The 119,430-nt window shown below is 46.6% G+C and overlaps 4 protein-coding genes and 1 long non-coding RNA gene across 15 annotated transcripts; all 5 read right to left on the bottom strand.

Annotated features, from left to right (window-relative positions):
* Positions 1 to 9,467: 9,467 nt before the first annotated feature.
* LOC120221574 lies at positions 9,468 to 14,753 on the bottom strand. The gene is made up of 4 exons (XR_005525834.1): positions 14,340 to 14,753; positions 13,449 to 13,575; positions 12,301 to 12,422; positions 9,468 to 11,546 (listed from the first exon to the last, which is right to left on the bottom strand). It is a non-coding gene; the product is annotated as an uncharacterized LOC120221574 (long non-coding RNA).
* A 12,661-nt stretch (positions 14,754 to 27,414) lies between these two features.
* Positions 27,415 to 73,264, bottom strand: LOC120221571 (zinc finger protein 543-like). Of its 6 annotated transcripts, none has more exons than XM_039219044.1 (4): positions 73,213 to 73,264; positions 42,557 to 42,683; positions 35,244 to 35,339; positions 27,415 to 29,949 (listed from the first exon to the last, which is right to left on the bottom strand). In XM_039219044.1, the coding sequence occupies exons 2-4, from the start codon at positions 42,681 to 42,683 to the stop codon at positions 28,130 to 28,132; spliced, it is 2,043 nt and encodes a 680-aa protein (XP_039074975.1). In that variant the 5' UTR covers positions 73,213 to 73,264; the 3' UTR covers positions 27,415 to 28,129. The 6 variants fall into 6 exon arrangements, with proteins under 6 accessions (XP_039074975.1, XP_039074974.1, XP_039074976.1 ...); XM_039219043.1 differs by lacking the exon at positions 73,213 to 73,264 and adding an exon at positions 45,170 to 45,515; XM_039219045.1 differs by lacking the exon at positions 73,213 to 73,264 and adding an exon at positions 44,987 to 45,027.
* On the bottom strand, positions 62,548 to 78,653 carry LOC120221572 (zinc finger protein 805-like). Its single transcript, XM_039219048.1, has 4 exons — positions 78,392 to 78,653; positions 76,583 to 76,709; positions 73,213 to 73,308; positions 62,548 to 64,887 (listed from the first exon to the last, which is right to left on the bottom strand). The coding sequence occupies exons 1-4, from the start codon at positions 78,419 to 78,421 to the stop codon at positions 63,272 to 63,274; spliced, it is 1,869 nt and encodes a 622-aa protein (XP_039074979.1). The 5' UTR covers positions 78,422 to 78,653; the 3' UTR covers positions 62,548 to 63,271.
* A 3,482-nt stretch (positions 78,654 to 82,135) lies between these two features.
* On the bottom strand, positions 82,136 to 86,460 carry AURKC (aurora kinase C). Of its 3 annotated transcripts, none has more exons than XM_039219052.1 (7): positions 86,180 to 86,460; positions 86,004 to 86,095; positions 85,634 to 85,825; positions 84,909 to 85,047; positions 83,819 to 83,967; positions 83,090 to 83,264; positions 82,136 to 82,558 (listed from the first exon to the last, which is right to left on the bottom strand). In XM_039219052.1, the coding sequence occupies exons 1-7, from the start codon at positions 86,210 to 86,212 to the stop codon at positions 82,529 to 82,531; spliced, it is 810 nt and encodes a 269-aa protein (XP_039074983.1). In that variant the 5' UTR covers positions 86,213 to 86,460; the 3' UTR covers positions 82,136 to 82,528. The 3 variants fall into 3 exon arrangements, with proteins under 3 accessions (XP_039074983.1, XP_039074980.1, XP_039074982.1); XM_039219049.1 differs by lacking the exon at positions 82,136 to 82,558 and adding an exon at positions 82,614 to 82,914 and having other exon boundaries at positions 86,180 to 86,456; XM_039219051.1 differs by lacking the exon at positions 82,136 to 82,558 and adding an exon at positions 82,614 to 82,914 and having other exon boundaries at positions 86,059 to 86,095; positions 86,180 to 86,454.
* A 1,825-nt stretch (positions 86,461 to 88,285) lies between these two features.
* On the bottom strand, positions 88,286 to 116,967 carry LOC120221570 (zinc finger protein 264-like). Of its 4 annotated transcripts, XM_039219038.1 has the most exons (6): positions 116,198 to 116,967; positions 114,454 to 114,580; positions 105,997 to 106,092; positions 100,666 to 102,284; positions 89,878 to 89,974; positions 88,286 to 89,136 (listed from the first exon to the last, which is right to left on the bottom strand). In XM_039219038.1, the coding sequence occupies exons 1-6, from the start codon at positions 116,585 to 116,587 to the stop codon at positions 89,126 to 89,128; spliced, it is 2,340 nt and encodes a 779-aa protein (XP_039074969.1). In that variant the 5' UTR covers positions 116,588 to 116,967; the 3' UTR covers positions 88,286 to 89,125. The 4 variants fall into 4 exon arrangements, with proteins under 4 accessions (XP_039074969.1, XP_039074968.1, XP_039074970.1 ...); XM_039219037.1 differs by having other exon boundaries at positions 88,286 to 89,974; XM_039219039.1 differs by lacking the exon at positions 89,878 to 89,974.
* Between the last annotated feature and the right edge of the window lie 2,463 nt (positions 116,968 to 119,430).

Raw genomic sequence — 119,430 nt, 5'->3', positions numbered from 1 at the left:
TCAAGAGTGATAAATCTGGTCTGATGAGTATATTTACATGCAAGTAAAGTATGTTTATATTTAGCACAAAATGAACATTTACAGCACTGCCAATATAGACGACCATGAAAAGTATCTTTGTTTTGTATGGAGTGAAATAAGACAAAGAAAATAATCAAGACATAGATCAATGGAAGAGGTAAATGGAAAATATTAAAAGGTGTGCTTGGAAATGAGAAAGAATGAAATCTGGCCTGTGTAGCAACATGGATGGAACTTGAGGGTGTTATGCTGAGCGAAATAAGTCAGGCAGAGAAGGACAGACACCATATGTTTGCACGTATAGGAGGATTAGGAGGAACTTAACGGAGGACCATGGGTGAGAAGAAGGGGAAAAATAGTGGGGGAGAGGGAGGGAGGCAAACCACGAGAGACTCTTGAATGTCGAGAACAAACTGAGGGCTGATGGGGGTTGGGGGGAGGGGAAGGGGGTGATGGGCACGGAGGAAGGCACTTGTGGGGATGAGCACTCGGTGTTATATGGAAACCAACTTGACAATAAACTTTTTTTTTTTTTTTAAAGGTGTGCTTGGAAATTAAGTTACGAAATACTAAATAACCTATACAACATAAAGTAAAAATTTAAAAAGTGTAAATATTTTGGCTAAATGACATCCCCATATATTCTTGAGCGATGTGTTTAATGAAATTCTGTAGGTACATTAATAGTTTAAAATACATATATTATAAATAAAGGATGATAATTAACAAGTGATACATTTATCTCACAAATACTAAAATAAAAGTCCATAGTAGAGAAAAGCACACTAATGATCTCATTCATATGGATTTCACAATCAAGCATAAAATCTATCTGTGATTACTGATACATTTGTAAGGTGTCAAACCATGAATTAAAAAGAATTAGTAAAAAAAAAAAAACAATAAACTATTTGTAAAAAAAAAAAAGAATTAGTGAAGCAAAATTTCTGGGTAAAGGATTCCTCTGGGGTGTAAAAATGGGATTTGCAATCTGTGAGGTTCATAAAGGAATTCTAATCTTGCTGTCCTTTTTATTCTGGGGGGTATGCACTGGTACTTATTTATCTTTTTTTCTATATGTGTAATCTCAAAAAGGTGAAGTGGACAAATGTTAAGAGCATGGCTTGATGAGTATTTGCCCGTCAGCCCCCGTGAAACCCCACGGCACAAGCCCTGGAACCAAGCCCTGCACAAAGGTGACCTTACTGTCCTTTTCTAGAATATATTAGGTTCACCTGTGTTTTTAACCTTTCCACCTAAGGTTACAGCACGTACTGATTTGTCTCGGACGTGTATCACTGTCACCCACTTCTTTTGCCAGGAGACTCATCCACATTGTTGCATGAAGCAGTAGTTTTCATTGCTATGTTTTCTTCTATTCTGTGACTGTATAATTTATTTAGGCATCTCCCCATTGATAGTTCTGTGGGCTGTTTTGAGTTCTTGGTTATTATCAATCAAGGCGCTTATAAGCCTATAATCCTACGGCTGACCCCGGGGGTTGGGTGTACTGACCCCTGGTCAGCCGAAAATCTGTATGTAGCTTTGGACTCTCCAAAAACTTAACTAATAATAGTCTACTATGGACAGGAAGCCTTACTGAGAACATAAACAGTTGATTAGCACATATTCTGTATGGCTAGAGAAATGAAAATGTTATTAAGAAAATCATAAGGAAGAGAAAATACATTCATACTGTACTGTGCCAAACAACAACAACAACAACAACAACTCCATGTATAAATGGATCCGTGTAGTTCAAATCTGTGCTGTTCAATGGCCAGCTGTGTATATTTTGGAGGGAAAATGCCCTCGTTTCCATTGGGGATACACGCAGAATTGGATTTGCTTGGTTACAATATACAAATATGTTGAAAGTCTGTACAGATCTTGACACATCAAGGAGTTAAAGCAAAAAGTAACAAACGCATTCTTTGAGATCCGCTGGCCACCTGAAAGTTACAATAGAGACCACTGGATATATTATTACCATCTGTAAATTGTATGCTACACATCCTTTCTATCAGTAAAGTCTGTAATGAACTGATGTGGTCCAAATGCCCTTTTTTCTCAGAAGCAGAGGTTACACATTTATCACCACATTCCTGTGGACACAGATCTGATTATCTACATTGGGGAATTTCTGTGCGACTGTGCGTCTGTGTGAGATCGTGTGTGTGTGAGCCTCTCTCTGGATGGCGAGGTCTGTACATATGTGACCATTTTGACATGTGTGTCTGTCACTGTGGCGGTATGTACCTGTGTCTGTTGTCCTTGTGTTGTGTCCAGGGGCTATTTCCTGTGGAGGTGTGCATGCTCTTTCTGCACACTTGGTCCCCGCGTGTACCTGGGTGTTTGCATGTACGCATCTGTGCCAGTGGGTGCACCTGCCTGCTCCCCACACATGTCCCTGCGGACGTGGTGCTGATGTGGGCGGGCCCTGTGTGCACAGGTATCTGGGTATCCTGTGTCTGTCTTAGCGGGTGTATGTGTCTTCAGCTGACATAAATCTACCTGTCCCCCAACTCTCGCGTCTGTGTGCTGCTGGGCATCTGTGTGTGCCTCTGCACAGGATGTCCTGCATGGATGTCCCTGGGTGCGTGTCCCTGGGTGTGCACGTCTGTCGGTACATTTCTGGGTAGTGTGTGTGATGATGCTGTGGAGTCTGCTCCCAAACCGTGCGCATCCTGTGGCGTGTGAGTGCGCTCTGCCTGCGTCTGCCTCAGGTGCCCCTGGACAACTCCCCACTCCGGCCCCTGGTCCCTTGCTCTGCTCCAGCCGAGTCACTTCTAAGGGGCCCCCTGAGTGCCACGGAGGCGCCAGCAGCAGCCGGGCACTCGAGAACAAGGTCCCCTCCGGAATATCTGTGCCGTCAGCTCATTCCCACTCCGAACTCAACTCCTCTGGGAGGCTTCTCTGACCAGCCCCGCAGGGAGGCCAGTGAGCAGGCCCGGCCTCAGATCGCCTACCCGGAACTTCCACTCTCTCCAGCGCCCAGGATCCTCACACGCTCACAGCTTCGATGTAATGTGCCCTCTGCCTAGAACTCTGCGCGGGGCTAATTTCTATCTGTATTACAGGCTGAAACTTGCCGCAGGAGGGTCATGACCGGGAAGGGAAAGGAGCTCGGGGGCTCCTGGGGACCGAGCCACAGCGCTCTCAGTAGCTGGTCGGGCTTCCGCTCTAATCTCTGGGATTCTCTTGTTGAACATAAGCAAGTTCACAGAATACCAACCTCAGTGACCATGACAGACTGAGACAAAGCCAAAAACCACCCCATCGCCGTGTCAGAGTGTGGACAAAAACAAGAGTCCTGTGCAAACGATGGAAATGACCGGGCATCCACCCTCTCCTGGGTAACCTGAGAGACAGCTACACCGTCTACCAGCTGCTGCGGTAGTGCCACTTCTGTCCCCTGCCTTGTAAACAAGATATGTAAGGGGTGCCCGGTTAAGTGTACAACCCTTGATATTGGTTCAGGTCATGATCACAAGGCTGAGTTCGAGCCTCGCGTTCGGCTCTGTGCTGACAGCACGGAGCCTGCTTGGGATTCTCTCTCTGCTCCTTCCCTGCTCACACTTTCTCAAAATAAGTAAATTAAAAAAACTTTTTTTTAAAATTTCAGGATATCCAATCATGGAATCAACCCCACTTCCGATAACATCCAATTCAGACAAAATTTTCAGTTTCTTAAACCTCCTGCAAATCACTAAGCACAAGCCCAGAGCCCGGAAGACATCCGGACACCCCCTTCCTGAGTGTCCCACATTTCCCAGCATGAAACGGCCCACACAGCAGCGCACCAGTACACCTCAGTGTGTGCATTTCCAGTGCCAGGGCCTCCGGCAGCCCGTCTCCGTAGAGCAGATGCTCCTCTGAACTCCAGGAGCGCACAGCCAGCTAGATACCAACACCCCCCCAGGTGTCTGATAGACAGTTCGTAACGAGTGGGCACAAGCCCGGAGCCTCACGGCGCCCTGCCCGCTCCACCTCGCTGACCACGCCCTTGCCACCATCGCCACGGCGGCCCTCCTCCAGACGCTCCTCCATCTTGCGTCTTGACACACGCTGTCACCTCTGCAGACGCCCCCGACTCCGACCCCACCTGAGGGCCTTGCATCCTTCCAGGGCCTGCTCTGCTCTGTGTGCTTTAGCCCGACATCCACCTTCACATTTTATACACTATGACAAGGAACTCTGGGGACAAGGGACAGGATCAAGGTCATGTGGCGGGCCATGGGCACGGTGCAGACAGGCTGGAATCCCAACCATCCCAGCTCTGAGCCCCTGTGCCACCCTGCCCCTGCCCCCTCTACACCTCTCCCCTTCCCCTCCCCCCCCACGTTTCCATCCTTGTCTTGTGCTTCCGGGGCCCCCAGACACTTTGGTGTCAAAGCCAGACTTGCTTTATTCCACCTGTTTAATGTATTTTCCACATGAGCTCAAGGACAGGGCCCACGTCTCAGCGACCCACGCGTCCTAACTCCACAGGATGTGCTGCGACTGAAGCATGAGGTCTGCGCATTCTGGCCCACACGGCAGCAAGGTCGCAGGGGGGCGCTCTGACAGAGCACGTAAGCGAAGGCCGGATGGGGAGAAATGGCAGATAAGGGGACAAGTCTCGGTCCTTCATCACTGGGACGGCGCGTCCCAACGGCTTTTGGACAATCGTGGGCCCAGGTCCCTGAATGTGCTGCGTGATACCAGAGCTCCCGGGTGGGGAGAGAAATTCTCTGTAGAGCATTTCTTCGACCCTTGCAGACCCAGGGGCTCAGCTATTGACAAAGCGACAGCCGCTGCACAGACAAGCTCCCCTAAGAGGACAGAGGAGGAAGGGGCCCTTGAGAGGCACCTCTGCTTCCCATGTCATAGAAAACTATACACGCTGTCATTGAAAAAAATTATACCTGGAGTGCTGGGATGGCTCAGTCGGTTACGCGTCTGATTTCGGCTCAGGTCATGATCTCACGGTTTGTGGGTTCAAGCCCCACGTTGGGCTCTGTGCTGACAGCTCAGAGCCTGGAGCCTGCTTTGGATTCTGTGCCTCCCTCTCTCTCTGCCCCTCCCCACTCGCACTCTCTTTTTGAAAAATAAACATTAAAAAAATTATAACTATTGGGGCACCTTAGTGGCTCGGTCAGTTGGGGATCCAACTTCGGCTTGGGTCATGATCTCACAGTCCATGAGTTCGGGCGCTGCATCAGGCTGACTACTGTCAGCAAAGACCTTGCTTTGAATGCTGCCCCCCCCCTTCCCTTCTAACCCCCTCAAAAATAAACATTAAAAAAACCTGTAAGTTTTGTGACTACTGACTCACTGGGAAGTGCACGATTGATGAAAAGGTGGTAAAGCACAGCAGAATGGTTTCAGCCCACAGTGGTGATGCAAACTTAGGCCTGTGGTCATTGAAGAGGTTTTGAGGAGGGCTCAAAGGGAGAATATGATTATATTTATTTACTTACTTTTGATTATATTTATATTAATATTAAAAACTGCACAATTTTTTATGAGGTAGCAATGATCGTCTCCTATAGTTCGACATTTGTCCTCAAGGACAATCCCGAAGGAAGGAGATCCTCCAAAGTGCCCCGCCTGATGAGAGCACAGGGGAAGTCAGTCTAGGGTGGGGTGGGGTTGGGGGTGGAATGCGAAACTACGCGTGCCTGTATCCATCTTCATCCGTCTGGTAAACTCCAACTACTTCTCTTTATAACAACACTGGACACATTATCCTAAGATTAAACAACGAGATACCTTATCCATGTTTGTTTTCTCAGTTTGTCATGAATTTAACTTGAATGTGTGTTTTGCGGTTTGTTTTAGCCCTAATTCAACCCTTAGAAACTTACTGAGGTCGACTTGGAAAAGGTCCTCAAGAGATTTAAAAAAGTGAAAAACCCAGTCAGAGGAAACGATTAAGACTCACCTGGGAAGACCGCACAGCTACACGATCCCCATCACGCCTCAGAGAAAATAAAGTAAAACAGATCAGGATCAAGGAAAAGTGAGCAGACTGGATGTCTAAAATGCATGAAGAAAAGGCTTTTTTTTTTTTTTTTCCTAATTGAATACTTCTATCACTATGTTACCCAGCATAGTACTGAATGTCCTAGTTAGAGCAATTAGGCAAGACAAAGAAATTAAAAGGTACCCAATTGAAAAGAAAGTAGTAAAACTGTCGTTACTTGCAAATTATATATATGTGTATATACATACATACACACACACACACAACACACACACACACACACATATACATACATACTTTTAAGTAGGCTCCACACCCAGCATGGAGCCCAACATAAGGCTTGAACTCACAACCCTGAGATCAAGAACTGAGATGAGATCAAGCCAAACACCTAACCAACTGAGCCACCAGGTGCCCCCAGATGATATATTCTTATAAATTGAAAATTCCAGAGACTCAGCTAAACACCTGTTGGATCTAATCAATGTAAAGTTGCAGGATATGAAATCAACACACACAAATTAGTTGCATTTCTGTACATTAACAATGAAACATCTGGGAAAAAATAAAGAAAACTGTCTCATTCAAAATGGCATTTAAAACAACAAAACACCTAGGAATAAGTTTCACCATGGAAGTGAAAGATCTGTTCAATGAAAACTATAAGATTCTGTTGGAAAAACTAAGACCAAATGGAAGGACACAGTGTGTTCAGAGACTGGAAGAATACTGCTAAAATGTCCATGCTATCCAAAGCTATCTAAAGATTCAACACAATCCCTATCAAAATTCCAATAGCACTTTTTCACAGGAACAGAAGAAACAACCTTAAAATGTGTATGGAACCACAAAAGATCCTAATAACCAAAGCAGTCATGAGAAAGAATAGGTAGCATCGTATTTCCTGATTTCAAACTATACTACAAAGCTACAGTAACCAAAAGAGTATGGAACTGGCATTAAAAATAGACACAGCCCGGGGCGCCTGGGTGGCTCAGTTGGTTAAGCGTCTGACTTCGGCTCAGGGCACAATCTCCCTGTTCGTGGATTCAAGCCCCGTGTCAGACTTTGTGCTCTCAGCTAGCTCAGAGCCTGTAACTGCTTCAGATTCTGTCTTCCTCTTTCTCTGACCCTCCCCTGCTCACACTGTCTCTCTCAGAATAAAACATTAAAAAAAAAATAGACACAGCCCAATGGAACAGGAGACAGAATTGAAATCCCCACAGATATTGTAAACTAATATTTCATGAGAGCCAAGAACATCCAATAGGGAAAAGAGTCTCTCCAAGAAATGGTGTCAGAAAACTGGATAACCCCAGGCAGAAAAATGAAATTGGACCCTTACACCACTCACAAAAATTAAATTGAAGTGGATGAAAGACTTAAATATAAGACATGATGCTGTAAGACTCCTAGAAGAAAAGGGAAGCTCCAAGACAGTGGTTTTTTGGATATGACACCACAGGCACAAACAAAAGAAATAATCAAGAAGTGGGACTACATCAAATTTAAAAGCTTCACATTGCAGGGGCACCTGGGTGGCTTAGTCGGTTAAGCGTCCGACTTTCACTTAGGTCATGATCTCGCGGTAGTGGGTTCAGGCCCCGCGTCGGGCTCTGGCTGACTGCCAGCTCAGAGCCTGGAGCCTATTTCGGAGTCTGTGTCTCCCTCTCTCTCTGACCCTCCCCTCTTCACGCTGTCTCTCTCTCTCTCTCTCCTAGAAATAAATAAAAATATAAATAAATAAATAAAAGCTTCACACTGCAAAAGAAATAACTAAAAAACTAAAAAGACAACCTATGGGATGGGAGAGAGTATTTGTAAACCATGAACAGATAAGGGGTTAATATCCAAAATTTTATAAAGAATTCATATAACTTGGGGCACCTGGGTGGCTCAGTCAGTTAAGCATCTGACTCTGGCTCAGGTCATAATCTCACAGTTTGTGGATTCAAGTTCCACATCAGGCTCTGTGCTGACAGCTCAGAGCCTGAAGGGTGCTTCCAATTCTGTCTCCCGCTCTCTGCATGTCCCCTGCTCATGCTCTGTCTCTTTCTCTCAAAAATAAACACACATTAAAGAAAAAATCTGATTAAACCACGGGCAGAAGAACTACACAGATATTTTTGCAAAGACATCCATACAGCCAACAGGTTCAGGAAAAGGTGCCCGTGACCTGCATCACGGAAATGCAAACCAAAACCACAATGTGGTATCACCTCGCGCCTGTCAGCGTGGCTAGTATCAAGAAGACATGAGATTAAGTGTCAGCAAAGATGTGGAGAGAAGGGAACATTTGTGCACTGTTGATGGGACTGTAAACGGCTCTGGTCACGTTGGAAAACAGTACAGAGGTTCTTCAAAAATTTAAAAACAGGACCACCACAGGGTCCAACAATCCCACTTTTGGGTACAGACATATCCAAAGGAAATGAAAACAGGATCTCAGAGATATCTGTACTCTCATGTTTATTGTCAATATTGTACACAAGAGACAAGATATAGTGACAGCTTAAGTGTCCATCAAAGGATGAAGACGTGGTGTATGTACACAGTGGAACGTTATTCAGCCATGAGAGAAAAGGAAATGCTGCCATTTCTGACAATATAGACGGACCTTGGGGACATTATGCTAAGTGAGGTACGTCAAACACAGAAAAGACAAATACTATGTTTTTTATATGTAGAATCTTAAAAACAAACAACTCTGAACTCAGCTAAGAGAGTGGAATGATGGTTACCAAAGGCTTGTCAGGGGAGGAGGAGGGCGGGGATGTTGTTCAAGGGAACATGCTCGCAACTACGAAGCAAGTCCTGGAGGTTTAATGCACAGAACAGGGATTACAAGGAACAAAACTGTATTACAAACATTAAACTTGGGAAGAGACTAGATCTGAACCGTTCCCACCACTAGGAACACAGGACACAGGATACCACCAGGATACAGGGGTTAGTTAATGCCACACGGCAATCACGTCGCAGTATAAATTCAACAAGATCAATGTTGTACACCTTAAACTTACACGGTGTTATATGCCAATTATGTGATGTCAATTATATCTCAAGACAGAATAAACGAAAAAATAAATAATCTTAAATGGTCTTAAATGGTGCACTAAAATGTACCCATTCATGTATTTGTCCTTTGCTCCTTAGATATGAGATAATTTTAGGCAACAATATTTTTAGTATTCTAACTTAAGTTTTAAATGTTTCATAAATCAAGACTTCACACGTATCACAAGGACTTATGACTCTTATTTCTTTTTTTTTTTTTTTTTTTATTTATTTCTAGAGAGAGAGAGTGAGCAGGGGAGGGTCAGAGAGAGAGGGAGTCACAGACTGAAACAGGCTCCAGGCTCTGAGCTGGCAGTCAGCACAGAGCCCGACGCGGGGCTCGAACCCACGAACCATGAGATCATGACCTAAGCGAAAGTCAGACGCTTAACTGACTAAGCCACCCAGGCGCCCCAAGGACTTATGACTCTTAATGATTAAGCAGGTTTTTTTTTTTCCTAACAAAAAAGGATTTCAGTAATATTTGCAGAGCTGTGTCAAGTGTCCAGCTCTCCTGACACAGAATGTCCGGGAGCGTGTATTATGTCAGGTGGAGGGGTGAGGCCCCTTCACCTCTCACACACTGCTCCCACCTGCCCCTCAGACAAACACAACTGATGACAGACTGTCACGGGTTTGGCAGGGAAACCTGAAAGAAACCATACGTGTTCCTTTTTCTGTCACATCTACTTCTCTTCTTCCTCCTCCCTTATGCCTTTGCTCTCTTTTTAAAAATATCCCGGGATTGCTCTTCAGGGCACACTAAGGTCGAGCCAGGGCTGAAGGCTGAGCAATTACACAGGAACCGCCGGTCTCCTCTCCTTCGTAAGTTCTCACTCGCAGAGAGCGGTCCTAGCGGGATCGGCCCCCAGTAGGACAGAAAGTGATGAACTGCCTCAGAGACCTTCTCGCGATGACACTTACGGGGTTTCTCTTTGGTATAATTTCTCAGATGCCGGGCAGGGACGTTTCCCCTGGCAAAGAGTTTCCTCAGGCCTTATATTCAAAAGGCTTCTCCTCAGCAGGAGTTCTCTGGTGGTGACTGAGGGAAGTCCACTTGCAAAAAAAGGCTTTCCCACATGTCTGACGCTCACAGGGTCTCTCCTCAGGACAAATACTCAGCGGGAGGGATGAATGAAGGCTGACAGTGTGTCCACATTCACTGTGTTCACAAGGTTTTCCCCACTGTGACTCCTTGTGTTGACTCAGAGAAGAGTGGTCACAGAAGGCTCTTTGATCTTCCTCACACTTCAAGGGTTTTCCTGCAGTGTGGACTCTATCATGCCAGAAATAAAAGCAGCGACTGGAGGCCTTTCCTCATCACTGCACTCAGGGCTTCTCTCCCGGGAAGACCCTTACGCGATTAGTGAGAGGACAGCGGTCACAAGACGCTTACCCACTTACTTTGTATTTGAAGAGACGTGTTCTAGAGTGGGGAAGACTACTCCGGACAAAAGCAGAGCCATCCTCGACTCTCCTCCGTTCCGGGCACTCATAAGGCTTCTCCCAGTGTGAATCTGCGGGTGCTGCGTGAGGTCTGATCTGCAGCAAAAGGCCCTCCCGCACTTGGAAGTTCTCCCATGGGTTCGCCTGAGGTAAACCCTCATGTGCTGACTGAGGCCTGGCCTCCCAAGAAAGGCTTTCTCACATTCGGTGCGGTCCCAGGCTTCCCTTCAGCACGACCTGCTGCTACCGAACAACACACCAACATTTGTTGAATCTTCCTCTTGTAGAGATGCTTCCCATAGACTCTGGATGCTCTGTGTGGACCGTGTGACTGGTGCATGGAAGGGGCCCCACTGAGACTCACTCTCGTGAAAGTCTTGAAGGCAGATTAGCTGTGCTTAGAGCTCATCTTCCTGGGGAGACTCTGTATGGCTCAGGTGCCTCTCCGCTGGCCCTTGTTGCTCCTGGTTCACCCCAACCACGAGTCCCGTGAGAAGCTCTGAGTCAACCAAGCCTCGACTGAGGCCGCCTCCAACAAGCGGAAGGCTTTATGGTCTCAGGCTGTGCTTTCTTGCCTAAAGTAAATCTGATACACAAAAGGCCCCGTACCCTCAAGGCCCCGATGTGGTTTTTCTCCACCGCAAGGGGCTTGGCGCTGGACAAGTCCACAGCTGGCCACGGAGTTCCTCCCACCCTCCCCGCAGGTAAAGGCCTTCTCTGACACATGGCGTCTGCTGAGCTTCACAAATCAGGCAGGCCTGGCTCCTTACTTTCTGAAGAAATTTTCTCCACTCTGCTGCTTCTGCATCTGGTCAAGGTTTATACTACCCAGGAGTCTCTCCCACAGTGACTCACATGTTGGTCTTGGTGTGTTGCCTGGATGGTCTTCCCTGTGGCTCAGCCAGGTGCAAAGATGTCTCTCAAGACCGGGCCACACATGTCACAGGGGTGAGCCTTTCGGGAGGAAGGGCCTGCCTGGGGAGTTCTCATCTGGGACAGCCACTGACGGGGAGGGTCAGAGGTGCAGCCTCATCCTTCACTGCATGCCGACGACCTGACGGAAGATAAACGCTGGTGACACGCTGGTTTAGTTGGTGGCCCGTGGCACCCCCACGACAAATGTGTCTCTAACGCAACCACGCAACCAGGAAGTAGTCCATGGGGTCGCTGGCACAACAGGGGAGCCAGAATCTGGGTGAGGAAGGGAAGCTATGCGCTGCGGGTCTCTAAAGGTCAGAGAATGACGGAGACCGCACAGGGAGAGGGGACAAGGAGAGAGCACAGGATAAAGAGAGACAGGGGCTCCAAATCACTCCCCCGCCAATGGTCACCCGGCAAAACCTTGTTCCTCGTGACAGTGAATGCTGTGCGAAAGGGTCTGTCCTGAGCCAAAAAAAATGTGGCTGGAACGGAATACTTGGTTTTCGAGGAAAACTGAAGGATACGAGCACAACTCATGACCTGTTAAATGAAAGCCAATGCCGCTTTCATGGAGCACTACATGGAGCACCAAGAGGGGGAAAATGTGGAGACAGGAAGGGTGGGGGACCAACTGATGACTGAGGTCAGAGTAGAAGTGACAAGTTCTTGCTGGGATGAGCATTGGGTGTTATATGGAAACCAGCTTGACAATAAACTATTTAAGGAAAAAAAAAGTGACCAGTGGGCAAAACGTCACAAATGGGGAAGGAAAAGTGGGATGAAGTCAGCCGATGGTTCTGGCATCAGAACGCTAGGAGATACCGCAAAGGTTGCCGGTAGAAGGCGAAGCCACCCCTGATGTGACCATTCCTGTGCCTTCTACTCACCAAGACCAGGCCTCCTTCGAGTCTTCTTTGCTCTAGCTGTAGCTGTGTCTACCGTCTCAGGCACCCGGGGCTCCCTTCCGGCTGCATCTGGGAAACAACATGGGACCTGGAAACTGCAAGTCCTATGGGGAAAGAAGAGCTGGTAAGTGGCTGGCAGTACCCCATGGCGACCCTCTCCAGAAAGAAGAAAATTAAGTAAGAATCTTCGAGAGGGTCTCACAGGAACAGCTCACTGTTCTTCACAAGGAGTGACTACATCAGTGTCTGTGATTCCTGGAAGAGTCAGGCCCCAGGAAATGTCAATTAAAGGAAGGGGCAGACTCTGGGCAAAGAGATCAGGGATTTGGATAATCACCCAGCCAAGGTGTGGCCAGGCCATCTGGGATTTGTTGGGCAGAATGCAAGACTCCTGATCCTCAAATCCTTCATTTCAAAGCTTTGGCATGGAGGAGGATGGGGCTGCTCTAAAAAAAGAGGAGCCAGTGTTCACCACCCACCCCTGGTACCCACACCACCTAGTCCAGGGAGCCAAGGAAAGGGGTCATGCCATCACAGTACTGTCAGGCAGAAAACTGCCCTCTGGGGAAAAAGCGAAGAACAAAACTCAGCCCAGGAAATTGGGAATCATACCTACCCCCAGGTATCCATGTCCCTGTTAAGTCCTTCCAGCCAAGTACGGGCTGAACCTAAAAATTCCTCTTTAATGAACAGATTATGGACAACTGATAGGATGTCACTTCCGAGAATAAGCTACAAAAACACCAGCCTCTATACTGGAGGCTGTCTCTTGCTCATGCCCATGGCAATCAGCTGCCTTGTAGTGATCTGCTTACGGAGAAGCCAACATGGCAAGAGACTGAGGGAGGGCTGGACACATAAGTCAGCAAGAAAGTGACTAATTAGTCCAAAAGCCTCCTGCTAGTGTGCGTGACCTTGAAAGGAAGTTCACTTCCAGTTGAGCCTTCAGATGAGACAGCAGCCCCGGAGAGTTTGACAGCAGGGTTATGAAAGACCCTGAGCTAGAGGTACCCACGTGAGATATGATTGATTTCTGACTCACAGAAATCGTGAGATAATGTTTGTTGCCATCCCACTAAGCTCTGGGGTAATTTGCTACGTAGCAACAGATAACCACCGCAGGGACTTACCCAGTGAGGACACAAGCGCAAAGTTCTCCAGCATCACATCACGGTACAGGAGCCTCTGAGCCTCCTCAAGGAGCTCCCACTCCTCCCGGGAGAAGTACACGAACACATCCTCGAAGGTCACACAGCCCTGTCGTGATGGGGGACAGGTGAGCCCACAGGCAAGAGGACTCCCCAGTCTATCCACTCACACGACCACCCCCGCTCCCTCTCCTCCCAGCTCCCAACTCAGAGGAGATACCGGGCCTTGGCACCACTAGTGCCACCTCTCCTCATGACCCTCTGAGCACTGTGTGCAGAGCAAAATCAGGCAGGAGGGTACTGGGTAAGCTATGGGTTCTGCACGAAGGGTACCAAACTCCCCTGGTCAGTTCTCCCAGCGTCCTCCAGACCATGCCTCGCAGATACAACCAAACTTGGGCTCAGCCTTCCTCCAAAAGCCTCCACTACTAGGGCCTTAAAGCTCTCAGTTCGTGTTCTTCCCTCGCTTCCAGTCTCCACTCTGCACAGGGGAAGCCTGCTGAGTCAAGTCTGGGGTCAAGCCCCCTCTCCTCAGCTCCAAACTTTCAGCAGAGAGGCCCAGACTCCAGGACTGCCGCCCCGCTGCTCTCTGCTCCCAAAAGACGCAATGGAGGCCCTGTTCACTCCCAACTCAACCTCATGTCCAAGTTCCCCATTCCCTCACGCCTGTCCCCATGACTCGGTGGCCTTTCCAGTGTTATTACCGTGGCCCCCCGAAACCGGAACACACCCGCCCTGGGCTCAGGATCCTAGGCCAGAAGGGGCCTCCTCCAGGGACTCCACGACTGAGAACCGGGGGATATAAGGCAGAGTCCCACCGCCACCATCGGCCGTAAGGAGAAGCGGTGACCAGGAGGGTGATCCTCCACTCACCTGCGCCGTATTCATCCGTGCTGCCGCCCCTGCCACCACCGGGGTACCGGGTGGGCCGAGCGGGGCCCTGAGATGGGGGTGACCAGGGCGGGTCCCGAGGTCTCAGCCTGGGCGGGGTCGCCTGCGGCTGCGTGTCGCACTACGAGCCTCGCTAGACGACGGTGTAAGATGATCGAAAGGCCCCGGCCGCCGCCTTCGGGGACCAAGGCTATGGAGTGCGGGGTCGGGAGAAGTCACAGTCCCGGCGGCGCCCGTCCCACAGCCGGGCACAGTCTAGGGGAGATGGAGCTGACGCCCGGGCGTCACGGCCAGCACAGGGAGCAGAGGCGGTCGCCGTCACGTCACTCGGCCGCCCGGCGCTGCCCCAAGCGGCCCGGCGTGCGCCGCAGTCCACGTGGTCGTGGCCCGACCAGCCGCCGCTCACTGAGGGATGCGCTCCTGCGGCGCGGCCGGAAGTCCCGCCCCACCAGCAGGAAACGTCCCGCCCGGATGCCTGCGACCCCTCCCCCGGGGCGGAAGCGCGCAGCACCGGCTTCTGGGTAATGTAGTTTGCACGCGCCTGACTCAAGGCGCGTACGCCACTTCCTGTCTCTACGGCGACTAACACGGTCTGCGGGACCGACTCGGGAATGGAATCCAAGTTTTCCCGGTAAAGAAAAGCGCCCCAATTTTTGCGGGCGAGGGGCGAAGCCTGGTCCCCGGGAACTGGCGTCGCGGGACCGGGGGGACCTCTCTGTGGCCGCCGCGACCCGATGTGTCAGAAACTCTGCGAACGGGGCTCAGCGCTGTCTTAAGGATCCTGCCGCAGAGACCAGGTTTGAGAACCACAGGTCCACCGTGACTAGACTGGGCACTAAGTCTCTCGGGACTTGAAGTGCCTGTCACGCGGTTAGTGCGCGGTAAGTACCTAGTATTGTCACTGTTGTTAACATTAATACGCTGCAGAGGGAGGCGCAGTCGGGGTCGCCTCTGCGCAGGATCCTCGGCATTGCTCATGGAAGCAGAAAATACAAGGACGCCTTGACTCGCAAAGCAGCCTCACGGGTCTTGATGAGAAATTGTACATAAAAGCACAGATTTGAACTATTTGGCGTATTCCGTTATTTCTTAAAGAACGCAGCAGGAGGGTTTCGTATACTACAGGGAGGCTCGTTGCCCAAGACGTGCATTATCACAGGTCTCACGATTCAGATCTAGGGAACATTATGACTAACTGCTGTCAGGCCTTAATGGAGAGCGGAGTTGACGTGGCCTCAAGTTTGTGGCATGACCTTCATCTGGTTCACAGTAACCAGGATCTCCATCCGTTCCTCCTTTTGTGCCCTTCTGACGCTCAGGGCAAGTAGGCCCAGGTACAAATAAGTGATTATGAAGCTCAGAGGCTTCAGGTCATCATGCCCTGTCCTTATTAAAACACCCTCACCATCAGCCCATCACCTGAACTTGCAGTCCCCAAAGGAGCACTACTTCCTAGGGAGGTGTGAAATCTAGGACCCCTGAGGATATCCCCAGAATTGTGTGCACATGTGATAACGATTTCACAGTTGCTTCTGTCTATATTCAGTTGGCCACAGCTCATGGTCCCAACATAAGAGTAAGGAAAGCCGAGACACCTCCCAGGTGACCAGGCAGAGAAAACGGGATTAGTAAGCCTCCAGTCACCTTATGTCACAATCCATCAATTTGGTCACCAGATACATATTGTATCGTTGCTCCTATGCATTCTATACTGTCACTCTTTTTATTAACCCAACAACTCAAACCCCATCTAAATACTGCGGTAAATACATCTCACTGATACAGTCCTACAGTGTGTTGTTCTTTGCATCAGTTTCAAGTACTGTTCCTTAACACCAGGAAACTGTCAACACAACGTAAATTGCTTCCACTCACATCCAGTATATGGTGGGTCAGGAACACATGGAAAGACACAGTGAAGGTGCCAAAAACATAATCATCCACATAGATTTTTATACCCCCAAAAGTGTTTTTGAAGAAAGAACACGAAATAATACTATATGAGGCCTAAAATGAAAAATGTAATAGAAAACTGATGATCAAAGGGGGTCACCTGGGTGGCCCAGTTGGTTAAGTGTCCAACTCTTGGTTTTGGCTCAAGTCATGATCTCACAGTTTTGTTTTGTTTTGTTTTTTTGGTTAAAGTGGTTAAAGTTTATTCAAGTGGGGGAAGGGCAGAGAGAGGGTGGCAGGGGAGAGAGAATCCGAACCAAGAATGATCTCACAGTTCTTGAGTTCGAGCCCTGCATCTGGCTCTCACTGACAGTGCAGAGCCTGCTTCAGATCCTCCTCCTCCCTCTGCCCCTTCCCTGCACACTTGCTGTCTCAAAATAAACAAACTCTAAAAAATAAAAAAAGAAACATTAAAGTTTGATCAAAGGAAAGTGATCCCAGGCGTAATGTCTGCACTGATAGAAGGAATGAAGATCCGAGAGAAAGATGCATTTGTGAATGAAGAGAATTAGTCACTAACTGTATAACACATGAACAGTATCTCCTTTTTGAGTAAAATGATAGAATTACAATACAATCCTCAAAAATATCCTTTATATTGTTCAAGAGAACGGTAAATGTGTTAATGCTATATTCTGTTGTTAGAGACATGTTTTATAATTGTTAGCTTAAAGATGAATAAAATAGGAGCAGATACATTCCCAGCTAAGAGCAAAGTTTAGAATGCAAATCATCTATACAAATATTTAAAGGAAAGTATAAGAAACAGAACTGAAGCAAAGAGAAACACAAAGTAGGAAGATGCATTTGAACCCAGATATACCAGCTATCACATGAAATGAGTATGGAATAAATGTTTGAATTAGTAATTTTTGGTGGGTTGAAAAGTATCCCACAATATTCAGTTTATAAGTCATACTTGTAAGATAGGATGTTATAGCAATAGATGAAATAAAAGTTTGGGAAATGTATACCTTATAATTACTAAGTTAAAAACATACAAAAATGTGTTTGTATCTGAAAAATAGATATAAGGAAGAAAACACCAACTGGAAACCATATTTTAAATTTTAAAAAGTTTTTCTTATTAAGTTTATTTATTTTTGAGAGAGTGTGAGTGGGGGAGGGGCAGAGCCGGGTTGATTGGGGGGGAGGGGGGGGGAAGAGACTCCCAAGCAGGTTCTGCACTTTCAAAATGGAGCCTGATGTGGGGCTTGAACTCATCAACTGTCAGATTATGACATGAGCCAAAACCAAGAGCCAGACACTTAACCAACTGAGCCACCCAAGCACCCCTAAAATTTGTATACAATTCTTAACATCATTTCAAACTATGTAAAACAGCAGTTATACTGTAAGAATAAAGAGTTAAATCTGGGATACTTTCCTATGTTATCTCAGTAACTGAGTTTTAAAAGGCCACAGAACTGGTAAGTTTCCATTAGATTCACACACCAAGATGGACAAATGTGACCTGATGGATATATAAAGAGCTGAAAACACAGACTACAGGATGTTTGCTTTTTAGCACAAAGCGAGTGTGTATAAAACTGATGATACAGGGGCCCCTGGGTGGCTCAGTTGGTTAAGTATCCAAACTCTTGATTTAGGCTCAGGTCATGATCTCACAGTCATGAGATCGAGCCCCATGTGGGGCCCAAACTGGGTGTGGAGCCTCCTGGAGATTCTCTCCCTCTCCCTCTTCCCCACTTGGCACACTCTATTGCAAATTAGAAGAAAAACCAACTGACTATATAGAATCATAAAAAAAAAAAATCTCTTTAACTTGCATAGAATGAAATAAAGAATGCAATCAGGGTAGAAAATATCTGAAAAAATTTATGGGGCGCCTGGGTGGCTTAGTCGGTTGGGCGTCCGACTTTCGCTTAGGTCATGATCTCGCGGTTCGTGGGTTCGAGCCCCGCGTCGGGCTCTGTGCTGACTGCCAGCTCAGAGCCTGGAGCCTGTTTCAGAGTCTGCGTTTCCCTCTCTCTCTCTGACCCTCCCCTGCTCATGCTCTCTCTCTCTCTCCCTCTCTCCTAGAAATAAATAAAAAAAAGAAAAGAAAAGAAAAGAAAATATCTGAAAAAATTTAAACATGTGCTTGGAAAGTTAAGTTCCAAAATACTAAATAACCCATGCCTAAAGAGTGCAAAGATAATAAAAATAGAACTATATTTTTTGAAAATAAGGACATCCCCAATGCCAACTAGACAGAACTTTTGTAAGAGTCTGATGAACAGTATTCAGACACATTAGGAGAAATATATGGGAGCTTGGGTTAGTCATTGGACTTCTCTGCACTTAAGTTTTCTTATCACATGGAAGGGATCTATATGGTTCTTTAAAATGCTCAACATCTACTATTCAAAGCATACTTTTGTTTTAAAATTATTACTGGTGGGCGCCTGGGTGGCTCAGTCGGTTGAGCGTCCGACTTCAGCTCAGGTCATGATCTCACTGCTTGTGGGTTCGAGCCCTGGCTTAGTCTCTGTACTGACGGCTCAGAGCCTGGAGCCTGCTTCGGATTCTGTGTCTTCCCCTCTCTCTATCTCTCTCATGCTCATGCTCTGTCTCTCTCTCTTTCTCAATAATAAATAAATGTTAAAAAAAATTACAGAACATGGGGCACCTGGGTGGCTCAGTCAGCTAAGCATCCACCTCCTGGTTTTGGCTCAGGTCATGATCTCATGTTTCGGGAGACCAAGCCCCACATTGGGCTCTGCACCAACAGCACAAGAGCCTGCTTGGGATTCTCTCTGCCCCTTCTCCATTTGCACTGTCTCTCTCAAATGTAATATTAAAAAATATAAAGTGATTATAGAATATTCAACCTGAAGGTTTGCTTTACAGTGTACCAAAAATGACATCCCTACGTATTCTCATGAAATGCTTAATGAATTCCATTAAAAGGAACACCATTTAATGTGTATGATTAAAGGATGAGAAGACAGGCATACATTCATCCCCAAAATCTTTAAAAATAACAGTAAAATATCCAGGTAATACAATAAAGCATGCATAAAGCATTATTCCATTCATTCAGGAGTAAAGCAAAATTCTGGAGGGTGTTCTCTGAGGTGAAGGACAGAATTTGCAATCTCATGGGTTCATACATGGCACACTAAATTGCCATGTTCCATTTTTCACTGGGGAGAGGGGATGCAATAGTATTAATTTATTACATTGATAGTTTTCCCTCTTTTTCATACATGTGTAATTCAATGAGATTAAATGGACAAACCATAAAAGTAGTTTGAAGTCTACTTATTTGTGTTTCACGTGCAACCCCTGGTGTGCAGAGAGAACATGCCCAGTAACTTCTCAGCACATATTTGCCTCACTTCCACTTAGACCTGCACAAACATGACCATTATTACATTATCACCACAGATTAGGTTTTCCTGGTCATGAACCCATCTACAGAATTCTGCAGGATGTACTACCCTGTGTCCAGTGTACATCGCCCCTCCGAGCATTGCTGCATGGATGCGGCAGTCTTAATCTTTGTGCTTCCTTTCACTGACTGAATGGAAGAAATTAAGCACTTTAGAGATGACTGTCATCTGAATTATTTCCAGTTCATGGTTATTATGAAAGTATTATAAACCTTTGTGTATATGCATTTTGGGGCAAAAAGCACTCATTCCTAATGGGTATGCCCCCAAAGTGACTAGCTTGGTTATAAAATATTTAAAAGTAATATAAAATCTTTACCTCAGACCATATATAAGTATTAACTCAAAGTGGGTGTAGACTGTAATGGAATGATGAAAATCAAAATATCTAGAAGAAAGCATAATTCAAAGCTTTGCAACCTTGCATTGGACAAACTCCAAATTAGAGTACACAAAAAGAACACACATTAAACAAAATGAATTCTTGATTATATCAAGGTTAAAAACATCTCTTCTTCAAAAGATACCACTAAAATAATAAAGAGATAAGCCAACAATTGAGGGAAACTATTTGCAAAACACGCATCTAATCAAGTAGTAGCATCCGGAATATTAAAACAAATTCTGACAAATAATGTTAAGAAAAAAATGTTTTTAATTTTTTTAACGTTTATTTTTGAGAGTGAGATAGTGAGAGAGAAGGAGCAGGGGAGGGGCAGAGAGAGACAGGGAGACACTGAATCCAAAGCAGGCTCCAGGCTCTGAACCGTCAGCACAGAGCCCAACATGGGGCTCGAACTCACGAATCATGAGATCACGACTTGAGCCTAAGTCAGAGGCTCAACTGACTAGGCCACCCAGGTGCCCCAAGATATATTCTTAAAAATGAGATGATTAAATGCAAATTATACTTCAATACATTTTTTAAATAAATAAGGGAAATTTAATTAAAGTTTAAGATAACTTGATTCAGTTCAGATACTTTCTTAGACTTGTCCAAAAGAACAAGGAAGGAGTGTAAAGTATGTAAGAAAGCAATAAAATTTTTGAATTCTGTTCTACGGTAGGTGACAATTTTGGGAGGAAGACTTAGAAAAGAGAATGAATGTCTGGCATATCATTTCATAGGTGGAACATATTAACATCACAAAGGGAAAGCTCTAGAGCCACAGTGGCGGGGGGGGGGGGGGGTGGGGGCAGGGAGGCGGGAGCAGCACAGAACTAATGGGAAATGCACACTGGGGTTGCCATGATTTAGGAAGAGTAACACATAAAACTTGACCTGAGGTTCCTTTAATCAGTGAGGAGCAGTGGAGTGGAGTTCCAGAAATGGTGATAACAAAGCAGAAAATACTGTTCATCCGAGTAGCTGAATTTTTGAGGCATTTTAGCTTACTTTATGAACATCTAGGGTTTCACCCATGTAGAGAAGAGCTGCTTGAAGAATTTGGATCAGAAAACATGATGATAAGGATGGGTATTTGGTGGAGAAAGCGAGTATGTTCAAGCGGTAAATATAAAAATTGGAACCCTGAGAGAAAGCTAAAATGATGCTGAAAAACATGAACACACTTGGAAGTGGGGAGAAGGCAGAGGTTTGTGGGGTGTGGGAGACGGGGACCCAGTCTTCTCCAAAATTCCCCCACAGCCTGAATCAGCTCAGAAATGGGGGCTTACGACTACCCTGGGTCTTGCGCTGTGTGTGGCTGGTGCCACAAAATGGGGCAGGCAGGGGGCTTTCAGAGAAGCATGTAGTAGTATCTATAAGTGAGAGTGGGGAAAATGAGAACTGGGAGAGAGGACAGAAAATAGGGAGACAGAACTACATCCTCTGGATATTTTATGGCAGAAAGCCGTGAGAGGGCCCCTGGGGCCGGGGGTGTATCTGAGACATGAACGTTGGGGATGCAGGGAGTGAGGGCGGGCAGGGAGACCGGCAAGGGGGAAGGCCCCACCATTTCCATGAGTGAGGGGGCGGACATCATGAGCATGTCTCGCTTATCCTGCTGGGGACCCTCTGGTAAGGCTTGTGGGAAAGTGGGTTATATTATGTTTTAGGTCAACAGTGTGGCTACAGAAGCTCCTTTGCCAGACCTCAGTCCATTTGTGTCTACGCCGGGATGGCACCTCCAGTGTAATGGGCAGCTGGCGTTGGCAGATCAAGTAGTTGATACGCCTTTATAACAGTGTCTGCAGAGGCCCTGCACGCAGAGAAGTACGATCAGTCCCAGTGAGGACGAATCGTTTCCGCCCCCAGGAAGGAACAGATCTGATGTAAGCAGTCTGCCACCAAGTGGCAGTTTGGTTCCCTACAGGGAACGTATTGTATCATGATCTTAGTGTCAGTGTTTGTAACTGGCACGTTAGATGTTCAGTCAGTGAAGTGGCTGTTTCAACTGTGGGGAGATGAACGCCATGCCTCAGGGCTCACCTAAAGCTCCATTTGTGCCACCCCAGGGTGCAGAGATTGGGAAGGCTGAGGGCTGAGCCTGGCTCACCTCAGATGCTCCGCAGTGGGTGCCCGCAGGCACTGATGGGGACGCACCTATCCGTTCACTCTGCACCCCCTCTAGTGACTGCGCACTCCTGTTCTGTACAAACCTATCACTCATCTGCCGGCATGGTTTCTTCGGTGCTTCTCAACAACGAGACAAGCCATCTGCCACCAAAGTACACGTATATCCTTACTTCGGGCCACCTGTCCTAATGCAAAAGTGATGCTCCATTGTACTGGTCCAAGATCTGGCCAAAGAGAGGACTTCTCCACACCAGTGTCCTTCGGGGCTCCTCTAGGTGAGATGTGACATATCATCAGTTCCTTTGCAGCTGACTCCCCTAAAGAGGAAGGTGACCCATCTGCAACCAAGGCCTGGGGTTTTCCTATTAACCAACCAACCAACCAAAGGGATAAGGGTCTGATCCCACTTTGATGTCTGATTGTTGCCCACCTTCCATCCCACTGCTCCCTTCTCTGCCCCTCCATCAGGCAACCTGATAAAAAAGCCCACAGGCTCCTTCCCTGTGCAGGTGGGAGAGCTAAATGCACACCCTCACCTAGTACCAGGGCTGAAGGAGGTGATCCAAGGTGGGGTTCCGCTTCCACTCCCAGGATAGTGTTATACAAGCTTGGGGGGGGGGGGAGAATAATATTCCAACCGCATCCAGAAGCAATGAGGGTGGTTGGCACTTCATTCCCTGCCCCCTCCCCAAAGACGGGTTGACAAATTACTCAAGCTGAACAGACATAAAACAGACTGGATAAAACAAATTTAAAAACAGCAGAGCCTCAGGGACCTGTGGGGTAATGAAAAAAAGATCTAACATTCATGTTACTGCGTCTCAGAAAGGAGGGAGAAAGAGAGTGGATGTAAATATAATACTGGAAGAAATAAAGGTTGAAAATTCCCCCAAATTGGTAAAAGGCGTACACCTGCCAAAAACCTAAAGAAACCTTCAACAGGATGAACAAAAAATTTCTACACCAGGACAGAATAATTAAATATCTGAAAATTAAAGATAAACATTTTAAAAGCAACGAGAGGGAAATGACATATTCTCTGTAGGGGAACAATGGTTTGAATGGCAGATTTCTCACCTGAAACCACGGAGGCTTGAAGGCAGTGATGTAACACTTTTCAAGTACTAAGAGAGAACTGCCAACCATTAACCCTGTATTACATCAAAATTTCCTTCAAGGATGAGGAAATAAAGCCATTCTCAGAAGAAAGAAAACCAAAAACATTTGTCACCAAGAGACCTACCCTGAAAGAATGGCTACAGGAAAATCTCAAACAGAAAGGAAATGATAGCAAACAGAGGCTTGAAACTTTAATGAAAGCGTAAGAAATGGAGGTAAATTGACTACCCTTCTCATGAGCTTTTAAAAATGTTTGACTCAGGGCGCCTGGGTGGCTCAGTCTGTTGAACATCCAACTTCAGCTCAGGTCATGATCTAATGACCCGAGGGTTCAAGCCCTGCATCTTGCTCTGTGCTGACAGCTTGGAGCCTAGAGCCTACTTTAGATTCTGTGTCTCCCTCTCTCTCTGCCCCTCCTCGACTTGTAGTCTGTCTGTCTCTGTCTCTCAAAAATAAATAAATGTAAAAAAAAATTTTTTTTTAAGTGTTTGACAGGTGTCCCTGGGTGGCTGTCGGTTGAGCATTGGACTTTGGCTCAGGTCATCATCTCACAGTTCAGGAGTTCGAGCCTCACCTTGGGCTTTGTGCTGACAGCTCAGAGACTGGAGCCTTCTTCACATTCTGTCTCCCTGTCTCTCTCTGCCCCTCCCCCACTTGTGCATGAGCATGTGCACTCCCTGTCAGAAATAATAAATGAATTAATTTTAAAAATTAAAATTAAAAAACTTTTAAAAATTAAAATGTTTGACAACTGAAACAAAAATTATAACATCATTCAATAAAGTCCTCAACACAGGACGAGTAAACGCCCCAGACAATAAAAAGAATAGTGAATGCAAAGTGACCTAACAGAAGTAAGGTTTCTATATTGCACTTAATTGGTAAATGTTGTTGAAAGGAGACTGTGATAAATTGCGCATGTACATTTTAATACCTAGAGTAACCACTTACAAATAAAAAGGAAAAAAGGAATATGCACCCAAAACACTATACATGAATCAAAGCTGAATTCTAAAATACATCCAAGGACCTAAAAGAAGGCAAGAAATTCCCCTTAGCCTACCCCTACAAAAACCAAAACAGCAAAACAGGTAGAAGAAACAGGAAAAACTAAAAATCAAAGAAGAAAAATGACATTATTCAGTCCCAACATGTCAGTGACGACTTCAAGTATAAACGGTATAATATACCAATTAAAAGATACACTGTCCAAGTGGTAGGGGAAAAAAAGCACAAGACTCCTCTGTATGCCACCCATAAAAAACTTACCTTAGATATAACAATATAGGTAGGTTAAAATAAAAGAGATGGACAAATATAAACCATATAAATAGTAATAAAAATACAGCAGTGGCTATATTAATATCAGACAAAGTATACTTCAGAGGTATGAAATCAACAGGGACAAAGAGGGATATTAGTTACATAATGATCCAAGGGTCAACACACCAAAAAAGATAGAGCAATAATAAATGTAAATGCACCAAACAAGAAAACATTCAAATACAGAAAGCAAAAGGTAACAGAATAAAAAGAAATAGACAATTCCACAATTATAGTTGAGGATTTTGACTCTCCTTGTTCAGTGACTGATAGAAACACTAGGCACAAAATCAGCAAGGATACAGAAAATCTAAGTAACACCAGAGACCAGCAGAATTTCACATTCATAGAACACTCTACCCAACAACAACAGAATATATTTATCTTTTTCAAGAACCCATGGAACATTTAACAAGAATATCATTTATGGCTCATCTGTTTGTGGGTCATAAAATACACCTCAATAAATATAAACGTTTTGAAATCACTCAGACTATCTGAAACTAGAAATAAGAGAAAAATAACAAAATATTCCGAACACTTGGGTATCAAAGAGCACCCTTCTAAATAATCCATCGGTCACAGAGGAAGTCTCCAAAATAATCAAGAAATATTTAAACTGAACTAAAGTGAATATTTATATATATAAAAGAAACTGAAAAATAGACTCTTAATTATAGACAACAAAAAGATAGTTAACAGAGCAAAAGTGGTTGGGGAGGATGAATGAATTAGGTGAAGGGGATTAAGAGTACACTGATCTCGATGAGCAAAGAGTAATATATGGAACTGTTGAGTCACTATATTGTACACCTGAAACAAATATAATGCTCTGTTAAGTGCACTGGAATTAAAATTAAAAATAAAACAATGAAAACCCACAGCTATCATCATTATTTAATAACCAACACTGAATGTTTTCTTCTTAACCTTACAAACTAGGCAAGTATGTCCTCTTTCACTCTTTTACTCAACATTGCACTGCAAGTTCTAGCTAGTACAATAAAGACAGGAAAAGGAAATGAAAGGGATACAGATCAGGAAGAAGACAAAAGATGTTTATTATGTGCTGATAGCATTATTGTTTATGAAGAAAATCCTGAGGAATCTACAAAAAAATCTGCTAGAATAAGTATTCAGCAAGGTTGCAGGAGGCAAGGTCCATATATCAAAATTAATCATATTTCTCTGTAACAGTAATGATCATGGGCAAACTGGAATTAAAACCTCTATATAACATACAGTGACTCCAAAAAAAAAGTGCCTAAATAAAAATCTAACAAAGTACGTTCAGGATCTACAAGTGGAAGATTACAAAAACACTTGAAATAAACCAAAGGGATCTAAATAAATGAAGAGATATACCATGTTCATGGACCCTGAGTCAAAATAATAAAGATGCCAAATCTCACCAAAATGATCCATAGACTAATGAAATGTCTATCAAATTCCCAGCAAGATATTTTCATATACAGACAAGCACATGATAAAGTGTATATAGAAAGCCAAAGGAAAAAAATTTGATATGGAAAGCTAAATCAATTTTTTAAAAGAATAAAGGGAGAGAAATCACTTCACTCAATTTTAAGATTTACTGAAAGCTACAGTAATCAAGATAGTTTGGTACTGGCAGAAGTTTAGACATACAAATCAATGAGATAATATAGAGACTCAGAAATAGACCAACATAAATATGCCCAACTGATTTTTGACTAAGGAGTAAACATAATTCAGGGGAGGCATAATACTGTAGTCTAGTTTTCAACCAACGGTGCCAGTCAGCTGAACACCCTTAAGCAAAAATTCAAGGAAGAAACTCAACCTAAACCTCACATGGAAATACAAAAATTAACTCACCATGGATTAGAGATTTATATGCAAAAGGTAAAACTATGAAACTTTTAGGAGAAAACACAGGAGAAAGTATACAGGACAGAGAGCTTCCTTAAAACTTCTTAGGCATGACTCAAAAAGGATTAAGAGGTGCCTTCATAATAATGCCATGAATCAATGTAACAAAAATGACTTGGCCTACAATGGCAATACAAAAGTACACCTGTGGTTATTTAGTAGGCCCTACGGAGGGTTCAAAGTGAATGCGTGATTATTATTTTTTTTAATATGTGATTATTTTTACATCTTTCTGTACAGCATATTTCTTAATGTGAGGTAATACTATCACATGTAGCTCAAAACAAAACAAAACAAAACAAAACCCCCACAAAAAAAACAAAGAAGGAATTCCAAAAGACGCTGATAAAGGTACTAGTTGTTAGTTACACCAGAACCAAGACCACGGAAACAACTGTGAAATTCACACACTTGCATGTGTACATGCCCATTTCATCTGTTAATTCTAGTCAATTTCCTCAACAGTGAATCCTCACACAACCTTTTGTAAGAGTAAAAATGGGATTCTTTCTCTCTGCTTTTTCGAGTTATTTATTTTTTTTAGCTTAATTTAGCTATGTGTTTTATTTTGTTTTGGCTCTAATTCAACCCACAGAAAACCAGTGAGGTAGATAGTGGGAGAACCCTCTCTAGGGAGGACTGGAGAAGCTCAGGAACCACAATCAGAGGATTCATCTGAGAAGGTCACACAGCTACACTGCATCCTTGTTGCAAAGAAAAATACAGGAAAAAAAAACCCACAATAAACAAGTAGATCAAAAGCAAGTATAAGTGGATGGTTAAGTACACCTGCAAAAAAAAAACTATTTTGTTTAAAAAAAGAAAGTCATAAGAGTGTGCTACTGTGGGCCCATTCATACATCTTTATCTCCTGAAATATAAGTCTTTCATAAATCAAGTTTTCATATTTCTCATTAAGACTTATGCTTCTCAAAGGCAGGGATAATGCTGTAGAGCAAAGGCCTTCAATAAAGGTTTTCAAGGGACTGTGGGGCCCAGGAGGCACCCTGTCCTATGGGTGACAGTTGAATAAAGCCAACTTAGTGAGTGTGAAAAAAATATAAAAATAAAGGTTTTCAACACACCCTCAAGTGTCCCAACTGCCCTGACAATGGACAGCAGTAAAGGTATGTACAAAGCAAAGTGGACAAGGCTCTCTGATGTCTGAAACACCTCCCCCTCCCCAAATAAGATAAGGAACAAAAACTGCCACAGGCTTGTCACAGAAGTCTGAAAGAAACTGTGCTTCTGTTACTCTTTTATATCACCTCCTCCTTTGTTTAAATATCCCTGAGACAATTTCGCAGTGTAAACTGAGGAGAAAGATGGGGCCAACGGCTATGCTAGGTGCATGAGAATGACTGGATCACACTCCTAGATGAGTTCTCAGTTGAAGAATAAGGCTCTAGGCTGGGTGAATTTGCAGTATGACTCCTCAGATGACAACAGATCACCTGCAACGGAAGGGTTTCTCTTTGGTATGAACGATCAGATTCTGAGTAAGAGGTTTCCTCAGTGGCTACATTCAAAGTCTTTTCCCAGTGGAGCGCTTAGAGGGTGACAGAGGACTGCCCATTCATGAAGGGTCTCCCCACTTCTGTGGCACTGACACTGACAGAGTGTCTCCCAGTATGAATCCTCCGATGCTGAGTGAGGGAGGAGCTGCGACTGAAGGTCTTTCCGCACTCACTGCACTCATAGGGCTTCTCCCCAGTGTGTATGACAGAGTGTCGGATGAGGCTTGTGCTCCAGCAGAAGGATTTCCCACACTCGTCACACTCATAGGGCTTCTCTCCACTGTGAATCCGCTGGTGCCTCGTGAGCCCCGAGCGGCGGTTGAAGGCCTTCCCACACTCCATGCAGTCGTAGGGCTTCTCTCCAGCGTGGATGCTGATGTGTCGGATGAGGTCTTTCCTAGTGCTGAAGGCTTTCCCACATTGTTTGCACTCAAAAGGCTTTTCTCCAATGTGCGCCCTTTTGTGCAAAATGAAAGTGTAGCAGTAGGTGAAGGCCTTTCCACACTCACTGCATTCATAGGGCTTCTCCCCCGTGTGGATGATAGTGTGTCGAATGAGGTTTGCCCTCTGACCGAAGGATTTGCCGCATTGCATGCACTCATAGGGCTTCTCTCCACTGTGAATCCGCTGGTGTCTCGTGAGGTATGAGCGGCGGTTGAAGGCCTTCCCGCACTCCATGCACTCATAGGGCTTCTCCTCAGTGTGGATGCTGAAGTGTCGGATGAGGTCTGACCGGTTGCTAAAGGCTTTCCCACACTCTTTGCACTCATAGGGTTTTTCTCCGGTGTGGGCCCTTTTGTGCAAGATGAAAGTGGAGCAGTGGGTGAAGGCTTTTCCGCACTCACTGCACACATACGGCTTCTCCCCGGTGTGACTCCGCTGGTGCTGCTTGAGGTGTGACCGGCGGTAGAAGGCCTTCCCACACTCGAGGCACTTGTATGGCTTCTCCCCCGTGTGGATGACATAGTGCTGAATGAGGTCTGTGCTGTCGCAAAAGGCTTTCCCACATTCGTTGCATTCAAAGGGTCTCACTCCAGTGTGAATCTGCTGGTGCCATGTGAGGTGTGACCTGCGGTTGAAGGCCTTCCCGCACTCCATGCACTCAAAGGGCTTCTCTCCTGTGTGGATGATGTAGTGTCGAAGGAAGCCTGTCTTATCTCGGAAGGCTTTCCCACATTCTTTGCACACAAAGGGTTTTTCTCCAGTGTGGCTTCTGTTATGCAAGACTAAATTGGAGCGGTGGGTGAAGGCCTTTCCACACTCGCTGCACTTATAAGGCTTCTCCCCGGTGTGAATCCGCTGGTGCCTTGTGAGGTGTGACCTGCGGTTGAAGGCCTTCCCGCACTCCATGCACTCGTAGGGCCTCTCCCCGGTGTGGATCATGTGGTGCTGCAGGAGGTGTGTGCTCTTGCTAAAAGTTTTGCCGCACTCGGTGCATTCATAGGACTTCACGCCAGTGTGAACCCGCTCATGTCGAATAAGAAAGTAGTTCTTGGTAAACACCTTCCCGCATTCTGCACACTTATAGGGACGCTTTCCTTCATGAATCGAGGGATCTTTCAGTGGTAACTGTGAGTCATATTCACGGAGGGCATGTCCTGCAGGGATCAGCCCCTGTACAATCCTTGAGTGTAAACCATCATCTGTCCCTAAACCATTACGTTCGGGCTTCATGCTCTCAGGGAGCTTCTCTATCAGGGGGTCCATCCCTGGTTCCAGTAGGCCTTCCAGCGTATCTGACGGCCTACCCTGACTCCTGGCTCGCGGAGTCAGTCGCTCCTGTGGTGAGATGTCCTCAGACAAGGCAAGGTGAGAAGGGGAAGGCTCAGTGGTCTCAGGTTTTGTTTTGTCACCTGAAGGGAATACAATATACAGAAAGGCCTATTAGAGATGGCAGTACAGAAAATCAAAATTGCCATTTCAGTGGGAACAAGGAAAGGGAAACAGTGGTTCTGTGCCTGATGTGTTTTCAAATCTCTGAAACCCAGTTTGCAATTCTTCTTTTTGGACCTTCAACTCTTGAAACCTTTGAGGGGAAACCCAGAGGGAGAGGACAGATGGGGGAAAGGGTGTCTGGAAGCTAGGGACAGGGAAACAGAGTAATGTTGTGTGTGTGCCGGGTTTGCCCCAAGCAAGAACGTCTGCAGGTGCTACAAGAGGCCAGCGGAGGGGCACCTGAGGCAGCCCATGCAGCAGCCAGGAGCGGCCAAGGAGGCTTCCCGCACAGGGAGAGCTAGAAGCTGTCCGACAGAGAAAGCAGGAATGCCACTTCAGCCTCAGTTAACGGAATCAACAGAGGCAGAGTCTTCTGAGACTCAGGAAGTGCAGTGCTCCAGAGATGGGCCCGTCAGAGTGCAGCCACTGACACAGGACTGGTGTCCTCACAAGGGGAGACACAAGAGCATTTGCATCTTCTCTGTGCCATGTGAGGACACAAGAGAACGCCATCTGCAAGTGGCCAGGAAGAGGGCCCTCACCATAAACCAGATCCGTCAGCACCTGGATCTTAAACTTCCAGCCTCCAGAACCATGGATAATAAATGTTGGCAAAGCTGCCGGTCTGTGGCATTCTTGTTAGAGCAGTACAGACCGACCAGCAGCGGGTATGAGCATTGGTCTCATTCTTCAGTTCAGTGGTGTTAAAGTACGTTGTTTTCAAAAAGAAATGAATGAGCAAATTCATTAGTTAATACATCACTTAATCAGGGCATTGAATCAAGGTCATGAATCCGTGATGACAGTGTGTCATAAACCAAGGTTTAGGATTAACTGAAATTTGTACCTGAGGTCCACTGAACAAAACTTAAGGGTCATAGCAGTATTATAGTTAAGATCATGGTCTTGGGGAGAGTCTGGGTGACTCAGTCAGTTGGGCGTCCAACTTCAGCTCAGGTCATGATCTCATGGTTTGTGAGTTTGAGCCTCACGTCAGGCTCTGTGCTGATAGCTCAGAGCCTGGAGCCTGCTTCGGATTCTGTGTCTCCCTCTCTCTCTGCCCCTCCCCTGCTCATGCTTGGTCTCTTGCTCTCTCTCTCTCTCAAAAATAAGTAAAACATTAAAAAAAAAAAAGATCATGGTCTTGGACCACAGAAATCCTAGGCCCAAGTCCCACAAGGACTCAGTATTAGCTCTATGGCACCTCACAAGGCATTCAAATTCCTTCAGCCCTCATTCTGTCTTCTCTAGAATAAAGCTAAAACAAAAAGTCTGGCCTGCAGGACTCCGTGAGGATGAAGTGAAGTCCTGCATTTCCCATGTCCGCTATGTGGACCATGTTCAGTATGGTGCCAGACACTGAGCAAAACATAACCCCCATTAGCTCTGTTTATCATGTGTTAGTCACATACTATACATCTGGGACCTAATTAGGAAGCATGTCAACTGACAGTGTAAGAATGTATGTATTCACCGTGAAGAGTACTGAAGAATAAAAAGAATGATCCATGGGTCACCTGGGTGGCTCAGTTAGTTAAGTGTCTGACTTCCGCTCAGGTCATGATCTTGTTTTGTGACTTCGAGCCCCACCTTGAGGCCTCTGCTATCAGTGCAGACCCTGCTTCAGATCTGTCCTCTCTCTCTGCCCCTTCCCCACTTATGCTCTCTCTCTCGAAATAAATAAACCAAAAAAAAAAAAAAAAAAGCACGGTCCATGAGAGGCCTGATGAGCCAACATTAAAGTCGCCACCAGAGCGAGGACACAAGGAAGGTCCCGGGAGATTAAGGAAGAGACCCCAAGAGGGCCGGATGCCCACGACACAATCGGGAGAGTCTGTGCCACACTAGAAGCTCACACGGCACGGAGGCTAAGTGTCCGCTCTGGAGCCAGAACCCTTGGCTCAAGTTCTGGCTGTACCAAGTGATCAGGTGTTGCCCAAACTACTTAGCTGTTCCCCTCTCAACCTCCTGGTCGGAAACACCGAGAGACTCCTCTTCTGCCTCACAGACCACCCTGAAGTTGGAGAACAGGCCTGTAAAATGCTCGGCACAGCGCCAGCCCCTACAGGGGCACTCGGTAAACTGTGGGCCATTACCCATTATCGCGATGGTTGCTGCGGTATTTGGGAACTGGGAACAAGGTGCTGACTGTATCAAGAACATTTTCTGTGCTGTCGCACGGAGGAAACCCCCCCCCCCCCCGCAAAAGCCTCAAAGGACGAAGAGGATGATGCTGCCACTTTCATGTGTGAATGGCGGGAACATGACGGGACGGGGCGGGGGGGGGCATTCTGCAGAATTGCCTAGCAGTCTCCAGTCGAGCCAATCTGACCCGGAAACATACCAGAGTCTGTTCCTCACAGAAATCAGTGCCTATCGGCACCGAAACACATGACAAGATGTTCTCAGCAGCAGTCCGCTGAAAACAACAGGAATGCCTGTCAAGAGGGGAAGGGATAGACGAATGGCAGTTTTTCCCACAAGGAGACATTACACCGTATTGAGAGTGAAAAACAACTATATGCAACCACATGAAAAGAATCTCGCAGACATGATGATGACCAAGAGTAGACAGATATACAGACAGCACATGGTGGGCTTCAACGGTCAGAACATATCTACGCTGATGGGCTAGATAGGGGCCACCCAGCAGGTGCTGTTGAGGGCATGAGACCCTGACAAGGTGCTGGAAATCTTCCACAGCCGTCCCCCTTATCTGTGGGGGATCTGTATCAAGACCCCCGGTGAGTCCCTGAAATCGCCAGTAGTATCAATCCTATATATGCTATGTTTTGTCCCTGTACACACTACCTAAGGTTTAATTTATTCATCTGACACATAAGAAATTAACAAAAATAACTAAGAATAAAATAGAGCAATTGTAACAAACACTGGAATAAAAGTTAGACACATGTGGTCTCTATCCGGAAATAATTTATCGTACAGCACTCACCCTTCTTGGGGTTTTGTGACATGATAAAATGCCTACATGAGGGGATGAAGGGAGGTGAACGACGCAGGCGTGAGATACAGCATCAGGCTACTACTACCTTCTGCTCATACATCAGAAGGACGATCATCTGCTTTTGGACCGTAGTTGCCCGCAGGTAACTGAAACCGCAGAGAGTGAAACCGCAGATAAGGGGGCACAATGGTATATATTAGCACAGTGGTGGTTATGTGGGTTTATACATACACAAAGATTCATCAAGCTGACATCTTAAGGCTTTTGCACAACACGGCATGAGTTACACCTCATTCAAAAAGCGCAAGAAAATAATAGGAAACAGGAGGTATGGAACACAAACGTAGATGTGTCTCGCAAGGAGACAACTTTTCCAAGAAGACTGGTTATACAGGGAAAGTGGGGTTGACGCCAGTGTGCAGACACGGGAGAGGCATTAAGCCTTTTTAATTTACTTTCCCCAAGTTTGAGGCAATTGAGCACATTTTTGTGTTGAGCACAGACTGGATAAACTTGCAGAAGAGGCAGAAAAGAAGTAAAGAAACAAGTTCCCTGAAAAGGTGTGATCTGGACTCTAGTGCAGGGACTGGCCAGGGTCGAGGTCAAGGGCCCCACTGAGGGGTGAGAAGGAAAGCTGCACACAGGAGAGATTTAGATCCATGTGTAAGGGTTCAAGATCAAGCAACAGAAGAGCAGATGATTTTTAACACGAAAATAGGCGGAGACATCAGTGGAGGGCAGGCGGGGGGGTGGAGGGGAGGTGAAGGTCTGAAACAAGGTCTGAGTGGCTGGGGAAGCCAGTGTGGGGGACAGTGCAGATCAGAGGCAGCAGGCGCAGGGAGACCAGCTGGCCTTAGAAGTGTGGGGACGGGCTGCAAGTAGTAGGGGAGGCGGTGGAGACGTTCGTGTGAAACGGACAGGACGGCTGGCTGTAGGGGCTGGTGGAGACGAAGGTCTGAGGAGTGATCTGAAGTCGCACCCAGCCTTCTGACCTGCACGGGAGGCGGGAGTAGCGAGCAAAATTACGAGCTCCCTCTTAGGCACGTTGAGGTGAAGTGCCTTTCACACATTCACAGAGAGACTAGGGGCAAGGGCGAAGGCTGGGAACAGACTCTGAGGGGCTGAACAGACCAAAGGATCACCAGAGGGGAGAGCCCGGCTCTGTGGTGGCACCAGTCACCACCTGATATCCCCAGGGCCTCAGAAGCCCAAATTTGGGGAACAGAAGGTGAACTGTTACCTTGAAGTTGGAGCAAACGGGAGGGGTATGAAGATACGGAGCCAGGGCGTGCTTCTGAGTGTCTAATGGACCCTTGGAGAATGGGTGAATGGAGAAGGTGGGAAAGAGTGACATGCAGAGGACAGCTGGTTTCCATGCAGCTCAGATGGAAACTTGAACTATGATCGTTATTCACGAGGACTAAAATTGTAATGTGAGTAGCACTGACAGCTTACTCTTGCTGAACCATTCACACACTGTGGGTCAGGGCCAGTGTGAGCCAGTGTCACACACAATCTGGTTCATCCTCAAATAACCCAATGAGGTAGAGACTATGACTGCCAGCAGTTTTCAGGAACAGACTGAGTGGAGGAGACTACACTCACCAAACCACTGGCTCCTGTACTTGGACACAGCCTCACTTCCTAGCGCCAGGCACCTAAGCATGGCCATACAGAATGTGAGAAGAAATAGTGGGCACGACACCACCCTTTCTTCTGTCATTTCCTCTCTGCCAGTTGGAAGATGCCAGGACAACCCAAGTGTCTCATGTTGACGACAGGAGGTAGCTGGGTCCCTCAGTAACTGTGTGGCACACAGCTGCAGGCGGACCCACACGGTCCTTGGGTGAGAGAAGTACTTTTCATATGCTGAGCCCCCAAGGTTCTGGAATACACCTGTTAGAGCAGCTGGGTCTACAGTGGCTGAACTTATATGAAGGCACCTTGAGATGATGCACCTTTTCTGGGGCCCAAGGCTGCCATGTGTCACAGCTAGTTTTTATGTCCCCGTAGCCTGAGCCAAGAGCCTGAACTTGTCACCTAACAGGCCCCACACCTCCCCAGGAGGGCTGGACATTGTGATGGGGTGTGGGGTATGGGCACAAGGATCTCAGGTTACAAGGCTCCATGCATCCTAAGCCTCTAGAGAGGCCACGGCAGTAAAACTTCCACAAACTCCAGGGGCACTAATCACTGTGCCCGTCTGTGAGCTGCCAGGACCCCACCTAGCCAGCTGCTGGCACCTACCTGGGCAGACGCTAGGGAAGAGGCCTCTCTGCAGCGTCCATAACTCTGGGCTCTGCTCCAGTGGGTAGATCAGCTCTGGTTTGGGCAGAGAAAAGCCTGTTTGCGGAGAGAGAAAGAGGACGTGGAGATTCTTGTAAGAAAGAAATCTCGTGACCCAAATTCGGACATCAGAATTTGGAGTAGTTCTCGGATTAAAGCTGCTCCCATCCATGCAAATAAAATGATGTGACCTGGAAACCAGCGGCATAAAACACTGTCGCTGGACCCCAAAGACTGTAGGCATTAGTGGCGGCTCCACAGTCAGCACCAATTCCCTTTGATCCCCATCCTGTAGAACCTCAATGCTGTTTACACGTATCTCCTGAAGGTACTTTCTAATTAGTCTAGTCAGGGGCCTCAGCCTCCCTGTGCACCAGCCAATACCTGGTGAACTTCGCTGCCACCACAGACTAATTTCCACAAAATCTCTGGGGTGAGGCCTGGGCATGAGGAGATTTTAAACACTTCCCAGGTGATGGCACCCCACCTGGTAGGTTCATTTCACCAACAGCATCTCTGCTCATAGACTGAGGTAGGCAGGTGGCTGAGTATTCTGAGCGGAGAGAAAGGTTTATTCCAGGCTGAAAGACTTTGCATTCCAGGAATGCAAAAATGGGAACAAGGACAACAAATAGCACACAGTGACAAATACGGTACCTATGAATCCCTCTATATCCATAATCACTTGGAACAGGAGTGTTTTTTTCTGAATGCTCCAATTATAAGACAGAGGTTGTCAGAGTGGATCAAAAAATAAAACTCAACTATAGACTGCCTATAAGAAACCCATGGTAAATATAAAGACACATTTATGTTCAAAGTAAACGGATGGAGAAAAATATACAATACGTTAGCAGAATATGGTAACACTAGTTGAAAGAGAGCAAGCGTACCTATATTAATTTCAGACAGGGCAGACTTCAAAGCAAGAAAAGTTACCAGGGATTAAGAAGGCATTATGAAATGATAAACGGGTTAATTTGCCAAGAAGACATAAAATTCCTTAATCTGTACGTGTCTGTCACCAAACGTTATGAGGCAAAACCTGACAGAACGACAAGAAGGACAAGGAGAAATAGATGAATCCACTATCAAAGTTGGAGACCACACTACCCCCCTATGAGAAATGGACAGATCCTGGGCGCCTGGGTGCCTCAGCTGGTTGAGCATCCAACTCTTGGTTTCAGCTCAGATCATGATCTTGTAGGTTCGTGACTCTGAGCCCCATGTCAGGCTCTGTGTTGCCAGTGAGGAGCCTGCTTGAGATTCTCTCTCTCTTCCTTTGTGCCCTGCTGTCTCTGTCTCTCTCAAAATAAATAATAAATAAATTTTTTAAAATGGACAGATCCAATAGGCAGACAATTAGTAATGCCATAGGTGAACTGAACAATTCTATCAATTAACTGGACATAACTGACATCTATAGACTACTTCATCCCAAAACAGAATACATATTCCCCATAACAGATCGTATTCTGGGCCATAAAACACACCTTAACCAAAATTTAAAAAGAACGGAAATCATATAATGCCTGCCTTCAGACCACAAAGTAATTAACCAGAAGTTAAATAACAGAAAGATAACTGGAAAATTCCCAAATAGGTAAAGATTAAACAACCCATTTTTATTTTTAATTTTTAAAAAAAATTTTTTTTAATGTTTTATTTATTTCTAGGAGAGAGAGAGAGACAGCGTGAGCAGGGGAGGGTCAGAGAGAGAGGGAGTCACAGACTGAAACAGGCTCCAGGCTCTGAGCTGGCAGTCAGCACAGAGCCCGACGCGGGGCTCGAACCCACGAACCACGAGATCATGACCTAAGCGAAAGTCGGACGCTTAACCGACTAAGCCACCCAGGCGCCCCTAAACAACCCATTTTTAAATAACATGTGGGTCTATGAAGCAGTCTCAAGAAAGTAAAACAAAAAACAAAAAAACAAAAAACAAACAAACCAACAAAACATTTTGAACTAAATAAAAACCAAAATAGGGGGTGCCTATCTGGCTCAGTTGGAAGAGCATGTGACTCTTGATCTTGCGGTCACGAATTCGAGCCCCATTTTGGGTGTAGAGATCACTGAAAAAAAGAAAAACTTCAAAGCAAAAAACAAACATAAAAAATTTTTAAAAAGCAACTTAGCAAAATTGTAGAATTCAGCAAAGCAGTGCTAAGCAGTAAATTTATAACATAGAAATAATATTTTTTAAAAGAAACATCTAAAGTTAATTATATAAATTTCCACCTCAGGAAACTAGACAAAGAACAAATTATGTGCTCAGTAAACACTACAAAAGAAATAAGAATTAGAGCAGAAATTAATGAAATTGAAAACAGAAAACAGAGAAAATCAATAAAACCAAAATCATAAAAAAAGAGAGAGAGAAGACACAAATTACAGATCCTATGAACATTAAAAGGATATTAAAAGAATACTATCAACTACTCTATGCTCACAAATTCAATAACTGAGATGAATGCACCTATCATTTGAAAGACACAATCTGCCAAAACTCACACAAGAAAAAACAGAGAGTCCAAATAGGTTATGTCTATTAAGGAAATTGAATCAATAGTTAATAACCTTCCAAAAAACAAAATACCAGGCCCTGATGGGTTCACTGGTGACTTCTACCAAATATTGAAAGAAGAAATTGGGGTCCCTGGGTGGCTCAGTCAATTAAGCATCTCACTTCAGCTCAGGTCATGATCTCATGGTTCACGAGTTTGAGCCCAGCATCATCCTCTGTGCTGACAGCTCAGAGCCTGGAGCCTGCTTCAGATTCTGTGTCTTCCTCTCTCTCTACCTATCCCCTGGTCACATTCTGTGTCTCTCTCTCTCAAAAATAAATAAAACATTAAAATTTTTTTTTTTTTACAAATACTGAAGGAAGAATTACCAATTCCTCACAATCTCTCCCAGAGATAGCAGCAGAGGGAATATTTCCTAAGTCAATCTTTAAGGCCAGCATTACCCTAATCTCAGATAAAGACATTACAGAAAAGTATGCACAATATGTCTCATGAATATAGACGTAAAAAAAAAATCCTCCACAAAATATAACAAATCATACCCAACAGTGTATAAGAAGATTATATACCACAACCAAGCGGGATTTATCCCAGATTTGCAAACCTGATTCAAAACTTAAAAATCAATTAACATAATCCATCACATCAACAGGCTAAAGAAGAAAAACCACATATCATACTGATAATGCAGAAAAGCATTTGATAAAATCCAACATCCCTTCATTATGAAAAAAAAGAAAAACAACTCTGGTGAGCCTGTGTGGTTTAGTTACTTAAGTGTCTGACTCCTGACTTATGCTCAGGTCATGATCTCAGTGTATGGGATTGAGGCCTGCATCTGGCTCTGTGCTCACAGCACGAAGCCTGCTTGTGATTCTCTGTCCCTCTCCCCGGCTCATTCTCTCTCTCTCTCAAAATAAATAAATGAACTTAAAAAAAATACACACACAATAAAGAACTCTAAGTAAAAGAGGAATGGAGGGAAATTTGCTCAATTTGATAAAGGACATCTACAAAAATACTGGAAGTACCAAGTAATGTAACAAGACAAGAAAACGTAACAAGACAAGAGAAAGGTATACATGACTTTACCGTAAGTTCCAAAGATCCAGCAATTGCTCTCCTTGGTATTTATCCAAAAGTCCACATAAAAGCCTACACGTGGATATTTACAACAGCTTTGTAGTTAATTGCCAACATTTGGAAGCAAGTGAGACTTTCTCCTGCAGGTAAATGGATACACTGTGGTACATCTAGACAATTCAGTATTCAGCACTAAAAAGAAATGAGCTATCAAGCCATGGAAAGACACTGAGGAACCTTAAATGCACATGACTAAGTGAAAGAAGTCAATCTGAAAAGGTTGCATATTGGATAGAACACAATTATAGGACATTCTGGAAAACACAAATGGAGATAGCAAAAAGATCAGGGGTTGGTGAAGAGAAGTGGGAGAAGGGATGACCAGGCAGAGCAAAGAGGACTTTTAGCACAGTGGAAATACTCTGCAGGGTCCTACAGTGCTGGAAACCTGTCATTACACGTTTGTCCAAACCCACAGAATGCAGAACACCAGGAGTGATCCCTAACGTAAACTATGGACTTTGGGGGACTATGATGTCAGAGCAGGTTCATTGACTGTAACAATGCACCACGCTGGGAGGAGGGTTGATAATGTGAGAGGCTGTGCAGGTGTGGAGGCAGTGGGTTTAGGCGAAACCTCTCAATTTTGCTATGAACCCAAAACTGTTCTTTAAAAAGTATTTTAATTTTTTAAAAAAATTTTTAAGAGAGAGAGAGAAACAGAGCATGAGCAGGGGAGGGGCAGAGAGAGAGAGAGGAAGACACTGAATCTGAAGCAGGCTCCAGGCTTTGAGCTGTCAGCACAGAGCTCCAAGCGGTGCTTGAACCCACGAGCTGTGAGATCATGACCTGAGCTGAAGTCGGACGCTTAACCGACTGAGCCTCCCAGGCACCACTAGGAAGTCTTAAGGAGGGAGAAAAAAAAACAAAACCCAACCAGGGGTTGGATTTCAGCTCAGGTCATATCTCATGGTTTTCATGTTTGAGTCCCATAATGCGCTTCATGCTGACAGTATGCAGCCTGCTTGGGATTCTCTCTGCCTCTCTCTCTGCCCCTCACCAACTCTTCATTGGCGCACACACATTCTCTCTCTCAAAAATAAACTTAAAAAAAACCCACTAATATTTATATGATGTAACCATATCCCAAATAATTTAAATATAGTATTTTTTAAAATGTAGAATTAAATTTATGTACTAACTTAGAAAAGAAACGACATATTTAAAATATTGAGCCTTGGATTTTTATACACCAATAATGAAGCAACAGAAAGAGAAATCAAGAAACTGATCCCATTCACAATTGCACAAAAAACCATAAAATACCTAGGAATAAACCTAACCAAGGATATAAGAGATCTGTATGATGAAAACTAAAGAAAACTTATGAAGGAAATTGAAGAAGACACAAAGAAATGGAAAAACATTCCATTCTCATGGATTGGAAGAATAAATGCAGTCAAAATGTCATTACCACCCAAAGCAATCTACACACTCAATGCAATCCCAATCAAAATTGCACTAGCATACTTCTCAAAACTAGGACAAACTATCCAAAAATTTGTATGGAACCACAAAAGACCCCGAATAGCCAAAGTAACACTAAAGAATAAAATCAAAACGGGAGGTATCACCATTCCAGATTTTAGTCTCTACTACAAAGCTGTCATCATCAAGACAGTATGGTATTGGCACAAAAACAGACACATTGACCAACGGAACAGAACTGAGAACTCAGAAGTGGACCCAAAAGTATACAGCCAACTAATCTTTGACAAAGCAGGAAAGAGTATCCAATGGAAAAAAGACAGTCTCTTTAACAGATGGTGCTGGGAGAACTGGACAGCAACATGCAGAAGAATGAAACTACATCATTTTCTCACACCATACACAAAAATATACTCAAAATGGATTAAGGACCTGAACGTGAGACAGGAAACCATCAAAACCCTAGAGAAGAAAGCAGGAAACAACCTCCTTGACCTCTACCGCAGCAACTTCTTACTTGACACATTCCCAAAAGCAAAAGAATCAAGAACAAAAATGAACTATTGGGACCTCATCAAGATTAAAACCTTCTGCACAGCAAAGGAAACAATCCATAAAACTAATAGGCAACTGACAGAATGGGAAAAGATAGTTGCAAATGACATATCAGATAAAGGGTTAGTATCCAAAATCTATAAGGAACTCACCAAACTCCACAGCCGAAAAACAAACAACCCAGTGAAGAAATGGGCAGAAGATATGAACAGACATTTCCAAAGAGGACATCCAGATGGCCAACAGACGCATGAAACGATGCTTAGCATCCCTCCTCATCAGGGAAATACAAATCAAAACCACACTGAGATACCACCTCACGCCAGTCAGAGTGGCTAAAATGAGCAAATCAGAGAACTCTAGATGCTGGCGAGGATGTGGAGAAACGGGCACCCTCCTACACTGTTGGTGGGAATGTAAACTGGTACAGCCCCTCTGGAAAACAGTGTGGAGGTTCCTCAGGAAACTAACAATAGAACTCCCCTATGACCCAGCAATAGCACTGCTAGGAATTTACCCAAGGGATACAGAAATGCTGAGGCATAGGAGCACATGTACCCCAATGTTCATAGCAGCACTCTCAACAATAGCCAAAACATGGAAAGAGCCTAAGTGTCCATCAATGGACGAATGGATCAAGAAGATGTGGTTTATCTATATGATGGAATACTACATGGCAATGAGAAAAAATGAAATCTGGCCTGTGTAGCAACATGGATGGATCCTGAGGGTGTTATGTTGAGGGAAATAAGTCAGGCAGAGAAGGACAAATATCATTATGTTTGCACGTATAGGAGGATTAGGAGGAACTTAACGGAGGAACAAGGGGGAGAAGAAGGGGGGAAATGGTGGGGGAAAGGGAGGGAGGCAAATCATGAGAGACTCTTGAATGCTGAGAACAAACTGAGGACTGATGGGGGGTGGGGGGAGATGGGCATGGAGGAGGGCACTTGTAGGGATGAGCACTGGGTGTTATATGGAAACCAACTTGACAATAAACTGTTAAAAAAAATGCAGGAGAGCTTTTCACAATGACGAGATATCTTTTAAACTGAACGGATTAAGCTTTAGAGGGACGCGGGGCAGTGGCCCTATTTCCATGCTCGCCGAGGACGGCGTGTCGGGAGAATGAAACGATCGAAGAGCATACAGGGAGAGGACAGACGGAGCACGGGGCCTCACACAGCAAGGGCGACCGCTTCCTGCTGTAAAACAGCTGTGGCAGAAAAAGTCACTGTGAAAAGACAGAGACACACGCAAACCTACAGAGAGAGTCGGGACGAAAGCCCTGGAAGCCCGGGCATAATCGTGCTTCTGGAGGTTCCTGGATCAGGAACTCAAGAGGCCCAGCTGGCGTTCCTTCCTTTGGGTTCTGTGAGACACCCCATGTCCTCCCAACACACGCTTCTTTGGCTGTGACCAAAAGCAAACTATGTCCTTGCCTAACCCTCCCTCCCACACAGGAGAACAGGCAGGAAGACAGGAGTCTAGAAAATCAGTGAAGCTTGCGGAGGAGGGAGGCAGGCTACCGAGGCCTTCTCGACCGGCCGGGCCTGCAGCGTGAGAGTAGAACGGAGGAGGTGACAGGTCTCCCACACGGCAGAACGAGGGACGCCTCACCCAGGGAGACCAGGAGCCTGCAGGTCTCCAGCATCACCTCCTGGTACAGGGTCCTCTGGGCCGGCTCCAGCTGCCCCCACTCCTCTTCAGTAAAAGTGATGGCGACGTCGTCAAAGGTCAAAGGCATCTGAAAAGTCAAACAGAGGCAGCTATGTTTGCCCTGGGGCTCGTGATGGGAACCAGAACCCACCTCTCTCGATGGCAAGGCACCAGAGAGACCATACGCCCGCTGAGGGCTGAGCTCTATGCTGGCCCCAAGGACGTTGCGATCCTGCTTTGCCTCGATTACAGCAGCGCAGGAGACAGGAGCCTCCCCCGTGCGAGTCAAGGGGAGAAGGACCCGAGGTGAGGGCCTTCCTGCGGGGACTGTGAAGCACAGCATGGTAAGGGCCCTAAGATGCCAGAGGATGGAACAGAGTAATGAAAACAGCAGTAATGATGATTACAGAACAACCCCGAGATGCAGTGGTCTTCACGGAGTGCCTGCCTGTGTGGAGGCTCTACCTGTCTCCTCAAAGGGAACAAAAGTTATACTCCTGGGGTGTGAATCCTCTTAAAATCAACACTTGCCTGGCATGTGAACTTGGGAGCCCCATTTCATCTCTCCGAGCCTCAATTCCTGGATTAATACAGTAATTCTCACTGGATGGTAAGAGTTTCGAGAATTAAAGAAAAAAATATTTGTAAAAGAAACCCTGGGATGACTGGCCACAGCCTGAAGTCAGTATCATTATCACCTTCATGCCAGTCATCAGGGTCCAAAGTTTACACACGGTATGAGAAGAGGCAGGATTTGAACCGAGGTCCCTCTGGTCTAGGGTCTAATTGCATAATCTTGACACTCCTCCATTAGCAAAGGAGTTAATGAAGACGTGAAGCATTTCACATAAATATCCCAGTCACGTTATTTCAGCCAACATCAAACATAAGTTGGTGGATGTGGGCAGAGGAGCGAACTCATCATCAGCCACCTTCCTGGACAGCCACCTGCGGTGGTGGCAACTGCCTGGGAAGTGGCCAGGCCTGGATCAGGTGCCACTGCCTTCTGCTCCTCAGACTGCAGGGAGAATCCACAATGAGCCACTAGTTCTTTTTCCTTCTGGAGTCTTTTTTTCGTTCCTCTGGTGACTCTGCCGAAACTCAAACCCGCCTACCTGGGTCTTCACAGCACTTATCCCTGAGGAAAGAGTACTTCAGGCCCAGAGAACGGAAGCTGCTGAGGACAATGCAGGCTGCGGCCACGACAACAACCTTTGATTTGCCACAGTGTCTGTCCCGGCAGAGTGTATGATTCAGCAAATGACCAGAGTCTGGCCCTCCCAGCATGTCTCAGCAGATGGGGAGGGGAGGCCCTGGAAATCACACAGGTCCCCTGGGGACTCCTGAAATAAACAATATTCTTTTTGTCCACACACTTCCACCTGCTCAAATGGCACATCCCCATCTCCCACCCAAGACTGTCTACTCCAAGGAAGCCTGCTTGGCTTGCGATGTTTTGGGGTCACCGCCAGGTATCCCTATCTGCTTTTTGCAGAGAAGAGGGTACAAATACAGGCTGTGGTGGCCAACACACTGGTTGTTTCTGCTACTTAAGAGCTGGAGTGAGGGGCGCCTGGGGGCTTGCTGGTTGAGCGTCTGACCGGCTCAGGTCATGATCTCAGTTTGTGAGTTTCAGCCCTGCATTGGGCTTGCTGTCGTCAGCATGAGCTCACTTCAGATCCTCTGTCCCTCCTCCCCTGCTCGCACTCACTGTCTCAAACATAAATAAAACATTAAAAAAAAAAAAGGGGGGGGGGGGGGGGTAGTGAATTTGGGCAGATAACTGACCTCTCTGAGCCTCAAGTTGTTCTAGTGCAAAACAGCAGTAATAACAGAACTTAACTCAGCAGAGGTGAGGATGAAAAGGCGTGAAACGTTAGGCCTGCCCGTCAGCCCACAGCAAAACCTAAGGCAGGCCAGCGATCACGGTTCCTCTGCCACTGTCTTCTCTTTGCTCCCACAACATCCCTGACAAATTCAACCAGGGACGCTTACTGAATTTTGCCAGGTTCCCTACAGAAAAATGCCAGCTGATGGGCTAGCAGGGAAGGGGTCACTTCAGCCTGAACTGCTGGGAAAGTTCTGTCCAAATGCCTGACATCTGAGCAGAGGCCAGAAGGATGTGAGAGGAAGCTCCCCCGCCCCCTCCGGCCGCCGCGAATTACAGGGGCAGAATCGCGGGCGGGGGGCAGGGCAAGGACAAAGGCTGGAGATGAAAGAGAACTCAGCACGGTGAGGCTGGCGGGTCGGGAGAACAGCGCCCCAGGGCGGAAGGCAAGGTCCCAGGAGGTCGGCGGGAGGTCTAGGTGGGCACCTGCAGGTCCCGGCGCGGGCGGGATCTGTGAGTGACGGATGGAAGGAAGCACCGCCTTTCACCCTCCAGGCACTGACCGAACACCGGTCGGAGCTCGAGCACTGGCGCGGGACTACGGGTAATAAAGTGACAAGCCAGCGCCGCGTGCTGTACACAAACGACAAGGAGAAAAGGGAAGCGAACAGCTTCCTGGCATCCGGCTGCCCAGGAGTCCTCTCCGCAGCAGAGAGGAGGCAATGCCCACCGCGTCGTCCACTCACCCGCGCAGGGGCCATCCACGCCGCCGCCATCGCGGGACCCTGTGCACAGAGCGGGGACGGGGGACGGGGGAGTGGGGGGGCGGGGAGTCGGCGGCCGAGGGGCCCCAGAGCGGGGCGACCTTGGCTGACGGTCCACTCCCGGCCTCAGTCTCCCCGCAGTGAAACGCACTCGAGGCCCAGGGCGTCGCAGTCAGGGCTGCAGGGACCCCGGCCGGAGACTCCAGCGGCGCTCACGTGACAATCCGTTACGGAGGATGAGGGGCGGGTGTCAGGCTCGTACAAGTACGTGGAGATAGGGCCTAGGCTCCTCACCGCCTTCTCTGCTCGCGCCTCATAAAGGCGCCCGGCACACGGACGCTCTTGGGGAAGACCTGCCCGGCACAGGCGGATGACGTAAGCTTCCAAGGGACCGGAAGTCCCGCCCCTGGCGGCGCGAGCCGCAGGAAATATCTCTGTTCTGGGCTGTCATTGGCCCAGCGCGCGCAGACACGCGGTGCACAGTCTTCTGGGTAATGTGGTTTTGTCCCTAAAACCAGCAGCGGCGGGGTAGCTTCCGGAGCCTGTTTCCTTCAGTGGAAGAATGCGCGAGACCGAGTTAGGCCTCAGACCTGCACCTTCACAGTGGGGCCTATTGTGCCGGATTCACGAGTCCCCTGAGACCCCCAAGGAGCCGACACCGATGCAAGTACAAAAGGGTCTTTATTACAAGCTGGAGCAGGGGCTCACCCGCCTACCGATGTAGTGGCAGCAAGGTGAAGTGAAGAACAATAGCGAGCAGGGTTTTTAAGGGGTAAGTGATGGGGGTGTTACAGTACTTTTAGCATCATCACATAAGCACCAATTACAATTGTACAGCACCCATGGTAACAGCTTTGACCATTCAGTATCTGTGAGGTGTTCGTTACTTTTGGTGGGACCCAATCGCAACTTTTGAGAATCCTTTGAAAATGACCAATTATGAGGTGAGTTCAAAGGGCCCACGCTGGGTTCAGGCAAGCGGTGAGAAATTGGCTTGTTTGTATAAAATAACTGCAGTTCCCAGCCTTGACTCAGACCATAGGAATGTTTTTTTGCTTAGCTGATCTGAGGGCGGTCCGAGGATGGCTTTAGCCTTGAACAATCTGAGTCTTTTCCGGGAACTGGGGCTACGTGCAGCCCGAGGTTGCTCTTAATGGAGGACTTAATTTTAGGCTCTTCAGGCCAGGGGCGGGCACGACACGGTCCATCACATGCCCGGGAAAATCGAGGCTCCGGAGGCGGGGACGTCCTCCAGGGTCGGGGCACGTGTCACGTTGGGGAACCAGGCCCTCAGTTAGGCTCGTGACTTCTTCGTGCGCCTCACCTCCTCGCAATCCTCCTCGAGGGGAGCCGCACACCTGAGCGGTAAGAAGAGCAAGAGCCAGACGCAGACGACGGAAGCCCGCCCTCCTACGTGACACATGCGCACCGCCTGGCCCCTCGCCGTATCTGGTCCAGCTCCAGCTGCACGTGGTGCTGGGCCTTGATGCTCGCTGGTGAGAGAGGCTGGGGGGGGTTGGGCTGAGGACTCGAGCACTGGCACTTTGACCCCTGTCTGAACGCTGGCCCAGGGGTTGTGCGTGGATCTGCAAATTCGGGAGCTGTTTGGGAACACGGTTCTCTCCAGTCTTAAGAAAAGCCTGAGAATAGATGGAGTAAGGATCGGGCAGGAGCGAAACCTGAACCAACCCGGCATTAAGTAGGTGCAGACAAGATACCAACAGTCATGTTAGGAATCCCAACAATCCTTTGAGAATATATTACAAAAATCCTTGCAAGTCATCGTTGGTTATTTGTGGGGGTTCTTCTCATGACAAGGTGAGAAAATAAAACACAGCTTCCAATGTACATACAGTTATAAAAATGGAAACAGGGTGTGCATTTGACCCTGCTGTTCTTTCACAACTACTACACATCACCAAGGAGTAGACTTCCACATTCTTTTCCCCCCATGCATATAAAAGGGAATCATACACACAGATTTTTTTTCTTTTTAAGTGTTTGTTTATTTTTGAGAGAGAGAGAGAGACAGAGCAAGCAGGGGAGGAGAAAGAGAGAGAATCCCAAACACTCTCCTTGCTGTTAGCAGAGAGCCCAGTGCAAGGCTTGAACTCACTGAGAGATCATGACCTGAGCCAAAATCGAGTCAGAGAGGTAACTGACTGAACTACCCAGGCACCCCAACACACATATTTCTTATAAGTACTTCTTTTTATTTGTTTTTTAAGGAAACAAGAATAGTGCTCTTACATAGATGAATACAGGGAGATAAGAGAAACCTTCCTACAGAATTCTAAGTAATACATAGAGAGTCTATTTCGGGTGGTGGAGCTTGATTCCCTTGAATTTCAGGTGGCTGGACTTAGTGACTAAACAGGGAAAGAGGAAAAGGGTAACTTGACAGCAGAGGAAATGGGTAGACACTACCCTTACCGAGTGATCAAGGTTAGCAGCATTAGTAATGTCCTGTTGACACCATGTCCCACATAGTACAAATCAACAGAACTGTTCACTACTGTGATGTCCTTCCCCAAACCCACCATTTTACTGACAAAAAAATCGAATAAGTGCAAATTGAGGAATACTGTATATAGTACTCAATGAATACTCATCAAAAGTGCTTGGATCATGAAAAACAAGAGTAACAAAGCAATGATCAGAGATGAGAGAAGACTAAAGAGGTAAGATGATTAAGTGCAACTTGATGTCCTGGAATGGGATCTTGCAACACAAGGACATTATTGGGGGAAAAGATTGGAAAAATGCCAATAGTTGGTAAACAATGTAATATCAATGTCAATTTCCTAACATTGACAAATGTACCATATATCTGTATAATACATGAGGTGAAGCTGGGTGGAAGTTATATATAGTGTGAAATACATATTTGCCACTTTGCAGAAATCTAAAATTGTTTAAAAATAAAAATTTAAACTAAAAAAGAGCAAGGAGGGACTTCTAGCTTGACAACATGAGTAGTTACGTGGACTTATTCCCTAGTGAAACTGGTGAAAAAAAAATTTAAGACAAGTAAGCAAAAAACAAAACAAACAAGATTTAAGAGTCTGGAAATGGATGTACAACAATAGGGTTATACAACAAATGAAGAACATGTATTCAAGATGATCTATAATACTGTAAAAACAGTGAGAGTCTGCAGTATTTGAACTGAGACATTCATTCTTCAACCTTCTCAGTTCAGGGAGATGGAGAATCCACTACACAGTGGTGCAGATGAGAGTGCAGGACCCCTCCCTGCCAGCTCCCAGTTGGAGAGTTACCTTCCCAGGAGGGCCAGGACGTCAGCATTTCTCATCTTGCCCCCAGCTACTTGTTGCCAAGGTGAAGTTCCTGCCCAGTACGGTTCCAGAGGTCTCTGCCAAGCTGCCACTTCTGGGCTGAAGGCTCCACCTTGGGCACCATGCTTCTGAGAGGACTGGTACACTATCATTTGTGTCCCAACTGAAAGGAAGGATTTCCGCACTCTGAGAGGGCAACTGAAAAGACTTGAGGCTATTTCCCACCCACCCCACTGTTCCTTCAGCTCCCCAAATGGGGGTGTCAGAGAGAAGTGGGTCATTGTCCCCACTCCCAGTTCAAGAGCGCTGGCTCAGTAATTATGCTCAGGGAAAGCAGAGAACCTGGGAAGAGAAATTTGGGAGTAGCTGGCCTGGGGAAGAACAAATATCCAACACTGCAGGAATCCAAGAAGCTTGAATACTTTTGGTTCAGGCTGTGGAGCAATTTGCCCTAGAACTTTGCTGGAAGCAGTTCTGGAACTTTGTCCTCGAACCCCATGAATGCTCTCTGCAGCTCTCTGTCAGGGGAAAAACTCACCACCTCCCAGATTCTCTCTGGCCATGAATGTGTTACATGTCATGCCCCTGGACTTCTGCCATCTGCTTCGTGTTTGTCCCCTGTCACTTTAGGGGGAATCGTCCTCTGACAGGTGTCCGCTCCAGTCAGCTCTTCGTCCCATTCCTTGTAGAATCTCTCGGGTCCTCTTGAAACCAGGAGGACAAACATTTTTTATTTTTTTTCAACGATTATTTATTTTTGAGAGAGAGCGTGGGTGCAAGAGGGACAGAGAAGAGGGAGACACAGAATCCAAAGCAGGCTCCAGGCTCTGAGCTGCTGGCAGAGCCAGACGTGGGGGCTTGAACTCACAGACCGCAAGATCCTGACCTGAGCCGAAGTTGGACGCTTAACTGACTGAGCCACCCAGGCGCCCCGGAAGCACAAACGTATCTTAATCCCAAACAATAACTCTTACCCCGAAACTATAGTTCCCTGCGAGTCACGGGCTAGTCCCTGGGAGCAGAGACCGGGAACGAGTAGCCAACAACCAGCAGCCCTAACAATGGTGCCAAGGGACCAGGAGCATTTAGTAGCCTAATGGTAAAGTCCACTCAACATTCGCTCTGCAGGTACTTTCCGAAGAAGCTGAGGAAAGACGCTTTGCAAAATGCTGTGAAGGATATAGTGTTGACTCACACCTGGATTGTAGACTCGTGGTCCAGGGTGATGAGACTTGGTTCATGTCACCCATTACCTCCTCATAGAGGTTTCCCCATAGCTCTCAATTTTGAAGTAGTTCTCCACCCCAATGTCACTCTTCTCTCTTTTGTCACGCATAACGATTTGAAAATTTACAGACATATATTTGATCAATATTGAGTGTCCATTTTTTGGACAGGGACTGCCCTACACAATGAGAACATATGTGTACCAAAAAAGAATGCATTCCTCTTCTAACAACCAGCAGTTTAAAAACACGAACAATGAAAAGCCTGAACAATATAGGTCGGAAGGAGGGAGTGCTGTGGAAATAGGAAAATGTAGAGCAGGTGAGAAATCGTGGGAGGGTAGAATGAAAGCAGTTTTGCAGCACTATGCAACATGGTTGGGAAAAGTCTAATGAGACATTTATTACCTGAGCACAGACTTTGAGGAGGGAAGGAGTCACAGGGTGGCCATCTGAGGGAACAGTGTGGCACACAGAGAACACCTAGGACAAAGAAACTTAAGGGGGAGAGCACTGGGAGCCCGCAGGGGGGCAAGAATGGGGCCAGAGCTGCATCTGCAGGGGTTTGAGTGATAATGAGAGGAGGCAGAGAGAAATGGGGATGCCGTGGTGCCTCGGACCACCCAGGCGGTTGGAAAAGAATTCCTGTACCCACGAACTGGTTGATCTGGTGCGGTAGCACACACAGACCTGAAAATGCTTACCATGAAGGAAGTTTATTCTTACAGATCTGTAGACTCAGAATGCAGGGCACATGACTCAGGGCCTCTTGGTCAGGATGGGTCAGGAGGCAGCAGTGGAGGACAAAGTATGGCTCCGGGCTTTAGTATGTTGCACAAAGGCAAGGCAAGGCAGGGCAGGGGACACAGCGTAGGATTGGCTAGTTTGAATACTACAGGCAGGCTTTAGGCGGGAGGGCTGTCCCGATTCCTCTGGTTCCAGCACTGGGATGGACACAGAATATTGTCTCTTTCAGTGAAAGAGCCAGAGGAGGTGGTGGTTCCCCTTAGGGTCTTTGGATTCTCTAAAATTTGCATATGAAAGGCAAGTCCAGATAAGTAGTTTGCTACTTCTGAGAACTGCTTATCCTGGGAGGAGACCAACTCCCTACAGTGAGCAAGGCCCCAGATTCAGAGCATCAAGGATACACACAAAAAATACAGACAAGCAAATCCCCGCTGTGAAATGGATAGCTTCGGCAGGGTTTTAAGTAGAGTGTTGATGTCACCTGATTCATGTTTCAAAAAGATTACTCTGGGTGCTGCATGGAGGTGGCCTATGGAAGGGGCAGGAGAGGGGAAAAGTCTGTTAGAAAGTTCTCATGGCATCCCCCCGTGGGTGAGGATGATGACATAAGGTACTGACAGGTTGTTTATCACAAACGGTTGATCAGAAGGGACAAGTAATCAAATTAGTACAAAAGTATGACATGAATGTAACAGTTTCACAGTATGGATTATTTTAATCTTCTCATACCCCACTCTGCCTTCTTCAAACGGTAAGCACATTTCTTTTTTTTTTTTTTATTTTTTTTTATTTTTGAGAGAGAGAGAGACAGCGTGAACAGGGGAGGGTCAGAGAGAGAGGGACACAGAATCCGAAACAGGCTCCAGGCTCCGAGCTGTCAGGAGCCCCTACGCAGGGCTCAAAACCACGAACCATGAGATCATGACCTGAGCTGAAGTCGGACGCTGAATTGACTGAGCCACCCAGGCGCCCCGGTAAGCACATTTCTGATGACACTACCGTGTATCTGTCACAGAAATACTTTACTACATAGAGATGCTCATGCCAATAGCACACTTTTGCCATCACAGAGCCTAAGCCAAGGGCCAGCATGGCAGACTGAGCAGAAATGTGTTAATTGAACAGGCTCTGGCTGCTCAAATGCTATCATCCCAAAGGACTGGCCCCTGACCAGCTCGGACAAGACAACCTGAGTCCTGAACACCTGGGCCAGGAAGTGATTTTACGCCTGGATCTGCAGGCCCCACTTGCTTCTTCAGTTAGACCAGATGATTGATGCTAACGGTGTGACTCACGGGGAATGGTGGCTTTTGTATGCCCGAGGCTCTGAGTCACACTGTATCTCTGCCTTCTGTGCCCCCCGCCCCTAGTACCCATGGTTGATCATGGAGTTACTGCGTGCCTCAGTAAGAAACCCGGACAGGGGTGCCTGGGTGGCTCAGTCAGTTAAATGTCTGACTTCAGCTCAGGTCATCATCTCGTGGGCTCTGTGCTGACGGCCAGCTCAGAGCCTGGAGCCTGTTTCAGATTCTGTGTTTCCCTCTCTCTCTGACACTCCCCTGCTCACGCTCTCTCGCTCTCTCTCTCTCAGAAATAAATAAAACATTTAAAAAAAGAAAAGGAAAAAAAGAAACCCCGACATTAAAGCTTCGGTGAGCTTCCCTCTTTGGCGATACCCAAACATACTGTCACACCTTTGCCCAAAGAATGAAGCCCGTGTGACTGCGCTGGGACAGGACACCTGGAAGCTGGCCCTCAGTCTCCTTGAGCCTGTGACCTTGGCCTGTGTCCTGCGCTGCCACGGGCAGTAACTATTACAGCTGCTCTGAGTGAGGCAAATCCTCCTAGCAAACCATCAAGCCTGAAGCTGGCTTTGGGGAGCAGAGAAAAGCATTATGTACACATGCCATGATCTAGAAGCATGTTCCGGTAAAGGCTCGCTGAGGAAATGCTATCTGAGATGAGGGGTGAGGCGTAAGCGTGCACCGACTGGGCAAAGTCAGGAGGCAAGAGCCCATGGCAGGCGGGGAAGTGGCCACAGCAGGTGGGGGAAGTGCAGGGAACCAGGAAGTGACAGGCGAGACCAGCGATGTGCAAGAGGTGGGAAATGAGGCACGTCCCACACCAGGTAAGGCCCCGTGGATGGGCCACGTGAAGGATTCGGTGTTTATCCCAGGAGTGAAGGGAAGTCCTGAAGCGTGTTAGGGGGAGGGGGCGGGGCGGGGCGAGTCGTCCGTGACCAAGTCAGAGCCATATGTCATATCTCTGGCGTCCGCGTGGAGAGCGGACCGCAGAGGATCCAGGTGGACCCGGCTAGGAAGGCAGGAGCCGAGGTGTCAGGGGACATCTGTGTGGAGCAGGGGGGAGGCAGGGGATTGCAGAGCAGCGAGCTCTCCGGAGGGAAAACTTCACAACGCAGACACATGCCTGACACACGGACCCCAGCCACAGAAGCAGAATAAACAGGGACTCTGAAACGAGTCATCCAGTGCAGAGAGCAAGGCAGGAAGTGGAAGCAGGCAGAGGACCAGAGGGCCCATGCTCTCGACTGCGCTCCACCAAGCCAGAGCGACTTGCCCGTTTACACTTCAGCACGGACCCTTCAGTTGTGAGCAGGCCGATTACAGGTCGTCAGCCCTCAAAACTCGAGGGTGACATCGCTGAGGGCTCCAGAGGCACCCCCGCGCCCCACAGCTGAGGCGGCAAAGGCCGTCGCTGAGAAGAGAGGGAGCCGCACGCACTCCCCGAGGCCAGGTTCCCACAGCTGTCCTGCCTCATGTCTGTGGTGAGCCCTCCCGGCTGGAGCGCGACGGTCCCACGCCCTCCCAGTCACACGGACAGACCCGTCACCCTGACGAAGGCTGCAACACCAATCTTTAATCTCAAGTTATGCACATTTAATGATGCAGAAGTATGACCACATAGTTGATTTTCTCCTTTTGGAGCCAAAGGCTACAAGTTTCAACAGCAGAAACAAAGAATAAATGTGAAATCACTGACATATGTTCAATGGAAATACATAGCATTAATCTAGCCATTATACCTTTGTTGAAATCAAGTCAAAAGAGGGAATATTCGCAAGTCAAATCACCTGAAGCCTTGTCTATAGAGACAAGAGCCTTTATCACCAGTCTCTGTACTTCGTCATCACTAAATTAAACCCTACTTTGTGAGAATATCCACTGTGACTTAATGGATTGTTAAGTTACAATCATTTATATGTATATAAGCCTTCACTTCAGAGCTAGGACTTCTTCATTGCAGCCGATCGTGTCTAACGCTTGTAAAAGACATTTGAATTTTCTCAATGTTTTAGTACCGTTCACATCACTGTTAAGAAGCAAGAGTTAAGAGAGCAGGCCTGAGACTGCTATCCTTTGAGCTTCAAAGTTTGCTCTTGGCCAGAGCTTGGGACCTTGTATTTCAGGTGGTTTCCCATAATTCGTAGAAATGACAAATGGCTCAGTGTGCCTGTTGTTGGTGTAAACAATGTGGCTTATGCTGGCAACCTGCAATCCTTCTGGAGGTCTAGAAGTTTGGCTATATTTTAGAGAAAGAGTGTGCAATAAAAACCCTAGGCATGGAGTTTCTAACGTGCTACCGTATGACATTTCACAGATGCTGTCATAACTCACTGATGGAATTCAGCACTTGGAACTCCTGAAGAACTTCAGTCCTTTTCCCTTGGCTGAGTATCCTTTTGCTGTAATAAATCATAGCCGCTGAGTATATGCCAAGTCCTTTGAGTCTTCCTAGTAAATCATTACACCCCGGGTAGTCTGGCGGACTTTCAACACCACCATTCATTATGACTTTTCAAGTCTTAGAGATCTGACCACAGAAGCCCATGGGTTTCTCTCTGAGGTCAACATATGCTCTACAGTGTGCCAACTATATACACAGCCTTGTGTAAACACTGCGTGAGGGACCCAAACATGGTAACAAAGGTACACTACTCTGTGTGATCATTCACTACGACACACATACATGAAGTGTCTACTGAGGAAACTAAGTTAAAGACAAGAGAATGAGACACTGGCTGGACGCGAGGATGATGAAAGAAAAATAGCTGCAAGGTATCCAGCTCAGGCAACAGGACAGAACATGGTGGGATTCAAAGAGATATTTCTCAGCACCTCAGACAAGAAGTGCAAAACCAAATGTCTCCTGCAGCCGTCTGCTACCTCCCTGCCACCTCAAATCCAGAGATTTTCTGTCATTTCCTATGTTACAACAGATTATGCAGCCGTTAAAGAGTAAGTTTGGTTTATCTCACTCAACCTGAAGGGAGGGCCAAGGTGTATAGTGAAACGAGAAAAGGGGATTTTGAACATAATTTGATCCATTTAGTAAAAATGATGACCAGGAAAACAAAGACTTATCCTATAAGGAGGAACATAGAAAGGATACAGACATGGACCCTGCAGGCCCCCTAACTGGCCTCAAATCCCTAATCTCATACTTCTTAGCTGAATGTGTAACTGTGGGTAAATTCCTTAGCCTTTCTGCTCCTCAGTTTTCTCATCTGTAACATGGGGATAACCTCACCTACCACAGACCTGCTGCAAAGGCTAAGAGTCGCTGTGTGTAAAACATTGAAAACAATGACTGATACACAGGAATACACTGTGTTTGCTTGCCATCAGCATCATTATGGGTGCATCCTCGTGGTGACGGTCAGTCCACATGACACACGCACACAGGCTCTGTACATATGAATACTGACAAGGTGTGGAACGATGACCAGAGAGGAACAATCAACCTGGAGACGAGGATTTGGGGGCACTCTGTAGATCACTGGGAGTAAAATGCCTCGGGGGCAGGGAGAAGAACTCACTCAGGGACCACCTCACAAGTGAGTAAGCAATGGCGACACACGGATCCTGAGAAGCACAACTGTTTAATAGATGGAAGAAGACGCAGAGCCTCTGAAGGAGAAGGGCAGGAAGTCACAGAAACCAGGAAAGTACCTTTGAGTCAAAGAGGTGGGCAGCAGCAGCAGGCCCAGTAACAGACTGTGTGTTCAAGGGTGGGGGGAGGGAAGCGTGGAGGGCAAGAGGGAACTCTGTGAGACTTGCTTCGGTCAGGGGACAGCGGTGGAGGCCACCGTTTAAGTGCTCAGTGGAGTGAAGGGGGGCGTGAGGGGGTAAGGCCAGACAGTGGACAGAACAGTTACACAGGGTGTGTCTGGGAGAGAGGAGAGAAGCACGGCGCTCTCCAGGCATGCGGGGCAGCAAGTGTCGGGGGGTGAGACTGGAGACCTGACCACAGGTGAGAGGATAGAAGGGGATCAAGAGGGAGAAGTTAAAGACCAAGTGGTGAGGGTTTAAATACAAACAGGTCCTAGACAAGCTGGGGACGGGGGGTGGGGGGGGTGGGGGGGGGTGTCTGTCCAACCACGAAGAGGAAGAGTGATCCCTGGGGAGGAGGGACCTCTTTCCCCTTTGAGGCTATGCAGGTATTTCCTGCTTTTCAAGTTTGCTTACACCACTTTGATTTTACAAAAGACCTACACTAGTGACCTGTTTTCACGAACTGAAAGAAATCCAAGACGGATTTTCACTTTTACCAGAAAAGTTGGAAAAGCATTCATCTTGTAGAGGCAGCACACATCCCAGGAACTAAGCCATCTCAGCACTGAGCCACCAGAGCTTTGAACTGTCTCTGTGAGCATTTGGGCTTTATCTCAATTTATTTTGTGCATCTGTGACCAATATGTCCTAAGGTACCAGAAAAGCTTAAGAGGGGGGCGCCTGGGTGGCTCTGTCGGCTGAGCGTCCGACTTGAGCTCAGGTCATGATCTCACAGTTCGTGGGTTCGAGCCCCGTGTTGGGCTCTGTGCTGACAGCTAGCTCAGAGCCTGGAGCCTGCTTCGGATTCTGAGTCTCTCTCTCTCTCTCTCTCTGACTCTCCCCTGCTCACTCTGTCTCTCTCAGAAATAAATTTTTAAAAAAACATTAAAAAAAAAAAAAAGCCTAAGATTAGGCTTGGGGTCTGGGAATGCTAAAACTTTTTTCCATATAAATTACTAGTAATTGCTTCTTTTCATTATGCAGATCACTCACTCTCCATTTCAATGTCTGTTCTTATAAATATTTATGGAAACCAACACAGAAGGCTGTAGGCCTTCCTTTCCTCCATACAATTCAGGATTTCTATTCCAATATCAAGATAAACCACCAGAAAATATGACTTTGGATTACACAATTTGGCCTATTTTCTCAGAGTCCTTTTTTGGTGCTACAAACTAGGCAGAGAAATAGAAGATGTATAAAAGAAACAAACAGAAATTAAACAATTGAAAAATTCAAAAACCAAAATGAAAATTCACTGGGTTAGCTCAATAGTACATTAGATATGAGAGAGGAGAGATCCAGTGAGCTCAAGGAAATCAATGGACATTCATCAATCTAAGCAACAAGGAGAAAATAGACTGGGGTGAGGGGGTGGGAGTCTGAGGACCCTCTGGGGAAAGAACAAAAGATCTACCACTGGTGTTATTGGGAGTCCTGAGGAGAAAGTGTGTAGCTGAAAAATATTTAAAGAATTAATATCTAAAAATCTTGCAAATGGGCAAAGGGCATACATACACCATCAGATTCAGAGCTAAGCAAACAGCAAAAAGAATAAACCCCTCAAAATTTCATGCCAGGTTGTATCATAATCAAACTTCTGAACTCTATATACAATAAAAAACCACTCTGAAAACAGCTTGACAGAAAGATGCATTGCAGACAGAACAATGGGTCAAAATGGCAGACTTCTCATCTGAAACCAAGAACAGAAGGAAATGACATGTTTTTCAAGTAATAAAAGAACTCCTGACCCCAAATACTATATAGCCCACAAAAATATCCTACTAGAGTGAAGGAGACTTGAGACATTTATAGAAAAAAAAAAAAAACATTTTTCATTAGAATACCTAATTACAGATGACCCCTGACTTACACTGGTTTTATGATTTTTTAACCTTATGATATTGGGAAAGTAATACACATCTAGCAGAAACTGTACTTCCAAATCTTCATTTTGACTTTTTTTCTTTAACAATATGCAGTACAATAATCTCTTTTGACGCTGGGAGCAGCCACATCTCCCAGTCAGCCCTGCAATCACAAGGGTAAACTACTGAAACTCTACATTGTACTGTTGCTGGAGTTTTGGGACATTGTATTTTTGCATCCATCTCATCACGTCTACAAAACACCCATCTGTGTCTCCTGCTTCTGTTGAGAAGGTTAATTACTCTTGAGATGAAACTCAAGGTAAATGCCTAGCATGAAGGTGCCAAGCAATTGTATGCATTAGGACCTTCTCAATCAACAGTCAGCCACATTAATGGTCAGTATTGGTTAAATCTACTGTCATCATGAAGAAAAGAGATGGGCCAACTGGTAACATGGAGAAATCACTTGTCATGTGGACAGAAGACCAAATACAGAAGTGCACACTGCTTCGCCCACTGCCAATCCAGGCTAAGGCAAGAAGTCTTTTCAATCCACTAAAAGAGCATGCTGATGATCCAATGCATGCAAATGTCCACAGAAAGTCGTATGCTTGAAGACTCCAATGCTTCAAGAGTCACCGTAATTTTCATGTGAAGGTCAGCAGTGAGGCAGCAAGTGCCAATACTGATGGTGCTGAAGCTTTTAGGAAAGAGCTGCATAGGATAATCGTGGATAAGAAATACTTGCCAGAACAAATATTAGAGGTCAGTAAAACAAGCTTGTTCTGGAAATGTATGCTGGGGCATACATGCATTAGTCAAGAGCCCAAGACAGTGCCAGAATTCAAGGCACTGAAAGGTCATGTAATGCTACTTGTGGGTATTAATGTTGCAGATTTCAAATTAAAGCCTTTCCACTCTACCACTCTACTCTACCACCTAGAGTATGCAAGAATGTGAGCAAGTATGTGCTTCCCATTTATCATCGCCATAACAAGAAAACCTGGATCACATTAGCACTGTTTAAAGACTGGTTTTTGAACTGCTTTACTACATAGCAACAGACTATTGTAGGCAAGACAACACCCCACCCATTCAAGATTCTTTCGGAGTTTCGGAGTCTGTGACTCCTTCTCTCTCTGACTCTCTCCTGCTCACGCTGTCTCTCTCTCTCTCTCTCTCTCTCTCCTAGAAATAAAATTTAAAAAAAAAATTAAAAAAAAAAAAAGAAAGTTTACAGCAAACAAACTGATAGAGGTAACTGCCACTATCAGCAGTGAGTAGGGATGTTAGAAGAAATAGATATCAGTTACAAGACATTAACAAGAGCTGACAGGCAGATACAGGACACTGTTGCTTGCTATAGAGAAACATATAGTGAAAAGAAGAAACAAAGTGCATAATCAAAACTTGGTGTCTTCCTAAGGAACACTATACTGGTTGAATCATCAACAAGCATGATGCCCTGGTGCCTTCTACCAGCTACTTTCCTTCCGAAGATAGAGAAATCGATGATCTCGTCTCTGTAGCATCCCCATTATCCAGCAATTAATTTTAGTTCCGTGTTTCAAACATTCTTTAGGCCTAGTGTGCTTTCAGCTATGTTTATGTTAACGGTAAATACTCATACAATCATTGTTTTGTTTTTCACTTTCAGTATAGTATTCAATAAATTACGCAAGATAGTCAACACGTTACTATCAAATAGGTTTTTTGTGAAATGATTTTTCCCAGCTGTGGGCCAACGTAAGCATTCTGAGTATGTTTAACGTAGGCTGGGCTAAACTGTGATGCTCAGTGGGTTGGATGTACTAAATGCATTTTTGACCTTGATATTTTCAACTTACGGTGGGTTTATCGACATGTAACTCCATCATAAGTCCAGGAAGATCTATACAGAAGTTTGCAAAAAAGGAAATGTTAACAGGAAAAACAAAACTTGAGATTTCAAGAAGAAAGAACAATGGAATGGATAAAAGTAGAGGTAAACACATTACACTTCTCATAGGTTGTATAAAAATTGTTTGATAGTTGAAGCAAAAAAGAACATCATCCAATATGATGCTCAGTGTATGAAGAGGAAATACTTCTGTAAAAGGACCCAATGAAAATAAGGTTTCTACACATCAAAGTGCTAAGATGTTGATACTGTAGGCTGTAATAAAATTATGTATGTATGAAATAATACCTAAAATAACCAGTAAAATACGAAGACATATACTCAAAATCATCACAGATATATCTAACAGAATTCTAAAAGTTAAAGTAACTCACAGGAAGGCAAAGCAAGAAACAAAAACAAAACAAAACCCAAAACAACAGAGGAAAAATAAACAGGGAACCAAGAAAAACCAAATCATAAACTAGCCGACTTATGCCCTAACATTTCAACAATTACTTTAAATTTAAATGGTCTAAATACAGCAATTTAAAAAAGAAATAAGAAAGTAAGTAAAAAGAAAGCATGACCTGAATATGTGCTATTCACAGAGGCTCACTTCAGATGTGATATAGACAAGTTTGAAAATTAAATTATGGAAAAATATAAACCAAAAAATGCAAAATATTAACCAAAAAATGCAATAGTGACTGTATTAATATCAGATAACGTATACTCAAAAAAAAAAAAAGTTACAGGGGCAAAAAGAGACATTACATAATGATAAAAGGATCAATACACCAAGATGATTTAGCAATCCTAAATGTGGATGCACCTACAACAGACCTTTCAATACTCAAAGCAAAAACTGATAGAACTTAAAAGGGAAAAGACAATTCCAAAATTATAATGCAGGACTTCAACATCCCTCTCTCAGCTCTTGATAGAAATACTAAACAGAAAATCAGCAGGGACTAGGAAATCTGATTAACATCATCAACCAACAACATCATGTGGACATTTATAGAAACACCACCCAACGACAGTAGAATACACATTCTTTTCAAGCAACCTTATAGGAACATTCACCAAGATAGACCATATCTTGGATCTTAAAGCAAACCTCAGCAAATTTAAACAGCCAGATCAAATATAAAACAAACCAGACGTCATTAACAAAAAGAGCATAAAATACTTCAAACGCTAGAAAATTAAACAATATACTTCTAAGTTATTTACGGGTTAAAGAAGTCTTGACTGAAGAAATTATTAGAACCAAATGAAATGTAATTAAAATGTATTGAAACTTGTGAGGAAAGTGCTGTGAAGGAAATTTATAGCATGTAAGGCTTACATTAGAAAAGTAAAAAATCTCAAATCAGTAATCAAAGCATCCGTCTTAAGAAACTACAGAGGAAAATACCACCAAAGCAGGTAGAAGAACAGATATAATAAAGATCGATACAGAGATACCAGTGAAATTAGGAACAAAAAGATAACAGAGGAGAAACAGTGGTATAAAGTGCTGCTTCTTTAAAAAGATAAAAAAATTGATAAACATCTCAGAAGATTAACAAAAATAAAAAGAACCGACACATTTCCAACATCAGGAATATAACAAGAGATATAGGTACAGATTCTTCCATCATAAACAATATAAAAAAGGAATACTTGAAACAAAAAAGAAAATTTAGATGCAATGGAACAATTCCTAGAAAAGGACAACTACAAAAATTCATCTAATATGAAATAGATACTCTGAACAATTCTATACATATTAAATAAAATAAATACATAATTAAAAAGCATCCAAAAGAAAAATCTCCAGGCATAAATTGTTCACTGGAGAATGCTACCACACATTAAAAGAACAAATAAAACCAATTCTATGCACTATTTTCCACATAACAAAGAACACTCCCAATACATACTGGGAGGCCACCATCACCTAGACCCAAAACCAATGACAGTACCAAACAAAGACAAAAAACAAACAAACAAACATGAACAAAAGGAAGAAAACTACGTATCATTATCACTCACGAAATTAGAGAAAAATTTTCTCAACATACTAGCATATTGAATACTGGAATACAATATACAAAAATAATTATATAATCAAGTAGGGTTTACTTCAAGAATACAAAGCTGGTTCAACATTCAAAACTCAAATCAATGTAATACATCATATCAACTAGCTGGAGAAGAAAAAAATATGATTCTATCAATTGGCAAAGAAAAAGCACATGGCAAAATTCAACACTCAATCACAATAACAAAAAAAAAAAAACACAGCAAGTTAGGAATATGGGAAAATTTCTAAACTCGATTAAGAAATTTCTATGATCAAAAAAAAAAAAAAAAGAAATTTCTATGATCATACCTGACAAAAAACTTAATGTTCCATCCCTAATATCAGAAACCAGACAAGGATAGCTTTTCTTACTACTACATTCAACATCGTATTGGAAATCCTAGCTAGTCCATGAAAAGAAAATAGGTATACAGGTGGTAAGGAAGAAATAAAACTACCTCCATTTTCAGATGGTATTTCTATATTAAAAACACCCAAGCATTCTATCAAAACAAATAAATGCCTACAGTTCAGAAAGATTGTAGAATACCAAAATGACATTGAAAAATTAATTACATTTCTGTATACTACAAAAACTTGTGTGGAAACTGAAAGTTTAAAATCAATCTATTTATCATAAAAAAAAAAAGACCACCTAAATATAAACTTTATAAAAATCATTCAGAACCTATTATTGAAATTTATAAAACAGTGATGAAATGACAAGCAATACTTAAATAAATGTAGACATACCACATTCATGACCTGGAAGACACAACACCATAAAGAAGACAATTCTTTAACTAACCTGACAATTTAACTCAATTTCTATTGAAATTTGATACTTTTTTCCCCATAAAAACAGACAAGCTTCTCTAAATCTTTATGTGGAAATTCAGAGTAATGAGAGTGCTAAATCGGTTTTAAATAAGAAGAAAAAGGGGCGCCTGGGTGGCTTAGTCGGTTAAGCGTCCGACTTTCGCTTAGGTCATGATCTCGCGGTTCGTGGGTTCGAGCCCCGCGTCGGGCTCTGTGCTGACTGCCAGCTCAGAGCCTGGAGCCTGTTTCAGATTCTGTGTCTCCCTCTCTCTCTGACCCTCCCCTGCTCACGCTGTCTCTCTCTCTCTCTCCTAGAAATAAATAAAACATTAAAAAAAAAAATTAAAAAAAAAAAAAAAAGAAGAAAAAAAGTAATCATTTTATGCAACTAAAATATTTACCACCTAATTATAGCAATCAAGTGAACCAATAGTACAGGACCAAGAAAATGTCTGTGTATCAGCTCCTTAAAGCCACATGAAGAAAACATTTTTTTTTTTTTTAATCAAAGCCTTCAACAGTCTTAACAGGTGCAATAAGATGTGCCCATTCATATGTGTATTCTCATCTCAAGTATAAAGGTGTTTGATGGCTTTAGCCATTACATTTCTCACAAAAATTAAGCTCCTTGAGAACAGAGACAATGTTTTAGAACAGAGAAGACATTCATGAGTTTCTGAACCTGCCCTCAACTGTCTACCTCTCTTGATGTTGGAGAGCAATGAATGTATATACAGGACAGATAAAAAGTCTAGGTCCTTTATACCTCTAACAAAAGCCTCCTACTGCCAAGTAAACTAAGGAATCCATGACAAAGTGCCAAAGGCCTGGCAAGGAAGTCGGAAGGAAGCTGTGTTTGCAGTTCATTGTCTGTTCTAAGTCTATCCTTAAAAAACAAAAAAGAAAAAAAATTCCTGAGATAACACTGCAGTGTAAATTAAGGAAAAAGACACAACTGAAGGTTTTCCTACATGCACATAACCACTGGGTCTCTCCCTGGATGAGTTCTCAGATGAAGAATAAGGCTCTGGGCTGGAAGAATTTCCAGTATGACTCCTTAGAAGACAAAGGATATCCTGCAACAGAAGGACATCTCACAGGGAAGAAAACTGAGGGGTTTCTCTTTGGTATGAACCATCAGATTCTGGGTAAGAGGTTTCCTCAGTGGCTACATTCAAAAAGTCTTTCCCCAATAGGAGCTCTTGGAGGTTGACGGAGGACTGCCCACTCTTGAAGGGTCTCCCCACTTCTGTGGCGCCGACGCTGACGGGGTGTCTCCCAGTATGAATCCTCTGATGCTGAGTGAGGGAGGAGCTGCGACTGAAGGCCTTTCCGCACTCAGTGCACTCATAGGGCTTCTCCCCGGTGTGGATGATGGAGTGTCGAATAAGGTTTGTGCTCCAGCAGAAGGTTTTCCCACACTCGACACACTCATAGGGCTTTTCTCCACTGTGAATCCGCTGGTGCCTTGTGAGCCCCGAGCGGCGGTTGAAGGCCTTCCCGCACTCCATGCACTCGTAGGGCTTCTCCCCGGTGTGGATGCTGAAGTGACGGATGAGGTCTGCACGATTGCTGAAGGCTTTCCCACATTCTTTGCACTCAAAAGGCTTTTCTCCGGTGTGGGCCCTTTTGTGCAAGATGAAAGTGGAGCAGTGGGTGAAGGCCTTTCCACACTCGGTGCACACATAGGGCTTCTCCCCGGTGTGGATCCTCTGGTGCCGCTTGAGGTAGGACCTGTGGTTGAAGGCCTTCCCGCACTCCAGGCACTCGAAGGGCTTCTCCCCCGTGTGGATGACGTAGTGGTGGATGAGGGCCGCGCTCTCGCAGAAGGCCTTCCCGCACTCGCTGCACTCGTAGGGCTTCTCCCCCGTGTGAGTCTGCTGGTGCCACATGAGGTAGGACCTGTGTTTGAAGACCTTGCCACACTCGAAGCACTCATAGGGGTTCTCACCACTGTGGATTATGTAGTGACGAATGAAACCTGGCCTATCTCGGAAGGCTTTTCCACATTCTTTGCACACAAAGGGTTTCTCTCCAGTGTGGCTCCTGTTATGCAAGACAAAAGTAGAGCGGTGGGTGAAAGCCTTTCCACACTCGTTGCACTTATAAGGTTTCTCTCCACTATGAATCCGCTGGTGCTGGGTAAGGTGTGACTTGCGGTTGAAGGCCTTCCCGCACTCCATGCACTTGTAGGGCTTCTCCCCCGTGTGCACCATGTGGTGCTGGAGGAGATAAGTGCTTTTACTAAAGGTTTTCCCGCACTCTGTGCATTCATAGGGTTTCACTCCAGAGTGAATCCTCTCATGTCGAGCAAGGAGGCGTTTCTTGTTAAAAATTTTCCCACATTCCTTGCATTTAAAGATATTTTCTTCTTCTCGAATCGTGGGATCTTTACCTGATCCACATGTGTCATGGTCATGGACAACAACTCGCAGAGGGACTGACTTCTGTACAATCTTTGAACACTCATTATCAGCCGTCCCTATGTTGCCATGTTCAGAGCTTGATTTCCCATGGACCTTCTCTTTCTGGGGATCTAGCTCTGGTCTCAAATGTCCTTGCATTTCCAATGACCCATTCTGATCCTTGGTTTGGCCATTCTGGGAGTCTCCTACAACTCCTTGTATTGCTTGTTCCTGGAGGGGGTCTCCCTCAGACAGGGCTGGCTCACCAATGGCAGATACTATGGTCTTGGGTTTTCCTTTGTCACCTGAAATAAATCCAATACACAAACAGGTCTGTTGGTAATGCCAACACAGGAGAAAAATGAGCATTTCGGTGAGATGAACAACAAAAGAAATGAAGATGAAAACAGTGTTTCTGTGTCTTGATATCTCTGAATCCCAAGATAACAATTCCTTTCCTGATCCTAGGGCTGTTGATGCCATGGAAGGGAGACCCAGGGAAGTGGTTGGATTAGAAGACAAAGTGCTGGAGGGGAAACACTATCAGTTCCAGATTGGATAATTATACAAATGGATAACTCATTTGGGACCCCAGACTGTTCATGCTTAAGCGATGACTCAGGGCAATGGTTCACCACACTAGAAAGTGATGTGATGTGACGTGACGTGACGTGATGTGACGTGACGTGATGAGAGGGTTTACATTTTGGGCTATAAAATAGGAACTAGCCCTCTGGAAAGAGATGGGGAGGGGCAGGAGTCAGGCAGGAAATGATCTAATCAACTGTGCTTATGTAATGGCAGTGAATAAAACTCTGAACCCTCAAGCCAAGTGAAATACCTAAGGTGCCAATACTTCATACATGTATTGCCATACATCAATGCCATATAACAAGTCCCAGGGGACATGGTAGTCCATCTTTGGAACCCCTCCCAAAACTGGTCCTAAAAAACACCTGATGCGTATGTACTGGATGTGATTTACAACAACTAAGTTAAGCTCCAAGAGCTAAAGTAAGATATGGAGAAAGTCAAGAAAACTATATATAAACAAAATGGAGGTATCAGCAAAGAGCAAGAAACCTAAATAGAAACCAAAGAGTACAGTAACTCGTTGTCATGAGATCAAGTACTGCGCTGGGCTCCGCACTGAGTGTGAAGCCTGCTTCTCATTCTCCTTCTCTCCCCCTGCCCCTTCCCTGCTCTCTCTCTCAAAAGAAATAAATGAGCTTAAAAAAAAAAAAAAAAAAAAAAAGGATCCTCCTTTAAAAGTGACAGGAGAAATTAAGTCATTCCCATATGTAAAACCTGAAGAAGTCTGTTATCACTACATCTGCCCTGCAAGAAATTCTCAAGGAAATCCTGCAGGGCGAAATGAAAGGACACTAGACAGCAATTCAAAGCCATATTAAAAAATAAAGATCTCAGGGCGCCTGAGCGGCTCAGTCAGTTACGTGTCCGACTTCAGCTCAGGTCACGATCTCATGGTTTGTGGATTCAAGCCCTGCATCGGGTTTTGTGCTGACAGCTCAAAAACAGCCTGGAGGCTGTTTCAGTCTGTGACTCCCTCTCTCTCTCTGACCCTCTCCTGCTCACGCTGTCTCTCCCTCTCCTAGAAATAAAACAACAAAAAAAAAATCTATAAAAAAAAAAAGCTACTACTATTTTATTTTTTTTAATATTATTTATTTATTTATTTCTAGGAGAGAGAGAGAGACAGCGTGAGCAGGGGAGGGTCAGAGAGAGAGGGAGATACAGACTCTGAAATTGGCTCCAGGCTCTGAGCTGGCAGTCAGCACAGAGCCTGATGCGGGGCTCGAACCCACGAACCACGAGATCACGACCTAAGCGAAAGTCGGACGCTTAACTGACTAAGTCACCCAGGCGCCCCAAGCTACTACTATTTTAACAAAGGTTTACAACTATACTTTTGTTTTTTACATAATTTAGGAGACTATTTTAAAAAATATATTAATTAAAAGGTAGTGTTACTGTAACTTTAGTTTATAACTTCACATTATAACTCCACATTTAGTTTCCTACATAATTCAAGAGACTAATGTGTTTAAAAGAGTTATTAAATTTGGGGACATACAATATATAAAGATGTTATTTTGTGACATGACCAACTAAAAGAGATGAGAACTGTAAAGGAGAATTTTTTCTCCTGATATAAAATCAAATTAGTGTTATGAATTTAAGATATTAAATGCAATCCCCATGGGAACCACAAAAAAATCATCTACGGATAATATACACAAAAGGAAATGAGAAAGGAATTTAAACATTTCACTACAGAAAGTCAACTAACCACAAGAGAAGACAGTAATGCAGGAAATGAGGAACAAAAAATCTACAATGTATACAAAAAGCCAATATCAAAATGACAGAAGTCTCTCTGCATCAGTAATTACCTTTAATGTAAATGGATTAAACTCTCCAATTAAAAAACAAGGATTAGGGGTGTCTGGGTAGCTCAGTCGGTTATATTTCATATCAAAATATGGGGCGCCTGGGTGGCTCAGTCGGTTAAGCATCCGACTTCGGCTCAGGTCATGATCTCATGATTCGTGGGTTCGAGCCCCACATTGGGCTCTGTGCTGACAGCTAACTCAGAGCCTGGAGCCCGTTTTGGATTCTGTGTCTCCCTCTGTCTCTGACCCCCCCCCACTCATGCTGCCTCTCTCTCAGGAAAAAAAAAATTTTTTTTTAAATAAAAATATTTCATATCAGGGGCGCCTGCGTGGCTCAGTCGGTTAAGCGTCTGACTTTCGCTTAGGTCATGATCTCGCGGTTCATGGGTTCGAGCCCCGCGTCAGGCTCTGTGCTGACTGCCAGCTCAGAGCCTGGGGCCTGTTTCAGAGTCTGTGTCTCCCTCTCTCTCTGACCCCCCCCTGCTCGCGCTCTCTCTCTCCTAGAAATAAATAAAAATATTAAAAAAAAATATATCAAAATATATGAAGCAAAAAGCAACACAATGAAGGAAGAAAGAGACAATCCTATGGGAATAGATGGAAACTTCAATATCCCATTCTCAATAATGGATAGCACAACCAGACAAACTAGTAGTAAGGAAGCAGAGGACTTAACATAATAAACTAACTGGACCTAACAGACACATACAGACTATTCTACCCAACAAAAATAGCATACACATTCTTCTAAAGTGTACCTGGAACATTTTCCAGGATAGACCATGTTTGGCCAAAAATTAAGTCTCAACATATTTAAAAAGATATGTAAACTATGATTCATTTCTAATGAAAATGAAATTTTAACATATCAAAACTTATGGCCTGCAATAAAAACAGCATTAACAAGGAAATTTATAGCTATAAATGCTTACAAATTGATAGCTTATAATGCTAAATAACAAAAGAAATCTCCAACCAAACTAACGCCAACTTAAGGATATAGGAAAAGAACAAACTGAAACCACAGCTAGGGGAAGGAAGGGAATAATAAAGTTTAAACCGAATTGATATAGAGAATAGGAAAATAGAGAAAATCAATGAAACAAAAAGTTGGTTCTTTGAAAACATCAACAAAACTGGCAAACGTTTGGCTATGGAACTAAAAAGAAAAAAAAGAAAAGATTCAAAGCACTAAATTAGAAATAGAAGTGGGGACATTACTATCAATTATGCAAAATTTTTTTAAAAAGTTTTAAATTTTTTAGCTTATTTTTGGGAGAGAGAGAAAGCGCAGCGAACACAGAAGGGGCAGAGAGAGGAGACACAATCTGAAGCAGGTTCCAGGCTCTGAGCTGTCAGCACAGACCCCAATGTGGGGCTTGAACCTGTAAACTTTGAGATCACGACCTGAGCCAAAGTCGGATGCTTCACTGACTGAGCCACCCAGGCACCCCTGCAGAAATATTTTTTTTTTTTAATATTTTTATTTATTTCTAGGAGAGAGAGAGAGACAGCAGGAGCAAGGGAGGGTCAGAGAGAGAGAGGAAGTCACAGACCGAAACAGGCTCCAGGCTCTGAGCTGGCAGTCAGCACAGAGCCCGACGCGGGGCTCGAACCCATGAACCGTGAGATCATGACCTAAGCGAAAGTCGGACGCTTAACCGACTAAGCCACCCAGGCGCCCCATATTTTTTAAAAAGAGTATAAGACAGTACTATGAACAACTGTACACCAACAAATTGTATAACCTATATGAAATGGACAAGTTCCCAGAAACACAAAAGCCATGAAGACTAAATTAGGGAGAAACATAAAATCTGAATAAACCTATAACTAGTAAGGAGATTGAATTAGTAGCAAAATATCTACCAACAAAGAAAAACCCTGGCCCTGATGGCTACACTGATGAATTCTACCAAACATTTTACAAGAATGAATACCAATCCTCAAACCCTTACAAATTATTAAAGATGAAACATTTCTTAATTCATTAAGGCCATTAGTACCCTGACACCAAAGCCAAAGACATTACAAGAAAACTACAAATCAATATCCCTTATAAACAATGATGCAAAAAAAATCCCAACAAAATATCAGCAAACTCTGCAGTATATTAAGAGGATTGCAAACCATGACCAAGTGGGGTTTATTCCCGTAATGCAAGAGCAATTTGACATATGAAAACTGATAAATGTTAATACACCACATTAAACAGAATGAAGGGAAAAGCTCACACAATCATCTCAATTAACGCCGAAAAGCCTTTGACAAATTCAACATCCTTTCATGATAAAAACAATCAACAAACTAGGAATACAAGGAAACTTTCTCAATACAGTGAAGGTCATATATGAAACACTCATAGCAAACATGATATAGAATGGTGAGACGGAAAGCTTTTCCTCTAAGACCAGGAACAGGGCAAGGATATATGCTATCACCACTTCTATTCAACATAACACTGGAAGTTCTAGGCAGAGGAATTAGTCAAGAAAGAAATAAAAGGCATCAAAAATGGAAAGGAAAAAGTAAAATTATCTTTGTTTGCAGATAATATGATCTTATATGTAGAAAACTCTTTAAGACGCCATACCAAGTAACTGTTGGACTGAGTTCACCAAAGCAGCAGGATACAAAGTCAACACAGGAAAATCAGTTGCATTTTTATATACTAATAATAAATAATATGAAAATAAAATTACAAAGAAAGTCCACTTACAACCGCATCAAAAAGAATGAAATACTTAGTGGTTAGCCTAAACAACAAGGTAAAAGACATACAATGAAAACTACAAAATGTTGCTAAGAAAAATTAAAAATGTAAATAAATGGAAACACATACCATAGTCTTGGACTGGAAGTCTTAATATTCTTAAGATATGGATATAAGTGTCCAACTTGGCTCAGGTCACAATCCTACAGTCCAAAGGTTCGAGCCCCGCTTTGGTTTCTGTGCTGACAACTCAGAGCCTGGAACCTGCCTCAGATTCTGTGTCTCCCTCTCTCTCTCTCTGCCCCTCCCCCATCCTCTCTCTCTGTCTCTCTCAAAAATAAGCATTAAAAAAATTAAGAAAAGAAGATATTGACATAAGCCAAAGTGATCTAGAGATTCAATGCAATCTCTATCAAAATCCTAGACATTTTTTGCAGAAATAGAAAAATCCATCATAACATCTATATGGTATCAGAATGGACCCTAAATAGCTGAAACAATCTTGAAAAAGAACAAACCTGGAGGAGTCAAAATTTCTGATTTCAAAACTTACTACAAAACTACAGTGATCAAAACAGTATGGTACTGGCATGAACAGATCCAGACCACGGGAACAGAATCAAGACCCCAGTAATGAACTCTAGTATCTATCATCAAATCATTTTTGACAAGGGTGCCAAACCATTCAGTGGAGAAAAACACAGCGTTTACAACAAATGGTGCTGGGAAAACTAAGTATCTACATGCAAAAGAATGAAATTGAACCCTTATCTAACATCATATACAAAAACTTACTCAAAATGGATCAAAGACTTAAATGTGAGACCTACAACTATAAAATTCTTAGAGAACATAGATCAAAACCTCCACGGCACCGAATTTGGCAATGACTTCTTAGATGAGACACCAAAGGTATAAACAACATGAATAAACAAATTTGAGTTCATAAAAATTAAGAAACTGTGCATCAAGATACTATCAACAGAGAAAGAAGATACCCCAAAGAATGAGATAACATATTTGCACATCATATATCTGATAAGGGATCAATATCCAGAATATACAGAGAACTTAAACTCAACAACAAAAAATCCCAATGGCAGAAATGGGCAAAGGACTTGCATTGACATTTTCCCAAAGAAGATGCACACACTGTCAATAAGCATAAAAGATGTTCGACATCACAAATCATTAGAGAAATGCAAATCAAAACTACAATAAGTTATCATCTCAGATCCATTAGGATGGTTCTCAAAAAATCAGAAAATAACAAATACCGGAGGATGTAGAGCAATGGGAACTCTTGCGCACTGTTGGTGGAAATGTAAAATAAGATAATTTCTGTGGAAACAGTATGGTAGCTCCTCAAAAAGTTAAAAATGGAATTATGAGACAATCTAGCAATTTCGTCTCTTGACAGATGCCAAAAGAAATAAAATCAGTTTCTCAAAGATATTTGTACACCCATGTTCACAGAATTATTCACACAGCGAAAATATGGAAGCCACTCAAGTGTCCAATGAGTGATAAATGGATAAGCGAAGTGTAGGGTGTGGAATACCACCGAGCCTTAAAAAGGAAGGAAGACACATGCTACAATGTGAATGAAACTTGAGGACATTATGCTAAGTGAAATAAACCAGTCATAAACACACACATACAAATACTGCATCGATCCACTAATATGAAGTACTTAACAGCAGTCAAAATCACAGACAAAAAGTAAAATTGTGGGACCAGGGGCCAGGGCAGAGAGACTGGGGGTGGTTACTGTGTAATGGGGAAAGTCTTTCCAGTTTATACGAGGAGGAGCTGTGGAGACAGATGGTGGTGACAGCTCAACTTTATATTTAAAAATGGATAAAATGCTGGGGTGCCTGGGTGGCTCAGTCAGTTGAGTGTCCTACTTCGGCTCAGGTCATGATCTCACGGACTGTGAGTTCGAGCCCCTTGTCAGGTTGTGTGCTGAACGCTTGCTTGGAACCTGGGGCCTGCTTGGGATCCTGTCTCTCTCTGTCTGCCCCTACCCCGTTCACGCTATCTCATTCTGTCTCTCAAAATTAAATAAATATAAAAAAATGGATAAAATGTTAAGTTTTATGCTATGGATATTTTACTACCAAAAAAAAAAAGAGAATATAACAAGGAATATATAAAGAATCCCTACAAATCAAAAAGAAAATGCAAACAAGTTCATAGAAAAATAGGTATTTATCATGAAAGAACATTTCAAAAAAAAATAGGGTTGACCAATAATCCCACGATCAGGTGCTAAAGCTCCTCCTCGATGAAGGGGGAAAAATCGACTACAGGAGATACACTTTTGCATTCATTTTTGAGTGTCAAAAACTGAGGAGCCTTAGAGAATCAGGTACTGGGCAAAGTATGGGTGGCAGAAGCCTCCACCCTTGCCCACTGTAAGTGTAAATTGGCACGTGCCCTTTAGAACACAGTGGCAATTATCCAGTAAAAACCTGGATGTCTGCATAGCCCACAATCCATCAACCTCACTCCAAGAAACGTCAAAGATGCGTAACCACGTGCAAGATGACCGCTACAGGACCACCGGGCAGCGCCGCACGTGAGAAGCGAACACGTGACGGGGCGGAGAGCAGACGGATGCCACCGGAGCCAGGAACGTTACTGACCTTCTTCAACCGTAAAGGCCCTGAGCAGATTTTACGTTGAGTAGAGAAAGGTTGAAGTTACATTATGCAACAAACAGAAAATGGAGGAGGAAGAAATTTCCCTGAAAAGGTGCTCTACACTCCAGTTCAGGAAGTGGCCCCCGGTCAAGGGCAAGACCTCATCCGCTACACGGACGCGGAAGCTGCAGACACAGGAGAGCCCATGAGAGTGTGGAAGGGTCGAGGCTCAAGCTGGGGGGGGGGGAGGGGGGAGGGGCGCGGAGGTGCACTTCACTTTCCACGTGAGGACCTGCAGACACGCCGCAGTCACACGCTGGGGACACGTCCGAGGCTGGGGAAGTGCTGACCGTCAGGAGCAGAGTCTGAGCCCCTGGGGAAGCTCAGACGGACCCCGGCGCCGGGACTAGGGGCACCCCGCACACAGAGAGAGCGGTGGGGAGGCCGGCAGCCCCCAGAGGGGAGATGATCAGAGCGAGCACGGAGCGTGGGGGCGGGTCTGACGGAGGGGGTGCACGTGACCGAGAGGAGGCGCGGGGGCCCTAAGCTGCACAGGACCTGGGGACGGCGGGCGGGACGGAGGCACTGAGGGCGGGGGACGCGTGAGCGGCTCTCTGCGGCTGTGTCCCGTCTCCAACCTGGTGGGGCCGCAGGACCGGTCACCGAAACTTGGCAGGTGGAAGGAGGGAGTGACATCACGGGTCCCTCTCTGGGCGCGCGGACTCTAGGTCAAAGGGTTCCCCGGCTTCCAAACCACCAGAGGCCAGAACGAGACGCTTCCCGGGGGTCCAGGGCCCGCGGTCCCCTCCCGGCCTGGAGCCTGCAGGGTCTCCCACCTGCCCGCATCCTGGCTCCTACCTGGATAGGTGCTCCGGGACGGGTCTCTCTTCGCCGTCCACAGCTGCTGCCCGCGCTCCAGCTGGCAGATCAGCTCCGGTCGAGGAACAGGACACCCTGTTCACGGAGAAAGAAAGACGATGCTGGGGTTTCAGTGAAGAGAAATAAACCCCTTAATCTAGTCTGTAAAGAAGACCTTAGAATAAAGCTGCTACCATTCATACAAAATGCTAATATTCAAACCCAGAAACCAAAGGCAGGCCATACTGCCAGGAAGATTTCTTTCCCTCACAGAAAGTCAAAAACTAATATATAGAGTTCAATCATAAATGTCATAATACAAATATAAGGTGTAATGATAAATAAATATAATCATAAAGGCTGTGTCAGCACCTTAAATGCATTATGTCATTTCAAAACTGAAATTTATGGAGTAAATAAAACAATTGACATATTTAAAATATTGACTTCTTCATTCAAAACTAAGTATCTGTCTTCAGTGATCTAGGTCTTTATCTAGATCATAAGCCAAGGTTTGTATTGTTCTTCCTATAGGCCACAGACCAAATGAGTATTCTCAGGATTTCCTCACAGCTTCCTCAGCAAGTACCAATTGCAATGAGTACTACTTTGTAGATGAGGAAACTAACACTCAGGCAAATCATGTGATCTGCCAAAGTACACAGACCTGGTGAATGGCTGGGCCAAAACAGACACCCAGGTCCAGTCATATCCGCTCTCTGTGCCGTTTATCACAAAGCTACACAACACCGTTCCGGCGGTGTCGAGTCCCAGGATGAGGAGGATGATGATCACGATGAGAGAGAGACACTGGTGGCAGTGGGGTGAAATGCTAACCTGCACACCATCTGCTCACACCAGGCATTGTTCTGAGCTCTGTTTGTAAGTTACCCATTCATCCTTGCTACAGTCCAGGGAAGTATATACATGAGTGTTAACCCCATGTTACCAATGAGCACACCCAGCTGCGGTAACTAGCCTTTTAAGGGGCAGAGCTAGGATTGAACACCACTGGTCTGGCTCTGGACCATTGTCTCTCAAGATGACACCAAGGAGGAAACAGCAACACCCTTGTGTGTGGCCAGTAGCACCAGACCAAGTGTGGGGTGGAGAGATCGGACGGGAGCATGAAGATTCGTCCTCAGAGAACAGGGGCCAAGGGAGGGACAGACTCAGCGACTCTAGACTTCAACATTTCACAAACTACTAAGAAATAGTAAAACTGAGAATCCTATGCAGTGATACCATCATATGTGCCTTTATAGAAACATCAAATATTATACACTGTCATCAACATTAAACATAAAAAGGAATTTTACTACAGAAAAGGACAAAAACAAAGAAACAGAGAACAGCTTCATAAAATGATGTATGTTCCAGACTGAACAAATTAAGCTGTATGAGGGACTCACTGCAGTGACTGAGACTTCCGGAGGACTGCGATGCCACGAGATTGTGTGGGTGGAGCAGAACAGTGCCTGGGACAGTGCTCAAAACACCTGAACAGGCTCTAATATGAGTCACTTCTCCTAAGAGTGACCCACTTTTTATTTTCCTTAGATTCCTTCAACACGGGAATCTGTATCACTCCAGTAAGTGGGACACTGGAGTCACTGGCCTTGAAGGCAGGTTGTCCTGAAGAGGCAGCAATGAAATCAAAACCATCTTCTTAATTCCCAGTAAGCTCATGCTGCCGACTTGGGGATGCGTGCTCACTCTGTTGAAAGCGGAAATTAGCATAAATTGCGGGTAAGGTGTTAAGGTTCAGCACTGAACCCAGATGTTTCCTCAACAATAATCAGGAGGCATTAATCATTTCATGAAATGTCAGGGTGTTGCTCAATGTCAGCTGATGAAGTGTCCATATGCCCTGTGACCACAGGTTTTCTCAAACTCTATACAATGAACATTCAGGTCAAGATACTGTTTTTTAGTTTATTCATTTTGAGAGAGAGAGCATGAGATTGGGAGGGGCAGAGAGGGAAAAGGAGAGGGAGAGAGAGTCCCAAGCAGGCTCCGCAAGGTCAGCAGAACCTGATGTGGGGGCTCAAACTCAAGAACTGTGAGATGATGACCTGAGCTGAAACCAATACGTGGCTGCTGAATCAACTGAGCCACCCAGGCGCCTCAGGTCAGACGCTTCTCTGTAGGGAAGACAGGGAGGAAACTGTCCTGTGCATCACAAGGACATCTGGCAGCTCTCCAGGTCTCCACCCACTAGGTGCCTCTCCCAGCCCCATCCCAGTGGTGACAACCAAAATGTCTACAAACACAGCCCGGTGTCCCCCGGGGGGAGCACACCATCCCCGGTTGAGACCGCTGGCCTAGAAGGCCATAACCGGGATGATGAGAGAAAGTGACAGGGATGGGGCAGGGGCCTCATGAGATCTGGTGCCAGGACACAGCTGGCGAGGAGGCGGGGGCCGTGCCCAGAAGGAAGACCTTACGAGGCTGAAATGCCCACGAACACTCACCGGGCAGACACAACAGCAAGTCGAGGCCCGAGGCAGGTGCGCGCCTGGGGAAACCTCTAGACGCCGTGCACAGCCCGAGCCCTGGATCCACAGCCCTCCTCTCCCTCGGATCGAACGGCCTCCTGCTGACTCACCTCAAGCAGAGAAACATCTAAGCTGGCGTTTCTCAGCCAGGGCACCCTGGATTCTACAGGCGGGATCATTCCTCTTGAGGGGCCTGTCCTGTCCATCGAAGGGTGTCTCCAGCATCTCCGGACTCTAACCGCCAGATGCCAGTTCCTCCCACACCCAAGGCGGGACAGCCCAGAGCGCCCGCAGACGTTGCCAATGGCTCCTGGGGGCAAAACTGGCAACCCCCGAGAAGGACTACTCGAGCTGCCTCTCCCGGCCCGCCAGACGCCCCCGGCCCTGCAAACAAGTGACAGCCACGAGGGCACGCGAACAGGGAAGCCCCTTCACCGGGATCACGTTGTTTAGAGCCCTACCTGTCTACCTGTCGGCGCTGAAGGCGAAGGCCTCCCGGGGGGCCTGACTCCCTCCCCTCCTGGAGAGCTTCCCATCACTCCCCGCCCTGCTGAGGACACCTGAGCCAGCCAGGCTCCTCCCCCCCCACCCCGCCCGTCAGCTCCCCCTCTGGAATGTGAAATAAGAACCTCAGACGGAGGCCAGTCTGTCCCGGACACTGGGGTGAGAGGGCCACAGAAGCTCGGGCTCAGGTGGCCGGCCATGCCTGCCTCAAGGACACCTCACACGGCCCCGCAGCAGAGAAAGGAAGAGAAACCATACAAACATGCAAAGATGCAGAGGTGAGGACTCTGGGGGCCACGCCTGCAGCCAGAAGGTCCTCTCACAACGAGGCGGCAGGTCTCCCCCACGGGAGAGTCGGGAGGACTTACCCAGAGACACCAGAAGTCCACAGTTTTCCAGCATCACCTCCTGGTACAGGGTCCTCTGGGCCGGGTCCAGCTGCCCCCACTCCTCCTGGGTAAAAGTCACGGCCACATCGTCGAAGGTCACTGATACCTGGATGTCAAACAGAGGTAGGAGCGTTGGCCTTGGGGAGCTGGATGGGATCAGAGCTCATCCCTACCTCCCTGATAAAGGCACAGAGTGATCAAGGCTCGGATCGCCAAGAACCTTCTGAGCGCCAAGCTCTGTGCTGGGCTCAAGGGGGAGTGGGCAATGCTGTGGAGGTAACAGAGCTGTGTAAGGAAGAAGCCTCCTCCATGGAAGCCACCGGAAGGTCACACAAGACGATGGAAGTGATGGGTGGACTGGGAGATGCAGACACCATGGGCTCTGGGACGTCAAAGGGATGAGTAAATAATAATATCAATAATGGTAACAAACGCAGTACCTGAGCCTCACTGGTACTGCTAGCTGTCTGCCCCATGCTGAGGGCTTCACATCTTGGTTAAAGGGACTGTATGCATCCAGTTCTTCTTCTTCTTCTTCTCTCTCTCTCTTTTTTTTAATGTTTATTTATTTGAGGGGAGAGGGACAAAGAGAGAAGGAGTGACTCCCAAGCTGGTTCCACGCTCAGCGAGGAGTCCAACACTGGGCTCAATTCCATGCCTGTGAGTTCACAGCTGGTATCAGGAGTCAGACGCTTTACCTACTGAGCCACCCAGGCACGCCTCCTTTTTTTTTTTTTTTTTTAAAGTCCCCAGTTCTTAACTCATCTTGTTTCCACAAGTGTGGTCTTCTGACTTAAAAACACTGCATACGGAGCTTGCGTTGTTAACATTACTTCCGTCACCATATTCTACACGGTCTCCTGAAATGTTCAACACATACAAGACCACATTTCTGCATGTGACTAAATTGGATCCACGAATTAAATATAAGTAACTCAACTACTACTCCACTCTCAAACGGGCAGTCCAACCACTGTAGATGTATGATTTAAACACTCCAACACACTGGCTTATGGTTTTTCATCTGCAACTCCAGTGCCCACGTCTCTGTGCTTTCTAGCTTTGTCCTCTCCATCAGGGTTCTTGCATTAATATTTCAATTAAACACCTGGAAATTCCTAATAAACTAATTGGTTGGTACGAAGGAACAAACCATGCATCCATGAATTATTACGCGGTTCTGGTGCTGGATAAACTCACATTGCCAGGAGCATTTTGGGCTGGTAGACAAGCACAGAAGTGTATAAACTACAGCGTCCACGTGGACTACAAGGTGATAAAGTGTAAATTATGAAAACTTTGACATGCAATCACATAACAACGTATATGATTGGTTAGGGGCGAATATATGGATTTTCTTGTGGTCTTAAGTCGGAAATGTAGAAAAAATTAGAGAGCGGTCACTTATTAATCAAATCCTGGCCATTTGGGGCCGACAGTTACAGAAGTCATTGTTCAGCTTCCTAGACTGTCACTAGAGCTAGTATTCTGGCTTAAGGCCAAGTGTGACTTGGAGAGGACCGGTTTCCCAGGTTGTTTACGGCAGACACGGGGCAGGTGGCTGCAAGTTCGGGTCAAAGTTCTACTTTTACGTACAGTCCGCCACTCGTCCATTTGCATATCCAGTCTTCCATGGCACAAGGCTGGAGATCGAGTGAGTGACAAGCCCTCTCCACTCGTCCTACACAACACAACTGCAAACAGAAATCAAGGTCTCCCTCCACTCGCAGCTGCCCGGGAGCCCTCTGCGCAGCACAGGCAGCAATGCCCAGAACATCGTCCACTCACCTGCTCAGGGTCCATCCACACCGCCGCCATCACGGGACCCCGGGGACAGAGCGGGGCCCGGAGAGGCGCCGACAGAGGCGGGTCCCGCAGGCTCGGCCGACCGCCACCCCTTCCCTGTCCTGGGAGGGGTGACCCCGGCTGACTTTCGCACTCCCGGGTCACCGCGAGGCTCACGGCTCGTTCAAATGCGCGGAGGCGAGTCGCAACGCGCTTTCTCCTCCTTTTGGAAGAGCTGCACTGGAAGCGGCCGCAGCACAGCGACCCCTCCCCACAGCTGGCGTGGACGGAATCGTCGCACACAAATGACGTTGCTTCCAGGAGGCCTGAAGTCCCGCCCCCATGTCAGCGGGCCGCAGGAAATTCTTCTTTCGCGTCACTCATTGGCCCCGTTACTGCCGCGGACGTCCGGTGCACAGCCTTCTGGGTAATGTAGTTTTTGCTCTAAAACGGAGCCCCAGAAGAACGCGTTCCGGTAAACGTGTTTACCTCGTGGTCAGGCCCAGATTCCCCGTCAGGCCTGCTTCTTCACCGTGAACACAACCCAGGTTGACTGAGGAGAAAAGGCGACGCCGTCCATCCCATGCGCCGGGAAGTCGAGGCTCCGGAGGCGGGGACGTCCGCCTGGGGGACGGAACACGTGCTACGCCGGGAAACCAGGCCTTCGGCTGGGCTCGCGACTTCCCCGTGCGCCTCACCTCTTCGAAATCCTCCTGGAGTGGAGCCCGGCACAAGAACGGTAGGAGGAGCGAGCGCCAGGACGCGGACGCCGTAAGTTCCCCCCACGACATTGCGCATGCGCACCTCTGGCCCCTACCGGGGTCTGGTGCAGCTCTACCTACACGTGCTTTGGGGCCTTGACGCCTGCTGATGAGCAAGGCTGGGGGACGTCGGGACTCCGCGGTCGGGTGAAGCTCCGGCATTTCGATCTGTGTCTGATCACCGGCCCAGGGGTCCTACGTGGATACGGAAATTCGGGAGTTGTTAGAAAACAGGGTAATCTCCAGGTTCAAGAAAAGCCTGAGAATAGATGGAAATGAAAGGGGTGGGGCGAACGCTGTACAACCTGGCGTTAATTAGGTGCGGACAAGAAACCAACAGTCGTGTTAAGAATCCTAACAATGTTTTTGGAATTCTATTATGTAAAGTCTCGCAAGTCACCATCAGTGACTTCTTTTGTTTTCTTCTCATGACTGTGAATGTGGGAGAATAAAATTTCGTTTCTAATGAGTTCAAACTACATATGGTTATGCAAATAAGAGTGTAGTGTGCAGAAAATGCCCTCAAAAGATTTAGTTTTATGGGATATTAGCCAGAAAAAAGAATAAAATCTTGCCATCTGCAACAATTCGATGGACGTAGAGATTATTATCCTAAGCAAAATAAGTCAGAGAAAGACAAATACTATGATTTAACTCATATGTGGAATTTAAGAAACAAAACAAATTATTATGGAGGCGGGTAAAGAAGAAAACCAAGAAACAGACTCTTAACTTTGAAGAACAAACTTATGGTTACCAGAGGAAAAGTGGGTGAGTTAAATATGAGATTAGTTTTGATGAGCACCAAATGTTGTATGAAGTGTTGAATCACTGTATTGTACACCCGAAACTAATATTTCACTGTATGTTAACTAACTGGATTTTAAATAAAAACTAAAAAGAAAAAAGAGATTTAATTTTAAAAGTGGAGAAAAGCATAGTGACGGGATGTTAACAGAGTCAAGGATTAAGGTGAAGTTAATTTCCTAGAAGATTTTTTTAAAATAAAAGGCTGTGGGGGCGCCTGGGTGGCTTAGTCGGTTAAGCGTCCGACTTTCGCTTAGGTCATGATCTCGTGGTTCGTGGGTTCGAGCCCTGCGTCAGGCTCTGTGCGACTGCCAGTTCAGAGCCTGGAGCCTGTTTCAGTCTGTGACTCTCTCTCTCTCTGACCCTCCCCTGCTCACGCTGTCTCTCTCTCTCTCCTAGAAATAAATAAAACGTTAAAAAAAATAAAATAAAATAAAAGTCTGTGGAAGGGTATCTGCGTGGCTCAGCTGGTTGAGCATTGACTCTTGATTTTGGCTCAGATCGTGGATCCCAGTGTCCTGGGATTGAGCCCCACATCATGCTCCATGCTGAGTGGGGATACTGCTTAGGATCCCTCTGCCTCTCTCCCCTACCCTCTCTAAAATAAAATAAATAAAAATTCATATTTAAAAAAAAAGGATGGGGGCACCTGAGTGGTTCAGTTGGTTGAGTGTCCAACTTCAGCTCAGGTCACTATCTTGTTGTTCGTGAGTTGGAACCCCACATTTGGCTTGCTGCTGTCAGCCTGTCAGCGCAGAGCCTGTTTCAGATCTTCTGTCCCCTTCTGATGCCCATACCCCCCATGCTCTCCCATAAATAGGTAAAAATTGACAAACTTTAAAAAAAGGAGATTGTGGAGAAATATGGCTTAATTGGAAAAGACTATTTCTTTTCACATGTATTTGATATTTACAGTTAAATTAAGTGGTTTGAGGCTAGAATTTAAGTCAGATATTAAAGTTAAGATTTTTATATTCTTTTTGTCATAGGAGGCAGAATGTCTGGAATCAGTGGTGAGGAAAGCTATATATCTACTGGAGAATCTTTGAAATCCCTATTGTAAAGCATGTCAGAGAGTTTACATAATTTAGACACATATCACCTGGTAGTCAGAGTGGAAGCCCTACTTGACTTTTCTATGCTTATCTACTTCCCCAAAAATCCACCCGGTGATGTGACTTTATCCAGCACCAGAGCCGCGTAATATTGCAGGATTCCCATATACAAACTAGTTTATTAGGAATTTCCAGGTGTTTAATTGAAATATTTTAAGGGCACTGATGGACAATGCTAGAAAGCACACAGAAGTGGGCATTAGAGATGCAGATGAAAAACCATGAACCAATGTCTTGGGGCGCTTAAATTATAGATGTACAGTGTGGGGCTGTCCATCTGAGTCGAGTAGCTGAGTTACTTATGTTGTGGTGTTGTGCCCGAATTGCGAGTCCCAGAGACCTCCAAGGAGCCGGCACCGATGCAAATAAAAAAGGGTCTTTATTATAAGCTTTGTTACAAGCAGGGGCTCACCCACCTACCGGTGTCGTGGCAGCAAGGTGAAGCGAAGAATAGCGAACAGGGTTTTTAAGGAGTAAGGGATGGGGGTGTTACAGTACGTATAGCATCATCACATAAGCACCAATTACAATCGTACAGCACCCATGGTAACAGCTTTGACCATTCAGTATCTGTGAGGTGTTCGTTACTTTTGGTGGGACCCAATCATGACTTTTAAGAATACTTTGAAAATAACCAATTATGAGGTGAGTTCCAAGGGCCCACGTGGGGTTCAGGCAAGCGGTGAGAAATTGGCTGGTTTGTATAAAATAACTGCAGTTCCCAGCCTTGACTCAGACCATAGGAATGTTTTTTTGATTAGCTGACCTGAGGGCGGTCCGAGGATGGCTTTAGCCTTGAACAATCTGAGGCTTTTCCGGGAACTGGGACTGGGGCTACGTGCAGCCCGAGGTTGCACAAACGGAGGCCTTAATTTCAGGCTCTTCAGTGGGTGTGCTCACACACAGAGATGTGGTCCTGCATGTGTAGGAAACTTCACACGAGGAGACTGTGTATAATACAGCTAAGGGAGTAATATGAACAAAGCAAACTCCATACATAATATTTTTTATGTCAGGTGACACAGTGAGAAAAGCAATGCCTGCAAAAACGAGCAGAAAATATGTCTGAGCTCCCAACTGTGTCTAGATGTTTATTCTGGTGCAGTCAGCTTATCGTGAATGGAGGGAGTGGGCGACACCTGAAAGCGGGACAGAAGCATCCGGGGAGGTTGGAAGAGCGCTCTCTAAACTGCTGCCTGTGGAGGATGTGATTTCAGAAGTGATCTTACATTATTAGGGTGATCTATCTGATGCAGTCAGAACATGACACAACACAGAGGTGCTGGCGAATGCATCTGCGGATTCATCTGCAGTTGACGCGCAGTGAGACGTGTTATCTCAGAGATGGTAACATGCTGGATGGCAGTATAAAGACGGCGGTTATCTGAACGAAAACAGTAACTAGGTCTGACGGTGAGAGGTTGAGTCACCACCATCCCTGAGGACCCGGAGGGACGTCATCTTGGGATGCTCTCATGGGAAAGTTTCTACAAGAAATAAAGATTCTGCCCGGTCACACACCAACTCACGTAACTATCAAGACCTAGTACAAAATGACTCAGCTTTTATTCATTAGCATCTTTCATTTTAGAAGAAACAAAAGACAGACAAGATAGTAGAGCCAGGAGAGTTCCCTGGACAAACACAATGAAACAGGTGCGGACAGGGCTCAAGAAGAATCCATCTGAACAGATGGAGGCAGCACCCTCCGAGAATGGGCCCGGACCCAGGGGTGCTCTGGGATCTGCGCCAAAGGCAGCCGCTCCGAAGGCTCATATCTGAGAAGCTTGGAGATCAAGTCTTGGGCTCCCAAAGGTATGGACGGAGGAAACCTCACATCCACCTGATGAGGCCGGACAAGAAAAAAAGAGAAGGATGGTTAATTTCTGTACTCCATGTTTTCTGTTCCTTGAGTCCCTTCAAGGCACTCTTCTGGACCTTAGTCAACAAGCTTTATGGGCAGCCCAAGCTCTGTGGCCTCTCCCTCCCCACAAATTCCCAGAATGTGACCATCCTACCTTAAGGATGCGTCTGTAGGTCTCACTATAGGAAGGGCTCTCAAAGGGTGGACTTCCCACCAGCAGCTCATAGCAGAGCACTCCAATGCACCACAGATCAACCTTCTCATTGTATGTTTTCCTTTCTATCATTTCTGGGGGCAAGTAGTCCAGAGTCCCGCACGTGGTCTTTCTCCTAGAGGACAGCAGAGAAGGGAGCCCTGTGCAGAGGCCCAGTAGAGGGTAACCCCCCTTTTCTAGATTCCAGCGAGATGGGAGATGCTAGAAAGGCCTGAGAAGTCCACTCCCAAGCCTGGAAGTTTGGAAAAAGCAAGTTTCAATAAGGATCAAGGTTTAGGGAAGGTGAGTCCTGGGACCCACCAATTCCATACTTTGGAGTCATTCATACATTTAGCTCATAATCCAGGATGTTTTCATAATATTCTGGGCATCAAAAGAGATTACAAACTGAAGGTGCATCAAGAGAGACCAAGTAAAATTTCTGGAATTATGGAGCAATGATTCTTATTTACATGGAAACTTACTAGAGAAAGTTATATGTTAACAGAGATCAAAAGATAAAAGATGTGGTTCAACCAAATTCTTTCAATCTACAAATAAACATTAAATACAGGCATCCAAAAAAAGAAGTGCTCAAATACAAATGCAGGGTTTTATCTCGGTGTTACACATGGAATGGATTCAACTGGATCATTCCTTACTGGCACCCAGGCCCAGTGACTGACCTACCTCAGAGATGGGGTGTGCACAGACCAGCCAAAGTCTGCAATCTTCACCTCACCCCTGAGCCCCAGCAGCAGATTCTCTGGCTTGATATCCCTGTGAATCACCTTCTTCTCGTGGCAGTAAGTCAGAGCATCCGCGAGCTCCTCCATTATCTGAGGGAGCAAAGAAAAAGCGTCTGGAAATGAAGCCAGCTACGGTTTCCACGTGAGACAAAATACTCATGCATTTTATAATTGTAGTGGAATCTTTTGTTTTTAATTTGAGAGAGAGAGAACACGCAAGCAGGGGAGGGTCAGGGAGAGAGGACAGAGAGAGAATCTCAAGCAGGCTCCGCAGAGCCTGATGTGAGGCTCGAACTCACAAACCGAGATATCATGACCTGAGCAGAAACCAAGAGCCAGAGGCTTAACTGACTGAGCCACCCAGGCGCCCCTGTCGTGGACTCTTTTATGTCCTAGTTATCAACCCCATTACTTCCTTAAGAGAACCACAATTCTTGGTCGGGGACATGGGTAGACCCATTTTATGTGGTCTCAAAGGATGGATGCTAAAGTGGACGGAACCTCCCTTTTGCCCTAGCACAGCAAGGAGCTGGACCAGGGCGCATGCGGAGCCAGAGGACCGCCCACAGGACTGGAGTCCTAAAGAAATGATACAAAAACAGGAGGGAAAATGAAAGATAACTCATTCTGACAGCAAGCTGACCCAGCGCTGCCTGCTGGGATGACCGAAGCTCTGGGTCCCCATCTGGATCTCTGCAGAAATCTGTTGCCTCCTATTTCGAAGCCAGTTCTACTCATTTATTCAGTGAAGTCTCTCATAGGCTTTCAACATGCTTCTTCACATAACACAGTAGAGATTCTGTTGCTTACAACCAAAGAATCCAAATTCGTACGCACTAATTATTAATATTCTGGGGTAATTAGGGTATTAAAATGTGAAGTTACAGGCTGTCTGTGTCATCATATAAAAGTTAATAGAATTCAAAATAAAGGGAAAAAAGAAGCTGGGAACGAATCAAGCCACAAGCAGCGATCCCCACCTGCCCACAGTAAACCCACAGGCCCCAGAGCCGCCAGCCCTCCCACCTCACCGTGGCTGTGTGCTGCTCATCCAAAGTGCTGCTCTTTTGCAGCTCCTTGTAGAGCTCACCCCTTGGAGCATATTCCAGAATCAGGTACACCCGGGAAGCATCATGGAAGTAGTTGTATAGGCGCAAGATATTGGGGTGCCTGGAGAAAAGACAGGAAGGGTCAGACTCATGAGCCCCAACTCCTGACGCTATTAAAAGTGATTGGTCGTGGGGTGCCTGGGTGGCTTAGTCGGTTAAGCGTCCGACTTTCGCTTAGGTCATGATCTCACGGTTCGTGGATTCGAGCCCCGCGTCGGGCTCTGTGCTGACTGCCAGCTCAGAGCCTGGAGCCTGTTTCAGTCTGTGACTCCCTCTCTCTCTGACCCTCCCCTGCTCACGCTGTCTCTCTCTGTCTCCAAGAAATAAATAAACATTTAAAAAAAAAAAAGTGATTGGTCGGACAAAGGGCCAATTGTGCTGGGATCAGAATAATAGCCTGATACTGGAGTGTGTGAGGGGAGGGCAGGGGGAAGGCATCAGGATTTGGGGGGTCTGAAACCGGGAGAAGGCTTTATATGGTGTAAGTGGAGTGAACTGCAGAAAAAATCTTCCAGGCTGACTCAAGGTGGCCTGTTTGAGGGTAATTCGGGGGCAGTGCTGGGTTCAGGTGCCAGAGAGGGAAGAGAAAACAGAGGAAGAGGAAGAGGAAGAAGCCAGCGCTGGATTCTCCTGCAACGTGTCCTTACTGTAGATGCGCCTGGATCTCAATTTCCCTGCGCAGCTGGTGCTCCAGCCCTTCCTTTTCTATCTGCGACTTGAAGATGACTTTCAGGGCCACAAGGAAATGGCTTTCCTTGAGTCGAGCCAGGTACACGTTCCCAAATTTTCCCTTGCCCAGAGGACGCCCGATTTCAAAGTCCTCAATTGTGAAGCGCCGCCTGAGAGGAAAGGAAAAAGAGAGCCTCAGTTTGGGCAACAAGTCAGAGGGCAGTCACGGACTCGAACGTCCACCTTCCTCCTTCACTTCACCCCTCCCGCCCCCGCACCCCGTCCCCTGGTCAAGGGTGCAGCCCGGCTGTTTGGTCAACAGCTCTCCGCCCACGAGCCAACACTTCCCACGTGCAGCTGGTCTTCGTTTCTGGTCCCGCTGCTTCCTTCCAGAGACACTCACACCGGGGAGACGCCGAGCTCCAAGTGGCCTGCTGCAGCTACTCAGACAGACAAACAGAGGTCAACAAGCACTTCCCGCACCCCACCCCCGCCCCCACCAACTGACACCAGTCCTTCTCCACCTGTTCCCTGGTCTCGGGTCTGCTCCTCTTCATCTGCGGGCTGCACGCTGCCCGACTTCATCGCAGCGTTTGGGTGGCTCCCCAGGAGAAGAGATGGCGGCGACAGGACGCCTTCCTGAGTCCTTTGGAATTGTCCTCAAAAGGGGTGAAGATAGGCAGCACCCAGGCTGAGGCGCTTCCGGAGCCGACCTTCCCCCACGGAGCCTCCAGGCAGCGTCTGGACACCTCCGGAGACCAAGGAAATCCGGGGGGGCGGGCGCTAGGGCCCTTATAGCGGCGCCCTCTCGTTGGCTGAGCCAGCTGTTCCTGACCGGCTCCCATTGGTTAGATCTTCTGAGCGCGCAGGCAGCGTGTCCAATAGGAAAGGCAGAAATGGGAGCTTCCCCCCAAGCTTAGCCAATGAGATGGCAGGGCGCGGAGACCCGGCGCTGGAGCCGCTCCGAGTCGGTGGGGCACCTGTAGCCGGGGCCATGGAGCAGAGGGAATCTGAGGAGGGGGGCGTGGAGCAGAGGGTCTCGTGAACTAATTCCAGCATGAATCCATGAGCGTGTGAATGCATTAGTGAACTGACACAGTGTGCGTGTGAATGATTAGACACCAACCACAGGAAGCTGCCAGGGGGAGGGGTGGCCGTGAAGTCCACAAGCATCCAAACCACGTGCGAACCGCCTGGACCGGGCTGAGACGTCGTGTCCCATTCAGGCCACTCCCCAGCGATGTCCTCCGTCTTGCTCCCCGAAGTTCCTGCCTCGTCCTGGGATGCCCTGCAGCTCCTGCTGTCCCCCCTCCATCGCACAGCCCTTGGAGCCTCCCCAGCCTGCGACAGCAGGCCCATTGGCACAGTGGCACAGTCGGCTCACCCTTTGCCACCATGGGCTGTGTATTTGCTAGACTCTTAACCTTAAAAATACAATTCAGTTATTTTTCACCAGGGGGAAAGAATGTTTGGGAGCAGAGAATTACAATATAGGAACAAGGAAGCTACAGTAAAAACCATAGGGTAGCCCTCAAATGTAGGAGAGAAACGCTATTTTATGGAGAGGGAAGTTTGGGAGGGCTTGTTTTGAAAGAAAGTCCATTAGAGAAAAGCAACAGTTTAGTAAAAGACAGTTTCTCATTGGTTGAGTTGCAGGGGTGGTCAATTTCTTGTATGCGATGTTTATCTTTTCTCCTTGGGGCCTATAATTGATGATTCTTTCTTGTTGAGGATTCTTCTGTTGAGGGTCTATGATTGACATCCCTAGTCAGGATGTCAGAGCTCCCGTGTGGCCTCCTGACTCCATTTTATTGAAATTTCCTTTTATTAATTTTCAGAGACCCACCCTCTAAGCAGTTTGCCTCTGGGGTCTGAAATAGTAAAATTGGCCCACATGTCTATTTCTATGGCATATACAGACATTACCAAAAATTTAAATTGTATTCTTTTAGACGGGTAATGTAGCAGGAGAGTCATGACACTGAGGCTTTTCTTTCCAGGAAGCAATTTTATTCATGCTGGCACGGCTCAGTTGGGTTTCTACCCAAAGAACCGAGCCCCAAACGCCATGTGGTGTAGTTTTGTTTTTTTTTTTTTGGTTTTTTTTTTTTTAATACGTTTTCTATGGGGCACCTGGGTGGCTTAGTCGGTTGAGCGTCCGACTTTCGCTTAGGTCATGATCTCGCGGTTCGTGGGTTCGAGCCCCGCGTCGGGCTCTGTGCTGACTGCCAGCTCAGAGCCTGGAGTCTGTTTCAGTCTGTGACTCCCTCTCTCTGACCCTCCCCTGCTCATGCTGTCTCTCTCTCTCTCTCCTGGAAATAAAAATAAATAAATAAATAAATAAATAAGTTTTCTATTTCTTTAACTCCCATATATGGTAACACACAAACAGTGTGATTAAGTGGTCTCATGTTACAAGGTCATGAAGGATGTTGTCACCTGTATAGCCAGGTTGCTTGAGGTTTTTTTTTTTTTTTTCCATTCCTGAGGGAGGAATGTACCATAGTAACAATATAAATTCTTGGAGGGATATAATTTAAAAAGAAAAAATCTTCTCCCAACCCAGAAAACCTCCTCACAAAGATAGTAGAAAAATAAATAAAAGTTTATTACTGAATAAGCCTTAAAGGGAATGTGATGCCATATCACAGATAATTGCCAAGAGATGGAAAGTGAGAAAGATACCATTTCATAAAGCCAAGCAGACACTGGCTCTCCCAGTGTTTCCCATTACATATCTTCAACATAGACAATAATTAGTCCTCAAGTTAGAAAACATAATAGCACCATTTGTTACACATAGTTGGGCCTAAATTTACCTGGTAATTGGGGTGTGGCTATCTGCCCCTACATTAGTTTTCTATAAAGGAATACAAACATCTCATTTCTTGAGGGTAGAAAGTGGTGTTAGCCTTAAAAATAAAAGTCAGTTATTTTACCCACAAAAACGTTTTATTTGGAAATAGCACAGAATTGTACGCAGAGACACACAAACTACAGTGAAACCATAGGCAAATGCAACAAACAAAGAGAAGAGTTATTTTATGGAGGAGTGAGTTGGGAGGGTTGAACAAATTCTGCTGGAGGAAAGCAACAGTTCAAGATTATGGCAGTTTCTCATCGGCTGAGTTGCAGGGATGGTTGATTTCTTACAGGGGATGCAGGGTCCATCTTTCCCTGTCGGGGCCTGGAATTCACGATTCTTCCTGTGATTGACTTGGAGTGGCCCCATGAGCTCTACCTTCCAGCCTCCCAGCTCCGTTGTAAATTAACAAGGCTTCCTTTGTTAGTCTTCAGTTTTGCAACTTGGAGCCAGGTGCCCACCAAAGTGAGGCTCCTATCTTCCCACAGAAACTGATAGAGATGCCATCTCCGCTGATGTCTGCATTCCAAGGAGATGGCTCCGGAGTCTTTAGAGAAAGACCTTCCCAGAGTGAAGGCTTGTGGAGCTAGAGCTGCATTGCAGGGATTCAGGTGGGACCTGGGGAGTTAGGTAAATGGAGACAAATTGTGTAGAACCCGGTCAGCCTTTGTAAGGAGGTTTTAATTCGCTCCAGACTGTGTTCTAAAATGTACCTGGGATTTGTTTCCTCAGGTGTGGTAAGGCAGCAGATCTGGAAGGGACTGTGACCAAGTGAGAAGTTTATGCTCGCATCCCTAACAGCTGGGGGTTAGGGCATGTTACCCACGTTAGGGAGGTTCTGCGTGGCGTGGATGGAGGGCTCGGTTCTCGGATTCACAACGGAAGGTTTATGTGAGGATCTGCTCTCAGATAAAACCAGCCAGAAGGAAAGTAGTAAAGCACAAAGCTGGTTATTAAGGACAGTGCCTTCTCAAGGTGGGAGAATGAGGCACTGCCCTGAGGCTACAGGGGTCTTTTCTCTTCATGTAAGTGGGGTCTTGGGTCATGGCTGGAGCGGACTCTCGTAGACACTACTTCCAATTACTTGGGGGGACCCCCCCTCGTCGGGAGGGGGTCTTTGACCCTACAGTGTTCCTTCCTGAACCGTCTTGCCAGCCTTCCCCATGGCAGAGGGGGCCAAACTGCAGTGCAAATGCATTATGACCTGGGAGCTGCTCTGCACCCAGGGCCCCTGGTCTGTCATCCCTGGGGGGCTGGGAGGCAGTCAGGGAGCTGAGACACCCTGCTTGTCATGTGTAACCTACCTATCACCACCCCTGCCTCCAGCTCCTGTCTAACCACCTATTCTCCCAGACATACCACAGAGGAGCGTGGGGAGCGGGGGGAAGCAGCAGGTTGGCTTGGGAGGCGGCGGCAGCGACAGAGAAAGCATGGCCCAGCGCATTTGTCGGGTTTCCTGCAGCAAAGCAGGGCAGGACAGGTAAACAGCTTAGGATTGGCTGCTTTGAAAAATATGGTAGGGCTTCGGGGCCTAAGTGTCCTCCCCGTCTGGTTCCCGGCCCTCAAATTTTCTGGAGCCAGAGATGTGGGTAGTTTGCATGTGAAAAGCGAGGTCCTGGGGAAGTTGTTAGCTGTCTCTGATAACTGGCTGGTCCTGGGAGGGGCAGACTCTCCACAGTCAGCAAGACTCCAAATGCCAGAACATAGAAAATTAAAAATATATGTAGTTAGTAAACTGGGAAACAGATGACCATCTGGGGAGGTTTCCAGCTGAATGGTAATGTAATCTGATTTGTGAATTAAAAAGATCAAGCTGAGTAGTGTGTGGAAATTAGACTATAGGAGGGTCAAGAGAGAAGATCTATTAGACTGTTTTCCAGATTTGGGGGTAGGGGAGACACTGACTTAAATTAAGGTAGTGACACAGTAAGGTGGCTTGTCACAAAGTACAAACAGATGATCAGAAGGGACAAGTATTCAAATTAGTACAAAAATATAAACATGAATATAATGCTTTCACAGTATGGATTGTTATTTTAATCAACCCACACCCTACTCTGCTTCCTTTAAATGTTAACCAGATTTCTTTTTGTTTTATTTTTGAGGGGAGAGGGGCAGAGAGAGAGACACAGAATCTGAAGCAGGCTGCAGGCTCCAGGCTCTAAGCAGTCAGCACAGAGCCCGATGTGGGACTCGAATTCACTAACTGTGAGATCATGACCTGAGCCGAAGTGGGACACTTAACCAACTGAGCCACGCAGGCGGCCCTTAAACAGGGTTACTGTTTACCATTTAAAGGAAGCAGAGTTTATCACAACAGTTGATCAGAAGGGACAAGTAATCAAATTAGTATAAAAGTATGGACATGAATGTAATGGTTTCACAGTATGGATTATTTTAATCTACTCTTACCCCACTCTGCCTCCTTCAAATGGTAAGCACGTTTCTGATGATGCTATCATGTATCTGTCACAGAAATACTTTACTACATAGAGATGCTCACACCAATAGCACACTTTTGCCATCACAGAGCCTAAGCCAAGGGCCAGCACGGCAGACTGAGCAGAAATGTGTTAATTGAACAGGCTCTGGCTGCTCAAATGCTATCATCCCAAAGGACTGGCCCCTGACCAGCTCGGACAAGACAACCTGAGCCCTGAACACCTGGGCCAGGAAGTGATTTTACGCCTGGATCTGCAGGCCCCACTTGCTTCTTCAGTTAGACCAGATGATTGATGCTAACGGTGTGACTCACGGGGAATGGTGGGTGGCTTTTGTATGCCCGAGGCTCTGAGTCACACTGTATCTCTGCCTTCTGTGCCCCCCACCCCCAATACCCATGGTTGGTCATGTGCCTCAGTAAGAAACCCTGACAGGCACGCCTGGGTGGCTCAGTCGGTTAAACGTCTGACTTTGGCTCAGGTCATGATCTTACGGTTTGTGGGTTCGAGCACCGCGCTGGGCTCTGTGCTGACAGCCAGCTTAGAGCCTGGAGCCTGTTTCAGATTCTGTGTTTCCCTCTCTCTCTGACACTCCCCTGCTCACGCTCTCTCGCTCTCTCTCTCTCAGAAATAAATAAAACATTTAAAAAAAGAAAAGGAAAAAAAGAAACCCCGACATTAAAGCTTCGGTGAGCTTCCCTCTTTGGCGATACCCAAACATACTGTCACACCTTTGCCCAAAGAATGAAGCCCGTGTGACTGCGCTGGGACAGGACACCTGGAAGCTGGCCCTCAGTCTCCTTGAGCCTGTTACCTTGGCCTGTGTCCTGCGCTGCCACGGGCAGTAACTATTACAGCTGCTCTGAGTGAGGCAAATCCTCCTAGCAAACCATCAAGCCTGAAGCTGGCTTTGGGGAGCAGAGAAAAGCATTATGTACACACGCCATGATCTAGAAGCATGTTCCGGTAAAGGCTCGCTGAGGAAATGCTATCTGAGATGAGGGGTGAGGCGTAAGCGTGCACCGACTGGGCAAAGTCAGGAGGCAAGAGCCCATGGCAGGCGGGGAAGTGGCCACAGCAGGTGGGGGAAGTGCAGGGAACCAGGAAGTGACAGGCGAGACCAGCGATGTGCAAGAGGTGGGAAATGAGGCACGTCCCACACCAGGTAAGGCCCCGTGGATGGGCCACGTGAAGGATTCGGTGTTTATCCCAGGAGTGAAGGGAAGTCCTGAAGCGTGTTAGGGGGAGGGGGCGGGGCGGGGCGAGTCGTCCGTGACCAAGTCAGAGCCATATGTCATATCTCTGGCGTCCGCGTGGAGAGCGGACCGCAGAGGATCCAGGTGGACCTGGCTAGGAAGGCAGGAGCCGAGGTGTCAGGGGACATCTGTGTGGAGCAGGGGGGAGGCAGGGGATTGCAGAGCAGCGAGCTCTCCGGAGGGAAAACTTCACAACGCAGACACATGCCTGACACACGGACCCCAGCCACAGAAGCAGAATAAACAGGGACTCTGAAACGAGTCATCCAGTGCAGAGAGCAAGGCAGGAAGTGGAAGCAGGCAGAGGACCAGAGGGCCCATGCTCTCGACTGCGCTCCACCAAGCCAGAGCGACTTGCCCGTTTACACTTCAGCACGGACCCTTCAGTTGTGAGCAGGCCGATTACAGGTCGTCAGCCCTCAAAACTCGAGGGTGACATCGCTGAGGGCTCCAGAGGCACCCCCGCGCCCCACAGCTGAGGCGGCAAAGGCCGTCGCTGAGAAGAGAGGGAGCCGCACGCACTCCCCGAGGCCAGGTTCCCACAGCTGTCCTGCCTCATGTCTGTGGGGAGCCCTCCCGGCTGGAGCGCGACGGTCCCACGCCCTCCCAGTCACACGGACAGACCCGTCACCCTGACGAAGGCTGCAACCCACTAATTTCAAGTTAAGTGCACAAAATGATGCACTTAATGAATTTTCTATTTGTTGCAGCCAGAGGCAGAGTAGGAACGGTAGGAACAAAGAGATGAAAAACTGTGGGTGTGCGTGCTCCAGACACACGTCAATCTGGCCCTCGGCTTTATAGATAAAGGCAAACAAGGGCTACGTCTGCAAGTCAGACAACTGGAAGCCATATACACTTACATGTATATGTAATATACTACCTCTATTAGGCACATATATATATATGTGGCGAGTGAGTCCTAAGTGATGTGTATTTGTACACACACACACACACACACACACACACACACATTTGGAAGAAACAAAAGTCCTTTCTCATCAGCTCTCCCTGAACCTTGTCATCACTAAATTAAATCCTGGCTAGTTTCTTTTTTCTTTTTAACATGTATTAATTTTTGAAAGACAGAGCTCAAGCGGGGGAGGGGCAAGAAAGATAGACAGAATCCAAAGCAGGCTCCAGGCTCTGAGGTGTCGGCACAGAGCCCGACGTGGGGCTCAAACCCACAAACTATGAGATCATGACCTGAGCCAAAGTCTGACGCTCGACCATCTGAGCCACCCAGGTGCCCTAAATCCTGGCTAGTTTCTAAGTTCTACTGTGACTTGGTGATTTTTTTGGTTACAGTGGTTTACATAAGCCTTCAAAGTTGTGACTCTTAATTTGTAGTAACTGTATTTGCTTTATGCACAGAAATGTAACCAGCATTTGGTACCCTATCCCTCATTATAAGGAAGTAACAGAGCAGGCCTGGGGCTGTCCTTTGAGCTTGCAAGGTTTGCCCTCAGCTGGGGTTTGAGACCTCAGATAATGGAGGTTCCCCCCTCACCTGGGAAGGAACAGCTCAGTGTGCCTAAGTTTGTGGAAACAATGTCGCTTACACTGAACTTGCTACCCTTCTGGAAACCTAGAACTTGGTATGTGCTTTTGCACATATTCTCTCTCCAGAACACCAAGAGTCTGTAATGAACTTCTCTAGAATTTTTTACACTTGATCTTCACCAGAAGGCCAATAAGAGATCTAGAATTTTTAAAAATGTGTTTATTTACTTATTTTGAGAGAGTGAGCAAGTCAGGTGGGACAGAGAGAGAGAGGGAGAGAATCCCAAGCAGTCTCTGTGCTGTCAGGGCAGAGCCCAATTTGAACTTGAACTCAGGAACCGTGAAATCACGACCTCAACCGAAATCAAGGGTCAGACACCTAACCAACTGAGCCACCCAGGCGCCCCCTAGTAGACTTTTACAATCATGGTCTTAACTCCTTAATGGAGCTTAAATTAAGGCTGTCCTGTGTGATTTCCCAGAGACAGGGCACTTGAAGCTGGTCTCTGACGTCCTCTGGCCTTCTCTGTACTTGGTGCCTCTCTCCTTGGCTGACTTTGCTGTGATAAGCCACAGCCTGCTCCCGAATATGACAAAATGGGGAGTCCTGTGAGTCTTGATAGCAAAACACTAAAACAGGGTGGTCCTCACGACTCCTGATAAAATCATTCACTGTGATTTCTAAAACCTTACCCGTCTGGCCACACAGGCTGTGCAGATTCTCTTCAAGGGCAACATGCCATATACTGTGTCACCTGCATAAACAGCTTTGTGTAAACACTCTGTGAGGGGCCCAAATTAGAAGATACAGACATACTGAGGGTCTGTAAGGGGGAGAAAAAAGTGAAATGAATGAAATGGCTGCAAAGCGTCTGACTTGGGCAAAAAGGCAGAAGACAGTGGCCTTGACTGAGATCCGGGACACCTCAAACACACAACCCCAAACCCAAAAGCCTGCCTTAGCTGTTCGCTACCTCCCCGCCACCTCACACCCCTTGTCTATACTTTCTGCACAGTTCCAGCAGATTATATAGCCCTAAAAAGTGAGCTTGGTTTATCTCATGTATTGTCAAATGAGAAAGTAATCTGCAGACCAATGAAAATGGTCTGCTCTATTTCTCAGGGTGCACAAACTGGCCCTATGGGAGGCAGTGAGGTGCTTGGAGCATGGGTTTGGCAGCCAGCTCACCGGGCCTCCACTCCCCAATCCCGCACTTCCTAATCAACTGTGAAAGGAGTTCAACCTGGAAACGAGGATTTGGGGGAACTCTGTAGATCACTGGGGGTAAAATGCCTCGGGGGCAGGGAGAAGAACTCACTCAGGGACCACCTCACAAGTGAGTAAGCAATGGCGACACACGGATCCTGAGAAGCACAACTGTTTAATAGATGGAAGAAGATGCAGAGCCTCTGAAGGAGAAGGGCAGGAAGTCACAGAAACCAGGAAAGTACCTTAGAGTCAAAGAGGTGGGCAGCAGCAGCAGGCCCAGTAACAGACTGTGTGTTCAAGGGTGGGGGGAGGGAAGCGTGGAGGGCAAGAGGGAACTCTGTGAGACTTGCTTAAGTCGGGACAGTGGTGGAGGCCACCGTTTAAGTGCTCAGTGGATTGAAGGGGGGCGTGAGGGGGTAAGGCCAGACAGTGGACAGAACAGTTACACAGGGCGTGTCTGGGAGAGAGGAGAGAAGCACGACGCTCTCCAGGCATGCGGGGCAGCAAGTGTCGGGGGGCGAGACTGGAGACCTGACCACAGGTGAGAGGACAGAAGGGGATCAAGAGGGAGAAGTTAAAGACCAAGTGGTGAGGGTTTAAATACAAACAGGTCCTAGACAAGCTGGGGACGGGGGGGGGGGGGGGGGGGGGGGGGGGGGGGGGGGGGGGGGGGGGGGGGGGGGGGGGGGGGGGGGGGGGGGGGGGGGGTGTCTGTCCAACCACGAAGAGGAAGAGTGATCCCTGGGGAGGGGGGACCCCTTCTCCTCTGGGGCACTAACAAGACACACAGAGCTGGGGATTTTACACACCAATTTTCCCTTGAGACTGTAACCCTGAGTAAGTGCAGATCTTCAGTTTTAAGAAATATTTGTGGATAACAGGAGTTCCATTTCTCTGCATACCTTAAGATTTCTATTCCAGTATCAAGACAGACCACCAGAGAACCAGGACCCTGGACAACATAGTTTTGCCTGTTTTATTTCTCAGAGTCCTTCTTTGGTATTATGAACTAGGCAAGGAATTAGAAAATGTAAAAAAGAAACCAGTGGAAATTAAATTGGAAAAAAAGAAAAAACTAAACAAACACCACAAAAGCAAAAACAATCATTAAGTTTAACAGGAGATGGGATGAGAGACAAAAGAATCAGTGAGCTCATGGGGCGCCTGGGTAGCTTAGTCGGTTAAGCATCCGACTTTCGCTTAGGTCATGATCTCGCGGTTCATGGGTTCGAGCCCCACGTCGGGCTCTGTGCTGCCAGCTCAGAGCCTGGAGCGTATTTCGGAGTCTGTGTCTCCCTCTCCCTCTGACCCTCCCCTACTCACGCTGTCTCTCTCTCTCTCTCTCCTAGAAATAAAAAAAAAAAAAAAAAAAAAAAAAGAATCAGTGAGCTCAAGGAAAGGTCAATGGAAAGGGATAAATCTGAGTAATAGAAAAGAAGACTAGATCAACAAAAAAAATTTGAGAACTCATTTAATTCAAGTCCCTGAAAAACAGGAGAAAGAGTAGGGCTGAAAAATTATTAGAGGACATAATTGCTGAAAATCCCCCAGATTTGGCAAAGGACATATGCCCTCAGATTTAAAAAGTTAAATACCAAAGAGGAAAACTCCAAAAACTCTGTGCCAGGACACATCGTAATCAAACTTACAAATACTAAGGATAAAAACATTCTGAAGGCCCTTCACAGAAAGGATGCACTACAGATAGGGAACGGGCTGAATGGCAATAAGTAGGTTTCTCATCTGAAACCATGGAGGACACAAAGAGGTAACTTACTTTTCTTGTACTAAAAGAACGGTAAACCCCAAGTCTTTTATCCCATGAGAACATCCTTCAAGAATGAAGGGGACACAGGGGAGCCTGGGTGGCTCAGTTGGTTAAGCGTCCGACTTTAGCTCAGGTCATACTCATGGTTCGTGGGTTTGAGCCCCGCGTCAGGCTCTGTGCTGACAGCTCAGAGCCTGGAGCCTGCTTCAGATTCTGTGTCTCCCTCTCTCTCTGACCCTCCCCTGCTCACGCTGTCTCTCTCTCAGAAATAAAACATTAAAAGAAAATTAAAAAAAAAAAAAAGAATGAAGGGGACACAAACATTTTTAGATGAAGGAAATCAAAATCATTTGTCAATAGCAGACCTACCCCAGAAGAAAGACCACAGGAAATTTACCAAACAGAAGGGAAATGTTAACATAAGGTCTGGGACTTCAAGGGAGGAAGAATAATGGAAACAGAATGAGTAAAAGTAGAAATAAAGAGACCATGCTTTTCATGAGTTTTGCTAAAAAATGTTTGACAGCTGACGCACAAATCACAACATCGAACATGGTGCTTGGGGTACAAAGGGAAATACTTAAAATAATTAGATTTAAAATGGAAAATGCAAAGGAACCTAATGGAATTAAGGCTTCTGTACATCAAAGTGCTTAAAATACTGATAAATTATGTATATACAATGCCTACAGTACAAAAGTTAAGACAACACTCAAAACATCACAGGTATATCAGATGGAATTCTAAAAATTGTTGGAGTAACCCAAAGGAATGCAAAACAACAAAATAGAAAAGGAAAATAACAAAAACAGCCAGTAAACAAGAGACACAATGTAAAGGGGACAGAAGCAAAAAACAAAAAAATGGTACTTTTAAGCCCTAAGACACCAATAATTATTTCAATTTAAATGATGTGACTCTACCAATTAAAAGAATGTAGAAGGGATAAAAAAGCATGACCCAACTATATGCTGTTATAAGAAACTTCTTTCAAATGTAGTGACACAGATAAGGTTGAAAATAAAATTATGGAAAAATATACACCATGCAAACATTAATCAAAACATGCAATAGGGCGGAACGCCTGGATGGCTCAGTTGGTTAAGTGTCTGACTCTGGCTCAGTTCATGATCTCATGGTTCATGAGTTCGAGCTCTGTGTTGGAAGCCCAGAGCCTGCTTGGGATCCTCTGTCTCCCTCTCTGCCCCTCCTCTGCTCTTTCTTAAAAAAGAAACATTAAAAAACCCCGCGAAGTAGGGACTATATTATCACTCAAGTATGCTTCAAAGGCAAGGAAATGAACAGGGACAAAAAGGGTTATTAAATAAGGAAAGGGTCAATACACCAAGACAATATATCAATAGTAAATGTGAATGCACCCTACAACAGAGCTTAAAATATCTGAAGCAGAAAATATTAGAATTTAAAGACAGACAGTTATGATTCAGGACTCCATGATCCTCTCTGTGGAACTGACAAATACTGAACAGAAGGTCAGTAAGGATACAGAAAATTTGACTACTACTACCAACCAAGAGGATTGTGCAGACATTTATAGAAACTCCACCCATTGACAGCAGAACCAATTCTCTACAAGCAGCCTTTTAAAACATTCAAGAAGACTGGGTCATAAACACTTCAACAAATTTAAAGAGGCCAAATGTGAAACAAACTAGATAACAAAAGATAAAGAAAATACTCTAAACACTAGAAAACTAAACAACAATCCATGAACCCAGTAAAGTCTCTAAAGAGCTGAATAAACTGTAATTAAAATGAGTTGGGGAGGGGGGGCGCCTGGGTGGCTTAGTCAGTTAAGCATCCAACTCTTGATTTCAGCTCAGGTCATACTATCATGGTTGTTGAGTTCAAGTCTTGCATCGGGCTCTGCACTTAGGGCAGAGTTGGAATTCTCTCTCTCCGCCCCTCCCTTGGGCACGCATGTGTGCATTCTTGCTCTCTCTCACACAAAATAAATAAATAAACTTAAGAAAACAACACTTGTGGGACGAAGCTGTCACAATGCTGTAAGGGAACTTTATAGTACTAAATGCTTAAATCAGAAAAGAAATGAAGAGCAAAATATGACCAAAGCAAGTAAAAGAAAATACATAATAAAGATCAAAACCGAAATTAGTGAAATTATATAAACATTAGTAAGAAACAAATGAAATAAAGTGCTCGTTCTTCAAAATGATCAATAAAATTGATAAATGCCTAAGAAGATGGACACGATAAAGAGACAGCAGACCTATTTCCAAAATCAGGAATCAAATGGGACAGAAGTATAGATCCTGCTGCCATTAAAATGGTGATAAGGAAAAATTTCAGACAAGTCTGCAAATTAGAAAATTTAGATAAAATGGAACAATTCCTTGAAAATGACAAACTTAAAACTATCTAATGTATCCAATATAAAAATTATTCTGAATTCAGAAAATTAGAGGAAAATTTCCTCCACAAAATATAATCAAATGGAATGTTTGATATATGATACATAAAACTATTTTACTCCACAACCAAGTAGGATTTATTCCAAGGATGCAAGAATGGTTCAATATTTAAAACTAATCAATGTAATACATTATATCAATAAGCTATAGAAGAAAAATCAGATGATCACATCAATTGATGGAGGCAAAGCATTTGGCAAAATCCAACACTCAATTCATAACTAAAAATAAAATCTCAGCAAATTATGAATAGATGGAAATTTTCTAAACTTGCTAAGAGAGCTCCAAAAAGAACTTTAACATCGTATTTGATGAAAAATTGAACATTCCCACCTCATATGAGAAATCGGTCAAGGGCATCCTTTCTGACTACTCCTATCTGATTATCACATTGGAAGAACACGTAATGAAATAAGAAAATAAAGTCACAGACATACAGACGGGAAGGAAGAAATAAAACTCTGTATGCAGCTGACGTATCTCTGCAGAAAATTCTAAGGATTCTATTTAGAGAAATGGTTAGAAATAATGTTGAGTTCAGCAAGGTTGCCGGATGCCAAAATATCATCCCTCAAACCAATGATCATTCTGCACACTACCAAAGAGCATATGATAAACCAAAGTGTAAAAATCAATGACATTTACAATCACTCAAAAAAAAAAATCTAGTTACAAATATTAACAAAAATAAAGAGCCTGTATTGAAAATTATAAAACGGTAATGAAATAAAGAATTAAATAACTGAAGTGTCATAGCACGTACAATGTTCATGATGCTGCTTTTCAACAATCAGATCTATAGACTTAAACCAATCCCTATAAAAATGGAAACATGACTTTTTGCATCCTAAGATTTATATGAAAAGTCAAAGGAACTAAGAAAGCTAAATCAATGTAAGTAATAGAGAGGAATCACTCTTACCCAATCTTGAGGTTTACTGTACAGCTACGGAAACTAAGTAGATAGATAGGATCAAGAAAAGTTTGGGGTTTAAAAACAAAGAACAGTTTGTTTTCTAAAACTGTTAAGTCTCAGTCCTAACTGCTGCAATAAAATGTGCCCATTCTTATGTGTGTATTTACCACTTTTAATACCTGTCCTCAAAGGTCTAACTCTCCTGCCACCGGACAGTAATGAACGTATATACAAGACACACAAAGGGTCAAGGCCCGTAGCCTCTGAAATACCACCCCCTGCTCCAAGTAAACTGAGGAATGAATCCACGACAAAGTGCTTGACAAAGCTTGACAGAAAAGTCTCACAAATTTTTCACTTCATTTGCCCTTCTAAATCGCCACCTTCTTTTTATAAAAATTCCTGAGATAACGCTGCAGCGCACACTAAGAGGAAAAACGTAGCTGAAGGTTTTACTTCGTGCACAATCAACACTCGTTCTCTCCCTCACGGATGAACTCGCAGGCGCACAGTAAGCCTCTGGGCCGGGTCAACCCCTAACTGCGTCTCCACACGACTCCTGACAGGCTGAAAGGGAAGGTTTTCTCACAGCGAAGATACCTGCGGGGTTTCTCTTTGGTAGGTTCGATCAGATGCCACGGTAGAGGTTTTCTCTGGCAAAAGGTTTTGCTCAGTGGTTACATTCAAGAAGTCTTTCCCCAGAAGGAGTTCTCGCAGGGTGACGGAGGACTGCCCGCTCGCGAAGGGTCTCCCCACTTCTGCGGCGCCGACGCTGACGGGGTGTCTCCCAGCATGAATCCTCTGATGCTGAGTGAGGGAGGAGCTGCGACTGAAGGCCTTTCCGCACTCGCCGCACTTATAGGGCTTCTCCCCGGTGTGGATGATGGCGTGCCTGATGAGGTTCGTGCTCCAGCAGAACGATTTGCCGCACTCCATGCACTCATAGGGCTTCTCTCCGCTGTGAATCCGCTGGTGCCTCGTGAGCCCCGAGCGGCGGTTGAAGGCCTTCCCGCACTCAGAGCACTCAAAGGGCTTCTCCCCGGTGTGGATGCTGAAGTGTCGGATGAGGTCCTTCCTAGTGCTGAAGGCTTTCCCACATTCTTTGCACTCAAAAGGCTTTTCTCCGGTGTGGGCCCTTTTGTGCAAGATGAAAGTGGAGCAGTGGGTGAAGGCCCTTCCACACTCGGTGCACACAAAGGGCTTCTCCCCGGTGTGGATCCTCTGGTGCCGCTTGAGGTAGGACCTGTGGTTGAAGGCCTTCCCGCACTCCAGGCACTCGAAGGGCTTCTCCCCCGTGTGGATGACGTAGTGGTGGATGAGGGCCGCGCTCTCGCAGAAGGCCTTCCCGCACTCGCTGCACTCGTAGGGCTTCTCCCCCGTGTGAGTCTGCTGGTGCCACATGAGGTAGGACCTGTGTTTGAAGACCTTGCCACACTCGAAGCACTCATAGGGGTTCTCGCCGGTGTGGATGATGTGATGTCGAAGGAAACCCGGCCGGTGTCGAAAGACCTGCCCGCACTCTTTGCACACAAAGGGTTTCTCTCCAGCGTGTCTCCTCTTATGCAGGACAAAATTGGAGCGGTGGGTGAAGGCCTTTCCACACTCGCTGCACTTATAAGGCTTCTCCCCACTGTGAATCCGCTGGTGCTGGGTAAGGTAGGACTTGCGGTTGAAGGCCTTCCCGCACTCCATGCACTCGTAGGGCCTCTCCCCGGTGTGGATCATGTGGTGCTGCAGGAGGTGTGTGCTCTTGATAAAGGTTTTCCCGCACTCGGTGCATTCATAGGGCTTCACGCCAGAGTGAATCTTTTCATGTCCAGCAAGAAGGTGCTTCTTATTAAAAGTTTTCCCGCATTCATTGCACTTAAAGGCATTTTCCTCTTCTTGAATCATGGGATCTTTCTCTGATCCACATGAGTCACGGTCACGGTCAGCACTGCCCGGAGGGATCAGGTCCCGTGCAATCCGTGAACACGCACCATCAGCTGTCCCTAAGCCATCATATCCAAGACTCATTTTCTCAGGGAGCTTCTCCTTCTGGGGTTCAAACCCTGGTCTCAAGTGTCCTTCCTGCATTTCTGACGGTCCGTCCCGATCCTTAGTTTGGCCCCACTGGTAGTTCCCTGGGTCACCCCGTCTTAGTTCCTGGAATGAGGCCCCCTCAGGCAGGGCTGGCTCACCAGCTGTAGGTTCTGTGGTCTTGGGTTTGTCCTGGTCACCTGAAAGAAGCCCAATACAGAAAAAGGCCTGTGAATACGACAACATGGGAAAAACAAAACTAGCATTTCAGTGAAAGAAACGAAGATGAAAGCAGTGCCTGTCTCTGCTATGTTTTACTACCTCTGAATCTCAGGATTTTTTCTGCTGGACTTTGGACTGTTGACATCTTGAAAGGAGGGAACCCAGAGGGAGAAGCCAGGTGCGGGGACAGGAGGTCTGGAGAGGAAATACCACCACGATCCCATCCTGGATGCGGGCGCACAGACTAATTATGACGCTGCATGCTGCACGGTTCCTCTACGTGTGGACATCCCACGTGGGTGCCTAGGATTGTGCCCCTTTTAGGACAGCAGATAACTCATTACAGGCCCTCACTTTATACTAACGAGATGACTCAAGACAAGATCCAGCCACATTAGAAAAACCAACCACGTAATTAGAAAGTTAGGACTTTGAGCCACGAGATATCAGCTGGACCTCCAGAAAGGGAAAAAGAGCTAGAGACTGAGTCCAACGGACAATGACTCAATCAACTGTGCTCACATAAAGAAGGCTCAATAAAAATCAGAATAGTGACACTCTGGCCAATCTCCCAGGTTGGCCATATCCGTGAGTATTATTGTCACACACGGATGCCAGGAAGGAACAAGTCACTGAAGACATTGAAGTTCTGTGTTTGGAACGCCTCTGGCCCTGCTTCTAGGCTGTATCCTTAATCTGTAACAAATACCGAGGGCAGAGTAATAACAGATTTTAGAAGTTTTTTGAGTCTTTCTAGCAATTTGTCGAACCTAAGGGTAGTTGTGGGAAATCTCTGAACTAGTGGTTTCAGATGACCTGGGAAAACTTGGCATTCTCGGGAGCTCTGTGTTCTTAGCCTTGAATCTGGCTACTGTGTTCAGAGATCACCAGCGTTTACCAATCGGAGGTGCCCTTGATGGGAGCTCCACCGGCAGCACAGAGTCGCCCAGAAAGGAAGCACCGAGGGCACAGCAGCCTCAGGAGACAGAACGTACAAGGGGGCCGAGAGCTCGAGGATGGTGTCGATGAGAATCCAGGGACAGGAGGAGACAAGGGAACAGGACTCCCAAGGTTCTGACGGGGGACAGTGAGGACTCCCAGGACAGGGCATGTACTGGGTTTCCCTGAGGACCAGTGTGGGGAAGAGACCAGCAAAATACACGTGGATCTAGAGGAGAAAATGATACAACTTCACTTGAAGACATGAAGGAAGAGCTGGAGCGATAAAGAATTCAACGTGGGGGTCAGGGGAGTCGGAGGAAGGTGGGTTGAGAGGGACAAACTTCCAGTTACAAGGTTAAGTGCTAGGAACGTGACGTACCACACCAGGACCCTAGCTACCGCCGCTGTCGTGACACAGAGCAGGTGAGAGAGTAAATCCTAACAGTTCTCATCACAAGAAAAAACCTTGTTTCCTTTTTAATTTTCTCCTTCCTTAGGCCAACATCAGTACCTGTTTCCACTACCTGAAAGAAATTCACAGACTTTCCCTTTTAGGAAAAACCGTGAAAAAGCAAAAATCTTTGCTTGTGTTGGGCGTCTGTGTTGCAGCGAGCTGTCACAGAGGCGGCGGCCCCAGGGCGGGCCCACCGAGCGCCGTCACCAAAACAGTCCCCAAGGTTGAGCCGCCACAGCTCGGAGCTGTGTCTGCGAGCATCTGTGCTTTCCTCTCAACTTATTTTGGGCATCCGTCAGCAAGATGTGTCCTAAGGTATCAGAAAACGCTGAGAGAGATTATTTTTAGAGTATGGAAATAGTAAAAAAATCTTCCATATAAATAAATGGTAATTTCTCCTAATGAAAAGTTTCACAGGAGCACTCTACTTTCCCATGGTGGGGAAACCCATATGGCGACGCAGGTCCATTATTACTCAACAAAACTGGGGGGAATAAAAATAATAAAAAACTGACAATTCTACCCAAATGAGTAAAAACAGTTTCAATAAATTCCCTATAAAATGCCAACTGGGTTGTCAAGGAACTTCACAGTCTGATGGCAGGACTTGTATGAAGGGTCAAAGAGGCAAGAATAAAGAGGACACCTACCGTCTCAGATGACAGTGCTGTCACAAGTCTCAGATGACAGTGCTGTCACAAAATTATGGACGCTTGCACACTATGGTACCGGCACAGAGAGAAGACAACGAGCAGCGGAAAAAGATTAAGAGTTCGGGAAACACACATGCAGGGAGCTTAGTGGACGGCAGATGGGGCAGAGCAGCTCGGGGGTAGGAGGAGAGAAACAGCAAACGGAGCCAGGAAGACTCGTGTCACACTGGAAATGCAAAATTGTACTGCTATCTCACAAGAGACTCCAGTTCTACCTCGGATCGAAAGATTAAATGTCAAATGTTTCTCTCTCAATATATAAATATTAAAAATTTTTTTAAATAAAAAAAGAACAGTGGCAATTATCCAGTAAAAACTTGGAAGGCTGCACAGCCCGTAATCCATCAACCTCACTCCAAGAAACATTAAAGAGGCATAACCACTTGCACAACACCGCTGGGCAGTGCCGTGTGTGCATGAGAAGCGAACACGTGACCGCATGGAGAGAGGATGGGTGCCACCTGAGCCGGGAACTTTACTGACCACCTTCGACCATAAGGAACTGGAGCATATGTACCATATATATACACATACGTATTTTATGTTTATTTTTGAGAGAAGAAAGCAAGTGAGCATGAATGTGAGCAGGGCAGGGCCAGAGAGAGAGGGAGACACAGAATCTGAAGCAGGCTCCAGGCTCCGAGCTGTCAGCACAGAGCCTGATGCAGGGCTGGAACTCACAAACTGTGAGATCATGACCTGAGCCAAAGACAGATGTTTAACTGACTGAGCCACCCAGGCGCCCCTTGAGGATATTTTACGTTGAGTAGAGAAAGGCTGAAGTTACATTATGCAACAAACAGAAAACGGAGGAGGAAGAAATTTCCCTGAAAAGGTGCTCTACACTCCAGTTCAGGAAGTGGCCCCGGGTCAAGGGCAAGACCTCATCCGCTACACGGACGCGGAAGCTGCAGACACAGGAGAGCCCATGAGAGTGTGGAAGGGTCGAGGCTTAAGCTGCGGGGGGGGAAGGGGGGAGGGGCGCGGAGGTGCACTTCACTTTCCACGTGAGGACCTGCAGACACGCCGCAGTCACACGCTGGGGACACGTCCGAGGCTGGGGAAGTGCTGACCGTCAGGAGCAGAGTCTGAGCCCCTGGGGAAGCTCAGACGGACCCCGGCGCCGGGACTAGGGTCACCCCGCACACAGAGAGAGCGGTGGGGAGGCCGGCAGCCCCCAGAGGGGAGATGATCAGAGCGAGCACGGAGCGTGGGGGCGGGTCTGACGGAGGGGGTGCACGTGACCGAGAGGAGGCGCGGGGGCCCTAAGCTGCACAGGACCTGGGGACGGCGGGCGGGACGGAGGCACTGAGGGCGGGGGACGCGTGAGCGGCTCTCTGCGGCTGTGTCCCGTCTCCAACCTGGTGGGGCCGCAGGACCGGTCACCGAAACTTGGCAGGTGGAAGGAGGGAGTGACATCACGGGTCCCTCTCTGGGCGCGCGGACTCTAGGTCAAAGGGTTCCCCGGCTTCCAAACCACCAGAGGCCAGAACGAGACGCTTCCCGGGGGTCCAGGGCCCGCGGTCCCCTCCCGGCCTGGAGCCTGCAGGGTCTCCCACCTGCCCGCATCCTGGCTCCTACCTGGATAGGTGCTCCGGGACGGGTCTCTCTTCGCCGTCCACAGCTGCTGCCCGCGCTCCAGCTGGCAGATCAGCTCCGGTCGAGGAACAGGACACCCTGTTCACGGAGAAAGAAAGACGATGCTGGGGTTTCAGTGAAGAGAAATAAACCCCTCAATCTAGTCTGGGACTTCAAGATGTGGATTATGACCTCAGAATGAAGCTGTTCCCATCCACGTGAACACTGACCTGTCACCTGGAAACAGGCACAAACACCACTGCTAGGATCCAAAGACTTGAGACAGCAGTCCCGGCTGTGTAGACAGCACCTGCTCCCTTTGACTTCCAGCTCACAGAATCCCAGGAAGAGGATCCCCTTCTTCCAGAAAGTGTTTTCTCATTAACCCAAGGAAGTGTGTCTCACACATGTGTGCATCCATGCCCCCTGGCATGTCTGCTTCACATCCAATGAAAGCAAACCTCTGCAGGCGAAGCCTGGGTACCTGGAGACTTAAAAACCTTCCCAGCAGGTTCTGGCATCAAAGGAAGGTCGAAAAACCACAACCTCTACCAACCCGCAAGTGGCAATCCTCCATCACCGACTGTTAAGGCACACAACCCGGCAGCAGCCAGGACGGCTGAGGGGGGGGGCCCGCCGCTGCGGTCCGGCGGCATCCTGGGGCTTTTATGAGGGAACCTGCCTGAAAGACCCAGAGCAGAGAGGAGGTGCAGAAGCCACCCACCAGGCCGGGAGCCGGGACCACCTCTGAACTTATAGATGAGAGAATCAACTTCCTTCAGGGTGAAGACTGAGCTGCTCTGTCGTCTCAGACACGGGGGGAACACACGGGACTGCAGAGAAGTCACGGGCAGAGGCACCGGGACCCACAGAATGCTGCGCTGGCAGATACGGAAGCACAGCCCGAGAGTATCAGTTGTCACTACGCAAACCTCACTCACGTCTGCCGCAGGCCCAGCGCGGGGCCCAGTTGCTGCGCCGTCGAAAAGGGAGTAAGACTTCCCTTCAGCTCTCAGGAGTCCCGCTCCCTGCGACCCCAGGGCCTTTTCATGTGTTGGCCCTTCTACCTGGCAGGCTGTTCTCTTCCCACCTTGTGCCTCTAGCTAACTCAGCTAACTCTAACTCTTCTGGTCTCTGCTCCCATGTCACTTCCTGGCAGGACTCTGAAGCGTGGCTTCATTGATCTACCTCGTTATTGTGGAATTTCTAATCCTAACAGTAAATGAAAAACCAGTATTTATGGGGTGTAACCATATCCCAGTAACTACGGCAAGCAATTCAAATACATTATGTTTAAGGTGGAAATAAATTTATGAGATAATTTAAATAACTGACATATTTAAAATATTGACTCTCTCCATTCAAAACAAAGTATGTGTCTTTACTGATCTGAGACTTTTTTTAGGTCCTGTAGTTTACAGGCGTGATAATCTAGGTCTGCAAGGGCTGATTCCCTAGTTGCCGATTTATCTACAAAGACCAATCTCCTCCGTCTTTCCGTGGTCAAATCTCTGGGCAGGTGCCCCCAGGGGCAACTAGGGTAAGTGACTGTTGTGCACGGCCAAGGCCCCCTGTCCCCCCCCGGCCTCCCGGCGCAGGTGTGCCCAGTGAGCCAGCAGCACAAAGTCAGTGCTGGGCTGCTCAGCTGGGTTACCTGAGGGACTGATGGTACGGGCTCTCCCTTTTCTGGGCACATCTGGGGCAGAGTCCCAGCACTGGTCCCCCGTGTGATAGAAGGGATCTACTGGCCACACAGTGCGGGGCAACCTCCTCAGATGATGTGGCACAAGAGGCCTCAATTGCTTTAAGGGCAAATCCTGCCATGGCTGCTGGCCCTACTGTTGTAGTCTGTCCCCCAACCCAGTAGGGATGAGGCAGCGCATCCTCGGAGACCCGTGGTTCAATGTGTAAGGGAGAAAAAGAAGCGTATGGAGTATCTTGTTCCTGCTAGGGCACCTCGGGGTGCATCTTCCCTCATTGCAGATTACACAGCCCCCAGTCAATGCGTCCGGGCACCCCGACTATGGCTGCCCAGCAGCAGGCCAGACTTTCCTCCTTAAAATCCCCAGACGTAAGCCCTGGCCCCTCTGCAGCTGTCTGGGCGCCCTAGAGGAGGCCACCACTCAACAGGGGCCACTTGGGACTGCCGGGAGCTGATCAGGTAAACACCCAAGAATAGGACAATGATCAGGGACAGAGCAGTGACGACAACAATTATGCTGCCCAGGGCCATCCCAGGGAGGCTGCTGCCCAGAGGCCCCAGGCCCTCCCCGCTCCTCCTCACACCAGCAGGAGACAAATTCAATGTGGGGCTCCAGGCAGCTAAAAGCCCAGAGAATAAAGCAGGGGGCGGGCGCTTTAAAACTCATATACCAAGCAAATACCAGCTTTAGAAAACGAAACAATCATTCTAAACTACTGATTGACTTAAAAACAGTAACAAACACGAACCCCTAGATACACAGGGAGAAAATAAAAAATAAGTAAATGCACAGTATATAACTAAAACATGGTCTATGGTTTGACGTGATTAGAAATGCAAAACTTATATGCTAAAAGTTAAGGTAACAAATTATATATAATAATTCTATATAACAAAATTTATATTCCAAAAAAACTTATATCACCAAAACAAAGCTGGGCACTAAATGCCTTCTCTGACTATACAATGTAGGTTCTGAATTAACTTCCGGATTTCTAAAATGCACCAATTGACAAAACTTCATAAGTTGAACCAATACTGGGGCTCAAATCCTAGTTATACCTGGAGATTCCACTAAATGTAAATACTGCGCTGCCCAAACTTAAGAAGCAGCTAATACAGAGGGAAAACAGGTATCTCACCGCACCTGCACACTTGCCTACACCTCCCCTCGTCACAGCACTCACCGTCCTAAATGTTGCCATTATGGCTCGGATGCTCTGATGCATCACAGAATTACAATATATTTTTGGCACTTACAAACTGGATTGGTAAGATGGGGCCCACAGACCGCAGGTAAAATAGTTAAAAGAGCCCAATGGAAGCCGAAAAGGGGCCTTTTATCCCATAAAAGCTGATCAATAAAGGAATGACTGCCCTACTGCTGCTCCACCGGACAGCCCGGTTGTGTCTGTTCTCAAACCTGGAACAGATGAAGGGCACCTCATGGGGAGTAACTGCAACCTTGACACCATCCACCAGGGTCTCTACTAAGAATGGAATGTGTCCTCATTATGCTCAAATTCCCAATGTGATCGAGTATGGAGATAGGATCTTTAAGGAGGGAATTAGGTTAAATGAGGCCGTGGGATGTGGCCCAATCAGGTAGCAGTGGTGTCCTTAAAAGGACACCTTTCCTCTGAAAGGCCACATGAGGACACAGCACGAGGTGGTGGCCAGGAAGAGATCGTCATCAGACACCTATCTGACAGCACTTCAGTCTGGAACCTCCAGCCTCCAGAATGATGTGGAAATAAAGCTGCTGGTGAAGCCACAGTCTGGCAGCCAGAGCTGTTTCACACGGTCCACACATCTAACACGCAACAGAAATCAAGAACGTCATTCCATCAACACCCTGCTGATTATTTTGGGCTTACAGGTCTGGCCAACCCTGTGCTGCTCGGTGCCTGTTCGAACTGCTTCAACGCCAGCCTGCCTGCCCCCACCTTCCCCCGCAGGGAAAGCCTCCTCTCCCAGGCAGCTGACGAGGGTGGCTCAACAGTTCTGCCCCCGCTCACATCTCTGCAGACGAGATGTGAAGTGTGTCCACCTTTCTGCAGGAGCACAAGTGTGACGGTACATCGAGGACGACCTTGTCCGAGGAAGTTCACGTGACACACTCGCTACGGATACATAAACCCAACATCTTTTAATCCCTTTGTGGGATTGGTTATTTTATATTATAATTTCTTTATTTTAAGAGAGAGAGAGAGAGAGAGAGAGAGAGCGCACGCGCGAGTGAGAGCGAGTGAGAGCAAGCGCGCACACCCATGCCAGCACAAGTGAGTGGGGGATGGGCAGAGAGAGGGAGAGAAAAATCCCAAGCAGGTTCGGAGCTGTCTGCTCGGAGCCCAACATGGGGCTCAAACCCACACAAACCGTGAGATCACGGCCTGAGCTGAATCAAGATCTGACACTCAACCAACTGGGACCCCCAGGAGTCCCTGGGGGATTAGTTTTAGATACTAACACTACTTAGTATTACTTGGGATCTCGTTACTATATTCCTCATTTCCACATTTTATTTAATCTCGCTGGTGCTGACAGTGACAGGTCAGCCCACCTTAAGTGAGGCTTTCTCCCACACAGACTCCAAAATCTGTTCAAAATACTGTTAACAGACACCGTAGCGGGTGCCCTCAGAGCCTCCTTTACTACAGAGGCTGTGACAACATCTTCCTTCTCAAGCATTCGGGAGTTTCTGGATGACCAACGATGGCCCCGAGGGCTTCTGATGAGACAAACTGTCCCCAGTTCCAGTGCTACACTGTTAAAAACACAACTGACCACACACTAGGCCCCCCTGACAACAGCCGTCTCACACACAGGAGCCTGTAACCTCCACGCCCGGCTGCCCACTGTGCCCCGGGTCACACAAACCACGACACGAGCTCGGTGCCGCCATGACGACCCCGAGATGGGCTGGCATCACCAACGATGACCCCCCCGGGACAGGCTGGCACCACCACCGATGACCCCCCGGGACAGGCTGGCACCACCACCGATGACACCGAGACGGGCTGGCACCACCGACAACGACCCTCTGAGACAGGCAGGCACTTGTTCTGGGCCACATGGAATTCTCCACTCGGAGGAGCTGGCAGCCTCTCCTGTCCGCAGTCCCCCGTCACGTGCTCTGCTGCTGGAGGACGTCACCCATTCCCCAGGTCCCCGGAAAGCCCCTGGGAGTAAAGGAGCGAATAATTACAGGAGCTCAGGGACTACAAGAGACACTACTTTCCGTCACATCCGATGGGGTTCAGTGGAATGCTGCGGCTTTCTAACCCTTAGCCAGAATGTTCTAAATAAAAATGGGACTTAAGAAACATTACTTGGCCAAACTTCAGGGGGTTATCTTCGCACCAGATGCCCTGGCCACAAATGATCCCATCTCCACATTCATCATAAACTGCTGCGCCACTGCCCAAAACTGGAGCCCTTCGGGGGAAAGAACTCAAAGAACCTGCTGTCTCACAGACACCACCAAAATAAGTCAAAACCACAAGGGACCACCAGGCATTCCTCGTTCCCCTCAGAGCTGCAGGCGATACTGGTAATGGACACACACCTCATTTCCCCAATTAAACAAAGCTGGGCTCTGGGAAGAGACACTCCAGAGCTTTCTGGCCCAAACTCGCCCCAAATAGCTAGTTTAAGTGGAAGACATAAGAATCACTCTGAATAACTCCTTTTCAAATCCCAGTGTGACAAATAGCCCCGGATGGGTCTCTAGCTCGCCTTACAAAAGGCCTCTTGGCCTACTAACACCCCACACCATCGTTTCAACCAAACACGGCAAGCGCGGGGGCCCCATCAACTGGAGGGGGCCTTCACCTGCAAAGGACACCCCAGTCCCACACGCAGACATCATCATCCCAGACCAACACCTCAACGATGACCCCCCTGCACTAACACCTTCACCCCAGCACGTGTCCAGACTGCCTCTCCAAAGACCAAAATTAGACACAGGAGCTATCCTGTTAGGAGTTCTATTATGTTCCTGAGATGACTTTTAGAACACTCCTAAGGAGAGGCCAGGGGAACTAACCACAGGATTATAGCACTAGAACGTTCGGTTCCAACCCCAACTTCTGTGAAGCGAGAGGCTGGAGACAGAGTTCAATCACGAACAGCCAGTGATTTCATCCATGATGCCGATGTAATGAAGCTTTCATAAAAAGCCCTAACGTGGTTCAGGGAGTTTCCAGGTTGGTAAACACAGCGAGCTGCAGGAAGGGTGGCAAGCCTAGTCCTCCGCTCTCTTCCACGTGGCCATTCCTGACTTTAATCCTTTATAATAACTGGGTAATATTAAGCTGGTTGCCTAAGTTCTATGAGCCACCCTAGCAAATTATCAAACCTGCGGAGGGGATCATACCTGATGTATAGCCAGCTGATCCAGACAGATGACGACCTGGACTTGTGACCGGATGTGTGGGAGGCGAAGGGGCTGCCCTACGAGACTGAGCCCTTAACGTGTGGGATCTCTGTGACCTTAGCGTGTGTCAGAACTGCGTGGTGTCGGAAACAGGATTTTGCTATCAGAAGTGTGGCTGAGTAGAGGAAAAAGATTCTTTTCGGCACATACAGGGGCGTGTATGTACAAACATGCACAGCTGTGTACATATGTATGTAAATGCACACAGAGGTCTGCAAAACGCATGACAGCATTAACCTCTTTACGTCATCTATCACTAAGTCACTTCTACAAATGCAAATCTTGCAGGTGCAAATTGATACAGGGGGTGGGGTGGATGTTGTGACTATTTACAAGAGTGGAGCATGATTAAGCCCAAACAGTCCCACACAGTCAGTGCTCAGGGTATCTATGATTATTAACTACTTTTGAACATCACCCATTCTGAATTTTTCTTATTTTCTTCGAAGAAGGAATCCTGCATCACTCTGGTACAGAAACCTGGAGACTTCCTTTAGTGGCAGGTCACCACAAACTCAGCAGTGCAGTCAAAATGATGGTAAGTCCCAGTGAGTCATGCTGCCTGCTCAGGGCTGTGAGCTCAAAGCTCCTTCTGTTTTAAAGAGAAAAGTACCAACAACTGGAGGGGTGTGGAGTGAAGGTGTATTAAGCTTCACCATAAGGGCACATGGGGGCTCAGTCAGTCAAGCATTCGACTCTTGGTTTCAACTCAGGTCATGATCTTGTGGTTCACGGGGCTGAGCCCCCTTTGGGCTCCGCGCCGACAGTGCAGGAGCCGGCTTGGGATTCTCTTTCCCTCTCTCTCTGCCCCTCCCCCGCCTCGCTTGCTCACGCACACACACGCTCTCTCTCTCTCTCCCCCCACAAATAAGTAACTGCTAAATAAATTAATGAATTACTTTTAAAAAGGTTCAGCAGTAAGTCCAGACTTGCCATCAAAAACAATCAGAAGGCAGGAAAGAGAATAATGCAACGCTGATGTCAGGGTGTCTGTCAATTCCAGCTGATGTCCCTACACTCTCTGATACAAGGGGTCTCAGCCTGACAAAATTACTTGGGTTACATGGGCACGATTATCGAAGTCAGATGCTTCTCTGTAGGGAAGACAGGGAGGAAACTGTCCTGTGCATCACAAGGACATCTGGCAGCTCTCCAGGTCTCCACCCACTAGGTGCCTCTCCCAGCCCCATCCCAGTGGTGACAACCAAAATGTCTACAAACACAGCCCGGCGTCCCCCGGGGGGAGCACACCATCCCCGGTTGAGACCGCTGGCCTAGAAGGCCATAACCGGGATGATGAGAGAAAGTGACAGGGATGGGGCAGGGGCCTCATGAGATCTGGTGCCAGGACACAGCTGGCGAGGAGGCGGGGGCCGTGCCCAGAAGGAAGACCTTACGAGGCTGAAATGCCCACGAACACTCACCGGGCAGACACAACAGCAAGTCGAGGCCCGAGGCAGGTGCGCGCCTGGGGAAACCTCTAGACGCCGTGCACAGCCTGAGCCCTGGATCCACAGCCCTCCTCTCCCTCGGATCGAACGGCCTCCTGCTGACTCACCTCAAGCAGAGAAACATCTAAGCTGGCGTTTCTCAGCCAGGGCACCCTGGATTCTACAGGCGGGATCATTCCTCTTGAGGGGCCTGTCCTGTCCATCGAAGGGTGTCTCCAGCATCTCCGGACTCTAACCGCCAGATGCCAGTTCCTCCCACACCCAAGGCGGGACAGCCCAGAGCGCCCGCAGACGTTGCCAATGGCTCCTGGGGGCAAAACTGGCAACCCCCGAGAAGGACTACTCGAGCTGCCTCTCCCGGCCCGCCAGACGCCCCCGGCCCTGCAAACAAGTGACAGCCACGAGGGCACGCGAACAGGGAAGCCCCTTCACCGGGATCACGTTGTTTAGAGCCCTACCTGTCTACCTGTCGGCGCTGAAGGCGAAGGCCTCCCGGGGGGCCTGACTCCCTCCCCTCCTGGAGAGCTTCCCATCACTCCCCGCCCTGCTGAGGACACCTGAGCCAGCCAGGCTCCTCCCCCCCCACCCCGCCCGTCAGCTCCCCCTCTGGAATGTGAAATAAGAACCTCAGACGGAGGCCAGTCTGTCCCGGACACTGGGGTGAGAGGGCCACAGAAGCTCGGGCTCAGGTGGCCGGCCATGCCTGCCTCAAGGACACCTCACACGGCCCCGCAGCAGAGAAAGGAAGAGAAACCATACAAACATGCAAAGATGCAGAGGTGAGGACTCTGGGGGCCACGCCTGCAGCCAGAAGGTCCTCTCACAACGAGGCGGCAGGTCTCCCCCACGGGAGAGTCGGGAGGACTTACCCAGAGACACCAGAAGTCCACAGTTTTCCAGCATCACCTCCTGGTACAGGATCCTCTGGGCCGGGTCCAGCTGCCCCCACTCCTCCTGGGTAAAAGTCACGGCCACATCGTCGAAGGTCACTGATACCTGGATGTCAAACAGAGGTAGGAGCGTTGGCCTTGGGGAGCTGGATGGGATCAGAGCTCATCCCTACCTCCCTGATAAAGGCACAGAGTGATCAAGGCTCGGATCGCCAAGAACCTTCTGAGCGCCAAGCTCTGTGCTGGGCTCAAGGGGGAGTGGGCAATGCTGTGGAGGTAACAGAGCTGTGTAAGGAAGAAGCCTCCTCCATGGAAGCCACCGGAAGGTCACACAAGACGATGGAAGTGATGGGTGGACTGGGAGATGCAGACACCATGGGCTCTGGGACATCAGAGCGATGAGTGAATAATGACAGTAACAGTACTGGTGACAACAGCAGTACCTGGGCCTCACTGGTCCTGCTAGCTGCCTGCCCCATGCTGAGGGGCACATCCTGGTTAAAGCGACTACAAGTCCCCAGTCCGTAAGTCAGTGTCCTGTGGCTGGAATCCAAACTCTGGAAACCCGACACTTGCCAGCCGTGTTACCTTGAAGACATCACTTCATTTCTCTGAGCCTCTGCTTCTGGATCAATAAATAACAGTTCCCACTTCACTGATGACAGTTGTGAGACTTACACGGAAATGACTCAGCTCAGCGTGCTTCAGGATTCTCGCGATTTCTCCCACAGCCCCCGAGGTGAACGGTTCATCACCTCCAACCACAGCCCGTGAAAGGCTAAGGCAGTTTCCTCAATTCACCCAAAGTCTTGCACCTTACACACCAGAGGCAACCTTTTAACCGCCGGTTACTCCAATACCGGGAGGAAGAGAAGTGGGAACTCCCCCATAATCAGTGATTACAAAGTAATGACATTGTGAAGCATCTACCCCAACTTTTGTCGTTAAATACATTTCCATCACCCCTGAAACTATTTTTGCAACATGGACTGAGGAGCAGAGCCCTCAGCACTGACCTCACAGGAAAGGCACCTGGAGAGGTGGGGCACCTCCTTGGGTAACCGGTAGGACCCCGTGCCCCTTCCCCCGGCCCTGGGGCTCCCGGACTCCCCGACTCCCGGGGAGATTCCACTCTGAACCATTAGCCTCTTTTTCCTTTCTGAGCTCTGACAGCACTTGCTCCCCTCCGAGGCCAGGAAACTTCGGGACCAGGGAGCACACATGGCTACGGAGAACAGGCTCGGCCACGGGAAGAATAGCCTGTGACCGACCGCAATGCCAGCGCTGGCGCAGGAGGGGCGGAACCTCCCGCGAAGACCAGAGGGTCCCGCCCCCCGCCCCGCCCCCGCAGCTGGGACCGCGGCAGCCTCACTGGCCCTCCCGGGCCTCCCTGCACTTCTCTCTGCCTGGAGAGCGGTCCCCCTCCGCCCGACGCCGAGGGTCGCCTGTTACAAGAGGGCAGGTGGGGCAGCGTGGACCGTCCCAGGTCCTGGCCGGGGCGGGGTATACCCTCAGACTGACGGGAGTTGCAGACGGAAGCATCTTTCGTTCTCGCCACATTTACTGAGCAAGTCAGAGACCAAACACTTCCAGGAACTGGGGGTCAACTGACCCGCAAGTCAGCCCCTGCCCCCGCAACACGCGACGTCGGGGCTCCCGGCCCCCCGGGGTCCGTCTCCGCCCTCGCACGGACGCAGCAACCCCGACGCCAACGTCCACTGACCTGCGTCAGGCCGGTCGGCGGCGCCGCCATCGTGGGCCCCGCGGGTCGAGTAAGGCGGGGAGAGGCGAGCGCCCGGGAGGCCGCCGCGTAAAAGGCACCACGACTCGGGGCGCCGCCCTCGACGACTCCGGGGTTCGAGGGCGGCCGGGAGGCCGCGGCCCGGCGAGCGGCCAGGGGCACACCCGCTACAGGGAGTCGCAGCCCCTGCGAAGCGCCTCCTTCTCCGCTCGCTCCCCACGAAAGGCCTAAGGAGCGGCGCCGGCACAGCCCGCCGCGGGTCAAGGCCGTCCCAGGGCGAACCGCTGAGGCAAATGGCGGCGGTAGTGAAAAACCCGGAAGTCCCGCCCACGTACGTGAGCCGCAGGAAGCGCCCCTGTTCTTGGCCGTCATTGGTCTCAGATGCCTTCTGGGTAGTGTGGTTTCCCTCCTCTGAATCCAACCGGGCAGGGTGTACTTACAGAAGTTTTCCTCCGAGGGGAAGGAGCACAAGCAAACGAGCAACAGATCTGACGTCTTAAGTGAACACAACTCGGAGGACAGGGGACAGCGGTGAGAGCCTCCATTCTGTGCCTGGGAAGTCGAGGCTCCGGAGACAGGGACATCTGTCAGGGTGGAGGTGTATGCGAAGGCGAGGAGTTGACCTTCTGCCCCAGCTGGCCTGGTGGCTTCCCCTTTTCGGCACCACTTTCCCCGGTCTTCTTCTAGGGTAACAGACCAAAAAGTAGCTTAAAAATCCTCCCAAGGAGGGGCCACCTTATCAGCTCAGTTGGTTAAGCATCTGACTTGATGTGGTGGTGAGATCACCACCTCACACTCTGTGCTGACAGCGCAGAGCCTGCTTAGGATTTTCACTCGCTCTCTGCCCCATTCCCCACTCTGCTCAAGTTTCTCTCTCTCTCTCTCAAAAAGGAAAAAAAAAAACTTAAAAAAACCCACAAAACCTCCCAAGGAGGACACTGGAAGTCCCCTTTCACAGGCTGCACAGTCTCCAGGGCCTTATTTAGTCCAGTGCCTTTTTCATAAGATGAATGAAACTCTAAATCATGTAGTTGGCCCAAATTACCAAAAAATGGATTTGCCATTCTGTGAGGTGGGGAGGCAAGGATTCAGGAGGCTTAGAGGGAAACTAAGGACTCCAGTTTCCAGTATGGTCCGTTTAAAATGTTTATGTGTTACATAGGCAGTTCAATGACTGAACATTGGAAAAGAGTTCAGCTTTAATAAAATAAAGGAAAATTTCAACTTTTCATGTTTGTGAGCCTTGCTCTTGGGCTCCTAGGGAAAGTATATTTTAACGTTTACCAAGGTCAAAATGGCTTGGCGTGGGGTCTTTTTCTGCCCCAAGCACATGTTGTACATCTGCTTCACTGAAAAATAAAAAATAAAAATAAGAATAACAGGTGCACCTGGGTGGCTCAGTTAGTTAAGCATCAGACTGTTGATTTCAGCTCAGGTCAAGTTCTCATGGTTTGTGGATTTGAGCCCCACAACTGACTGACAGCGCAGAGCCTGCTTGGGAATTCTCTCTCCCTCTCTCTCTGCCCCTTGCCCAATTGTGTTTCTCTCTCTCTCTCTCAAAATAAATAAATAAACTTACAAAAGGAAGGAAAAAGAAAAAGAACCAGAATGTAACATTCCAAACATAAAGATAAGAAAAAGGAAAAAACTTTCTTGGTTCCCATAAGATTAGTCATAGATATTTGCCTATGCCAAAAATGTAAGACAAAGTCTGACTTTTTGGAATGTCCTTGGTCATAATGTTAATTAACATAAAGAGTTACAAATCATTATATACACACATATATATATATATAGTATATATATATGTGTATATATATATAATTCACTGCACCAAACCTTCCCCAGAGCACGCTTTTCTTTGCTTTGTGAAGATTGTGTATCCCAGGCAGCTGTCTTAACATGAGCTCAAATAATACCCTCTTCTTTCTCTTTAAAATTTGCTAAAAGGTTTGTTCATTTTTGTGGACACTCACATGTATTTGAGAGTTGTTAGCGTACACTGCCATTCCAAGTCATGACACTAGGTAAGACCAGCAGAGGAATGAGTGTAGATTGGAGAAGAGAATGGATAGAGCATGAACCAACCTGACTTTGTTAAGTGGTTGATGTCAAGAAACCAACAAACTCACATTAGGGGTTCTGATGTCCTCCCAGAGGTACATTAATCAATCTTAGAAGTCACCATTGGTGACTTTTTTCTCATAACTGTGGAGCTTAGAGAATCAAATGCATCTTTGATGATTTGAGGATGGGTACTACAGATTGAGAACTGGAATCCTAGAGTATAGAAATGCCTTTCAGATTTAATATTTCTAAGATGACAGAGAAGCATAGCAATAAGTTAATTACATCAAGGAATGAAGAATGTATGAAGAGTTCTACAGAGAACTAGTAAGATATGTTTTATAAATATTGACATATGTGAATCTTTTATAACTATGTGTATGGATATATATGTGTATTGCATATATATATGTAGGTGTGATATGTATATATGAGATTTATTTCAAGAAACGTGCTTATGAGATTGTGGGATGTGGCGAGTTTCAAATCCAGAGGCTAAAGGGTAGGCTAGTGGGCTGGAAACTCTCCAGCCAGAGCTAATGCTGCAGTCTTGAGGCTAAATTTCTTTTTTTATATTTATTTATTTATTTTGAGAGAGAACAAGAGAGCACTTATATGTGCACATTAGAGCAGAGGAGGGGCTAAAGGAGGGAGAGAGAATCTCAAGCAGGCTCCACACCCAGTGCAGAGCCAGAAGCAGGGCTCCATCCCATGACCCTGGGACCAGACCTGAGATGAAATCAAGAGTTAAGCCCACTGAACCACTTAAGCACCCCTAGGCTGAATGTCTTCCTCAGGGAACTCTTACTTAAACCCTTAAGGCCTTTTCACTGATTGGATAAGGCCCACTCACATTATGAAAATAAAGTCCTTTGCTTAAAACCAATTGATTGTAGATGTTAAGCATATCTATAAAATATCTTTACAGCAACACCAAATTAGTGTTTGATCCAATAACAACTGGCTAGTATAGCCTGGCTAAGTTTACACATAAAACCAGCCATCATATTCTACCTCTTGTCAACTTGGCACCCACATGCATCTCCTTAAACCATACATAATTTTCCAAATAAAAGCAGTAAAAAAAAAAAAAAAAAAAAAAAAAAAAAAAAAAAAAAAAAAAAAAAAAAAAAAAAAAAAAAAAAAAA

Source organism: Hyaena hyaena, unplaced genomic scaffold, assembly GCF_003009895.1.
Source record: "Hyaena hyaena isolate Hyena2069 unplaced genomic scaffold, ASM300989v1 scaffold_787, whole genome shotgun sequence".
NCBI lineage: Eukaryota > Metazoa > Chordata > Mammalia > Carnivora > Hyaenidae > Hyaena > Hyaena hyaena.
The sequence above is the reverse complement of the archived record's forward strand: the minus strand, read 5'-3'. Positions and strand labels throughout refer to the sequence as shown.

What these genes read in the sequence shown, in the direction of transcription:
- LOC120221571 (XM_039219042.1), bottom strand. Translation starts at nt 35,730, where the DNA reads ATGCCCAGGCCTCACCCCAGAGATTTTGTGGAAATTAGTCTGTGGTGG. An exon ending in CTTCCCTAGCGTCTGCCCAG is followed by an intron (nt 29,950 to 35,243) that starts GTAGGTGCCAGC and finishes TATTCCCTTCAG; the next exon opens with GTGACAAAACAAAACCTGAG.
- LOC120221572 (XM_039219048.1), bottom strand. Translation starts at nt 78,421, where the DNA reads ATGGCGGCGGTGTGGATGGACCCTGAGCAG. An exon ending in TGTGGATGGACCCTGAGCAG is followed by an intron (nt 76,710 to 78,391) that starts GTGAGTGGACGA and finishes TTTGACATCCAG; the next exon opens with GTATCAGTGACCTTCGACGA. An exon ending in TGGACTTCTGGTGTCTCTGG is followed by an intron (nt 73,309 to 76,582) that starts GTAAGTCCTCCC and finishes CTCCGTGAACAG; the next exon opens with GGTGTCCTGTTCCTCGACCG.
- AURKC (XM_039219049.1), bottom strand. Translation starts at nt 86,212, where the DNA reads ATGAAGAGGAGCAGACCCGAGACCAGGGAACAG. An exon ending in GACCCGAGACCAGGGAACAG is followed by an intron (nt 86,096 to 86,179) that starts GTGGAGAAGGAC and finishes CTGTCTGAGTAG; the next exon opens with CTGCAGCAGGCCACTTGGAG. An exon ending in GTGCACACCCCATCTCTGAG is followed by an intron (nt 83,265 to 83,818) that starts GTAGGTCAGTCA and finishes GCTGTCCTCTAG; the next exon opens with GAGAAAGACCACGTGCGGGA.
- LOC120221570 (XM_039219037.1), bottom strand. Translation starts at nt 116,587, where the DNA reads ATGACGGCCAAGAACAGGGGCGCTTCCTGCGGCTCACGTACGTGGGCG. An exon ending in CGCCGACCGGCCTGACGCAG is followed by an intron (nt 114,581 to 116,197) that starts GTCAGTGGACGT and finishes TTTGACATCCAG; the next exon opens with GTATCAGTGACCTTCGACGA. An exon ending in ACCAAAGAGAAACCCCGCAG is followed by an intron (nt 89,975 to 100,665) that starts GTATCTTCGCTG and finishes GCTTTGCTGCAG; the next exon opens with GAAACCCGACAAATGCGCTG.